Here is a 144,179-nt window from a genome sequence, read left to right on the forward strand (position 1 = left end):
ACCCTTGAAAATGAAATTGAATGTTCTATTTGTAATAACTTCGGTCATGAAGATTCTGAATGTAGGAGCAGGTTTCGGCAGACAAAGGAACAAGCCTCAAGCACCAGAACATGGAGAATAAAGGAACCACAACCAGAAAGATGTGGGATAGCTTTTTATGCAGAAGGACAGGAAAATCTATGGTACATCGACAGTGGATGTTCGAAGCATATGACAGGTGATAAAGAAAAACTTGAATCATATAGTGTTTTAGAAAAGGGAAAGAAATTTTCTTTTGGAAATGATACCCCTGCAGTCATAAAAGGAAGAGGCACTGCTCAGTTGAAAGAAAAGGTCAAAGCTGGAAATGTTTTGTATGTTGATGGCTTGAAGCATAATCTACTGAGTGTCAGTCAGATGTGCGATCAAGGAACCGAGGTAATATTTCGATCAAATGGATGTAGTGTTCGTGATCTTGATACAGGAAAAACAGTGATCAAAGGTAGAAGAACTCCAAATAATTTATACATATTTGAAGAAGGACAACAACAATGTTATTTGAGCAAGGATGATGAACACTGGTTATGGCACCGGAGGTTGGGGCATCTAAGCTTTTCACAAATAAGGAAAGCATGCAAATACCAGGCAGTTCGTGGTCTTCCAGATATCAAAATTCCAGACAACACAATATGCAAATCATGTCAGTTTGGTAAGAAAACCAGAACTAACTTCCCTGAGAAGGAAGGATCAGCTAGCAGCCCTCTTGAGATAGTCCATATAGATGTATGTGGTCCATTTAGGACAAGGTCACCTCGAGGAGAAGAATACTTTATATTATTCATTGACGACTTCTCCAAGATGGTTTGGTTAGGACTTATGAAGCACAAAGACGAAGCATTCGAAAAATTCAAATCCTTCAAAGCCTTGGCTGAAAATGAATCAGATCACAAAATTAAGTGCCTCAGGTCCGACAGAGGTGGGCAGTTTACCTCAAATGAATTTTTCGATTTCTGTGAAGAACATGGAATAAGAAGGGAATTCTCTACAGCTAGGACTCCTCAGCAAAATGGAGTGGTGGAAAGGATGAATAGAACGGTCCAACAAATGGCTCGTGCTATGCTTGATGAGTCTGGAACTTCCGCAACCTTCTCGGGTGACGTTGCATTTGCTGCGGTTGTTATTCTCAACAAAAAAAATGTCTTAGTGAACAACACTCAAACTCCTCATGAGCTCTGGTATGGTGAGACTCCTTCGGTAAAGCATTTCAAAATTTTTGGAAGCAAATGCTATATTAAGAATAATGATGAACAGCTTGGAAAACTTGAACCTAGAGCAGATGAAGGCATTCTCCTTGGTTATTCTCCCCACAACAAATCATATAAGTGTTACAATAAAAGACTTGGAAGAATTGTTGACAGCATTGATGTAGTGGTTGATGAAAAAGGATACATTCCTAGGCAAGTAAATTATGAAAATATCGAAGAGGATGAAGACTACTCTCCAAATCAGACTGATGATGAAGAAGAACCTCAAGAGGCACCAGAGGAATAGATAAGGATAGAAGCGAAGACTCCATCCAGGTACGTTCACAAGAATCATCCAGAATCTCAGATTTTGGGACAGAAAGAGGCAGGTGTACAAACAAGAAGAACAATTGCAGAAGCCTCAAGCTATTTGGCATTGCTCTCCTCCATTGAACCTCAAAATGTAAAAGAGGCATGCAAAGATGAATGTTGGGTCAAGGCAATGGATGAAGAACTTGAGCAGATCGAAAAGAAAAACACTTGGGAGTTGGTTCCTAGACCAAAAGATAAGAATGTCATAGGGACAAAATGGATCTTTAAAAACAAGTTGAATGAAAATGGGGAAGTGATTAGAAACAAGGCCAGACTTGTTTGTAAAGGGTATGCTCAACAAGAAGGTATAGGCTTTGAAGAAACTTTTTCTCCCGTTGATAGACTTGAGGCCATCCGAATGTTCCTTGCTCTCTCAAGCTTTCAGAAGTTCAAAGTATTTCAAATGGACGTAAAATCAGCCTTTCTGAATGGAGACTTAGAAGAAGAAGTGTACATTGAGCAACCAGATGGCTTCATCCTTGGGAATGATCCAAATCTTGTATGCAGACTAAAAAAAGGCTCTCTATGGTCTTAAACAGGCTCCAAGAGCTTGGTACTACCGTTTGGACAAATATCTTCATCAACAGGGTTTTTCAAAAGGATCAGCAGATAACAATCTTTATATAAAAATTGAAAATGACAAATTGCTAATACTTGTTATGTATGTAGATGATATTATCTTTGGCAGCAATGAAGAAGCTATGAGTCAAAGCTTTGCCTTGGTAATGCAGAAAGAATTCGAAATGTCTTTGCTTGGAGAACTGACATATTTTCTTGGATTGCAAATCCAACAAAATGAAGGCGGTATCTTTTTGTCTCAAACCAAGTATCTCAAGCAAATCTTGAAGAAATATGGCATGGAAGATGCAAAACCAGTATGTACCCCTATGGTTATAGGATGCAACCTCAGTGCAAATGATGAATCTGCAGCAGTGCATCAACCAACCTATAGATCCATGATTGGAAGTCTTCTTTATTTGACAGGTACTCGACCAGACATCATGCATGTAGTGGGAATAGTTGGAAGATTTCAGGCAAATCCTAAAGAAACCCATCTTCAGGCAGTAAAGAGAATTTTCAAGTATCTTCAAGGAACTCAAAACTATGGCTTATGGTATCCTAGAGATACAAATCTCACTCTACATGCTTATACAGATGCAGATTGGGCTGGAAGCATGGATGACAGAAAGAGCACAAGTGGTGGAGCATTCTTTATGGGTTCCAGATTAGTATCTTGGTTCAGCAAGAAACAGAGTTCGATTGCTTTATCTACAGCTGAAGCGGAATATGTGGCTGTTGCATCTTGTTGCACTCAACTTCTTTGGATGATGCAAACCTTGCAGGACTTTCAAATCACTTGTACACCACCTATCTCCATCTTATGTGATAATACAAGTGCAATCAACATTTCTAAGAACCCAGTCATGCATTCAAAAACCAAGCACATACCAATCAAGTATCACTTTCTCCGGGAACAAGTGTTGGAACAAAAGGTCAAGTTGGAGTATGTTCCTTCTAAGGAACAAGTTGCTGATATTCTCACCAAACCACTGCCCAGGGAGACATTTGAATACCTCAGACAGAAGCTGGGGGTAGTTGATGCATCATCTTGCTGTTAAATCTTGTCTATTTCAGAGAAAAATGGGTGTACGCGAGTTGCCTGAGGAGGATCCGCGTACATACGCAGGTTTGTGCAGATATAGTCGCGTATATGGACGCTTGATGGATATCAGTAGGGACAGGCTCTGGTTATGGTGGAGATAATCTGAATTGGGTCTGACAGAGACCTTCTGGCACAGGTTCAGGGGGAGCAGATAAACTTCTAATGATGCATTGTTGGCATTATCTTAGAAGCTTTTGGTTCTAGTTCACAGCTGTTGTTGGTTTCAGGTGGAACAAATGCAGAGAAAGAACAGAAGGAAATCATGGTTGCTGATCTGAATGGTGATTAACAGATGTTGCTGCTATCAGTTTTTGGTGTCTTTCATAAGTATTGCTCTAGATATTTCGTCTCTATGGTGTCAAGGTCATGTAACGGCCTATCTTGGTTTCCCCACTATGCCTGGGATGAAGATGTAATGTTTTTGGTTGTCATATGTACATTTTTGATGTATCCCCACTTGGTTGGGTGGATGATCCCCACTTGGTTGGGTGATGGATGTATGTATTGAGTCTTTTGGTGATAGGACGGTCTTTTATGATGTATAAGTCATTGTTCTTCTTGTAAAACATCTTTTTGCAGACCTTTCTTATAGTCAGGGGGAGCATGAACAACACACTTTAGCAGAGCAGAGACTTCAACATGTACTCAGAGGAAGCATGGACAAAGTGGTACACCTTGGCATATACAAAGGGGGAGCTCATTCAGAGATTTCAGCAGGTACTCAGGGGGAGTATGGGCAGCGGAAATTTTATCTAGGAAAGAGATTATCTTGGTCTGCCCTTTGCCCTTGATGACAAAGGGGGAGAGTGATTGGTTGTTGTTGCCATCAAGTCCAAAGGGGGAGATTGTTGGCATTATGATACATATGTTGTACTTGATGGCAACCCACTCATCTCAGATGATAAATTATAGTGCAGCAAAGTTCACACACTTTCATGAAGATAAAAGTTTCTTTCATGTAGAGAAAAGTTCACGAACTTTCATGAAGATAAAAGTTTCTTTCATGTAGAGAAAAGTTCACGCACTTTCATGAAGATAAAAGGTTCTTTCATGTAAATAAAAGTTCACGCACTTTCATGCAGAGAAAAGTTTCTTTCATGTAGAGAAAAGTTCACGCACTTTCATGCAGAGAAAAGTTTCTTTCATATAGAGAAAAGTTCACGCACTTTCATGCAGAGAAAAGTTCCTTTCATGAAGAGAAAAGTTCACGCACTTTCATGGTTGGCTCATGGTATTAGTCCAACAGTTTTTGATCCTATGGTTTTGGTCTGTGGTATTGCATCCAAAAGTGTTGACCCCAAGTATTGGGTTCATGGTATTGTGTTATTATGGTTTTGGACCGTGGTATTGTGAAAGGCCTAAGACTATAAAAGAGGAAGGAGATCATTTGGCAAGGCAATCAATCTGAATGAATTGAATATCTAATAAGTGCTAAATCTGAAATATTTGTGATTGGGGTTATGGTGCAGATCTGGATCTGAATGAAGGAGGAACCTTAGCGCATAAAGAAGGATAAGTTCTATTGATGGGTCATAATCTTTAAGCTTGAATAATAATATCTTTATATGATTTGGATCTGTTATATGAGGTGCATGCTTGATCTATAAATCTGACAATATGGGTTAATCAGTGTTTGAATATTTGAAAGAATGAATTATTCTTTGTAGATCTATACGCAGGTTCAGTGAAGTGAAAGAGCGTATACACGCTGGTTCAGTGAATGAAAACGACGTATACGCAGGTTGGTCCAAACACAGGAGCGTATGCACGCAGGTTTCAGGTTGTTGAAGTAGCGTATATCTTTTAAATTATGATCTAGCTGCCTTTGTTTATTGTTGCAGTATTCTGGGTTCAGAATTTGGTGTGTGGTTACTGTTACTGTGTTCTGGGTACAGCTGTCAGAGAAGTGTTTACTTGATTCAGTGCTAATTGGGGAAAAGGAGATTGTTTGATGCAGATATACTTGATGATTGATTGATGTTCATGGATCCAGTCTGAAAATTTATGAAATGTGGTCCCTGGAAGAAAGAGAAGGTTGTAGCCTTCAGTAGGCCAGCACCTACGTACTAGTATCTTGGCTAGTACAAGAGCTAAGGGGGTTGTAGCTCCCTTCCAGGAGAAGCTGGAAAACAAGAGAGGGTTGTAGCTCTCTGCAGGTTGTGGCCTGCGTACTGGTAAAGGACTGCACCGGCACATTGTAAAAGGAAGTTTATAATTAAAGAAAGATAGAGACGAATTGTAGCAGGTGGTTTTCACCCACATTGGGTTTCCACCTTATATCTTGTGTTCTTGTGTGTGACTGTCTTCTGTTCTGTTTTACTGGTCTGGTTACTGTCTATTTCACTCAGATACACAGATTAATAATCAACATCTGAAAGATAAAGTAAATCATAAGTTTGCATTGTATACGCGGGTTTCCTTCTACATAGTTGCGTATATACGCGAGTTTTACTAACTGAAGTAGCGTATATCCTCTTAATTTTAAAAAGGGAATATTTGGCTTGATAATACTGATTCACCCCCCCCCCCCCTCTCAGTATTATTTCCAACAAAGCGGTGCTACCTCTGGTATCCTGTACAACTTATTTCCCAAAGTAACAATAACAGCACGGGGCCTTAATTCATACACAACATGTCCCTTCCACAAGTATGGTTGTCCTAATAATACATCATAAACTTCAAGGGGAGCAATGTCACACAATACCTCATTCGTGAAGGGCTTGATGTTGTATGGAAGCCGACACTGTTGGCTCACGCAAAGATCCCGTCCTTGGTGAAGCCACCCGATGGTGTACGGTTGTGGATGTGATTTGATCGGTAAGCCCAGCTGCTTCACGACCTCTGTCGAAATGAGGTTCTTTTGGCTACCGTTGCCGATAATGAACTGTAGCGGGGAGCCCTTTACCCACATCTCGGAGTGGAAGAGATGCTCCTCCTCCTCTGGGTCTTCGGGTTCCTCCTTCTGGATCTTCATGGTGGCAACGGTGGCATTGGGCTCCGCATCGATAATATGCTTCCCTTTGTCACTCCCCTTGTCGGGTTCTGACTCAAAGTTGGAACATGCATCTGATTCTGAAACCTTTAGCTAGGCCACAAGTGACTGCTTGGCCCGACACTCACTTGTGTTGTGAGTGGAGCTCTTATGGAACTTATAGCACTTTCCCGTGTCCTTTTTCAGCTACACAGCGTTTTTCTTTGCTTGCAGCTTTGGCAGGTTGTCTTGGGCCGCCCCGCCTTGGTTTTGTCCTTTGTTCTGCAGTTTGGGGGAACTTTTCCCTTGCTTCAGATTCACAGATCCAAAGTTTCGCTTCTTTTATTTAAACTTTTGCTCGACCTTGACGGCATATCGGTATGCCTTGCCGAGCGAGGAGATGTTAAGGAATTCTATTTCTTCCTGGATGCACTTATGCAGGTAGCCGCGGTATTTGAGTACCAAATGCTGCTCTGAATCCTTGATGCCCAACTTTGTGCGAAGGGTATGGAAAATACTGGTAAACTCTGACATGTCATGGTCCCTTCCCTGTCGCAGCGTGGTCCACTTTATGCATTGATCCTCATAGCTTCTGACAGGGTAGTACTTCTCCTTAATGGCATCCCGGAATGAATTCCAAGTGGGTGTGGCTGAAAATAGTGAGCCTATACTTTCATCCTTATGCACGCAGTAGGTTTTCCACCAGTCCTTGACGTGGGGGGCTTCTTTGAGAAGAGCGGAAATAATCTTTTCCCGACTGGAAAAATCATGAAAATAAAAATAACCCTCTAGTAGATTTAACCATTTATCGACGGCATCTGCGTCTATCTGACCCTCGAATATGGGGATTTCAAAATTAACTTGTACCTTAAACGGTGTGGCATTTCCAGAGTAGTTGTTGGAAGCCGATGCATCGCCCTTGGGTAGCCGCTAAAGGATTTGGGCAAAGTTGTCCATCATCGTGTTCCTTTGTCGCTCGAGGGATTTTTCGAGCAAGATTTTGATAGGATCTCCTGCCCCCTCGTCTTTCTTTTCATCCACCATGGGAGGCCGTGAGGATTTGGGAAGCTAGTCTTGCAAAGGTTCGACCAATTCAAGCCCTAATTCCTTATATCCCGACCTCGTTGGGGACATGCAAAGAAAACATAGAAAAAAAGCAGACCGCTCTGATACCACTGATCCGGATTTAAACGGGAATGCAACAAATTACAGAGATAATCATAAACACAGAGATGCAGAGTAAATAATGCTTCATTTCATTAATGTAAAATACTGAAATATGCTTACAAACAGAAATGAAAATAAACTAGCTAGGGCGATGGTAGCTTATCTCTGAGAAGAGATGTGGCGGCTACATGCCTCTGAACTGCCTTACACTGAGGCTCAAGGGCCTTTTATTATTGAACAATAAGAGCAAACCCTAAACAATCAAAACCCTAACCCGAGGAGATGTAACTCCAAGAGTTTATGGGCCCCGCTGGGGTGAGTTAGACAGCCAACTTCCTAGGGTCGTGACTTGGTCATATTATCTCCATTTGCCGCGCATGATAACCCATTGGAAAGATCTCTCCGAGGACTACGAAAAAAAAGATGACTTTAAGCATAAAATCATTGGCGGTAGATTTCCAAAAAAACGTCATTTAGGGCCTCAAAACGACTCCGGAAGTTTAGGACCCAAAAAAACTGCTAAAAATAGTAAAGTGTGCTACAATTAAGGAAACTGAAAAATTGAAAGAAGCAATGGTGGGGGTCCAAGTGGAATTGGCTGGTGGCCACCAATATCCACTTGGATCAGGCACCTACTTAAAAATTGTAAAACAGGGTAATATAAAAGAGGTAATTTGCTTTAAAAGAAAGGGATAATTTAAAAGGGGCAATTTGCTATTAAAAAAAACTACAATCCTAAAAATCACTACCTCTTTGACAATATTTTTCTTTGTGGATAGGGGCAATTCGCTACCTCTTTGCAATTTTTTTCGTTGTGGATAGGGGCAATTTTAGAGCCTTAAAATTCGTTATTTCTTTGGTAATTTTTTCCTTTGTGGATAGGGGTAATTTTCAATGGATGACGATAAAAATGGTTAGTTTGTTGATTGTAATTTTGTTATTATTGAATATATTGAAATTTGATAACTAATGGTTTCAATGTTTGTAAAATGGCTTTAATATCATTCTAGTTTATATCAATTTTTTTAATACTTGTTTTGTAAATTTCTTGGTATATGGAAATTGCTTGAATTATATTTTTAATATCCTTAATCTCATTCTTTATATTGAACTTTAGTTTTGAAATTTTGTTAGTGATACTAATAAATCTTCTTTTCACATTTTTCATTTTTATGTAATATAAATAAATTCCATACATTAAGTTTATTATTTTGGACCATCTCAGAAGGGAGGTAGGAGTCAATGTTGGAAAAATCATGATTTTTCTTTTCTATTTCAAATTTTTAAAAATGCTTAAGATTTATACTCACGAATTTTGTTCGTATTGGATTTTAGAGCCTCATTTTTTTTTCTCATATCGAATCGAATTTGAATTCAAACTTGGAAACTATGATGCATGATACCGTAATAAAACAAGAATGTGCATAAACTATTATGTATTAGCTTAAAAGAGTGGTATTATAGATTTAGGTTGGATAATTAAGCTGATAGGATTTTATTATGAGGTTCTTCCTCACGACAGTGTAACAGATTTGTCGGCCTAGAAAGAATATGCCAATTCGATGGTGTGATTTCGCGAGTATTTTGCATGGTCTCTCTTGGACAACTGGGAGTGGGCAGTGGGGTACACTTCGAGATTTGGGCTCTACTTTGTTGATTACAACAACAATCTCACCACATATCGCAAGTCTTATGTCCATTGGTTCAAATGTTTTCTACATTGGACCCAGCTGCCACATCATTTCCTATGTTCCCTTATATCCGAGAATACCCATATCGGAGTTTTTGTTGTGTCACCTCTAAAAATTTCGATGTGATAGGTATTCGATGTTCCGATAATTATGATATTGCATATGATGCATTTGGTCTTTTGTTATGGTACCGAGGACAAACAAGGGTGATTCGCAGCGTTGCGCTTCAAGTCCTCCATTCTCTGTTACTTGAATCGCCTCCGCCCACCACCACAGCGCCTAAGCCTCCCAATTCCCATGTGCGGAAAATCAGCCCTCCGCCTTTGGACACCTTCAACCTGACGTTGTTCCATAGAGCTGAAGCAACAACAGGTGGGGCGATTATGGTTGTCATCTTCCAGCCTCGCGAAGCGAGTGTTTGCAATGTGAAAGCTTCAACCTTTGGGTGATTTCTATAGTGAATTCTCATTTTGGTTGTGGATCTTCTAATCCTAATGAAAAACAAATGATAAATAGCCCGATACCATTAACAATGACTTATTTAAAACTTAATAGCAACGACAAAACCAAAGTGTGATAAGCGGCGAACACGGATGGATATCAGAGGTTGGAGTATCGGATTTTTAACATGACACGCTCTGCAAAACTTGCGATATATGGAAAGTTTCGATGAGGAGCGGATGCGATATTATATTGAATCGTTATGATAAACCCATCGACGATCGAAAGATTAAGTCATATCGGTGATTTTAGATATATTTTATTTCAAAAGTTCTGATATGAGAGTGGATGCGATTTTATAATTAATCCAAAACTTAAATCAAATCGGGTTTGACATATCGGAGATTAAAACATATCGGAGGTCGGAGGTTATATCGCATATCAGAGATCGAAGGTTATATGATATCAGAACTTTTAAGAGGTGACACATAACAAAAACTCTGATATGGGATTCTCCGATATAAGGGAGCAGAGGAAATGATGTGGCAGGTGGGTCCAACAGATATCAGAAATTAGGTTTATCACAAGTTTCATAATGTGACTCATAACAAAAACTCTGATATGGGTATTTCTCCGATAGTGTTTTATAATACGCGATATGTGTTATTTGCATTAGTTTCCACTTTATATTCATCGAACTTTGGTTATAAAGGTTTTCAAAAGAAAACTTTGATAACCTAAAGTTCCACTATTTGTTTATTAAAGAGTCATTGCCACATGTTGTAACATGAGCTTAGTCTCGGGGGATATTTATTAATTAATGCTAATCATTTTAAATTTAAAACATATTTTATTAACAACAAAGTTAGTAAGATTAAGGCAAACTAAAAATAAAACAAGGCAAATCGGGTCCAACACATCAGAGATGAAAACATATCGAAGGTTGGAGGTTATATTGCATATCGGAGATCAGAGGTTATATGATATCAGAACTTTTAAGAGGTGACACATAACAAAAAACTCAGATATGGAATTCTCCGATATAAGGGAGAAGAGGAAATGATGTGCCAGGTAGGTCCAACAGATATCAGAAATTGGGTTTATCGCAAGTTTCATAATGTGACTCATAATAAAAACCCCGATATGGGTATTTATCCGATAGTATTTTATAATACACGATATGTGTTATTTGCATTAGTTTCCACTTTATATTCATCGAACTTCAGTTATAAAGGTTTTCAAAAGAAAACTCTAATAGCTTAAAGTTCCATTATTTGTTTATTAAAGAGTCATTGCCACATGTTGTAACATGAGCTTGGTCTCAGGGCTATTTATTAATTAATGCTAATCATTTAAAATTTAAAACAAAGTTTTATTAACAACAAACTTAGTAAGATTAAGGAAAACTGGAAATAAAACAAGGCAAACTAGGCTAAGATCCAAATGCAAATTCAAAAGGGTCCCCATAGTTATTAGGATAATAATAAAGTCAAAATGGGGGTGTTGTGTTTTTTACCACAACAGGCCCATAGCTCTTGGTGCTCAGCCCCAACTTTGCACCTTTGGTTCTTTGAGTCTTAGCGACCTTGTGCCAGCCCAATATCAGAGCCCCCTTATAGTTTAGATTATATTAGAGTAATAAGTATGCAATACATAGCTTAGAGTTATACTTTGTCTTTCATTTATCCCTGTATTGTACACTTGCTATGTGGAAGGGTAAATAGTCCCATAATACTAGTCAAAACCACCACTTTAACAGATATAGATATAAGTTACACGTCTTGGCTAGGTGGATTTCCCAAAATGTTTATTCGGACATTTTTCCCGATCAACAGGTTCAAAGGAACGCCGAAAGGAGGATTGAGGAATGTGGAAAATAATAGTTTGTATAATATTTTGTGTGAAGTTTTGGGGTTGTACAAATTTCTATAATTTTAATGATTTCAGTTAGCCCATCATAGGTTTAACATTTAGCTGCCATGCTAACGACATAATAATATTGATACCTTATATTTATGCTTAGGAATTAACAAATATGTGAACATTTTGTATTCAAGACAGACCTTGATACATAATTTGGCAATCGCAATCAAATTGCAAGTGTGTTGATCTGATGCAACCTATAATTTTTATTTCTTAAAATGCAGGCTTCCTACAACAATTGAAGAAATTCCCCTCAATTGGGTGACTATTAAACATGGAATTATCTTTGAGCTTTAAACTTCGCAAGCTCAAAATCGAACTCTTGATTGGCTTATCGGGAGATTGACATATCGTAGTATTGGTGAGGAACCATATTGGAGTATCATTATCAGGGTTTTTTAAATGTGTCTCAAAACGAAAACCTTGATATCCATTATCTTTGATATGCGGGAATGGAGACAATGACGTGGAATGTGGGTCCTTTAATCCGACTATTGATTATCATATGTTTTATGCCCTAGCCACTTTATAATATACATTTATTGAAAAGAGCCACATTAATATGATGGATCAGACTTTGGGTTTCATAGATTTCCAAAAGGATTCTTCTAATGTCAAAGTCTCAATGCCCAAAAGCTCAAATATATATTTAATCAATATGGCACATTGTTTAATGATTAAGGCTTAAAACCTATGCACACATCTTGGTCTCAGGGGGTACTTTATTCATTAATCTAATTAATGGACCGACTATGTGCATTTATTCTCACTTTATTCTCACTCGCACGAAGATCATATGTTTTATGCCCTAGCCACTTTATAATATACATTTATTGAAAAGAGCCACATTAATATGATGGATCAGACTTTGGGTTTCAGAGATTTCCAAAAGGATTCTTCTGATGTCAAAGTCTCAATGCCCAAAAGCTTTGATATATATTTAATCAATATGCCACATTGTTTAATGATTAAGGCTTAAATTCGATGCACACATCTTGGTCTCGGGGGCTATTTTATTCATTAATCTAATTAATGGACCGACTATGTGCATTTATTCTCACTTTATTCTCGCTCACACGAAGATCTTTATCATTATCTCTATCATTAGTAGCACCAAGCTCTATGTCATCTATCATTACTCTCATTTATTGCTCCCTCTGCTTAGTTGGTGGAGGGGCATGTGCTTTATTTAACCTCTTCACCTCGATCTATTATGCTGCTTTTCAAGTTGCAATTTTTATTGCTGCCCTGTTATTGTTGTTGTTGCACGTCTTACTGTTGCTGCCTTCGCACGCATACCTATCCCGGAATTCCATTAACAAGCAGGTGAGAATCGAGAACTTATTAACCATATCGCCTTGTAAAATCAGATGCCAAGTATCAATGTTTTCATGCTGCATATATAGATTTTTTTTGTATGTTTCTACTGTAAGAAGAATATATGCATTGTCGGGACGTGCAGAACAGTGGAGTGTGGAGTTTCTGGAACGTCATATATAGAGAGGCACTTTTCTATGATTAAACATCTCATGATTGATTTCCCCTTACCTTTCAATGTTAGCGGCAATCTAAATTGTGAATCATTCTTCTTTCATTTGCTTGCATATATGGTAATCCAATGAGCGAGAGATCGTTGTCTAATTGATTTATCCTTCCCTTTCATTGTTAGCAACATTTCACTCACTTTCACCTTTAAGGACACCTCCTTTCCTCCTCATCATGGACCCTACCTTGACAGCGAATTCCATCACTTTGTTGCTAGCTAGCTCTACAACGATCCAACCATCGCTCTAAGTAGTTGAATTCGACCTTCTTCCTTTGACAAAGACATCATCCCAACGCTACCGCATTTCCTTCTTCGACAGTACCTCTCAACATAGAACTTTGCTTCTATCTGCTTACAATGCCCATGTCGTCTCTCATAGCCTGTAGTTGGGGTCGATTATCATTCCCAAAGAAGCCACTTGCACACTTTTGCAAAATTATGCATATGTTCACACTCTTCACTGCATCCTTTATGTTTTTCATTTCCTTCCCTCTCTTCGCCACTGACATTCCAACTATTGTCGCATTGCTTTCCTCTTTTTTTCCTTCATTTCGGGACTATAAAAGTTCTTGAATGTCATGCAACTTTGATTGGGGACCCGACCCTTCTTCAAATTGTACAACCGTCCACATCCCAAGAAGGCTCTTCAACGTCACACGACCCCTGCTCCCATACTCTTGCTTCGACACAGGGTTGTGCTTCATCATCAACTCAATTTTCCTCTGTTGTGCCTGCTTCCATGCCATTCATGGTGCTAAGCCCCTACCATAAACATTGGTCAATCCAGGGTAGGGTGCTTACAAAAAAACCCTTCGCTCGTACAACAATGCTCAAGCCACAAGAAAGGTTTTATGCCATTCATGGCGCTAAGCCCCTACCATAAACATTGGTTGATCCAGGGTAGGGTGCTTATAAAAAAACCCTTCGCTCGTACAACAATGCTTGAGCCTCGAGAAAGGTTTTTGGATTTGACCTCATTGATTGTGCCAATGATGCAATCCATCTCTCTATCTTCGTTGAGTTAGCAGATTCCTTGCATGAACTTGTCCAAATTAGGTAGATTTACATGGTTTCAAATGGGACAGTAAAACCAACAAACACAAATTACAACCATATCAATAGAAAATGGTAAGTCTTCCTCTCTGCAAGTTCCACTGTTGAACCTTGTTTGGATGATCTTCCGATAATTCCTTTCCACCATTTCTGTTTCGAATCTATAAGTGAAATCAGATCTGCAAACCTCGGCTCAATTGTGGACATCATTGGCGTGGTGAGGTCCACTTCTCCAACCTCCACCATTTGTCGAAGAGATGGGTCTGAAACACCTAGAAAAACTCTCAGCTTGGAAGACATGTCTGGGTATAGTATCGACATCACCCTATGGGGCGAGCATTGCCACACTGTAGGCAAGGAACTCATTGAACTCGACTCTTCTGGTGCTTCAACTGTGCTTGCAATCAAAGGGGGCCGCATAGCTGAATTTAATGGAAGAACTGTAGGGACTATCTCCACCAACAACCTCCTGCTAGATCCCGACATTCTAGAGACTCACCAGCTTCAGTCATGGTTTCATGAAAAATGTTGCTTGGGTTCTTCACCATCATTAAGTAAAAATTTCTTCAGGTCTTCCAAGCGAGCCCACCCACAACGTACAATTGCCGACCTCATAGACTTGCATCCCCTCAGAAAAGCAGCATGGTTCTCTGTTCGTGGAACCATCACCTCTATTGACATGCAAGATTTCTACTTCCTTGCATGCCCTCTCTCATATGATGGCATCCAATGCATTAAAAAAGTTGTCAACCACTCAAATGGAATGTGGCACTACACAAAATGTGGTGGGGACTTCCCGGAATGTGACTATCGCTATGTGCTAAAATTTGAAATGCATGACCACACAAGCCTACTGAAAAATGTCACAGCTTTTGATGATGTTGCAACTGAACTCATGAGTGTCTAAGAAAAATACTTTTTCATACTCTCCACTGATCCTGGTGCTATCCACGAGCTTCGTTCAAGGGTTTCATGCTGTCATTTCCTCTTCACACTGTCTGTAAAAACATATAACTTCAATGGTGTCGACTGCTTGAAGCTTGTACTAATCAATTCAGAGGAAATCAATTATGGCTCTGCATGTTCCCTTGTCCTTGAGGATATCAAAAAAATGTCTATTGCTTCAGTTGTTCGCCGCCTTTGAAACTCCCTTTTCTTCCCCCATGTCAGACTGAAATGTAAACAACAACTTCTATATGCTTCCCCGTTCATTCTCATTCCCCCTCTCCCCCTCCCCACCCTCTTATTTTGTTCACCATGATTATACTTCTCTCCTCTATGTATATACACCTATGTTACATGTTGCAGCTTCCACCTTTAGATAATGCTGCATCTTTTACCTTTAAATATAATATATATGCTCTTTTGTTCTTCCTTCTAAACAAGGTAGTATATTTGCATCATTTTAAAGTATGTTTTGTGCAATTAAATACAAACATTGACTTATTAAAAAATATTGTTGTTTCTTTACCTTACATCTATTTGATCTTTAGTTATGTTGCACCTTGGATCTTTATACTTCTTGCCTTGGATGTACACACTCTTTCCCGATTTGCAGCAATAAAAAATAAAATAAAATATAATCGATATTTTCTTATCTCACATCTTGCATCTTTATACTTCTTGCCTTGTGCATGTCTTCATGTCACACAACTAATATGTGGATGTGCACACTCTTTTCCAAAAAAAAAAAAAAAAAATCAATACTATGTCGATGTACACACTCTTTCACAATTTGAAAAAAAACACACACACACACACAAATAAACACTCGCTCCTATTTCCTTCCCTTTTGAATTTAGATTTCTTCCCTCCCCTTCCATTAAACACTCTTCCTCCTACAAACACTCCTCCATGTACTCTTTATTTGCGCTCAATACTACTCTCTCTCATCTCCTTTATTCACTAATATTCGTATCCCCGTGTTTGTATCACGATGGACATCCCAGAGTCTTCTGGAAACCCCTTAAGAAATGTTCACAGGAGACTCCTCTATGCACAAAAATAAAGACACCTACAACAAAAAAACAACTTCTATATGCTTCTCCGTTCATTCTCATTTCTTCCCCTACCACCCTCTTCTTTTGTTCACTTCATCATTCTATTTCTCTCCTCTATGTATATACACCTATGTTACATGTTGCAGCTTCCACCTTTAGATAATACCACATCTTTTACCTTTAAATATAATATATATGCTCTTTTGTTCTTCCTTCTAAACAAGGTAGTATATTTGCATCCTTTTAAAGTGTGTTTTGTACAATTAAATACAAACACTGACTTGTTAGAAAAGGTTGTTGTTTCGTTACCTTAAATCTATTTGATCTTTAGTTATGTTGCACCTTGGATCTTTATACTTCTTGCCTTGGATGTACACACTCTTTCCCGATTTGCAATATATATATATATATATATATAGAGAGAGAGAGAGAGAGAGAGAGAGAGATATAGATATCTATATATATATATATATATATCGATCTTTACTTATCTCACATCTTGCATCTTTATACTTCTTGCCTTGTGCATATCTTCATGTCACACAACTAATATGTGGATGTGCACACTCTTTCTCACTTCCCAAAGAAAAAAAAAAACAAATACTATGTGGACGTACACACTCTTTTACAAATTGCAACAAAAAAAACAGAAATAAACATTTGCTCCTATTTTCTTCCCTTTTGAATTTAGATTTCTTCCCTCCCCTTCCATTAAAATTTTTTCCTCCTACAAACACTCCTCCATGTACTCTTTCTTTGCGCTCAATACTACTCTCTCTCATATCCTGTATTCACTAATATTTGTGTCCCCATGCTTGTATCAAAATGGACATGCCAGAGTCTTTTGGAAACCACTCAAGAAATGTTCGTAGGAGACTCCTCTATGCACAGAATAAAGACAACTTGCAACAAACAAAGACATCTCAAATATAAAGCTAGTTTAAACCCCTAAGCCTTTCAAGCTATACCCCTGTAGGATGTTTCTCTTCCCCAAGATCTCCAAACTTCGCTTGCAAACTCGTCTCCTTCAACATTCCCTACTCCCAATCTACCTTCCCTTCAAATTCCTCCATTCATTTCCACTTCTTCCCCATCTACATCGCACATCCCACCATCAACCCATGCTTATTCACCCTCCCATCCCCATAATTTATTCAACCATGCCCTTAACCATGCACACCATCGATTTCATGAAAGGATAGATGACCTCTCTCCCTTGCATGTATGCTCCATATGCATGGAATCATACCCAAATATGAAAACAAGATTCTTGCATGGTAACATCTGTTGCTCCCGATGTGCAACTACAAAGTCCACCCACCCCTTGCAAACACCATGGACCCTGGCAACCAACTGTTTTTCCTTGCTGCTCTAACACAAATAGAGGAAATGCTCATAGCGCGTGTCAACCCAATCTTACAAGTCACCCATGCATGAGGTGGGCAGTACAAGTACATTGGTCATACTATTTGTTTCCCCCAAGACATAAATGATATTTCCAACATCTTGCCACACTTGGTTTCCAAATTGGACATTGTAGTTGTTATTAGACATGGATCTGACCACAAAACATCTGATCTCATTGTAAGCAGGACACGCATTGTTGCAGTTTTGGAGTACAAACTAGTCCATGATCCCTACTACAAGGATGTCCATGTGGACCAAGCTATAATATCTGCCTTGCCGAATCACCCTACCGATATCTCCTCTCCTTCGTCACATCACCCCCTCCTCTCCTGAACCAAGACTTGCCTTCCCCGCTTTCAATGATGACATTCCTGCAGAGCCCACCCCAACAAACCTCCAACCATCCTCTTTGTATAAGCACTCCCAAATTCCCATACTGAACTTGAAGAAATATGCAACTACCTACACTTTACCCATCATAATTCCACTACTTCACTTTCCTATCCCTCCGTTTCCCTCTTCGCTATTAACGAATACACCACAGAAGGCCTCTTTATTATGGCCTTCCCCACACTCTTCCCCATAGGAGTTACCATGATTGGTCAACCACACCTTAGAAAATTTGAAATGCAATAATATGCTTTGCACCTCATGTGCTACTATAATAACCGTTTTGGCTAGCATCCAAGGTTTCAGTATTACTTGTACAATCCTATGTTGCGGCATCATAGTCAGGCAACGGTTGTTGTTTTTGTGAAAAGAAACCTTGAAGAGGGCTTGCCAATGACAATTGCATACCTTCATGCACACCTCCATGACATGCCTAATTCCATGCTTCCTAACCAAATTATGCGCTTCGGGTCGGGCCTTATGGGGACACGCTCATTCTAGAACAAATGTAGAGGTGAACTCACTAATATGATCACACAAATAGATAGCCCTGCTTTCTTCTTCACCCTCAATGCAACTGACAGCGAATGGCATGACCTGCTCATGGTCATGCCTGGCATCTCCCCCCTGGATTCATCACATTTGTCTCGATGGAGATTCCACAATATAATCAAGAATCCACATCTTACATCACATTACATTCATTATCGATTCACAGTCTTCCTCGAAGAGGTCTTGCAAAAAGGTTTCCATGCAAAGGACTTCTAGTGCAGGTTTTTGTCTAACCATCCTTCTCCTCTTTGTTTTTTTCCTAGATGTACACTCGCCTCACAAATTTTCCTTTCTCATATTTGTAGGTATGAGTGGCAACATAGGGGCTCCACACACATACATGGTTTCCTTTGGCTGGAAAACACACTTGATATGGACAACCTCGATTGGCATGGCCAAGCCACAATTGATAGAGCAAAGTCCTACTTCAATCAACGCATTTATGCTTGGAATCCTCGGCATGTTGAACAATGTGAACCTTATGTATACCGCTCTACAGAGCATGACCCATGCATCCTCCCATCATCATTGATATTTGCATCCTCTCGTATTCAGGACTGCGAGGACCTTGTTAATTGCGTTCAACGACATACAAAATGCCACCCCTCTTCACAAAAAAGGTCCTACCCTTGTTTTCCGCTATGGAGTTCCATGGGATTTGCATCCCACATCTTCTTTGATGTTTGATGACAATGTACGAAAGAAATATGTCCCCACTCATAATGACGACAGGTTAAATGTACACAACTCTGGCATGTTCTCCATGTGGAGAGCAAACATCTTCTGCCAACCAGTTTTGTCTCGCCATGTTGTTCTCCACTACATCTCAAAGTATGCAGCAAAGTTAGTGACAATATCAGAAAGCTATTGCAAAACGTTGTCATGTGTCTCGCAGGCTATCCACCCCGAAGCACCTATTGTTATTGTTGTCTGAGAAATCTTAACAGAAACAATTGCCGATAGGGACATCGGTGTACAAGAAACATGCCACATGCTATAAAAACATCCCATTTCACTTTGTAGCCGCTCATTTGTTTCCCTCAATGTTAGTCAAACTATTTTTAGACGTGTTTCTCATGGTCTAGGTGCCCCCTTCCCAACGCCACCCTTAATTGTAGCATACATGGATAGACCTCCTTCACTTGAAACACTAACTCTTCTCGAGGCTACATGCTCCTCGTCCTTCTCTACTTGTCGAAAACATAACCAATGGAAACAAATAAACGCTTCCAATATTTTTCATGTCCTCTCTTGATATGCCTCGATCCCTTCTCCTGTTGATGCATGCTACACTTCTTTCTATTGGAGCGAACTACTTCTATACTTCCCTTTCTGCACACTCCCATAAGACATTGCATCCACTGTTGAAGCAATCATTTCACATTGGGAATAAAAAAGAAATGTGTATGTTGCATGGCACGTTAATTGTGCCCCTAAAGACCCCCTTTCCCCTTGGTCTAATGGCACCTACATTAATGCTATGTCGAACCCCCCTGAATCCGTAGACATGGATGAATGACAATTCCTTTCTCAACTACACTTTGGAAACAACATGGAAATTGATGACCTTGACATGCTTGGCCATCGCGACTTTGAATCAAACAAGAACTGGGCTTATACTACTACCCCTTCCACTTTGCAAGAGACAACCATACATTTCATAGACTTCGGTCGCTCATCCGCCCAAATCCATTCTAGCCCCTCTCCAGTTCCTTGCTCCCTGCCTCACTATTTCCCACCAAACAAGTTGCTTTCAACATTTTCCTTGCCCATTTTAGGACCACTTCCTCCATTCCTCCACTTAGAATGCTCATCCAAAGTACTGTTGGCACGAAGAATTCTCACTTAATTGATTGCCTAAAAGATACATTCCTTGTTGAATCTACTCCCAATTCAAGCCCATTGCTCCTACTCGCTCCAACAGGTGTTGCAACATTTAACATAAAGGTGCTTACAATCCATTCTTCCCTTCGCATTCCTTTAGTTTCAATGCATCCTCTTGAGGGCCAACCACTTCTACATCTCCAAGAGAAACTTTGTCATGTCAAATACATTTTAATTGATGAAATGAGCTTTATTGGGCCTAAACTTCTTTCACACATAAACGATTGTTTAAGGGAGGTATTTCCTTCGTATCAAAATGTGCCTTTCGACAATTGGTTTATCATACTTGTTGGTGATCTTGGCCAACTACCTCCTATGAAGGACATCCCCATGTATGTCGACACATCACACGACAATGCCCTTTGGCGCAACTTTGACATGGTCGTCACACTATCTACCATCTTTCGTCAACAAGGGACTGACCCTGTTCAAGTTGCATTCCGCCAATTTCTCACGAATCTCAGGAATGAAACACCAACTATGGAGGACTGGAACCTTCTCATGTCAAGGAAAAATTCCTTTTTGTCAAGCGATGAGCAACAGGATTTCAACAATGCAATGCACCTATATCCAACCAACCTAGTTGTCACATTGCATAACAAACAAATGCTAAAAAAATTGAACATGCCAATTGCACAATGCTACGCAGAGAAAATGAACCACCATCCTATTGGTACACACGAAGAAGATGAACAATTGGATGCAAAAGTTCTTATTTGCAATGAACAACAAGTTTTCCTCACATGCAACTTGTGGGTTGAAGCAGGTCTTGTCAACGGAGCACTTGGAAAAGTAGTTTCCATTTTCTATGCACCTGGATCAAAACCCCCTGAATTGTCATCCTTTGTTGTAGTTGAATTCTTCCAATACAAAGCCCTGTCATGGGATACCTTCAACCCATCTTATGTTCCACTTCCCCCAATAGCGCGAGGGTCTCGCAGGCAAATTCCCCTTTGAATGGCATGGGGCTTGACAATACATAAATCGCAAGGCATGACATTACCAAAGACGAAAATGGACATTGGCAACATAGACTGACAAGGTTTAACATTCACTGCCATCTCTAGAGTTAGAACCTTGCCTGATCTTTGCATCTCTCCACCATTTACCTTTAGCTGCTACTCCTGCATGCAAGACAATGCTTACGTCAAATGTAGGCAACAAGAGGAATCCATGTTAGCATTAAATTCTTTACAACCAAGTACAGTCTGATCGTTGTTCTAGTCCCTTCTGATTCCCTTTCAGTAAGCATAATTTTGATTTGATTTCAATATACTTGCTTTCTTTTACAAATATTTGTTGCAAAACTCACTTGAAATTTCAATATTTTTCCTCTTTCTCAAATAATTAAAATCTTATTCCTCCACAATTGCTATCCGTGTAGTGGTTTTTCATTTCATCAATGTTTTACACTCTCCTTTACTTGTACTAATAATATTATGATTATGATTTCCACTTATGGCATTCAAATAATTCAACAACTCTTGTTTTTCCCCTTTTGCAGACTATCAAGATGGATAGTGAGTACCTGTCCCTACTATATGGATACTGTAAAGAGATACATGCCGAGAAACTTGCTCTTCTTGACATAAGGGCCAGACACCTTCCACGCCTGGTCTTCCTTCTCCATCGTCTACAACCAACTATTAACCTTCTCAATAAGCTGAAGGCCTTCCTGCAATGCATTGTACATATTCATCAAAGAGAATGTAAAAAACTTTGGATGGATTGGTAGTCCCACAATTATCATATTCGTATTTTTGTAGATACAGAATGGTGTTGTCGTTGCCATTGCTCACAATGTATATATGAATAGCAGTGGACGCAAAATATTGCACTTTTCTTTGTACCTGTTCTGTCACCAGCATTTATGCAATTTTATTTGCACCTCTCCCTCTATTTTAGTACATGTCAAAAAAATATATCTGGAACTCAAACAACCAATTTTATAAGCTTCTTAATATTATAAATGGATAATCCTTCATTCTGCTAATTTGAATATCAAGTCATAACTTCTTTCAATTTAATAAGGCCTACTATTATTGTTAAACCTTTAAATTGAAGGCTCATTATTAAAAGCAAAGGCATATATTCATCATGTCTTCACAGTTTCGCCTGTTATACTTGTCTCTCTCTAACTGGTTTTATATTCATTTCAATTAAATACTCTTTCCAAGTTTGTTATAGTACTGTTACATGTTCATTGCAAGTTCATTATACTATTGTTACAGGCTCCTTTGTTGTATTTGATTCGATTCTCAATCATTTCACTGTTATTTGATCGTTCCTATAAACTTCTGGAAAGTGACTATTATAAGGTTCTCAGGCTATTTGTTGTGGTTTTCCTTTGTGATTGGTTTCTAATATTTCACTGGGGGGTGGGGTTCGAATGGTCGAATGGGCTAGGAGGTTGGATAGTCGCAACACGAATTCCCAAGAATTCCATACACCACAAAATTCCAAGAACTTTCTAACAAGATACTTGCTAAATAACCCCAATACTGAAGCAAACACTTTAATTTCTTACCAACTTTGATATAATATATTTGTTATATTTTTCTTTTCAAATAGCATTCTAGTAAGACTTTGCATTTAATTGAGGGGGCGTGAATTTGACATATTTAAGACCCCATGTTACTTTGCATTCCATATGCCTTTACATTCAAGTTATGTTACAACAATCTAATTTAATTTCCAGAGAACAAAAATGAAATTAAATTGAATAATTATCTTTCCTGAAAACAACAGAGTAATTCTCTGAGGATTTCTTGAGTCCATTGGTTTTTTTTCTAGAATGGAACATCTGAATTTTAGGATTATTGCCTTCCACATTAGCCAATTCCCCCTATTCGCGTTCCTTTGCACCTCTGTGTGCAAATACACCGAAGGAATAAAAGATTTGGAAATACTATATGCACAAATACAGCCCCCTCATAAGGTCTGCATAAATTTTCATTTATGGTCAAATATGTTTAAAAAATCACCATTTACGATCTAATATGTTTAAAAAAAAACAACAAACAATCTTTAGAAGTTAAAATTTCAGTAGTCGATGTGACCAACATTTTAAAACTCTGATTCAATTCAAATACTCTCAAAATGCTTGACAAAAAAGACTGAAAATTGCTCTAAACAAGATTTCCAACGATATGTGGAAGTAAAAAAATGGACTCTTGGATCAAAATATATGGTCTGGTGAAGTTTCAAGGATTGAAGCCTTAGGAAGGAAAGAATATCGGAGATCGCATATAGCAGGTCCAGAATATCGAAGATCACATATCGGAGGTCCGAAGATATTGACGGTTGCAATATCGGAGCATTAGGCATATCGGCACGTCACAACATTAGAACTTCTTAAGGTGACAACCTTTAAAAAATTGTGATATGCATAATGTGTCGTGTTATGGTAAAAACACAATCCCATCGCCCTTCCCCTCCGCCACCCACTTTGCATTTATTTGAGGGGACGTGAATTTGACATATTTAAGATCCCATGTTACTTTGCATTCCATATGACTTTACATTTAAGTTATGTTACAACAATCTAATTTAATTTTGAGAGAACAAAAATGAAATGAAATTGAATAATTATCTTTCTTGAAAACAAGAGAGTAATTCTTTGAGGAGTTCTTGCGTCCATTGATTTTTTTCTAGAATGGAACAACGGAATTTTAGGATTATTGTCCTCCAAATTAGCCATTCCCTCTATCTGCATTCCTTTGCACCTCTGTGTGCAAATACACCAAAGGAATAAAAGATTTGGAAACATTATATGCACAAATATAGCCCCCTCATAAGGTCTGCATAAATTTTCATTTATGGTCAAATATGTTTAAAAAATCATCATTTACATTCTAATATGTTTAAAAATAATAATAAACAAACTTTAGAAGTTCAAATTTTAGTAGTCGATGCTGTTAGGATATTCCGGCACATACGAAATAGTTAAGTATAACTTGGTCTAGTGTGTAGTTAGGTAAAATGTGTTTCTTTATTATGTATTTTTTGTAACTTATAATCCGACGGTCACGATATGTTCTAGACATGAAGTGATATAACGGTTCATTCTCTCATCGATATTATCGACACTTGATTTGTGGATTAACACCCGATTGGTCCATGATTTCTATTTAAAGAGCATGGAGGCTCATTTGTAAGGTGACCGTTCATGAGAGAAGTTGATGTCATTTTTCTTTCTTTTACATTAATAAATTGCCTAAAGTGGCATTGGCTCAAGTCGTGAACTGTTTCCCTCTTTGAGAGTTTTAACCATGTCAAGGATACTGGTGTACTGATCTATGATCTATTTGTGAGCGGTGTCCTTTGGTGTTCTATCTAAGGAACTTACCCTGTAAATTCTTACATGGTATCAGAGTTATTTGAGGGCTGCATCCGTTGGTGATCCAAATCTGAAGCCGATACAATTGCATATGACTGTCGTTTCCTATATCTATTAGTTCTGACGACTTTCGGGTAGAGAGGACAGCTCTATTGTGTTAGGAGCATCTGTTTTAGAGAGGAATCCATTTCGTTTCATGCGAAAAGGTTTTCTATAGCCCTAGCTACGTCATTTTTAAGATTTGGAAGTATACAATGTTTATTTGTAGTTTTAGTTATTTATCTCTCTGTTTATTTCAATTTATTTATCTCTCTGTCTTTTATTACCAGATCCATACCTTTCATTTCTGCGTATGCTCTTTGTCCTGCGACTCTGTGTGATCTGGAAAATTAGAAACAAAAAGGAAGGATTTTTCTCATGCGTATGTTTTTTTTTTTTTTTGTCGCGCCTTAGTGTAATCTCGGAAAATTAGAAACATTGAGGAAAATATTTAGTTTCTGGCGAAATTTAACTTCATGCCATAAGGTTTGATTTTTTTTTTGCATGTCCGTTTTGGGTTGTCTGGTTTTTTGTTTTGTAGACAAAAAGGGATTTCTCAAGTAAGTACGCACTCCAAAGCTTTAAAAAAAAAAAACAAAACAAAAAAACAAAAAACATAAAAACTTCATCTTTTACAAAAATTACTAACCTTTTAAACTAATTTAATTGGTCAAAAGTTACTTTGTGAGAATAAAGGTTTTGGTTACAAGTCCCTCTTTTTGTTGAGTTACTTATTCAAAAAGCACATGTAACTTATGTTCTAAAGTTACTTTATGTAAAAGTGTTCTCACACATTATGAAAAGTGAGTCATTTATAATTGTAAAATCTCTTTATCTTTTATTTAAGTTACAATTTAGTGGGTAGGTCATAAAGTACCGTTGTAAAAGTGACTTTCACTTATTTATAAAAGTAGATCACGTAATTTTTTATTTTTATTTTTTAAACTAAGCTAAATAGATTAAGTTTGGAAGGGAGGGGTGGTGGTGCGAACAGGGAGGAATTTTTTTTAAAATATAACATTATCATTCACTTCCGCACATTCACGTACTTCGTCAACATTTTCAACAACTTTCTTCAAAAAGCCATAACTTCTTCATTCGAAAACCGTTTTCAGAGCCGTTTTTTTTTTTAATCGGCCTAATTTTTCGAGATCTTTCCATTGAAACACTTAGTTTCAACATCTACACCTTCAGTTTATGTTAAAATGGAAAATCCATGCCAAGTTATTCTTGACAACACCAACTACTTCCAATGGTTGTCCTACATTGAGGATTTACCTAGAAGTAAAAGTCTTTATAGAATAGCCTTAGGCCAAGAGGTTAAACCTAAAGATGAAGATAAACAAGCTAAATGGGAAAATAGGCAAGATTAAGTACGTGTGTTGATAAGGATGTCTATTTATCCAGACCTTGAATTCCATATCGTAGAACTTGATACCTCTAATGAAGCAATGAAACAACTCAATAAAGTTTTTGGAATTAAAAATGAAATTAGAGCCCATCAACTCGAAAATGAGTTTGTTACGTTGGACCCCAATAATTTTTCTTCCATTAAAGATTTTTTGTCCAAGTTCAAGACCCTTCAACTTCTCTTGGAAGGTGTTAAGGTTAAAAAAGAAGATGGTAGCCTTATCTATTCAATTCTTACTAAGTTGGGACCAACCTACTCTGTGTTTGTTTCCACCTTCCATTCTACAAGAGAAGCCTTTATTTCTCAAGGACAAGACTACAAGTCCCCCTCTTTTGATGCCTTTTGTGATTCTTTAATAGGAGAACAAGAAAAACTCTTACATCTTGGTCTTCTTAATATTGGAAACTCTTCTAAGAAAGTCTTAGCAGCCTAGCAACAACCAAATTCAAAGAATCCTAAGAAGCGGCATCCTAAAAAGAATGGTCCTAAACCAAACAAGGGTCCTAAGCAATTTAAAATCAATTCAACAAAATGATAAGGCAAATAAAAACAAAGGGAAGAAGACTGATAGACATTGCAACTTTTGTAATCGTGATGGCCATTTAGAATCCAAATGCTTTAAAAATATGGAAGCCTTGGAAGCAACAATCAAGAAGCATGACATCTATTTGGAGCACTCTTCAACTTCAACTTCATCTTTAGGAATAACACTTTCTACATTTGGTTGTCAAACATCTCGGTCTAGTTATGTACTAAATGCATTTTCTTCTTCTCATTCTCATGAGTGGCTCATTGATTTTGAAGCTTCTTATCACATAGCCAAAAACAAAGCCATGTTTTCTTCTTTAAATGATTGTAACACCAAAAATATATATGTTGGTGATAATAGATCTCTTAGTGTTGTAGGAACTAGAACTATTCATCTAAACAATGGTCAATTTAATGATGTATTGTGTTCCTACCTTATCCCGCAACCTTATATTTGTATACCAAATAAATCATTTAGGTGAAGGTAAAACCGTTGAATTTTCACTTCATGATGTTGTAATTAAGGACCTAGACAGATTTTAGCTACTGGCATTGTTATGATTCTACAGGGTTGTATAAGTTTAACAACTTTGGGTCATCAAATCTTCCCTCGGTATTTGTTGCTCATCATGATGAAGTGAACAAACTTTGGCATGAACGATTTGGTCACTTAAACTATCATTCCCTTCAAAATCTATGTAAGGAAAATATGGTGACAGGTCTTCCTATGGTATCTTGCAGAGATGGTGTTTGTTTCGGATGTGTACTTGAAAAACATCATCGGGGTAGTTTCGAAAAGCGTGCCTCTTGGCATGCCTCAACCCCTTTACAATTTGTGCACAGTGATTTATGTGGTCCACTTCCAGTTGTTTCATTATCTGGCTACAAGTATTTCTTAATTTTCATTGATGATTTCTCTAGACGCACTTGGGTATACTTCCTAAAACTCAAGAGTGAAGAACATGTTCTTGGCCTTTAAGGCCTTTGTTGAGAAACAATCTAGACATCAAATTCTTAAGCTAAGATCTGATAATGACGGAGAATATGTTAACAACAAATTCATCGACTTTTACACTGAGCATGAAATTCAATTGCAACATACTGTTTCATATACTCCACAACAAAATTTTGTCACTGAAAGGAAGAATCACACCTTAAAGGAAATGGCTAATTGTATGTTTCAATCTAAAGGGCTTAGTCTTAATTTTTGGGCAAAAGCAATTAATTGTGCAAATTACATATTAAATCGCACTCCTACTAAGGTTTTAAAGAATATCACTCCAGAAGAAGCATGGAGCTCAATTAAACTAGATGTAAGTCACTTTCGTGTTTTTGGAAGTGAAGCATGGGCCTATATTCCCGATGAGAAACATAAAGCCTTAGAACCTAAGAGTGAAAAATGTAGTTTTGTTGGATATTCTAAAGATATCAAAGGATATAGACTTCTTCCACCTAAATCCAAAAATGTTATCATTAGAAGAGATGTAAAGTTTGCTAAAAATATATCGGCCTACGAGCCTAGTTCGGTGGATGTGCCACCTCTTTCTATCCCTTCTACTTATGAAAATATTTCTTCTTCAGATGATGGCAGCGAGGATGACAATCCTCCCCCACCTTCTCGGGATCCTCCTTCAGATCCTCAACTTCCAAAATAGGTCCGTGCTACTCAGGATGCAGCAGGTGATCCTATAGATAAGCGACGTACACGTTCTCAGTTCGATAAAGCCTCTTCTTTACTGGCTCAAGCTTCATCGAATTATGATCCTAACACCTTTGCAGAAGCTTTAGGCCATCCAAATTGGGACGCAACTATGAATGAAGAATATCATTCATTATTTGCATATGATATGGGATCTTGTTCCTCTTCCAAAGGGACGAAAACTTGTTAGATGAAAATGGGTTTACATAACCAACTTTGGACCAAATGGAAAAGTTGATAAACATAAATCTTGTCTTGTTGCTAAGGGGTTTTCACAAGTTGAAGGCATCGACTATACTGAAACCCTCTCCCCTGTTGCTAAAATGAACTCTATCCGCCTTGTTCTTTCCCTTGCTGCCTCTTTCAAATGGGAAGTCCATCAGATGGATGTTAAATCTACCTTCTTGCATGGGGACTTGCATGAAGAACTATATGTGGAACAACCTCCTGGCTTTATAGAAACAGACTCCAGCCTTGTATGTCGGCTTAAGAAATCCCTTTATGGTCTTAATCAAACCCCTCGGGCTTGGTATGCCAAAATGGATAGTTTTCTTTTATATACTAGCTTTTCTAGGTGTCATTCTTACAATACTGTCTACACCAAGAAAGTGGGTAAGTCTCTTATCATTCTTGTTCTTTATGTTGATGATCTTATCCTTACTGGTAATGATCCCAACCTTATAAAACATGTGAAGTCCAGCCTTAAAAAGCAGTTTGAAATGACAGACTTAGGACACTTGCATTATTTTCTTGGTCTTCAAGTCTTGCAATCCAAGGAAGGTATTTCCCTTTCCTAGTCCAAGTATGCTTGTGATCTTCTACGCCACTTTGACATGGAAAACTGTAAGCCAGCCCCTTCTCCCTTTTAGTCTGGAGCCAAACTTTTAGTCACTTGTACTTCCCCTGAAGTTGATTCTACCTTATACTGTCATCTTGTAGGAAAAATTTTGTATCTGACCCATACTCGTCCTAACCTTTCCTTTGTTGTTGGCCTTATTGCTCGGTTTATGCAAAACCCACATGAAAGTCATTAGAAAGCAGCTAAAAGAATACTTCGTTAGGTTCGAGGTACAATTTAGTTTGGGATTCATTACAGTGTAGAAGCATTTCCTCTATTGGTTGGTTTTAGTGATTCTGATTGGGTTGGTGACCCTGGTGATCGGAAGTCTACTGCAGGTTATGTCTTCATTCTTGGTTCTGGACCTATTACATGGGTTTGCAAGAAGCAAAGTGCCATTTCTCTTTCTTCTGCAAAAGCAGAGTATCTTGGCGCCGTAGAAGCTAGTAAGGAAGACCTGTGGCTTCATCAGATCCTGCCAGAGTTTGGCTTTCAACAGCAGCATCCGACTACACTTTGGTGCGATAATCAAAGTGCCATTCAACTATGCAAAGATCTAGTCCAACGTCAGCGCAACAAACACATTGAACTACACATGCACTTCATCAGAAAGCTCATTCATGACCATATTCTTGAAGTGCAATATTGTTCAACTGATGATCAAGTTGCAGACATCTTTACAAAGGCTCTCAGAGAGGCGAAGTTTACTAAAATTCGATTTATGGTTGGAGTTTAGGAAGTTTTCACTAAGGGGGGATAGGCTCTAATGCCTCCTTCCTTTCCTATTGTGTCATATTTGTACATCCTCCAATCCTATCCCAAGTTGTTTTTAAGGGGGGATGTTAGGATATTCCGACACATATGAAATAGTTAAGTATAACTTGGTTTAGTGTATAGTTAGGGAAAGTGTGTTTCTTTAGTATGTACTTTTTGTAACTTACAATCTGACGGTCACGATATGTTCTAGACATGAAGTGATCCGACGGTTTATTCTCTCCTCGGTATTACCGACACTTGATCCGTGACTTAACACCCGATTGGTTCACGATCTCTATTTAAAGAGCATGGAGGGTCATTTGTAAGGTGACCGTTCATGAGAGAAGCTTATGTAAATTTTCTTTCTTTTACATTAATAAATTGTCTGAAGTGGTCGCGTTGGCTTAGGTCATGGACTGTTTCCCTCTTTGAGGGTTTTAACCACGTCAAGAATATTGATGTACTGATTTGTGATCTGTTTGTGATCGGTGTCCTTTGGTTTTCTATATGAGGAACTTACCCTGTAAATTCCTACAGATGTGACCAACAATTTAAAACTCTTATTCAATTCAAATACTCTCAAAATGATTGACAGAAAAGACTGAAAATTTGTTGTTTTTTTTTTGACAGAAACGGTTAGTTTGGTGTATTAATTCTCGGCAAAAATGCCTCATTTCAGGTTACAATAAATAGGCAGAACTCAGCTTTCTCTTCGGAAAGGAACCAGGAGATTTCCCCCCTAGTGAGTCTGTGAATTCTGTGGACTATCATACGATTTCTCTTCTCTATCTTTCCTGATTTACATAAGCAAACAAACTGCTCCAATAAAAGGCAGTAAAACATTTTAAGCTAATAGTAAAGGGATGGGATCCCAGCCTTCGTCTTCATTTCTTAGTAGGACTCCGTGTGGGAGGAGAGTCGCTTTGTTGGCTTCAACATCGACTTCTTTATTGTTGTCTCTCTTTACATGAAGGAATTCCAGGTTCTGAAAGGAGTTTATCAAAGTTCTAATTCTGTTCATCAATCTTGATAGCCTTAGATCAGTAGGAAGGGAGTTGTCTACAATGATCTTTATGATGGATTGGGAGTCCCCAAAAACAGTTGCATCTTTGATACCTAGGGAAGTGAGCTGTTTGAGACCCTGAAAGAGAGCCAGTGCTTCGGCTTGGATGCTTGTATTGAAGCCCACTCCCTAGGCAAATCTTAGTTCAGTTCTGCTCTCTGCACTTTTGATTACTCCACCTGCACCGGATATACCAGGATTACCTTTTGCTGCCCCGTCAAAAAAGAGAGTGTATCTTTCCTTCTTGCTGCAAAACTCAGAAAATTCTACAGCCTCAAGTCGAATTTGCCATTTTTTTAGGAGAGGAGGAAGTCTGGCAATATCAATGAATTTGAGGTTAAGGTAAGCGCCCCATACAGCTTCTTGGCCGCTTAAGTCTGCCCTGTCAAGCTGATCACCCAAACAGTCTCTTAGATGACATTTGACTTTTTCCCATATGATCTTGAGATCACCTTTTTTTGTCTCTGAAAATTCTCTAGTTTCTTTCCAACCATATATACCAGCAGATGAGTTTAGGGAGGACGAGTCAGGCTTCTTTGATGTGGACGTTCTGAGGGGAGCCACCTGGATACCTTAACTTCCAATTTGCAAACAAATCTGCACAGCAGTTTGGTAAGGCAAAGTCGACATTCCACGGTTTTAAGGCCTCGGTCCAAAGACCAGAAGAGAACTTGTAGCGGAGCATAAGGTGGGGGGCGTTTTCCTCATCAACCCCACATAACGAGCAGCGGGATGGCCCAATGTATCCTCTTATGCGAAGCCTGTTGTCTTTTAGTATTCTTTGATGACATAACAACCAACAGAATACATCTATTTTTGGAATTGAGGTCCGCGACCATATACCTTGTCAAGGCTTCAGATCAAGGGGGACATGAGGTCGAAGGGAGAGGAGATTATAACCTTGCGCAACAATGTAGCGACCAGATGTCGGACCCCATCCCCTGATGTCGGGCTTCCTGGAGTTCAATGGCGCTTTGCCTGCTAAGAGGGAGCGGAAGGAGACGAGATCGCTGGAGAGATTGTGAGGAACCTCGAGATTAATCCAGTTCTGCCATTTGCCATTCTCCCATTGAGAAATATCCCACAGCGTTTTAAGGCCCGCTCTGTCCATCCATTCTCTCAACATAAGCAGAGAGCGATCTTCAGAGAGGGGCTCACTACCCATGATGTGATCATCCCAAATGTTGATGCGCTTACCATTTCCAGGTATCCAGTGCACGTGAAGATCGATCAAGGGGGCCGCTTTGATGCAAAATTTATGAACCAACGTTCCGATTTTTGGTTTGGGTTTGTCAAGGCAGCGGGTTCTCTGTCCACCGAAATATTTTCTCCACATCGCGACCTGAGCCCAACCCGGCTTTGGAGCAATTATCCTCCACAGAAGCTTTGCGCCCAAAGCAATGTTTTGCTTGCTGAAGTTCTTGAAATTGAGGCCTCCTTCCATTCTGGGCAGGGAAACTATGTCCCAGTTTATAAGGGGAATTTTTTTCTCATTGGCTTTTCCGCCTTTCTAGAAGAAGTTCCTGATATAATCCTCCATTTTTCTCATAATACCTACAGGTGCCATCATGACTGTAGATTGGTAAATGGGAAGGCTATTCATGACAGCTTTGACTAGCACTGTCTTGCCAGCCAGATTGAGCCAATTAAAGCCCCAGGAGTGAATTTTAAGCTTAAATTTTTTCAATAACGACATCCAATCTTTGCTGAGGGCCCTTTTTTGGAAAACAGGGAGCCCCAAATATTTGAAAGAGGTCCAAGAAGTGGAGGCTGCGAAACCAAAGCAGTTGGAGATAACTTGGAGGAATCTGGCAGAAGAATTCCAACAGTAGATGTGACATTTGCCTTTGTTAATTCTGCTTCCTGAGCCTTCACAGTAAGCATCCAGCACTTCTTTGAAATGATTAGCCGTGGTCAAGGAGGCAGCACCCAGCAGAAGAGAGTCATCCGCAAATAGGGCATGGTTTATATTTTTTACACCTCTTGCAATGCTCAGTCCCATTATTTCTTGGTCATTCTGCTTTTTGATTAGAAGGAAACTTAGGACAGAAGCTTGGAGGACAAAGAGCAAGGGGGAGAGGGGGCACCCTTGTCTCAGCCCTCTAGTGGCTTTAAAAAAGTCAGTTGCCCTCCCATTTACCAAAGGGGCAATCCAGGGCTCACTAATACAAGCTTTGATCCAATTGATGAATTTAAGTCCAAAGCCAAATTTGTCGAGGACCTCGAACAAGAATTTGTGTCTTACCCTATCAAAGGCACTTTCAAGGTCTAGTTTAATAACCATTCCTTTCTCTTTCCGATTCAGGCTTGAATGAATTGCCTCTTGGACCAGAATAAAATTGTCAACAATCTGCCTTCCCTGGATGAAGCCTCCCTGATTCTCGGGGATGATGTCAGGAAGAATGGTTTTTAATCTGTTTGCAATCACTTTTGTTATCAACTTATAGCCTATATTGCAAAGGGAGATAGGGCGAAATCTGGTGAAAGAGTTGGCACCTTTTTCCTTAGGAATAAGGGCTAGGAAAGCCGAGTTGGTGCTTCCCCCAATTTTCTGACATGCTTGAGATTTCCTCACCATTCTGCATAAGTCTTTTTCCACTATCTGCCAACAGTTTTGCAAGAATTTGGCTGTGAAGCCATCCAGCCCCGGGGCCTTATCTGGCTCCATTGCAAAGAGAGCGGTTTTTATTTCATTGCTGGTGACTTCTGCTTCCAAAAACTGCTTCTTTCTGGTAGTGATCAGAGAAGGTACCTCGTCCACTGAATTTAATGCGAACCCCTATCCCTCTTCTTCATTATACAACTTTTTGAAATGGAGGTAGGCAACCTTTTTTATACTTTGCATGTCTTTGTGACTTATATTCTCTTCCTTAATTTCTGAGATGGAGTTGAAACTTTTTCGGGCTTGGGCTTGCTTATGGAAGAAGGAGGAGTTTCTATCTCCAGCCTTGAGCCAAAGCCTACGGGATTTAATCCTCCAGTACTCTTCCTCGGCCATACTTGCCTTGAGAAATTTTCCTTGCAGCTCGACTTCCTTATCTAGAGTTTCTTTTGTGATTTATTCATTTTCCGACTTCATATGATGAATCTCAAGGCATTCTTGGATCTTTTTCCTTTCCACTGCTGGATTAGGAAGGGATTTGACCCAAGATTTCAAAGCAACTTTCACTCTCCTGAGCTTTTCCTCCCATACAAAGAAGGCAGAGCCGTTGACTGGTTGCTTCCAAGTATCTTTTACTAATTGCATGAAGGTTTGTTCTTTAACCCAGAGGGGACTGACTTTAAACTGAAAATTTGTTGTTACTTACTACAAAATGTGTTTTTAACTGTACAAAAAGTAAATGAGCAGAGAAGTTTGCAGTCATTTTTCAAGCAGAAGGAATCAAAGTCTACATTAGACCCTCTCCATTGGAAATTGTTCTTAACAAGCTTTCCAACGATATGTGGAAGTCTAAAAATGGACTCTTCGATCAAAATATATGGTCTGGTGAAGTTTCAAGGATTGAAGCCTTAGGAAGGAAAGAATATCAGAGATCGCATATCACAGGTCCAGAATATCAAAGATCGCATATTGGAGGTCCAAAGATATCAGTGGTCACAATATTAGATCATGGCGCATTGCAACATCAAGACTTCTTAAGGTGACAACCTTTACAAAAATGTGATATGGATAATGTGCCGTGTTGTGGTAAAAACACCACCCATCCATTATTCACTTAATTATAATTATGGGGACCCTTTGATTGAATGGTTAGTCATATTACTATCTGATTTTGAGAATCTAGATTGCTTCAATGAGTTCAATCTGTTCCTATTTTCCTATCATAACTTTTTGATTTCATTTGGTTGTAAATGACGCCTAATTAAAGATTACATATTTTTCACTACCTTGGCCTATTAAAATGTATATTACCTTTTTGTTTTATAAGTTATAGTTCTTTGTATATATATGTATTTATTTATTTAATTCATTACATAGCCCCCGAGACCAAGACCAAGTCTTATATTACAAAGTGGCTTTTATATTATGAATTGTCTTATTGATAAAAACAGAGAAATACCTAATGAAAAGAATGCATATATCAAATTTAATATCAGAGCTTTGTTATCAGAACTTTGATATCAGAGGAATTCATTTGAAATCCTCAATATTCAAAGTCCAATCCACAAAGTGGTTTTTTCCAATAATCAAATAAATATATTAAGTGGCCATATAACTTCCGAAACTATATAATAAAGCGGCTGTCGGAGGACCCACATTCCATGTCATTGTTTTCATTCCCACGTATCAGAGGTAGTGCATATCAGATATATCCTTTTGAGACACATTTAAAAAGCTCCGACAACACTCCCTTCGATCTTCGATAATGATATGCCAATCCTACCGATATGCCTATACAATATATCCCTCCAATAGCAATATAACCTCCCGCTCCAATATCTGATAATCTCTCCATCACCGATATTCCAATGCGCCTCCCCCTCTGACTTCCACTATCTACCAATGTTCGATATCCAGACTCGATATACGTATGAATGATGGCCTAATCGGAACATCGCATCTGCCCCTTACATCAGAACTTTTTATATGGTAACAATCATAAAACCTCTAATTTCCGATATTCCTCTAGATTTAATCTGAATCAGGCTATTCTATTATATTACAAAAAGTCAAAAATTACATCAATATTACAACAGGGCCTTAGCCCTGTAACTCTTGCCGAGAGATTGACAGTTTGCCCAAGTTTAGACATATCCGAAATTGAACAGGTACAAAAATTGGATGCGATGATAGACTAACATTACGACACATGACATTGCTTATGGCCGACACATAGAACATATGGATAGCCAACACATCTATCTCGCAGGAGGACATCACTCGGCTCGCGATAAGTTTCTTCAACAAACAGTATAGCAAATCAAATGATATTACTTTCAGTGATATCCGATGGGGGATTGACCCTATGCCTGTGATGTTTGATCATGATATGAATGAGGAAATTTTCCGTCCTGTTGATGAGGATGAACTTCTTAGCGCCATGAAAACTTTCAAAAAGGACAAAGCCCTCGGCCCGGACGGCTGGACTATTGGCTTCCTCACTCACTTTTTTGACCTCTTTAAAAATGATTTGCTAAGCATGATCTATGCCTCCAGACAAACTGGTCAAATCCACAGCCATACTTCCTCCACTCTCATAGCCCTCATTCCGAAGAAAGATGAGCCTGAATCCTTCTCTGATTTCTGCCCTATCTCCCTTTGCAACATCTCCTTCAAGATCATCACAAAAATCATTGCTCTCAGAATAAAGGGAACTCTGGCCCGCCATCTCTCTCCAAACCAGCATGCTTTCCTCAAGGGTCGTAACATTCATGATGCTGTCGCCTCCACTCAGGAATGCCTCCATTCCATCGCTGTCAATAACACCAAAGCAGCCATCCTGAAAATTGACTTGCAGCGGGCTTTCGATGTTATCGATTGGGGATATCTTCAATGTCTCCTCGCCAAAATTGGTTTATCTCCTGCTGTCATCCGCTGGATTATGGGGTGCATTGAAAATGTTAACTATGCAATTCTGGTGAATGGACAGCCTTCCCCTTTCTTCAAGGCCGAGAGGGGCCTTCGGCAAGGATGCCCTCTGTCCCCCCTCCTCTTTATCCTTGCGATTGATGCCATGAGTCTCCATATCAATCGTGCTGTGGCTCTGAAAGAAATTATTCCGATAAGGATCTGCAAGAACATCAAGATGTCACACAATCTCTTCGTCGACGACGTGCTCATATTTGCTATGCTCTCCATGGCTACTTGGCTATGCATAAAATCCATCCTGGATCGTTTTCACAAAGCTTCGGGGCTGGCCATGAACAAAGCAAAAACAATTCTCTACCATAATGGAGTCGATGAACACCTCATCTGCCGGATCGCCCAAATTTTCGACATTCAATATAAGCCACTTTCAGATGGAATCAAGTATCTTGGGTTCAGGTTAAAAGGTCGCTCCTACAAGTCGACGGACTGGCGCTGGCTCGTAGATCGCTTTCTCAACAAGCTCGCTCTTTGGAGCTTCCGCACCCTCTCTTTAGGAGGCAGGGTTGTTCTCGTCAAATCGGTCCTATCTCAGCTCTCAGTCTTCTGGGGTCACCTATTCCTTCTCTCGACTTGCATTATCCAAGCAATCAACAGAATTATTTCCTGCTTCATATGGGGAGCAAAGGTTGAGCATTGCAAAATTCATCTCGCAAAGCTGGACCTTCTCACCTTGCCAAAAAATTCTGATGGATGGGGCATTCTGAACATCAAAATTTTTGGGGTTGCTCTTATCTGTAAATCCCTTTGGAGGGGTATTTATGGCACCAACCTGTGGAGCGACATCATTCGACAAAAATATCAAAGAGGCAGGGGAATTGAATTCTGGTTCATATTTGATTCTATCGGCATCAAACGAGGCTCCGCAATCTGGCTCAGTTTTCGAAGGGTCCATCAATATTTTCTCAACAATCTAAAATGGAAAATTTACTCAGGTAGAAAGATTTTCATTGGTCTGGACTCCTTCGCTGGATTCAGGGGAACATTACAGGTTCCTCCTCCTCTTCTATTCTTCCTCCGCAGATCTGGCTACTTTACATGGAACCGAATCATAAAGGAATGGAGCGGCTCTTCGCCCGTGCTTCGGGATGCTGATGATATTCGTCTTCCAATCGACCTCCTCCCTCTTTGGTCCGATCTGTCTTCCTCTCTCCAGCGGGGTGGCTTTCAGCGTTCCACCATTGATGACCACCTGATCTGGTCCCTTCCTTTCTTTGTTCCGCATGCAAAAGTAAAGGACATATACTCTGATCTCATTTCTGTTAACGCACCAGCAAATCGACGCTTTCCAGTCTTCTGGTGGAAGCTTGGATGCCCCCTTAAGATTATCTTATTCTCCTGGTTGGTGCTTTTCAACAAGAATTTAACTTGGGACTCCTTGAGGCGGCGGTCATGGCACGGCCCCAGCAGATGTGCTCTCTGCAATATGGATGAGGAGACAAACTTCCATCTCTTCTTCAAATGCTCTGTCACCCAACAAATCTGGTATGACCTTGCACAATTTTTCTCTTTTCAACATCTTAATTTCATCTCTGTGGATGCAGCGTTTGTCTGGTGGGGGCGCCAAAAAACTCTCCGGCCCATTCTGCCCATCACCATCTGGTCACTTTGGAGGTGGCGGAACCTGAAAATTTTTGAGGACTCTTCTCTATCCGCCAAATTTGTCCTATCATCTGTGTCTGCTCTTTATCTCCCGATCAGCTGAATGGTTTCTATGGGTTTTGTTTTTCTTCTGAAAATGCTGTTAATCAGGTTCATGTTTTCATGATGGTTATCTGCTCAACTTGGTTTTGAGATGCTGTCTATCGGTACTATAAGGAGTTTTTCAACAAACACATTCAGAACTATCTGAACATTTTGTTTTATATTTCCTCAATATAATATCAAGATTTTCTTTCTAGAAAAAATGGATAGCCAACACATAGATTTTGAGATCTAGACTGAAACCGAACACATACAGATAACGATGAGCGAAAACAGAGAAAAGCTTTCCCTTCCCGGCTACTGAGAGCGAACTGTTGGTTGAATTATTCATCGTCGGTGGTATACGGCTCGTCCTCCACCTTGCCCCTGAATTGCTTGGGGTCTTCTGAGTCGGAGAGCTGGATCCTTTGGGCCAGTTCGCTGGGGCCCGCAAGGGCAGTCTGAGAGTCTGGGGAAGAGCTTTCCTTGATAGGGCGTTGCAGATCAATAGTAGGCACCTGCATATCAATTGTGGGTACAATCCCTTGAATCGGAGGAGGGTTTCCCTGCGATGCTTCCACTTGACCTCTAGAATTACCACAATGCTCAACAGAAATCGATACGATGAATGTGGAATTTGCCAGAGTGCAGGGTATTCTATACCTGACAATGGGATGCGCTATGTGTCCGCATTCCATGATTTCTCCATACCCAGGTGCCCTGCCACGGCCTGCTGCTCGACCCTGGGAGCGGTGATGGTCAGAAGTTACCTCAACTGAGGAAGAGGGAGAAATTGCGGACCTCTGAGCAGAAGCTCGACCTCTTGAGCTTCCTCGATGGCTACTCATTCTCAGACGCTCGCGCTGCATTGCCAAGTTTACCAAAGAGCAGGAATGTCCTTGCGCAATCCCCCACAGAACCAGAGGATGTTCCAACGCTGCCACCGAGTGCCCATACTATGAAAGAATGCGGGAATGTGACAGAGGTTCCGGGCATTTGTAGCGCCATCTCACCAATTCGCAGGAGGACAATAAAGACTGAAAGGACTGGTATTAACTCTCGTTGAGGATCAACCGCAGGCACCCTTATGAGACCATCTGCCGGGTACTGCGTGGCTCGTTCGGGCTGACACATGCCCATGTGACGAGCCTCTGGGCTGCTACGCGTGTAAGACACCCGCATCCGGGAGATATTCCTCTAGATTTGATGAACATATAAACAACGATTTAATGTTGATATCACATCCGTTCCTCATTGGGACTTCTTTTTTATCACAAGTTTTATATTATTTCCGTTGTTAAAAGTTGCGATATCCATTTCTCTGATACCTACTAACATCTGCCACTTGTCACTTCTTATGGGCTGTTGTTGTATAAATTTAAAACACCATGATTTATATGGTTTTGGGGCATAAATATGTTGCTAAGACTCAAAGAACCAAAGACGCAAAGCTGGGGTCGAGCACCAAGAGCTATGGGCCATATCGAAAGTGCGGAATAACGCAATTCCCATGTTAATTCTCTGATTAGAAACTTCCGATGTGAGGGGCATATGCTTGTTTTCCAGGCTAAGCAGAAGCAGTCACGTGTAACGTAAAGGGAGACGGGAATAATATAACAAAAAAGTGGGTTCTCCATAATACTTCAACCACTTTATAATATATAAATGAACTACAACCACTTGATATGAGGTTCGAGGCTTTTGGATATCTGGGATTTCAAATGAATTCCTTTGATACCAAAGCTATGCTATATTAATATGTGTGCCACTTGGTTTTTTTTAATTAAGGCTTAAAGTCTATGAAAGATTCTTGGTCTCGGGGGTTCTGTATAAAGTAAAAATAAATTATTTACAAAATATTTACAATTTAAATTTAAATTTTTACAAATAAATAAATTTATGAAACAAAAGTAATGTACAATTTATACATTTTAACAGACCAAGACAATGAAAAATGTCCAATCTTCAATTAGGCACCATAGATCAAACATCCAAATGAGACCACAAAAAATTATGATAGGAAAATAGAAACAGATTAAACTCATTGAAGCAATCCAAATTCTCAAAATCAAATAATAATATGACCAACCATTCAATTAAAGGGTCTCCATAGTAAAATTTAAGTGAATAATGGGGGGTTGTGTTTTTGCCACAACACACTAGCAATGTAGTAAAGGACACAAGGTGGCCCCTTACAAAGTTGCGCAATATAACTAGTCCCGTTATACTAGTTGGAACCACCACTTAAACAAATATAGATCTAAGTTACAAATCTTAAATTCATGGATTTCCCCAAATGTAGATCATGACATTTTTCTCGATCAACACCGCCGAATAAAACAAATATGTCCTCCCAATATTTTCCAATGTTTTGTCTAGGAAAATTCAGTTTGATGTATCATTAACATTAGGATCTTCCATTTCGTGGTCCTATCGGTGTGTCTGTGCACCCTTTCGGTGCAAATGCTAGTTATTTGTATAAAAATACTTCGTTGGGCGAGGTGACAAAAAAAAAATCAAAAATCTAGTTTCAATTGTTATAACCATATTAATACCATGTTGTGATTTGAATTTTTAAGGGGTATGAACGGCTCAAACAAACAAAACATGAAGCCCATGACACTACTCGAAGTAAATTTCAACTAACAACGCTGGGACTACTGCAAATCAATTCCAAACACCAAAACTCCAGAGGCCGGAGTAGGTGATGGGACTTGCATTTATTTTGCTTGTATCCTCCTACACTATGGGCGTATGGGTGACACCTCCAGAGATTCGTTGCAAATCGATTTCAAACACCAAAACTCCAGAGTTGGCGACGGGACTTGCATTTATTTTGCTTGTATCCTCTTACACTATGGGCATATGGGTGACGCCTCCATAGATTTGAACAAGGGTGGGACTACTGCAAAGTCATAGTCTAACAAGACTGTTTTTTTGTCATGAAAATTCCGGCCATATTTTGATAAAATCCGGCAGAGATTTTTCTAAATCCAAGTTATAATTGTCAAACTTCAATATTTTAGGTGCTTTAAAGGTTTTTGATGGTGATGAATCCATTTCCACCATCAAAAACATGATTCAAACAATGCTATTGCAAGATTTTTTGAATTTTTTTTTTGCCTGGATTTTGGCCACTTTTGGCCATCCGAGCAATTCCTCGGGCCGTCTAAGCAATTCCAGCCACTTTTAGCCATCCAAGCAATTCCTGGGGTCGTCCAAGCAATTCTTCAGCCTCTATAAACCACTTCCTATTACAAATCAATTCCAAACACCAAAAAACCTTTGTTTTGGTTGTATCCTCGAGAAATTATGAATTGCTTGATCACTAAGGCGTCACGATCCACACTACTATACAAACGATAACAAAGCTCGCACCAAAAAGTGGTACTCTCCATATATTTTACCCAAATTGATCTAGGCAACTGTTGTGCAACTGTTGTGTCCGCATTTTTCCGTTTGTTTCTCGAGGCTTCAAACTATTACTGGGTTTCGATCCAAGGACCTGACAATCCAGGTTCGTTTCACGGCTCCATTTTACTAAAGGTTTTGCATTGATCAAACGGGAAGTTGGGCTCTGACATTGATGTCTTTAAGCTCGTATTTGTTTTCTGTGATGTTTTTTTAATACTTATATGATGATGCGCAGGTACCTGAAAGTCATGGCTGCTGCAACTGCCTCTGGGCTTCAGTTCGCTAGGGCCGCACTTTGCTCCTCTCAGTCTACTTCGGTCCCCATTACCGCTCGCTCAGGAGTCTGTAATCTGGCACCCATTATCTCATTTGCTTCCTCCCGAGGAACTCGTCTTCAATCCTCTTCTTTTCTGCACTCTACTATGCAGCTATCTAGTACCATTAAAACAGAGGCTGTTAAGCGCATCCCGGGACCTACTGAGATCCGGGCTGTTGCCAATGATAACGGAGCGCCCTCTGGGCTTTCCATTGATTTGAGAGGTTTGATTGTCATTCCCCGGTATAACTTAGTTTTAATGGATTGGTTATATGTACCCGAGTAACTTAGTTTTAATGGATTGGTTATTTGTACGCGAGGGTTTGTTTTTGTTTTGTTTAGTTATTGTGTAGAAGATATTGCTGTTAGTAAAAATGGTGTCGAAGATACTTCGTTTCACGTGGGTGAACATCAATCTAGAGCAATATTAGATAGCTCGAATATATTTACACTGCTCTTAATGCCGAGTAGTAGAAGATGCAGGACTCCGGATTCTAACCGTGATAGGCCTGTTTTTGCCATAGCCAGTCAACAACAAAGGATTAGAATGGAATCCCTGACCACAGTTGTTTCGGCACTTAATAAGATTTCATAGATCCGTTGCCATTTTTAATTTTATTTGTTGAGCTGGTAAAGTTTAACGATCGAATGGCGTGCTTATTAGACACCTACATTCTCCTCCTAGATTTTCAGGTGTTTACACCCGAAAAGGGGCTCGGGTGCAGTTTTAGGAGCAGAGAATCTGTCATCTCCTAACCTCCTCTCGCTCTGATTTTGTTCTTGTCAACACCAAGTGGGGGGCCCCTGATGTTTCCTGCAACCTACGGATGAGCAATGCAATTATATTCGTTTAAAATAAATGCACAAGGGTCAACCCAAATGAAGCCCTAATATGATGACCATAACAGGTCGGGCCAAGCGTTAATGATAGGTCGGGCTCTTATTTAAAGATGAGTTTCAGTTCCATTTGCTGCACAGAAAGGCACACGTACTGAAGTTTCAAACTTGTATACGTTGTTCAACACCTCTGAATACCCGCTGGTAATGTGCCCAAAACAACTTTGGTAAGGACGTCCCCATTTATTGTCATTCATCTTCATCAGAACAGTGCTTTAAGTGCATTAAACTCAGCTCAGTGTGGCATCTTCTCATCTGGTAACTGCTGCTGGTTTCATTTCCGTTTGGCTGTCCTCCTAACAGCCCTCAAAAGGCACCCTTTTCACTGTTGATAAGTGTTAAACACCATTTTCTGTGTGACCAATATGCCATCCCTCTTCCAGAGTTTTCAGTATGTCTTCCCTGTTGAAAAGATGTTCCAGTTCATGTATAAATTCATCATATCCAAGAAGTTTTGATAGATCAACTGCATTTACAACAACATTCCTCTGCTTATAAACTTTTGTACAATCACACCTAGAAGCTTGAACAGAATTTTCAAGCTTAGTATCCAAATATCTCTTATTCCATGCTTCTCAGAGTTAATACTATTGTACAACTTTTTCTGTGGCTGCTGCTGATGTCAGCAACATTGGACTTCCAACTCTGTTTGCTCCACAGAAAGGCACAGGTCTTGAAGTACTTTACGTGTACCTGCTGTTAAACACTGTTGAATATCTGCTGGTAATATGCCCAAAACAACCTTGCAAAGGGCGTCCCCATCTATTGTTATTCATCTTCATCATGGTAGTGCTTTAGGTGCATTAAACACAACTCAAGTGTGGCAACTTCTCATCTGGTTACTGTTTGTCATTTCATTTATCTTTTTTAGTCCTAACAGCCTCAAAAGCCACCTTTTTCATTGCCGATGAGTGCTGTTACACACCATGATTGCCGTGTGAACAATATGCCATGCCTTTTTAGGAATGCTAAGTAAGTCTTCTCTATTGAGAACATGCTCCAATTCATGTGCAGGTTGATCATATCAATGGAGTTTTGAATCTTGATAGATCAACTGTTTTTCCAAAAGCATTCTCTTGCTTATAAACTTTTGTACAACTATGTGCAGAAGCTTGCTTGAACAGAATTTCTCAGTTTGGCATATGAAGATATCTCTTCTTCCATGATTCTCAGGGTTAATAATGGTTGTACAACTGTTTCTCTGACTGGCTGGAGTACTTTAAGTGAGGCCCTCTGGTGTAAAGGTCTATCACCTGAGGACAAATGCAAAACACCACATCCTGAAACCCATCTATCTTCAATTTCTTTTGTGTGTAAGATGAATGATCTTGAAGCCGTTTGAGACCTTTGTAGAGCTGCACAACTTTGTCAAGCATTTTAGCATAAGGAAAAAGCTTCTTGATAATCTACAGTGCACACATTGCAGTTAGAAGGCATCAGCACGATGAGTTGCACTTTAATGGATTTTTTCTTTGTTATTTCTACAAAGTCAAAAATCTTGTCATCATTCAGCCTACACATCTCAATGCAATTTACCTTCAAAGGTTTGTAACCAAGATTAATAGTAGTTGCTATTGTTTCTAGAACATTCTGCCATCCTTTGCGTCTAGTCAAGAATTCAAACTTTGTGGGATCCAACTTATCCATGCTAATATTTGGTGACTTCAATCCAACTACTTTGAAATTTGGATGCTTCTTTACTAGGGAAAGATCACTTGTAGTCATTTCCAGAGATTCCAGTCCTTTTATTCTAGTCAAATAAATTCATATATCTTCAACATCTAGTCAAATAGTGAGTTCCCCAACAGTCAATCTGTTTTAGAAATGGCATGCGATGACTTCATTAAGTGAAAGAAATTAATATCCTCCTTCTAGTGTCCCCAGAATAGCATTGAAATCAATTCTGCATGCCTAACTGATACTCTTGGGAAGTTTGCTCATTTACATACTACCCTAGTCAGTGCACCACCTTCTTGTGCAGTATACTCCTTCCAAGTTGTAATATTCCTAATTAGCCATGGCTAATTGGAATATTCGATTTTGCTCAATTTTGCCTTGTATAGTTATTTATAAATAAAAAGGTGAAGAAAGGGGGGACATAACTCACTTTTGGATAAAGTTACTCCCTAATAGCACAACGTTGTAACTTAAAAGGGGAGCCAAGGGAGCCAAAGGACCACGTAGAGAAGGGGGTCCACGTAGACACTTGGAGGGACTGCGCAAATGGAGAAGGAGCACGTGGCAAGAGTGAGGCTACGTTGGAGGAGGTGGGCCTTAGGGTTTTGAGAGAGGCCAACGCTATAAAGGAGAGAGGAGCCTCCTCATTTGGGCATTGGATTATGTTGCATTTGAGCTAGTCACTTCAACTTAGAGCGCGCTGGTTGTTTAGCCTGTCTGCAGCACTGTTTAGTGCATCGAGTGTCTCCGTTTGGAGATCTCACCCTTAGCCCCAGGGGACTTTGAGTGCCTGCTCGGGCAAGGTAGTTTCATTAGTATTTTGCAGGAGGAGCGATCTCTGGAGTTGAGGAGGAACTGAGCTTTTTGATGACAACACAGTCTTGAGAGGGGAGGACGCAGTCTCTTTTGGTAGGAGCTCCGGATTGGGTTTATGTGGAGGATTTGAGCTTGGAGATTGAGCAAGGGATCAACCCTTGCATATTGGAGGATTTTGGCAGAGTCTCGGGTAGAGTTTTGGAGGATTCTCTTCAGGGGCAACGCAAAGCCTTAAGGGATAGTGTAGATCCTCAAGGGGGTGATTTTCCGGGGTCAGCTATTTTAGAAAAGCTTTCTGGGCTTTTCTGGGTTTATTGAGCAGAGTTTGATTCTAGAGTTTCAGCGTTTTCTGAGGAGGGGAACAGCCCCAAATCCTCATTTGATTTCAGCAGTAGCAACAACACAGTAGTTCTCCTGCAGCTTGGACGTAGTTCAGAGAGAGGCCATTTCCTTGCCATTTTGAGTGTATTCCTTCACTTGCCTTGTGCAAGTCAAGGTGCTATCTTTCTGATCACCTCTTGTACTCTTTCCATTACTCAGTATAATAAAATGGCTTAGCATCTCTCTGCATTTCTCGAGTATTTGCTTATTCCATGTATACATTATTGTATGTTGCGCTACTGTTATTTTTATCTCTTTGAGCTTCCTGGCTACTATACCACTTGTGTGTTTTTCTCCTATACTCTTAGACAGAGTCTGGAAAGGGCCAGGTAGCCTCTAGATCTCGTCCTCTTTTCAGAGGCGACATATCTAGTAAACGCCCTTCCAGTCCATCTCTGGTTGGAGTTTGCTTGTGTTTGAGGGATACCCTTGATAAGGGATATTACAGTGGTACGAGAGCATAGATCTGGCTCACCCTGTGGAGCTAGCAGTCTATGACACCGAGGGAGAAGCCCTACATCTGTTACAGAGGTAGGAAATACAAAGATATTGAGCGTAGGTTGCAGAACACCTACGGAGAGAGAGATTGTGTTCGGGTAGTGGACACAGAACAGGAGGAGCCTGCGGTGAACACAAAACAGGAGGAGCTTGTGGTGGACGCAGAGCCGGAGGATCCGATAGCAGATGATGATGGAAAGAGATTTGCGGACATGCTCCTCAAATCAGTACAGGATCTGTTGAGGCAGATCGAGGTGATGGGGCAGAGATTCACGACGATGGAGGCTAGACAGCATGAGAACCCACGGGTTTTCCAGGTTGGTGAGGGATCGGGTACATCCCACCGTTTGCCAAAGCAGGGTTCCACTTAGCGCGATACTACTCAGCAGATGGCCTCACATGCCCCTACACGCTCTACCATGCCCATTTTCCTAGGAGCAGACACGGGGGTCGGAGCCCAGCAGGAGGCAGAGCCCAGTCATATGTGCAAGAGTTCAGGGATGCTCTCTCATTCAGAGACTTCGTTCAGCTCCAACGGGATAGTAGACCCGGCGACCATCACAGAGGATACCGGCATTATCATGACGGAGACACCCACCGCATAGCTAGTAGATTCCACTTGCCTACATTTGATGGCTCATCAAACAGTTCGACAAAGTCTTGGGTGGAGAAGCTGGACATCTATTTCCAGCTTAACCAGATGTCGGAGACAGAGGCCATCAAGGTGGCGGCATTACATCTGGATGGTGAGGCCCAGGACTGGTGGTTCCATGGGATGGTTACACTCGGACACTCCACAGTGATGACATATGCCGAGTTCACTAGGAGATTGATAGAGAGGTTTGACCGGGTGGATCCGGAACAACACTTTGTTGAGCTGATGAGGCTTAAACAGACTGGTAACCCAGAGACCTACATTGCAGACTTCTTGAGGGTTTCAGTGATGGTGTGCCAGATCTATCCGCGGCACGGAGGATCTACATGTTTGTTGAGGGGTTAGCAGAGCCACTTTGGGGTCTAGTCAGATCCACTAGACCAGCCACACTCCAGGATGCTATTAGCAGGACCCGGGACTTACAGGATGCCTTACCCAGGACCTAGACACCTTACCCCCAGAGACAGGCTTTCCAGCCTAAGGGGAAGGATGTGATGCCTGAAGTATCTTCTTTCGTGGTGTTGGTGAAGAAGAAGGACGACACATTGAGAATGTGCATTGACTACAGGGCCCTGAACAAGAAGACCCTGAAGAACAGATACCCCATACCCGAGATCGATGAGTTGATGGATGAGTTGAGAGGAGCACGGTTCTTCTCAAAAATTGATTTGAGATCTGGGTACCATCAGATTCGCGTGAGGGAGCAGGACATTACCAAGACCGCCTTCAGGTGTCACTATGGGCACTTTGAGTTTTTGGTGATGCCCTTCGAGCTAACCAACTCCCCAGCTACATTCCAGTCCTGCATGAATCACATCTTCCACAGTCACTTAAGGAAGTTTGTGTTGGTGTTCTTTGATGATATTCTCATTTACAACAGGACTTGGGAGGAGCATCTCCAGCACATTGAGATAGTGTTGCGCATCTTGGAGGAGCAACAGTTCTATGCCAAGCTCTCCAAGTGTGAGTTTGAGTTGATGGAGATGTTGTACTTGGGACACATCATAGGGGTGGACGGAGTGAGAGTCCACGAGGAGACGATCAGGGCCATCAGAGATTGGCCGGAGCCGAGGAACGTGACAGAACTTCGGGGATTCATTGGCATTTGTACTTACTACCGGATGTTCGTCAAGGTTTTGTCACAGCTTGCTGCAACCCTGACAGATCTGACGAGGAAGGGGGCATTTAGTTGGTCGGATACGGCGCCCCGAGCCTTTGACAGGCTCAAGGAGGTTATGAGCAGCTGCCCAGTGCTTGTATTGCTGCCCAGGCTCAAGGAGAGGGGATCGATGCAGTGTTGATGCAGGGAGGTCACCCTATAGCCTTTGAGAGCCGGAAGCTCCTTCCGCATGAGAGGTTGTATTCTATATACGATAAGGAGATGCTGGCCATCATGCATGCATTGGCCAAATTCCGGTAGTATTTAGTAGGTAACAGGTTCAGGGTGAGGACTGATCACGACAGCCTCAGGTTTTTTTTGGAGCAGAAACAGCTACAAGAGAGGCAACAGAAGTGGATCAGTAAGATCCAAGTGTGTGGCTTTGACATTGAGTATGTCAAGGGTAAGAACAACGTGGTAGCAGATGCCCTTTCACGTAGACCAGCCACGTTGTCTCTTATGAGCTTGGACACAGACTGGAGGGCTCGACTCTTAGCAGAGTACTCCAAGGACAGATTTGCATGTGAGGTTCTGGATGGGCAGGTGGCGGATGACAGGTACAGGGTAGTCGATGAGATCATCTACTATAGGGACCAGATCTTCTTGATTGAGGGATCTCAGCTCAAGAAGAAGATACTTCAGGCATCACATGATTCACCATTGGCCGATCATCAGGGGTTTACCAAAACCTACAGGGCCATTAGAGAGAGGTTCTCATGGAAGGGCCTCAAGGAGGATGTACTCTAGCATATCGGGAAGTGCGATATTTGCCAGAGGAACAAGGGGGAGATGAGCCATCCAGCAGGATTATTGCAGCCTCTTCCCATTTCGGAGGGGAAATGGGAGAGTATTTCGATGGACTTCATCACAGGGTTGCCCATGGTGCAGGGCAAGGATTGTATCTTTGTCGTCGTTGATCGACTGACAAAGTAGGCACACTTTTTCGCCATATCCGCACACTACACAACAGCGCAGGTGGCCTAGCTGTTCTTCAGAGAAGTCTTCAGGCTACATGGTCTTCTTAAGACCGTCATTAGTGACAGGGACATCTGTTTCATGGGCGGGTTTTGGCAGGAGCTTTTCCGGTTGGTGGGAATGGAGTTGACACCGAGTACCAGTTATCACCCACAGATGGACGGGCAGACAGAGATAGTTAACAAGTGGCTGGAGGGCTACTTGCGTAACTATGTCAATGGGCAGCAGCGAGCATGACTGAAGTGGCTTCATCTGGGGGAGTATTGCTACAACACTACACATCACATGTCCATTGGTATGTCACCATTCTATGCTTTTTATGGATATCATTCTTTATCATTTGCTGACGTGATGTTTGGTGCTAGCAAGGCTCCGAGAGCCAAGATTTGGATCCAAGAGAGTCAGGATATCCTCCAAGCTCTCAAGGATAATATGGCTACAACACAGAACCAATAGAAGCTATATGTTGACAGGGGTCGGGTGGAGAGACAGTTTGAGGTAGGGGACTTGGTCTACCTACGATTGTAGCCATACCGACAGTGGTCACTGAAGCAGAAAGGAGCTGATAAGCTCAAGCCCCGCTTTTATGGGCCATACAGGGTGATACGCAGGATTGGATAGGGTGCGTATGAATTGGAGCTGCCCCAAGGCAGCAAGATTCATAACGTTTTTCATGTATCATGCCTGAAGAAGGCATTGGGGCAGCAGGTGACAGTGACAGATGAGGTACCACCCACGAATGATGAGGGGCATTTGGTGTTGCAGCCAGAGGCTATTATTGATACCAGGGAGAGGCAGCTGCGGAGCAAGACGGTCCGGGAATTCTTGGTGAGGTGGAAGAATTTACTGGATGAGGATGCCACTTGGGAGAGTGAGAAAATTTTGCAGCATCCATCACTTCAGTTGCTTGAGGACAAACAACATTTTGCCGGGGGAGACTGTAATATTCCTAATTAGCCATGGTTAATTGGAATATTCGATTTTGCTCAATTTTGCCTTCTATAGTTATTTATAAATAAAAAGGTGAGGAAAGGGGGGACATAACTCACTTTTTGAATAAAGTCACTCCCTAGTAGCACAACGTTGTAACTTAAAAGGGGAGCCAAGGGGGCCAAAGGACCACGTAGAGAAGGGGGCCCACGTAGACACTTGGAGGGACTGCGCAGATGGAGAAGGAGCATGTGGCAAGAGAGAGGCTACGTTGGAGGAGGTGGGCCTTAGGGTTTTGAGAGAGGCCAACGTTATAAAGGAGAGAGGAGCCTCCTCATTTGGGCATTGGATTATGTTGCATTTGAGCTAGTCACTTCGACTTAGAGCACGCTGGCTGTTTAGCTTGTCTGCAGCACTGTTTAGTGCATCGAGTGTCTCCGTTCGGAGATCTCACCCTTAGCCCCGGGGGACTTCGAGTGCCTGCTTGGGCAAGGTAGTTTCATCAATATTTTGCAGGAGGAGCGATCTCTGGAGTTGAGGAGGAACTAAGCATTTTGATGATTGCGTAGTCTTGAGAGGGGAGGACGTAGTCTCTTTTGGTAGGAGCTCCGGATTGGGTTTATGTGGAGGATTTGAGCTTGGAGATTGAGCAAGGGATCAACCCTTGCATATTGGAGGATTTTGGCAGAGTCTCGGGTAGAGTTTTGGAGGATTCTCTTCAGGGGCAGCGCAGAGCCTTGAGGGATAGCGTAGATCCTCAAGGGGGTGATTTTCGGGGGTCAGCTATTTTAGAATTTTTTTTTGGGCTTTTTTGGGTTTATTGAGCAGAGGTTGATTCTAGAGTTTCAACATTTTTTGAGGAGGGGAACAGCCCCAGATCCTCACTTGATTCCAGCAGTAGCAGCAACACAACACTTCTCCGGCAGCTTGGACGCAGTTCAGAGAGAGGCCATTTCATTTCCATTCTGAGTGTATTCCTTCACTTGCCTTGTGCAAGTCAAGGTGTTATCTTTTTGATCACCTCTTGTACTCTTTCCATTACTCAGTATAATAAAATGGATTAGCATTTCTCTCTGCATTTCTATTGTTATTTTTATTTCTTTGAGCTTCCCGGCTACTATACCACTTGTGTTTTTTCTCATATACTCTTAGACAGAGTCTAGAAAGGGCCAGGTAGCCTCCAGATCTCGTCTTCTTTTCAGAGGCGACATATCTGGTAAACGCCCTCCCAGTCCATCTCTGGTTGGAGTTTGCTTGTGTTTGAGGGATACCCCTGATAAGGGATATTACACAAGCGATGTCCATGGACCAATATGGATGTACCTTGCTTCTATTTATAATTGAATGCTCTGAAACAACAGGCTCATTAATGTGACCTTCCACCTTGTAATTATATTGATTTAAAATAAATGCACAAGGGTCCACCCAAATGAATGTTTACAGGTTGGCCCTAATATGATGACCATAACAAGTCCATACAACTATTAATGATGGGTCACCCCTTGCTTAAAGACGAGTTCTGGCTCCATTGGCTACACAGAAAAGATACACACCCTGAAGTATTTTACATGTATCTGTTGTTAAACGCCTCTAAATATATGCTGGTAATATGCCCAAAACAACTTTGCGAAGGGTGTCCCCATCTATTGTCATTCGTCTTCATTATAACAGTGCTTTAGGTGCATTAAACTCAACAAAAACACCTACATTTGCAGGTAGATCAACCTTTGATGGCCTTACAAAATTCAAACCATGTTGTTAAATTGACATATTTATTCGAAAGCATACAACAACAACTACGACAAACTCACACTAATACAAAATAGAACTGGAAATCAATTACTAGTATTCAGTAAGAAACTTATTCATAAACACACACCCCACCCTAAATAACAAAGTGAGATAGAGGATGAAACCTAATCGTATTTGTAGTGAACCAAACAAGATCTTTATCTATGTAACAACTTAGGCCTACCTCTGCTTGACATGACTAATGCAACACTGAATATGACTCCCATAGCACTGACTAAGGACATGACAGATTTAGCATAGCAATGGCCTTGAGACAATGTTTACAACTAAGTTGCACTGAAACGAATACATGATCTGATATGGATACAACAAATCTTCAAAAGATCCAGATACGATATGACATTCATTCAACTTTTAGAATCTAGATTCTAATATCTAAAAATACTCCTTTATCATCATGAATCAACATAAACAAATCATCATCATGAATTCAACATAAACATTGTCATCATCATTAGTGATTATTATAACATTCAACATATCATCCAGTTTCTTAGTTTCTGTTTCAAATTTCAGTCATCAACATGACAACATCATCACCAAAATTAATAATGCACATTACATAGTACAAAGTACAAAATGAACTATGACTAGTAGTCCACTATCATATGGCATATTATGGTATTCAATGTTCATTGTTCAAAAGTTTAAAACATCATCATAAATTACATTTACATATCATCAAATATGTTTTCATCCATGTAATTAAGATCCACATTTTCTCCAGGAGTGAGAGCATTGCTGTCATGTCCACTTGAAGTTCCAACTATTGGTGTCAAACAAAGTCATATGAGACATGACATTTAGCGTTATATCCAAGTCAAGCAACTTTGGTTCCACATCCCATGGTTTAGTGGGCCCAAATTTGTGTTTGTCATTGTTGTGTGACATAAGGAGAAGGTTCAAATGAACATATACTAGTTCCTTAGTCTTTTTGGAGTTCAATTTGTTATCTTCATCGAATGGATGAAGCCATATGTACTCCATTTCTTTTCTGCTGAAGAGGAACTAGCAACCCGTGACAAGATCTTGATGGCCAATTTTTGGATATGTGGAAGTTTCCCACCATAGTAGTTTCACCAATCAATTGGATTTAATTTAGTCTTGTCCCACATAGAATCAACATCAACACTCAAACCCTTTGATCCCACAAAATGAGAAAACTTTGAACGAATCTGAATCCCGATTTTAGGATCTACAAATATCTTTCTAAAAACTTTCTTAAATTCTAGTGAGACTTCTGGGTCTTTGTTAGGTGCAATTCTTTCTGGATCACTTAGCAAGTCTGCAAAATAATATTTTCGATTCATTGCATAGGCCAAAAGGTGCAATGGGGTGGTCATCTTATTCCACATTTTGGTCAAAATATATTTTACTTATCTGTAAAAGACTTCATCTGGGTCCTTCTCCTTGGCATCTATAATCACCCTTATCTTTTCTATCATGGAGTTAATGCCTACATACACCTCTCCCAAATTAGGCATATCTGTGTCAAACATGCAAAGCAAATCCACAAATGGCCTAGTAAATGCCAAGAGGTACTCCACCCTATTCCACCATTCATCATCAACAACCAAGATTTTCACTGCTTGTGCTCTTTCAGATTGGGATTCCCTTCATTGATTCTAAAGAGAACTGCATAACATTGATTGCAATGTTTCTTTCACCTGCATAAGCCTTGTTAAGACTATGATGTGAGAAACAAAACGAGTTTTGGCAACATACAAGTGCCAATGTTTCAATAAATTAAAAATCAAAATTGATTGGATTCCTATTATAATTCATGAATCATGACATTTGAGAATCCAATATACATATTTGAATTTAGAGCCATAGAAATTAGAATTTATGAAATAAACTTTAAAGTTTAGGTACCTTAAAGAGTTCCAACTTCGCAAATTCCCTGTGGATGCCTTGGGACATGTGGTTCTTTGTGATGAATGCTTGAATTTCTTTTGTCTTTTCATAAATCACTGAAATCCACTCAATTTGCTTCCCCATCTTGCTCAACATGAGGTTCTATGAATGTACAACACAAGGGGTCCAAAAGATGTGCTAATATTTGCCTTCAATAATTAGGTCTGCTACTCTACACATCGTTGCATTGTCAATTATTACTTGGACAACATTTTCTGGCCCCACTAATTCATTTGCTTCAATCAAGATGTCAACAATGAATTGGGAATGTTTCAGTTGCCTCTCACAATCCACTACCTTCAAAAACATTGCCCCTTTTGGGCCCTGAGCAATCACATTGATCAAAGGCCTATTCCTTTGATCTTTCTATCCATCAGAAATGATGGACATCCCTGAAATGTGCCATGAATTACAAATGAGGCTTAATTTAGCCTCCAAATCTAACTTCTCAGCACTCAACAATGTAGTGTAGACCTTCTCATATCCAGGGCTCTTGTACCCTTTTGGGCCTTCATTCACTGTTTTTTATCATCTTTGCCCAGTAAAGAGATCATACAAGGTTAAAGGGAAGGCCATTTGCATACATGCATCGACCGATCGCTGCATCTACTTTCTCTCGAGCATCATTATTAAAACCAATGTTGCATTAATCGTTATCGGGATAATATCGGCGCGAGGAAAAAATCGTAATTATCGGGAAATAATCGGGAAAAAATCGTTTGGTACAAGTTTTTTTTTTTTGCAATTTTTTTAATATCTAAACCATCTACAACATAAAATAAATACATTGACACATAAATATGATAAAAGAACTAATATATAAGATGTTTAATATCATTTCTAGTGCTAAAATCACACATAACATTGAATCATGTCCTGAATAGTAAGTCCTGACTCCTGAGTCCCAACGCAACCTCAAAATATCAACAAAAAATATAATAATGTATCTCATCATGTCATAATGTCATATACAATAAAATGAAGAAAATAACTAAAGTCTAATCCTATTGATTTCCTCTGTGCCTCTTGCGAGAAAATGCCACAGCTTTCCCTTTCCCTCTAGATGTAGATGTTGATGCTGGTGGAGTGGGCAGTGGAGTCTGCTATGCTCTAGAAGCTGAAGAACTAGAAGTAGGAGCTATAGGAGGTAGACCACGTCCTCTACTGGTGGCAGGGGTAGCCCGGGTAGGTGGTGTCACCTGGAAACATTACAATCTCCCAATCTTGAAATCCTGAAAAACTGATAAGTTTGCTGGATTTTGAATGAAATCTAAAATTCTACTTTCTCCATATGAAATCCAATGAGGCTGGAACCACTCTCAAACATCTTGATTCATTTCATGTTAATGTTAAAAATTTAAGTAAAAGGATGAAAATGAAGATTAAGGAGAATGTCACTTTTACTTTAAGAATTTAACATTACCATGAATAGCATATCAATACTAGGGCCTAGACTTGATCATTAAGCTGCCCCACTCAAAAATTATTTGTTTCTTTGAAAAAAATTGCATTTCCAACATTTAGCATCCCTTATAAAACCTCGTTGCCTTGACTGCCCGCGATAATTTTCCAAAAAATCGCGATAATTTCAAAAACTTGCGATAATTTCCAAAAAATAGGGCAAAAAAAATATTGGCGACAATTTCGAACAAAACTCGCGATATTTTCGTTCTGCTGAAAAACTCATGATAAAACGGTAAAATCGCTATAATATCACGATTTTCACAACACTGATTAAAACTTTTTTCAAGCGGTCCCAAATTAGACGCTTTGAACGAGGGCTGCCAATTCCATAAGAGAGAAGTGGAGGCGTTGATGAAGATGCTCCCAGCTTTGTTGGTTGTTTGAATTGAGAGGAAGGATTTCCCTCATTTGCTTTAGCATATGCCTTGTCTTGTTCTTTTTGATATTTTGCAAGTTTTTCCTTGCTTAAGCCTTTTCCTTCTATCTCGTTCTCTTTAGGTGGGCCAGTGCATATACGAATTCCATTGCCTCTTAACCCAAGTGAATGTGCTTTAGCTCGGGTGTATGATCCTTTAAACTCCTTTTGACACTCACTGCCAACCCATGCCAATGATCCCCCTCTTTGGATCTTCCCAACAATAGTGATATATTTCCAAAGTGGTGACTTTCTATCAACTTTAGGGGCGGATTCAATTTCATGTTCTTCATTACGAATGGATGAACTTGAAGTTGCTATGATGATGATGTAAATGGAAACTACAAAATTAAATTGACAATTACAAATTGCTCTAGTTAAAACATATGGTGAAATCTTGATTCAACCTTGTTGAAAATTGATAGCAATGGGATGAATTTCCTTGATTAGAATTTCATTTCTACCTTTCTAAAGTGACTTTCTAAAAAAATAGAAAGTCAGGTCTATCTTTACAAACATGACTTTCCAAAAATAGTAAATCACCTTCCATCAATGCGTAATCATATATACATGATGGAAATTCACTTAATTTGTCCTTAATTAAACTCAATTGTTTATTTTTTAAACATAATCATCAATATTATTAGTATTGCTATTATCTTCTTTATGATATTATTATATTATTATTAAAAAGAAATTCAAGTCTCTCAATCATGAGACTCAATCATATGTTACTTTCTCTCTCTTAATGGATTCATTCATCTCTCCCTTTAATGCTCTTATGCACCTCTGACACTCTCTTACACACTTTAATGACTCGTCATAAAAAGATTCCTCTTACACCTCTTTAATGCGTAAGTTACACTTCTCTCTTTTATGGCATAAGTTACACTCATATTTTAACATATGTAACTCCTTGCTCTTCTTATATATTTATGCCCTTTGTCCTCACTTGACACATTTACTTGTGCTTGTGAAAGAAGAATTCAAACTTGAGAAATAGAGAGTTGGAGAGTCTAGAGGAAGATTGAGAGAGAGAGAAAGAGTCCTGAAGAGAAAGAACAGATCTTGGAGAGCCAAAGTGATTTAGTGTTTGCATCAGTTACTGCTATCAAAGATATTCTTCAGATTTGGGTGAACTTCTTTATTCTCTCATTATACTTTGTATCTCTGCTGAACAATTGATTTCTAATAGAAGAAGAATCTGGTTGAGTTTTCCTCTTGTGGGTTTTGCTCTGGTCATTGACCTAACTTTTCTGTGTCTCATTGAGTTCTTGACTATCTTCCATTGTGCATATGGTTTATATCGTTTATGTTCTATCTACAATTACTTAACTTATTTTGCAGCATAAAAAAGTTCTGGATTTAAGTGATTGTAACAACATAGAACACCAAAATTTCAACATGGTATTAGAGCTTTGGTGAAGACAAGTTCCATTTCCTGCTCTCTTTCTGTTGGAATATCTCTTGATGTCAACTCCATTTCCAACTCTTTTTTTGCTGGAATATTTCTTGCTTTCCGCTCCATTTGCAACTCTTTTTCTGCTGAAATATAGCTTGTTGTCTGCTCCATTTGCAACTCTCTTTCTGCTGAAATATAGCTTGTTGTCCGCTCTATTTGCAACTCTCTTTCTTCTGGAATTTCTTTGGTTGTTAACTCTATTTGCAACTCTCTTTCTGTTGAAATATAGCTCGTTGTTCACTCCATTTGCAACTTTCTCTCCATTGAAATATAGCTTGCTGTCCACTCCATTTGCAACTCTCTTTCTGTTGAAATATAGCTTGTTGTTTGCTCCATTTACAACTCTCTTTTTGCTGAAATATCTCTTCTTGTTCCTTTTACTTGCTGTTCATTTTCAGGTGAAATTTTTCTTCCCTTTCGCTGTTGAAATATCTCATTTACAATTGAAATATCTCTTGCTGCCCCTTTCTATTTGTTGCTGAAATTTTGAGCAAATCAAGATGTCTTCCTCCTACTTTAAGAATGAAGAGAAGTTGGTTGATGCTTTAAAATTCTTCTCTTGGAATGTCAGATTGAATATTACTCTTGAGGAACATGATGTTTTAGAGTATGTTGAAGGAGAAGTTGCTGAACCAGCTGAAAAGTCCAATGCTGCTATCAAGCCCAGATACAAGAAAGGAGAAGTCAAGGCTACACATATTATCCTTGACTCGCTTGGAGACCGCTTCATTACTTATGTCTCCAATTTGAAGAAAGCCAAAGAAATGTATGATAAGCTGATTGGAATGTATCAAATGAACAACTTGAGTCAAATTATTGCTTTGAAGAATCAAGTCAAGGATGTTAAGATGATCAAAAGAGAAACCATTCAAGCATACTTCATGAGAATATCAAAAATCTAAAATCAATTGTCAACTTCTGGTGAAGTTGTTTCTGATAAAAAATTGATACTGATTTCACTTGGAGGTCTTCCTTCTTCTTGGGAAACTTTTATTACTAGCATCAGTAATAATGACAAGTTTCCTACATTTGATGAGCTCCTTGGAAAATGCAGCCAAAAAGGAGCCAAAATGATTTGTAGAGGGAGAATTCCCAAGCATGAGGAGTGAGCACCTACTGCCTTTTGTTGTACAAGGCAAAAAGAAGAAAGGAAGAAGAGGAATGCACTATTTGAGAAAATCTGCTCCCAACAACTCCTCTTAATGGACCAAAGACTTATCAAAAGTCCAATGCTATAGTTGTCACAAGCATGGGCACTATGCTAGTGACTGTTCAGAAAACAAAAGAGCATCAAAATCCAACTTCAACAATCGCTCCAACAAATCGGATTACAGAAAAACAGAAGCTCCTTCTGCTTGCAGAGGAAACTATCGTTTCTCAAGGAACGAAAGGTATGATAATAACGTAGATGAGATTCAATCAGAGTACTTTCTTGTTTCTGCTCTTTCTAGTTCATCTCCTGTAGATTCTTGTGATAGCTGGTTGGTTGATAGTGGTACTTCAAGACACTTTACTAGTTACAAAGAAGTACTCTCTAATCTGGTTGAGAGGGAGACAAATTTAAAGATCATTCTGGGAGATAACTCTACATATTCCATCTGGTTCCTTTTATTTCCATCTGGATCAAGGTAAAACTTTGACTCTTCAAGAAGTTTTATATGTACCTGGTTTAAAGAAGAATCTTGTGTCCATATCAACTTTAGAAGATAAAAGAATGAACGCTGTTTTCATAAATGGTAAAGTTCTCACTTGGCCATTGAGATCCAACATGAGAGATGCCCTCACTCTAGGATCTAGATGTGAAGGTCTATACAAAATCAACGGGAGACCTATTCATGCACTAATGCATGACATCAATCATCAAAGTGAACTTTGATGTCGAAGGTTCGCTCACTTGCACTACAAAGCATTACCTCATGTGAGAAAGATGGTTTTCGGAATGCCGAAAATAAGATCTGATCATGATGGCGTTTGCTAAGGATGCACAAGTGGAAAGCAAGTGAAGGGACTATTCCCTTCAAGCAAAAGTTGAACCAGTTAGATATTACAATCTTGTACATTCTGATTTATGTGGACCAGTGGCTATAACTTCCCTTGGTGGTTACTTGTATTATATTATCTTTGTGGATGGTTTTTATCGCAAAACATGGATTTATTTTTTGAAAAATAAAATTCAAGCTTTTAACATGTTCAAAGACTACAAAACTCTAGTAGAAAAACAAACTGGAAAGCAAATCAAAATTTTTAGATTTGACGATGGAGGAGAGTTCACTTCCAGTGATTTCATTGACTTCTGCAAAGACACTGGAATAAAAAAAGAGACCATTGTACCATATAACCCAAAACAAAATGGTGTGGCTGAAAGAGAATAGAACTATCATGGAAGTGGTCAACGCTATGTTGCATGATAAAAAGTTTTCAAAGTTTTTGTAGAAATTAATGTGTAGATTCAATACTGCTCATGAAATTTACTAAATCACAAGACTTGAAGCTACTCTATTGATCTGCGGAAGTTAGTTCACCATTTAGAACACAAATCATAGACATGCAAAAGGAAACATCACACATGCATAGAGATTTATCTAGGGGAAAACGACTACTCAAAACCCCTTACTCTCTATATTTGTTAATTTTAGGTATGTTCTATGCTTAGAGCAATTTATTTCAATTTTCATAGTTAGCTCAATATCTTTTCCAGATTAGCAATCACATCAGCATTAAAGTAAATTGCAGATAGAACATAAACATAAATTGTAGAAGACAAGCCAAGACAAGAGGACAAAAGATGTGGCGCTAGCCAGGGACAAACCCCAATGTGGGGAAACCCTTGATCAATTCTTTTTATATGTTCTTCAATAGTTCAACATAGAGAGAGATAGTACATTTACAACAGAAGTCAACACTTTTACTTATCTAGATAAAAGCATAGATCATATCTAAGAAGATGATACATGAGATTAGTTGAAGACATGATGCGTCAATTGATTCTCCAAGGTGACTCTTTCACCTATCATTGTGCTACATCTCATCATCATGTTGCACCCATCATCATAATGTTGGACATCATACTACTGCGACTACTACTGTCCCATGTGTCATTGTTGAACCATGTTGTCATACATCATGTTTCATGTGCTTGTAGCACCATGCTTGCAGCACCATGCTTGCCACTGCTATCCATGCTGTCCATGATTGCCATGCTGCTCCATGCTGTCCATGCTTGCTGCTGTCCCATGTGCCTTTGCTGCCATGTCACAGTTGCTGTCCCAATTTGCTGCCATGTCATAGTTGCTGTCCCACTTTGCCTTAGCATTCCTTTGCTGTCCCATTTACTAGCACACTGTACCTTGCTGCTGTCCAATAACCTTGCCATACCTTGCTGTTCACGACTGATCTGGTCAGGGCACTAGGCAGCCCTAACTCCACCGAACAGTCATCAAACAAGTCCCTTGAGGACTGCGACCTACCTTGGCAAGCTTCTACCATAGCTATGATGCTTCCTTAGGATGCATATCAACGCTTCACAGATCCGCTGTCACCTACAACAGTTGTTCCTACCATAACCCTCCACGCTACTCCTTATGCTTCCCCGCGCTGTCCCTTTGAGATGACTGCGGCCTAGTTAGGGGGGCCTTTCTAGGCCTCTCGGCCATCTAAATATACACCCCAAAACCATGCACAAAATAGTCATTAAACTTACCTGTTTGCAGCCTGATTTGCAAGGTGAGACTGCTCCAACGTGTCACATAACTGCCCTCAAGCCATCCTTCTTGCCTCCTGCAATGTGGCTAAGAGTTGCGGCTCTTCTTCTCTAAAATCCGCACCCAAAACAGTGAGAATATCTCTACAAACTTGGTTACCTTCTAGACTGCGTAGATACCAGCGTTAGGGCTTCTCACTTGACTGTGTTAGGGCTTCTCACTTGACTGCGTTAGGGCTTCTTGGTTAGGGCAGACTGTGGCTAGGGCACCCTCCTCGTAGATCTCTCCTCCACTAAAACCCAAAGCGAGTGGAGAGAAATCAAGAGAGAGGTGTGTGTAAAATGACTCTCAAGTCATCTCCTTTTATACTAAAACGTTGAGCACATGTGGGGTTTAGGCCGACCTTGACGAATTGTCCCATAACACAAATAAATTCATAACTCCATGAATACTTATCGGAATCAGATGATCTTTAGATCAATCCAATACCTCTCGATAAGAGGGATCTAAGAAAAATGTCAGCTGCCATAAATAAGATGACCCTCATGGAGTTTGGCCCTAGTTGCCAATTTTAACAATACTTTGTTAATCAAAGAATAGAGATGAAATACATATGCTTGCTCAAGCTTGAGCACACCTTGCAAGTGTATAGTCTATCCCTTTGCCTGACTGATTGACTCTGGCCAACACTTAGCCAATTTTCAAGCCCTCCAAGCTCCTATTTTCTTGCGCCGTTCCCTTGGGAAATTGGCCCCTATTATTTAGGAATTTCCTACTATTGAATTGTGCAATTCCCTTAGGTCCTTCCTCTGACTGCATGCACCACATGTACACATTGGAATATGCTACAACTGATAGTACACTGCCTTGGAATCTCCATCTCAATTGGGTAACTCGAATTTTCTACATGCAACAATTATTTTGGGTTGATTAATTAGTTAACTGGTTGATCACTGAGTGTGGTTGAAGTTCCACTTCCACAACTTGACCTCCACTAGTTCTTCTGACAGTTAGAACTAGTTAAACTGACAATAACTCAAATTAACTAAAATAGATTGCTACAAATTAGCAATCAAACATACTGAACTGAACTCAAGCTTCCCCAACTCGTTAATTGAGTGACAAGTGCCATGTCACCTCAATTAACTATCTCCAAGATTTCTGCTGAAATAGAAATTCGATTTTTCTCTAGTTTGACCAAGGCAAAGTCAAACTGATATTTTCTTGCTGCATTTTCAACACTCCCTCTCAGCAAGAAAGGGATTATCAACCACCCCTATCCTGCACCTGTGGAACTCGAACTTCCCTCTTGACAAGGCCTTTGTCAAAATATCAACATCTTGTTCCTTTGTTGGAATGTACTGCAACAACATAATCCGCCTCTACACACAATCCCGTAGATGGTGATACCGGATATCAAAATGCTTGGATCGATTGCGAAAAACAATATTTTCAGAGAGTTTGGTACAACTATGATTATCACAGTAAATCACAGTAGGATCCATCATCTGACCAAAAAAGCCAACAAGTATCTTTCTCATCCAGATCACCTCACATGCTGCTTGACTTGCAGCCATGTATTCTGCTTCTGTCGAGCTGAGTGCCATAGATCTTTGCTTCTTATTGTACCAAGAAATCGCTGCGGACCCAACACTGAAAATTCCACTTGATGTACTCTTCCGGTCTGATGGACTTCCCGCCCAATCTGCATTTGTGAAGCCACACAACTTCACTCCCTCTGTCCATCTGTACCAAAGTCCAAATTGGGTAGTGCCTCTGAGGTACCGTAGAACATGCTTAGTTGCCCTCCAAAACAGTTTGGTTGGCCTAACCATAGCTTGGCTCAGTTGGTTGACTGCAAAGCACATGTCTGGTTGTGTGTTCACAAGATACATGAGTGAACCCACCAACTGCCGGTAAACAGTCGCATCCACTTCCTCACTTGAAGTGGCATCCTCTTTCCTCCAGTTGGTCGCTAGAGGAGTCTCCATGGGTTTGCACCTGTCTATGCAGAACCTTTGAAGTATCTCGTTGGCATAATTGCCTTGAGAGACAAACAGTTCCCCATCACCTTGCCATACTTCCAATCCAAGGAAGTAGTGCATGAGACCCATACAATGCTTGCTTGAGTCTACACACATGAGACTCTTGATCAAAAGTCTCGAAGCCTTCTGGTTGCTCGATATACACCTCTTCCTCAATAACTCCATTGAGGAATGCTGTTTTCACATCCATCTGGTGGATCTTCCACCCCATCTGTGCAGCCAAAGCAAGGATTGATATGATGGATGAGTACCTTGCTATAGGAGCAAAGGTCTCCTCATAGTCAACCCCCCCTTGGCCGCAAATCTAGCCTTGTACTTTTCTATGCTTCCATTTGTTGCATGCTTCACCTTGAAGATCCATCTCGAACCCACAACTGATTTGTCTGCTGGTCTTGGGACCACTTCCCAAACACTGTTCTTTACAATGGATTCGTACTCCTCCACCATTGCATCAACCCATATTGGTTGCTCTACTGCTTCCTCAAAAGAAGATGGCTCAGTCTTTACTAGCTCAATCATTAGAGCCATGTAGCTGGTCTACCAATCTGGCGACCTTCTTTACCTGTGCTGATTTGAATGAGAATCCACATTCTCCCTCACATCGTGCGCAAGTCTCTCAGCTTCCCGGGTTCTCTTCTTGCCTTTTCAGAATGGTTCTGCTTGAGTGGCTATCTCCACTCTCTGCTCCTTAACTTGTCGCTGCTCCACAACATCTCGAGGCTCCTCCTTTGGAGCTAAAAGCTCCTCCTTTGGTGGGATTTGAAGCTCCCTCTCAAGAGAGCACCGCATGGCTTTGCCTTCATCAAATTTGACATCCCTTCGTACAATTGTCCTTCTGAGGGATGAAAAATACACACGGTAGTTGTGGGGAGTTTCTGTGTAACCCACAAATACCCCCAACTTTGCTGTTGGCTCTAGTTTTTTCCTCCATTCTTTGGAGATGTGGTAGTAGACAGAGGCTCCAAAAATCCTGAAGTGTGACACATCCGACTTCCTCCCCGAGAAAGCCTCCTCCGATGTAACCCTGCCAAGAATCCAATGAGGACTCTTGTTCTGCAAATAGACCGCTATGTTGCATGCTTCAACCCATAAGTGCAGAGGTAGACTTTGGTCATGCAACATCACCCTTGCTGCTCCCACAATGCTACGGTTCTTCCTCTCAGCAACTCCATTATGTTGTGGGTTGTGGGGTGCTGTCAACTCTCGTCGAATACCTTCTTTTACACATAATTTTTTAAATTCATTCGATACGTACTCACCTCCATTATCGCTCCTAAAAGCCTTCACCTTCTTGCCCATTTCTTTCTCCACCAGTGCCTTGAACTCAAAGAACTTGGAGAAAGTCTCATCCTTCTTCCGCATGAAGAAGATCCAACACTTCCACGAGAAGTCATCAATAAAGATGACAAAATATTTGTGCCTAGCAGTGGAGGCTGTTGAGAAAGGTCCACAGACATCAGAGTGGATCCTTTCAAGGACTGCATGTGCTTTGCTGTCCCGATCATGGAAAGTGGCTTTTGTGTACTTCCCCAAGGTACACCCTTTGCATGTATCCTGTTGCTCTAGTGCTCCTTTGGGGAGGCTTGTGGTTATCTGCTGCATGATATTCAAAGCGCCATGATGCAAATGGCCAAGTCTTCTATGCCAAAGTTCATCGACATCGCGACTTTGCACCTTCTCTGCCTTTGTGCTCAATGCAGCACAATCCTCCACATCTAGCTTGTAGAGGTTCTTCACACGAACGTCGATTTCCTTCACTTGTCCCGTGGCCATGTGTCTCAGGAATGTCTTCCCTTCGCTGAAGATCACATCATAACCACAGTCTTCCAAAACTGTAACGGAGACAAGATTCTTCTTTAGACTCGGAACAAACATCACATCCTTGAGTCTGAGAGGGGAGCCTGACTCCCTCTGAAAGGTGACTGTAACAATCCCGGCTGCGTTGTACCTTACATCATCTCCCATCTCGATGTGCATCTGGAGATCCTTCTCCTCCAAATCACTAAAAAAATCTCTATTCCCTATCATATGGAACGAGGCACCGCTGTCTAGGTACCACACACTTCCCATCACTGTGCTAGCCATGCATGCAATGAGAGTAAAATCAAGCTCGAACTGTGAAGCCAAAGCTTCACTTGCTGCTCCTCCTGAGGTCTTCTTGCTTGTCTTCTTGTGTGGACACTTCGTGGCATAGTGCCCGAATTCATGACAGTGAAAGCACTTGATTCTGGACAAGTCTTTCTTCTTGCCCCCTTGACTAGATTTTGCTTTGGATTGGGATTTCTTCCCTTTCCCTTTCTTTGCCTTTCCAGCCAAGGCACAATTCTCCTCATCCTCGCCCTTGGATGAAGTCCCATCTCTGGTATTCCGCCTTATTTCCTCCTGTACCAAATCAGACCATAGGCATTCCCAATTTGTTAGTTTCTCCCTCCCATTCACCAGATCTTGGTAGCTGTGCCAGCTCTTAAGAAGGCCTAGAAGGGCTAGGCTTACCAAATCATCCTTTACTGTAGTAACACTAACTTGACCAAGTTCATCACGACATCGTGTGAACTTGCTCAATTACTGTGGAATGGTCTCATTCCTCTGCATCTTGATATTTCGAAGCTTGTCCTTGAGTGCCAGCTTCTTGTGGTCACTACTATTCTGGAACATATATGTCAATGCTTGCCACATTGCATATGGAGTCTCTTTCCTGTGGAGATTTGAGACAATATGGTCTCGTACTCCCTTCAATATGATTCTCCTCACCTTGGCTACACACTTCTTCCATTCTGCCAGATCCTTAGCATTAGATGTAGCTGGTTTCAGAATATCATTATCAATGAATTCCTTCAATCCATTATCTTCCATTACTGCCTCCATGCGATCCTTCCATGCAACATAATTCGAGCTTCCCTTAAGGACATACTCGAGCCTTTGTCCATTGAAAGCCATCTTCTCAATCCCGAAGAAAACCTGCAACTCTGATCTACAAAATCGAACCTCTTGTGAGGACAACTTCGAAATCTCTGCTCTATAGTGATTCCAGCTCTGACACCATCTAGAAATTAATGTGTAGATTCAATACTGCTCATGAAATTTACTAAATCACAAGACTTGAAGCTACTCTATTGATCTGTGGAAGTTAATTCACCATCTAGAACACAAATCATAGACATGCAAAAGGAAACATCACACATGCACATAGATTTATCTAGGGGAAAACCACTACTCAAAAACTCTTACTATCTATATTGCATTACTCAGAGAATATATATGAAATATGTATGCTTGCTCAAGCTTGAGTACACCCTGCAAGTGTATAGTCTATCCCTCTGCCTGAATCACTGACTCTGGCCAACACTTGGCCAATTTTCAAGCCCTCCAAGCTCCTATTTCCTTGTACTATTCCCTTGGGAAATTGGCTCCTATTATTTAGGAATTTCCCACTATTGACTTGCACAATTCTCTTAGGTCCTTCCTCTGACTGCATACACCACCTGTACACATTGGAATATGCTACAATTGATAGTACACTGCCTTGGAATCTCCATCTCAACTGGGTAACTCGAATTCTCTGCATGCAACAATTATTTTGGCCTGATTGATCAATTAACTGGTTGATCAATGAGTGTGGTTGAAGTTCCACTTCCACAACTTGACCTCCACTAGTTCTTTTGACAGTTAGAACTAGTTAAACTGACAATTAACTCAAATTCACTGAAATAGATTGCTACAAATTAAAAATCAAACATACTGAATTGAACTCAAGCTTCCCCAACTCGAATTAACTGAGTGACAAGTGCCATGTCACCTTTGTTAAGTACCTCTGAGATTTCTGCTGAAATAGAAATTCGAATTTTCTTTAGTTTGACCAAGGCAAAGTCAAACTGAGATTTTCTTGCTACATTTTCAACGGTTTCTATGGGGAGAAGCTGCGAACACAATTGTCTATGTTCAAAATAGATCTCCTCACCATGCCCTAAACAACAAGACTTCTGAAGAAGTCTTCATTGGCGAGAAGCCCGAAGTTGGGCACCTGAGGATCTTTGGCTCTCCTTTCTACTTCCATGTACCAAATGAGAAAATGAACAAATTGGAAGCTTCAGGTAGGAAATGTACATTTTTTGGTTATTGTGAGAATTCTAAAGCTTACAAAATATATGTACCTGGTCAAAGAGATATAGAATTTAGCAGGGATGTAACATTTGATGAAGATGATGCTCTTGGAAAAGCAAGAGACATTCCTCTTCCTCCTAATAATGTTGATAGTCAAGATGATGTATTTGAAATACAAGAAGATCTTGAAGCTAATACTAATCTTGCTGATGAACCCACGGAGCCCATGGATCCTTTGGATCCTCCTCCATGTGATCCTCCTTCTAAAAGGACACCTTTATGGCTTCGTGACATTCTTCAAGATGTTGATAAACATGTTGCCCCTAGAGGAACTTTCAGAGAGAGCAAGAAACCTTGCCGGTTCAAAGGATATGTTGTAGCCATGAGCAACATTATTCAAGCTGATTCGTGCACTTTGAAGAAGTTGTAAAGGCCCAAGTGTGGAAAGATGCAATCGCTGAAGAATATGAATCCATCATTCATAATGATGTATGGAAAGTGTTCCAAGATCCCAAGGTAAATTTGTTGTATCTTCTAAATGGTTGTATAAAATTAAAGATGGTGTTGATAGCACTATTGAAAAACTAGATTTGTGGCTAGAGGTTTCTTTCAAAAAGAGGGAATAGACTATGATGAAAATTTTGCACGTGTTGCTCGTTACACCACCATTCGATCTATTGTAGCTCTAGCTACGAGCCAATGATGGTCTCTTCACCAAATGGATGTGAAGACTGCTTTTTTGCATGGCTTCCTCAAAGAAGAAGTATTTGTGGAGCGATCACAAGGCTTTGAAGTACATGATCCAAAAACTCATGTGTATACGCTGAAGAAAGCCCTCTAAGGTTTGAAGCAAGCTCCAAGAGCTTGGTATGCTCACATAGATAACTTCATGATGAAGCGTGGTTTTACTAGAAGCAATGCAGATCCAAATCTTTACTTTAAGATAGTCCAAGGTATGCCTTTGATTTTGGTATTGTATGTTGATGATTTAGCTCTGGTCGGCAGTAACCTCTTATTCTCTAGTGTAAGAAGGAGTTAACTTCTGAATTTTAAATGAAAGATCTTGATTTGATGCACTACTTTCTGGGCTTGGAGGTATGGCAAAGATTTGGTGAGATTTTCCTTTCGTAAAGAAAATATGTTGTCAAACTACTAGAAAGGCTTGGCACGACTGAGTGCAAGTCCATGAATACTCCAATGGAAATGAATTTCAAGAAGCTTTGTGGTAAAGATGTAGGACTTGATTTGGCTAATCCTTTTGAATATTGTCATCTGATTGGGGCACTGATGTTCTTAGTGAACACTAAATCAGATATATGCTTTACAGTCAATACTCTGAGTCAATACATGATTAAGCCTACTCATGCACGTTGGGTTTCTGCATAGCATGTGTTGAGGTACCTGCATGGGAGCATCAATCTTGGATTGAGATATATTGCCGAAGATGTAACGCTACATGGATACTCTGATGTTGATTGGGATGGTAACTCTACTGACAGAATGAGCACATCAGGGTGCTGCTTTAGCTTAGGATCTGCCATGATATCTTGGATGAGCAGAAAACAAAAGTCTGTTGCCCTTAGCACAATTGAAGCAGAATACATTGCTGCTAGCATGGCTAGCTGTGAGGCAATATGGATAAGGAAGCTCTTTGGAGCGCTGTTTGAGCAAGTATTGGATATTACAATAATTTACTGTGACAATAAGAGTGGGATTCGACTTTATGAAAATCTCGTGTTCCATGACAAGTCCAAACACATTGAGATCAAATATCACTATATCCGGGATATGGTGCAAAGAGGAGCAGTAAGACGTCATCATATAACAACCGTTGACTAGATCACCGACATTCTTACCAAGCCTTTGCCGAAAGGAAAGTTCTTGGTTTTCAGAGAGCAACTTGGACTAAAAGATGTGACCCTTCCTAGAGAGTGTGGTCATGGATAATAAGCCTTAGATGAGCGAGATCCTTGTCATGTGTTGACAAATGGATCCCCTCAAGTGTAGGAATTTACAGGGTAAGTTCCTCAGATAGAACACCAAAGGACACTGCTCACAAACATACATATCAGTACACCAGTATTCTTGACGTGGTTTAAACCGTCAAAAGAGGGAAACAGTCCATGGCTTGAGCCAACACCACTTTAGGCAATTTATTAATGTAAAAGAAAGAAAATTTACATAAGCTTCTCTCATGAACAGTGACCTTCCAAATGACCCTCCATGCTCTTTAAATAGAGATCATGGACCAATCAGGTGTTAAGCCACGGATCAAGTGTCTGTAATACCTAGGAGAGTGAATCGTCGTATCACTTCATATCTAGAACATATCGTGATCTTCGAATTATAAGTTACAAAAGTACATAGTAAAGAAACACACTTTACCTAACTCTACACTAGACCAAATTATACTTAACTATTTCCTATGTGTCGGAATATCCTAACGTCCCTCCTTAAGAACAACTTGCGATAGGATCGAAGGATGTACAAATATGACACAATAGGAGAAGGAAGGAGGCATTAGAGCCTCTATCCCCCCTTAGTGACAACTTCCTGAACTCCAACCATAAATCGAAGTTTAGTAAACTTCGCCTCTGTGAGAGCCTTTGTAAAGATGCCTATAACTTGATCATCAGTTGAACAATATTGCACTTCAAGAACATGGTCATGAATGAGCTTTCTGATGAAGTGCATGTGTAGTTCAATGTGTTCGCTGTGCTGATGTTGGACTGGATCTTTGCATAGTTGAATGGCACTTTGATTATCACACTAAAGTGTAGTCGGATGCTGCTGCTGAAAGCCAAACTCTGACATGATTTGATGAAGCCACAAGGCTTCTTTACTAGCTTCTATGGCGCCATGATACTCTGCTTCTGCTGAAGAAAGAGAAACGACACTTTGTTTCTTGCAAGCCCATGTAATAGGTCCAGAACCAAGAGTGAAGACATACCCTGCAGTAGACTTCCGATCATCAAGGTCACCAGCTCAATCAGAATCAGTGAAACCAACCAATAGAGGAGATGCTTCTGCATTGTAATGAATCCCAAACTTAACTGTACCTCGAACATAACGAAGTATTCTTTTAGCTGCTTTCCAATGACTTTCATGTGGGTTTTGCATAAACCGAGCAATAAGGCCAACAACAAATGAAAGGTCAGGACGGGTATGGGTCAGATACAAAAGTTTTCCTACAAGCTGATGCTATAAGGTAGCATCAACTTCAGGGGAAGTACAAGTGACTGTGTTATGAAACCAGCTCAAAAAAAGATAAAAAAGATAGATCAACGCCCTAGAATTCAGTCTCTTCGAGGGGGCAACCTCCTTTACATTACATAAACGAACAATTCTTGGATGATACAAATGAAAAGACCTCCTTTCTATATATAGGAGTCTAAGGGGTCATAACATAATCAGAGCCGACATAACAATAATAATGTAAGGGCACAATAATAACAATAGTGGGCTTCTATGGGGCACAATAGTAACAATATGGGCACTACATGGGTACATCAATATAATAAGTGGGTTGTACTAATAACAATAAGGGGTTACACTAGTAGTATATGGGCCTAACATGCCCCTCTCCTTCAAAAAGCGTTGTCCTCAACGCTTGAGTAGTTCTCGATGCTTTTGTATAAAATTTTTGTCCTCCCATGTGGAATCTTCAACGGGTAAGTTCTTCCACTTGATGAGATACTCTGAAATTGATCGATTTCGTAGCTGTCGGGTTCTTGTTTCTGTGACTGCTCCAGGTTCCAATATGATTTTTCCTTTCTCTTCAATTTCTGGCAATATTGTTTGAATTGAGATCTTTTGCAACTTTTGAATAAGTGGCCATACTTCTTCATCCTTCTTCCATTCATCCCTTGCTTCGTTTATCCAATCTGGTTGGATAATAGAAATAGTACAAAACAATGCTTCTACATCCTCATCCTTGAAGAGTCTTCCCATTAGGGAAAGTCTCCATCTCTTAAGTGCACGGAGTATTGCCAACATTTCCTTCTCATAAATAGCTTTGTGTAAAAACTTTCCCTTGATTGGACGACTTTCAAAAGCAATGGGTCTTTCATCTTGCATTAAAACAACACCAATTCCATTTCCTGAAACATCACATTCCACAATAAAGGTTTTTGTGAAGTCTGGTGTAGCTAAGACCGGTGCTTTGCACATTGCCTCTTTAAGATGCTGAAAGGCCTTTGTTGCTTCTGGAGTCCATGAAAATGCATCTTTCTTCAATAATGTTGTTAGAGGTGCTGCTATTCTCCCATAATTCTTAACAAACTTGCAATAATACCTTGTCAACCCAAGAAATCCTCGCAGATGCTTTATGAATGTGGGGATTTTCCATTCCTTAATGGCTTTAATTTTGCTAGGGTCTACCTTAACTCCTTCATGAGATACAATATGACCCAGATATTCCACCTCTTGTACTCCAAAGAAACATTTGGATCTTTTTGCATATAATTGTTTCTCCTCCAATAGTTGTAGCACCCTATCAACATGTTCAACATGATCCTTCCAAGACTCGCTGTAGATTAGTATATCATCAAAAAATACTAACACAAATTTTCTAAGGAATGGTTTGAAAATGGAATTCATCAAACCTTGAAATGTTGAAGGTGCATTGGTAAGGCCAAAAGGCATGACCAAAAATTCATAATGACCTTCATGAGTTCTAAATGTTGTTTTCAGAATGTCTTCAGTCTTCATTATGATTTGATGATATCTGAACGAAGATCCAACTTGGTGAAGTAAATTGATCCATGCAATTCATCCAGTAATTCATCAATGATAGGAATGGGAAACTTATCTTTAATAGTGAGCTTGTTGAGCTCCCTATAATCCGGACACATGCGCCATGATCCATTCTTCTTGTGCACCAATACTATTGGAGCAGAGAAAGAACTTTGACTCGGTTGAATTATACCAGCGTCTAGCATTTCTGCAACCATACGTTCAATTTCACTCTTTTGGGCATAGAGATATCTGTACGGCCTGATGTTTGGAGGAACACTTCCTGCAATCAGATGAATAGCATGATCATGATCATGAATAGGTGGGAGACCTTTGGGAGTCTCAAATACCTTGGAATGATTGTTCAAGCCTTTTTGGAGATATGGAGAAATAGATGATTCCAATGTGGAAACATCTAGCGAACATAATTGTGCAATTACACCTCTTTGTTCCTTTTTTAGAAGCTTTGTCATACTGTTAGAGCTGATTATCTTTTATGGTTTCCCTGCAATACCCCTTAATTCAACTTCCTTTCCTTCCATAGAAAATTTCATGAAAAGTTCTTGAAAATTAAAAGCTATTGTACCCAAGGATTGTAGCCATTGGACTCCTAGTACAAAATCAACACCTCCCATTGGAATGGAAAGCATTGGGCTAGTCAATACATATTCTCCCATGGATAGCTTGATATTATGGCACTTTCTAGAGCAATTTATTGTTCCTCCATTTGCAACTATCTCTTAACACTCTGGTGCTGGATATAAGAAGCAATTCAATTCTTTTGCTACCTTACAATGAATAAAATTGTGGGTACTTCCTGAATCAATCAACACTATTACCGTTTTCTTCTTGATTTGTCCTTCTATCTTGATGGTTTGAGGAGTGGTAATTTCCGCCAATGCATTACAAGATATGGTCGGACTCATTTCTTCTTTATCTAGGCTTTGTTCCTGGAGTATATCCTCTTCTTTTGACCTTTCTTGCTTCTTTTCTTCTTCCTCTTCACAATCTATGTAGAATAATTTCTTCTCAGCACACTTATGACCTTTAGTGTATTTGCTATCACAACTGTAACAAAACCCTTTTGCTCTTTTTTCTTCCAATTGTTGTGGTGTCAACCTTATGGTTGTGGAAGACTAGGGACAACAACACTTCCATCTTTATAGTTGTGAGTGGTATGCTTCCTGGTTGCCATAATTTTGCTTTCTATTTTTCTTGCTAAGCTGAATGCCTTCTCTAATGAATCAGGTTCCCAAAGGCGAACATCATGTTGGATATTATCTTTTAAAGTCCCTATGAACACATCAATCCTATGCTCCTCTGGAATATTTTTTACCCTTATGTTCAATTTTTGGAACTCCTCAATGTGTTCCATTATTGAACCCTTTTGTTTGAGACTTATCAATTGGCTAAAAAAAGTGTTGCATTTTGTATCCTCATAATGTGCTGTTAATTCTTCCGTAAAAATTGCCCAAGTGATAATTTGTTTACGAGAGCAAAGCCATTGATACCATACAAATTGATTTGGTTCCAAATATAAAGTTGCAATACATACCTTTTGTGTGTTTTGCACATTATTGAGATCGAAAAATTGCTCCATCTGTAATATCCATGTTGCGGGATCCTTGCCATCAAACTTCCTCATATCGATTTTTGGAATATGGTGGGTCTTTGATCCCACATTAGAGTCTATGGAATTATGATTAACATTTCTTTTGTTCCCATCATGAGTTTCCTTTACTACCCTTTCACCATTAGTGACTCTTTCTTGTAGCAACTTATTCATGTTTATTTTCAATTCTTCCATCTTATCATCCATGCCATCAATTTTAGCATCCATGCCATTCATCTTAGCTTCCATGCCATCCATCTTAGCTTCTACGCCTTTCTTTAAACAATCCATCTTAGCTTCTACACCTTTCTTTAAACCATCCATCTTAGCTTCTACATCTTTCCTTAAACCATCCATCTTAGATTTTGTTGCTTTTTGTGCAAGTGACACTTGTTGCACTTGGTCTCGTAATTTTGATATATCATGTTGCATTTCTTCCTCTTCTTCATGAGTCATGCTAGAGCTTTCAGGTTGCTTACTAGGTGTTTGCATTTTTTTTCCTCGGGGCATCAATTACCGATTCAAACTGATTTTTCAAACCAAGTTTATGCAAAAATTAAAAAAAAACTACACAGCTTTTTTCACTTTGTAGAAGCTTGATATTGAATCTGATGTATCTTTGCAATTTCGTATCATCCAGTTCTGAAATTGCGACCTGTAGTAGCCCTCTATGTCCTCTTTCCAATGCCACCAGTCTGATCCAAATTGGATTCTCCAAGGAAGATTTATGCACAATCTCCCAAGATGACCTGATTATAGACTAGTTCAGTAGAGCGAACTTGTATGACATGCCATGAGTCACTGTTTCGACCTTTGGCTCTGAAAAATATATACAAGAAACTACAGTCGGTCCTATTTCTGTACCTTCTTACGAAATTTCAATCCGATGCTCAAAGAGAAAGTTATGACGATTTTCCCCAGGTCGCCTGTTTGGAATGTAATTCAGGAGTCTGCAAAAAGACCAACTTCCTCAGGTCATATCCCTGCAAATATAACGCAAAAAGCTCTGAAATTCGGACGCGAGATTTAGCGTGATTTCTTCTCAAATGGTTTTTTTTTTAGCTTCTGAAACGTCACAGAAAAAAGTTATAGCGAAAATTCCACGATGACCTGTTTGGAGCAGCGAAACCCTAGAATCCAAAGCTCTGATACCAAATGTTATGAAACCAGCTCAAAAAAAGATAGAAAAGATAGATCAACGCCCTAGAATTCAGCCTCTTCGAGGGGGAAACCTCCTTTACATTACATAAATGAACAATTCTTGGATGATACAAATGAAAAGACCTCCTTTCTATATATAGGAGTCTAAGGGGTCATAACATAATCAGAGCCGACATAACAATAATAATGTAAGGGCACAATAATAACAATAGTGGGCTTCTATGGGGCACAATAGTAACAATATGGGCACTACATGGGTACATCAATATAATAAGTGGGTTGTACTAATAACAATAAGGGGTTACATTAGTAGTATAGGGGCCTAACAGACTGAAAGTTAGGCTCCAGATTGAAAGGGAGAAGGGGCTGGCTTATAGTCTTCCATGTGAAAGTGGCATAGAAGATCACATGCATACTTGGATTGGGAAAGGGAAATACCTTCTTTGGATTGCAAGACTTGAAGACCAAGAAAATAATGCAAGTGTCCTAAGTCCGTCATTTTAAACTTCTTTTTAACGCTGGACTTCACATGGTTTATAAGGTTGGGATCACTACTAGTAAGGATAAGATCATCAACATAAAGAACAAGAATGATAAGAGACTTACCCACTTCCTTGGTGTACAAAGTATTGTTAGAATGACAATTAGAGAAGGTAGTATCTAAAATAAAGCTATCCATTTTGGCATAACAAGCCCAAGGGGCTTGCTTGAGACCATAAAGGGATTTATTGAGCCGACATACAAGGTTGGAGTTTGTTTGTATAAATCCAGGAGGTTGTTCCATATAGATTTTTTCATGCAAGTCCCCATGCAAGAAGGTAGATTTAACATCCATCTGATGGACTTCCCATTTGAAATAGGCAGCAAGGGAAAGAACAAGGCAGATAGAGTTCATTTTGGCAATAGGGGAGAAGGTTTCAGTATAGTCAATGCCTTCAACTTGTGAAAAACCCTTAGCAACAGGAAGAACTTTATGTTTATCAACTTTTCCATCTGGTCCAAACTTGGTTCTGTAAACCCATTTGCATCTAACAAGTTTCCTTCCCTTTGGAAGAGGAACAAGATCCCATGTATCATTTGCCAATAATGAACGATATTCTTCATTCATAGCTGCGTCCCAATCTGGATGGCCCAAAGCTTCTGCAAAGGTGTCAGGATCATAATTCGCTGAAGCTTGAGCCAGTAAAGAAGAGGCTTTATCAAACTGAGAACGTGTACGTCACTGATCGGTAGGATCACTTGCAAGAGCACTTGCTGCATTTCGAGTAGCACGAGCCCATTTTGGAAGCTGAGGAGCTGAAGGAGGATCCCGAGAAGATGGGGGAGGATCGTCATCCTCGATGTCATCATCTGAAGAAGAAATATTTTCAGTAGTAGAAGGGATAGAGAGAGGTGGCACATCTGTCGAACTAGGCTTGTAGGCCAATATATTTTCAATGAACTTTACATCTCTTCTAATGATAACATTTTTGGATTTAGGTGGAAGAAGTCTATATCCTTTGACATCTTCAGAATATCCAACAAAAATACATTTTTCACTTTTAGGTTTTAAGGCTTTATGTTTCTCATCGGGAATATGGGCTCATGCTTCACTTCCAAAAACACAAAAGTGACTTACATCTAGTTTAATTGAGCTCCATGCTTCTTCTGGAGTGATATTTTTTAAAACCTTAGTAGGAGTGCGATTTACTATGTAATTTGCACAGTTAATTGCTTTTGCCCAAAGATTAAGACTAAGCCCTTTAGATTGAAGCATACAATTAGCCATTTCCTTTAAGGTGCGATTCTTCCATTTAACTACACCATTTTTCTGTGGAGTATATGGAACCGTATGTTGCAATTGAATTCCATGCTTAGTGCAAAAGTTGATGAATTTGTTGTTAACATATTATCCGCCAATATCAAATCTTAGCTTAAGAATTTGATGTCCATATTGTTCATCAACAAAGGCCTTAAAGACCAAGAACATATTAAAGACTTCACTCTTGAGTTTTAAGAAGTATACCCAAGTATGTTTGGAGAAATCACAATTGAAGTTAAGAAATACTTGTAGCCAAAGAATGAAACCACTGGAAGTGGACCACATAAATCACTGTGCACAAGTTGTAAAGGGGCTTAGGTGTGCCAAGTGGCACGTTTTTCGAAACTACTCCGATGATGTTTTCCGAGTACACATCCGGAATAAACACCATCTCTGCAAGATACCATAGGAAGACCTGTCACCTTATTTTCCTTACATAGATTTTGAAGGGAGCGATAGTTTAAGTGACCAAATCGCTCATGCCAAAGTTTGCTCACTTCATCATTATGAGCAACAAATACCAAGGGAAGAGTTGATGACCCAAAGTTGTTAAACTTATACAACCTTGTAGAATCATCACCAATGCCAGTAGCTAAAATCTGTCTAGGATCTCATAGGTCCTTAATTACAACATCACGAGGTGAAAATTCAACGGTTTTACCTTCACCTGAATGAGTTATTTGATATACAGATAGAAGGTTGTAGGATAAGGTAGGAACACATAATACATCATTAAATTGACCATTGTATAGATGAATAGTTCCAGTCCCTACAACACTAAGAGATCTATCAAACATGGCTTTGTTTTTGGCCATGTGATAAGAAGCTCCAGAATCAATGAGCCACTCATGAGAATGAGAAGAAGAAGATACATTTAGTGCATAACTAGACCGAGATGCTTGAAAACCACATGCAGAAAGTGCTATTCCTGAAGAAGAAGTTGAAGTTGAAGAGTGCTCCAAATGGATGTTACGCTTCTTCATTGCTGCTTCCAAAGCTTCCATCTTTTTAAAGCATTTGGATTCTAAGTGGCCATCACGATTACAAAAGTTGTAATGTCTATCAGTCTTCTTCCCTTTGTTTTTATTTGCCTTATCATTTTGTCGAATTGATTTTTCATTTTGAGATTGAAATTGCTTAGGAACCTTGTTTGCTTTAGGACCATTTTTTTAGGATGCTGCTTCTTAGGATTCTTTGCATTTGCTTGCTGCTGCGCTGCTAAGACTTTCTTAAAAGAGTTTCCAATATTAAGAAGACCAAGATGTAAGAGTTTTTCTTGTTCTCTTATTAAATAATCACAAAAGGCATCAAAAGAGGGGGACTTGTAGGCTTGTCCTTGAGAAATAAAGGCTTCTCTTGTAGAATGGAAGGTGGAAACAAACACAGAGTAGGCTGGTCCTAACTTAGTAAGAATGGAATAGATAAGGATACTATCTTCTTTTTTAACCTTAACACCTTCCAAGAGAAGTATAAGGGTCTTGAAATTGGACAAAAAATTTTCAATGGAAGAAAAATTATTGGAGTTCAACGTAAGAAACTCATTTTGATGGGCTCTAATTTCATTTTTAATTCCAAAAACTTTATTGAGTTATTTCATTGCTTCATAAGGGGTATCAAGTTCTGCGATATGGAATCTAAGGTCTAGAGAAATAGACATCCCTATCAATCCACGTGCTTGATTTTGACTATTTTCCCATTTGGCTTGCTTATCTTCATCTTTAGGTTTAGCCTCTAGGCCTGAGGTTATTCTATAAAGACCTTTACTTCTAAGTAAATCCTCAATGTAGGACAACCATTGGAATTAGTTGGTGCTGTCAAGAATAACTTGGCATGGACTTTCCATTTTAACAGAAACTGAAGCTGTAGATGCTGAAACTAAGTGTTCCAATGGAAAGATTTCGAAAAACTAGGTCGATTAAAAAAATGGCTATGAAAACGGCTTCCGGATGAAGAAGTATTGGCTTTTTGAAGAAAAGTTGTTGAAAACGCCGACGAAGTACGTGAATGTGTGGAAGTGAATGATAATATTATATTTTAAATCCCCCCTTTCCAAACTTAATCTAATTAGCCCACTTAAAAAAAAAGATATGTGACCCACTTATATAAATAAGTGAAAGTCACTTTTACAATGGTACTTTATGAGCTACCCATTAAATTGTAACTTAAATAAAACATAAAGATACTTTAGAATTATAAGTGACTCACTTTTTTAATGGGTGAGAACACTTTTACATAAAGTAACTTTAAAACATAAGTTACATGTGCTTTTTGAAAAAGTAAATCAACAAAAAGAAAATCTTGAACCCAAGACCTCTATTCCCATAAAGTAACTTTGGACCAAGTGAGTTAGTTTAAAAGGTTAGTAATTTTTGGAAAAGAGGAAGGGGTTTTATTTTTTATTTTTTAGTCATTGAAGCTTTGGAGTGCGTGCTTACTTGAGAAAGTCATTTTTCCCTACTGTTAGACTTTACAATCTCCTAGGCTGAAAAGGAAATCGAGAAGGGTAACCTCAAACCATTTCAGCTTAGTAGCTAGCCCTACTGAGCATGAGAGGGATCTCTCTAAGTCTCTTATCAATGATATGACTTTAAATCAAATGAATTTTAGGTTATATATGTGTATTTGTTTGTGAAAATTTGGTTTTTAGGATTTGCTGAACTTAGGGTTTGGAGCCACAAATAGGTCTAGGCTGTAGGAGTGCAGGAGCAAATATGAGAAGGAGCTAGGTATTAGAAGCCATGGTGTATTTTGAGTATTGTCAGTGTAGCGTAGAGGTTATAGTATGGAAGAAACTAATGAACATAAATAAACATGATTTCATTAGCTTAGGAAGACATACACATAACTATGAAAACCTGATAACCGCGCTTGAAAAACAAGAATTCTGTGTATTTTATTGTAAGGAATCCATAGAAAGAAGAAATATAATGTAGATAAAGATGTTTAGACCATTAGAAAACAAAAAGAATGAAGTACAAGCACCATGAACTCACTGGGCTAGAGTTCCTTGAACATAGTTGCAACCTGTCTCTGTATTAGCTGAAAAGATGATTACATGCAAGCTTCCTTCACAAAAAGTTCAACCTTTCTCTTTGAAAGAGAAATGATACATATAAACTCTCCTAGACCACTTGCCAACCTTTAGGAGTCGAATTCCTTGGTGGAGGAACTGACTCCAAGATTCTCTCAACCAACAGGTGAGAGTGAGAAGGTGAAACTCAAACACTTCATGGAGAGTTTGTTTAGGAGTTTGCTTCTTTTATGAGGCCTAATAAACATAAAAAACAACCTATGATGTACATTTATTCATGCCTACATCACCTAGCCTCGAAACTAGTGCCATTACATAGAAAATCTTGACTTTGACTAAGTCAAACTAGAAACTAGAAATTTACACAGTGTAATTTACAATTTGAAACACAAAAAAGTGCAGAAGTGCAACGTCGACTTTGAGCTGATTTTTAGGTGCCTTCCAGGGGTCAAAATGCAAAACTGAGAGAACGGTCAACTAGCCCTTCAAGTCTAGTTTCCAAAACAGTTTGAATTTCTAAATTTGGAGCATGGGTAGGCCTTCAAAAATCCATTCTCCCAAAGTAACTCCAGAATTGCAACACCTGTCAAAAAATGGTCTAGAATGCTAATTTTTTGCGTCTTTTTGGCCTTTTTCTCCAAAACTAAGCCACCTCTGCAAAATCTGAGCAAATGGGTTTTTAGAGGATGGCAAGAGCTTTCCAAAAATGTAGACCTTTCCTCAAATGGAGGTCTGAGGAAAAAGCGCAGCGCCTTGGAGCAACTGAATTTCTGAACTTGGACCAAAATTTCTCAAAAAACTCAAAATGATCAGAATTTGCTCAAAATTAGAGGGATGGTGTAAAAACATGTTTGTTATAGCTTCATTGATGCTTCAACAAGCATCTCTATGTACCCCATCCTTTGGGTCTTTTTTGGCCTCCTTGAGCTTGTTTTCAAGCTGCTTAACCTTGGCATTGGCGATCATGTTTTGAGCTTGGTAGTAGTTTGCCATATGTCTGAGCAATTGATTATCCTTGTTTTCCTTCTCAAGCAGTTTCTCTAAGTGTTGATTCACCCTGTTGAGCCAATACTCCTTGTCTTGGTTGACCTTAAGAGCGATCCTATCCTCTAGGTCTAGGTCTTCATTGAAGAGAATGTGTTCTTCTTCTTCTTGCAAAACCTTCTTTAGACCCCTTGTTCTTAGCCTTTTCCTCTTTCCCTTCCCTTTTGATCCTTCAGGCTCGCTTGATTCTATGATCTCCTTGCCTTTGCCAACCTGCTGCAATAACTTGGCTTGTTCCTTTTCCATGATCAACTCCTTTGCTTTGAGCTGACTATTCTCCTGTTCAAGGAATGATATGACATATTTTGCTCTTTCCAAATTGATTGTTAGCTCCTTGATTTGATAGTCCTTATCCCTGATTGTCTGTCGCATGTTTGAAGTCTAATCCTCTGCCTCTAAATCAATAAGCTCAAACTCATGCTCAACTGTGTCTTTATCCTTTGTTGTCGATCCCTGTTTTGTTGATGAAGAAGGCTTGGCCCCTTTCTCACCATGAGAAGCAAACACAAGTCCTTTTCATCTCTGGTATGTTTTGGTCACCTCAGGTCTAGGTGCCTTGGGAACCTCCTCTAATTTGTTTGATAACCCTACTTCCATAGGCTGTGCTGATGTGTCTTGGTGATGGCTTGGTGAAGCAATCTCATTTCATTTTTGAAACCCTAGATGATAGGAAAGGGGAAAAACAGTGAGGGATGAGTGAAAAATGAAATGATGGGTAGGTGGAGTTGATAAAATGGTAAAGGAGGTTTGAAAGAGGTGGATATGGATTATGGAAAACTTATGAAAATGAGTGGAAGAGAAATGAAGGAACAATGTGCTTGTAAAAGGGAAAAAACAGAGCTTTTAGGGAAAGTGCCCAAAACCCCTAGGAATGAACTAGGGTTTCAATATTAGTGAGGTAAATTTATGTTCTGAGGTTGATTGAGTGGTTTATATGGCATATAAAACATGTATAAAGGTGTAGGGTAAGATTTTACATGTTAAAAATCAAGAAAGGAAAATGGCCATCATCAACCCTATCATTTTTGCATGAGAAATTCACTGAAAAACCCTAATTGAAGAAAGCTTTGGCATGAATTGATTTTGCAAATTAAAAAGGTAAGTAAGGTGGTGTACTTACTTGTAGCTTAGCTTAGGATTGCAATAAAACAAGTGAGCAAGCTTAAAAATTGAGTTTGGGTGAGTTTCAGGCAATTTTAGCTACTCTGGCCCAAGCGTAGCGCAATGTTCCTGAGCGCAGCGTAGTTCTTCTGAGCGCATCACCGACCTCCTAAGTGCAATGCAGTGCTTCTAAGCGCAGCGCCAATTTCACCTAGAAAAACGACTTTTTTACTTTTTTGGATGGGATAGCTTGATAACAAAGAGTGAATAGGATGTGAATGAAGGCGTTTGGGGGCTTTTGAGATTATATAGGGAAAGTTTCTTCACTTTTTAAAAAAGAAATGGGACCCTCCTTTAGAAACTGATTTTCACTTTATGAAAACAGAGTTACCTTTACCATTGCAAACCTGAGATGTCCTTTACTTTCCCTAGCGTTGCAGCTTCTTTTTCTGGAACTTTTGGAACATAAGAGTATGAGGAGTGCGTGAAAAATCAAGATCAACTCCCAAAAATTCTGTCATGTTTTACTCACTGCTGGTTTCATTCATGAAAATGATGGACCTTGGAAACCCTAGTGACCTAATGGATAACCTGAGACCAAATGGAATGATGATGATGACTGACCCATTTTTATTGTGACACCTCCATAAAGTGTGATAGGTGACCAACATGAGTGAATTTCTACAAGAATGACTTCATCTTTAGACTGACCAAACAATGATCAAATTTTGCTGTGTAAACCTAGTAACAAAAAAAATTGATTTTGAAAGTCTGGAAAAACATAGTAAAAACATATTTGATCCAGGTGACAGGCTAACAAGACTGACACTAACACCCACAAAACAAAAAACCACACAACCCAAAACGGACATGTAAAAGAAACCAAATCTTACGGCTTGAAGTTAGATTTCGCTGGAAACTAAATATTTTCCTTAATGTTTTTGATTTTCCAAGATCACACTAAGGTGCGGCGGAAAAGAGCATATGCTTGAGAAAAATCCTTCCTTTTAGTTTCTGATTTGCTTAGATTGCACAGAGTCATGGGGCAAAGAGCATACGTAGAAATGATAGGTATGGATCCGGTAATAAAATATAGAGAGATAAATAAACCGAAATAAACAGAGAGATAAATAACTAAAACTGCAAATAAACATTGTATACCTCCAAATATTAAAAATGATGTAGCTAGGGCTACTAAACTTTTTTCACATGAAACAAAGGGGGTTCCTCACTGGAACAGATGCTCCTAACACAATAGAGCAGTCCTCTTGGCCCGAAAGCGATTAGAAGCAGTATATCTAGGAAACGATTGTCGGATGCAGTTGTACCGGCTTCAGATTTGGGTCACCAATGGATGCGGCCTTCAAATAGCTCTGATACCATGTAGTAATTTATAGGGTAAGTTCCTCAGATAGAACACCAAAGGACACCGCTCACAAACAGATCATAGATCAATACACCAGAATTATTGACGTGGTTAAATGTTAAATTATGGTATGTTCTATGCTTAGAGCAACTCACTTCTTTTCTTCTTATTAGCCATTAATTAGCAATCACATATACATTAAGTAAAGTGCAGATAGAACATTAAACGATCGACAGAAAACAAGCCAAGACAAGAGACACAAGATGTGGCGGCTAGCCAGGGACAAACCCCAATGTGGGGAAACCCTTTGATCAAATCTACTTTTATCTTCAATAGTTCAGCAGAGAGAAATAGTGCAAAATCAGAACTCTGTAATTTTATATCAGCGACAACAAACCTAGCGCAGCAAAGTCAAACTTAGTCAAACGAGATGAAATTGACCTCCAGTATGCTTGGTCAGTTACCTGGTCATTTAGTCCTCGAACAACCTGAAGAAGCAGCCCATAAACAACCCCAAAACACAGTCAAACTATTGTTGACTGAAGTCAACCTGTTGCCGTAAACTAGGGCAGTCAACGTTGGTCAAACTAGAGGTCAAATTGCCTCGGTTTGTCTGCCAAAATCTGCAGCTTGCCTAGGAGAGGCAGCCACACCAAAACCGCACTCTTGAATGGTCAACACTGGTCAAAGAGATGACCTGTAGCTTTTGCGTCCTTCTTTCTGCGTCTTCCTTGCCTTACTACGTCCTCCTCCTTCCCACGTGTGAGTTGCTCCTTGTGTAACCCAAAGCTAAGGAGAGAGAGAAAAGAATGAGTGAGATGAGATGAGTTGATAATGAATCAACCTCAACTGTACTTATATGGTTTGTTGGGCATGTGTGCCACACATTTCGCTGCTGGCCGACCTTGACAATTTGTCAAGTAAATACAAATAAATTCATATCTCCATAAATACTTGTCGGAATCAGATGATCTTTAGATCAATCTTACACCTCTCGACAAGAGGAATCTAGAAAAAATATCAGCTGCCATAAATAAGATGACCCACATGGAGTTTGGCCCTAGTTGCCAATTTTAACATTAAAACCCTCAAAGAGGGAAACAGTCCACAGCCTGAGCCAATGTGACCACTTCAGGCAATTTATTAATGTAAAAGAAAGAAAATTTACATAAGCTTCTCTCATGAACAGTCACCTTACAAATGACCCTCCATGCTCTTTAAATAGAGATCATGGACCAATCGGGTGTTAGGCCATAGATCAAATGTTGGTAATAACGAGGAGAGAAGCAACCGTCGGATCACTTCATGTCTAGAACATATCATGACTGTCGGATTGTAAGTTACAAAAGTACATAGTAAAGAAACACTCTTTAGCTAACTCTACACTAGACCAAGTTATACTTAACTATTTCCTATGTGTCGGAATATCCTAACATCAAGCAGTGATGAGCCTTGGATGTGCGAGATCCTTGTCATGTGTTGACAAGTGGATCCCCCCAAATGTGTATAGGGTGATGGATGTATCTCTCCTATGATGATTCTTCCTCATTAGATTGTGACATCATTGTTCCAAAGCAGAGATAACAGAGATCCTTGTATTATAAAGAAATGCCTTCGTAGCTGAGAGGGAGTGTTGAAAATTGATAGCTATGGGATGCATTTCCTTGAATAGAATTTCATTTACGACCTTTCTAAATTGACTTTTTGAAAAAATAGAAAGTCATGTCTATCTTTGCAACCATGACTTTCCAAAAATAGTAAGTCACCTTCCATAAATTCGTAATCATATATACACGATGGAAATTTACTTAACTTGTCCTTAATCAATCTCAATTGTTTAATTTTTAACTTAATCATCAATATTATTATTATTATTACTATTATTCTCTTTATGATATTATTATATTATTATTAAAAGGAAATTCAAGTCTCTCAATCACGAGACTCAATCATATGTTACTCTCTCTCTCTCTTAATGGAGTCATTCCTCTCTCTCTTAAATGCTCTTACGCACCTCTTACACTCTCTTACACACTTTAATGACTTGTCATAAAAAGATTCCTCTTACACCTCTTTAATGCATAAGTTACACCTCTCTCCTAAATGCTTAAGTTACACTCCTCTCCTCTATCCCATAAGTTACACTCCTATTTTGGCATATGTAACTCTTTCTCAAGGCATAGGAGTTACTCCCTCATGAATTCAACCTCTTTGCTCTTCCTATATATTTGTGCCTCTCATCCTCACTTGACACACTTACTTGTGCATGTGAAAGGAGAATTCGAACTTGAGAAAGAGAGAGTTGGAGAGTCTAGATGAAGGTTGAGAGAGAGAGAGAAAGAGAGTCTTGAAGAGCGAGCGCAGATCTTGGAGAGCCAAAGTAATTCAATGTTTGCGTCAACTATTGCTATCAAAGATCTTCTTCAAATCTGGGTGAACTTCTTCATTCTCTCATTGTACTTTGTATCTCTGCTGAACTTTTGATTTCTAGTAGAAGAAGAATCTGGTTGGGTTTTCCCCTTGTGGGTTTTGCCCTGGTCGTCGACTTAACTTCTCTGTGTCTTATTGAATTCTTGGTTGTCTTCGATTATGCATATGGTTTATGTTCTATCCACAATTACTTAACTTATTTTGCAGCATAAAGAAGTTATGGATTTAAGTGATTATAGCAAACATAAAATATCAAAATTTCAACAAACCTTGTTGAAATTGAAATTGAAATTGTATTAATCTCAACGACGATCAAAATATTTGACATTTGCACAAATATATAGTTTTGCAAGTATGTTGCTTTAACCTAGGGATTGCTAGATGCATGACTCAAGAAAACAATATAACCAAAGCTAAACATAAGCATCAACAATGTAAAAGGAGAAGAGTAAAGATATAGAAAATTTAATTAATGTTTATTGGGATCGCAAAAGAAGATCAAGTTTTGATATTGTTGAAGAATCTAGGGCATGCATAATAAAATTGATTCTTCTTAGGATGATAACAATTTGTGAAGAATTTATACAATTAACCTTAACTTGATCTTCCATTCTTTATTAGTGTGTGTATGTTAGCTTATCAAACTGTTATCAAATCAAAAAGAGACAAGAACACAAATATTTTGGCTTCCTGCTAGGGCCAAAACCTCTCCTTCTTAGAGAGGAAATCCCATGCAAAATTCTTCTTATGGAGATTCAATTGACGAATGTCAAGACCATGACCCGTGATACATTCTGCCACTCTAAGACCAAGACATTAGTCCTCCTCCTCAAACACTGCAGAGATCATCATGATCACTGCTACCATACTTAGTTTACTGCTGCACCTTCATTTGCTGCTCCTTCACTTTGGATCTTCATTTAGGTCACCATTACTGTAGTACTGAGATCTTTACATTAGATCCATTGAGATCACTTACCAAGACAACTGAGATATGAGAGTTACATCGAGATCAAACTCATGATCCTATAACTATCATAAGACTGTGCATTACATAGATCATTCTTTGATATCTATACATATAGTGATCATATCCTGTGACTATCATTATTATGGATCTGACTGGGAGAATGCCGAAATGGTGTATGACCTGATCTTCTATAATGATGTCGAGAATGTAACCCTACTCCATAGCTGATCATCATGCCGAGGCTACTGCAGGGATACCATCTTGATTTACTTCATCAATGTTAAATCAAGACTGTGGTTGTGCTTAGAGAGAATGCCGAGGTCACTAAAGGCAGAGCCACATCCTTTTCGAGGTTGCTTCTGAGATTGAATACCCTTTACTGTGATACCGAGATTATCATGACTATGCTGAAACTCTGTGTATCCCAGAACTCTTACTGCGTCCTCATCCGAGGTGTTCTCTGCTCCATTTGCGTATACCCTAGCTTGGCTATGCCTAGATGACTAGCGTTGACTGCCCTAGTTTGGGGCCGCAGGTTGACTTCAATCAACAATAGTTTGATTGTGTTTTGGGGTTGTTTATGGGTTGCTTCTTCAGGTTGTTCAAGGACTAAATGACTAGGAAATTGACCAAGCATATTGGAGGTCAATTTCATCTCGTTTGACTAAGTTTGACTTTGTTGATCTAGGTTCGCTGTTGCTGATACAAAATTACAGAATTCTGATTTTGTACTATTTCTCTTTGCTAAACTATTGAAGATAAAAGTAGATTTGATCAAAGGGTTTCCCCGCATTGGGGTTTGTCCCTAGCTAGCCGCCACATCTTGTGTCTCTTATCTTGGCTTGTTTTCTGTCGATCGTTTAATGTTCTATCTGCACTTTACTTAATGTATATGTGATTGCTAATTAATGGCTAATAAGAAGAAAAGAAGTAAACTGCTCAAGCATAGAACATACCATAATTTAACATTTAACCACGTCAAGAATTTTGGTGTACTGATCTGTGAATTGTTTCTGAGCGGTGTCCTTTGGTGTTCTATCTAAGGAACTTACTCTGTAAATTACTACATGGTATTAAATCTATTTGAAGACCGCATCTATTGGTGATCCAAATCCGAAGCCAGTACAATTGCATTCGATAGTCATTTCCTAGATCTACTGCTTTTGACCGCTTTCGGGCCGAGAGGACTACTCTATTGTGTTAGGAGCATTTGTTCCAGTGAGGAACCCCTTTCGTTTCATGTGAAAAAGTTTAGTAGCCCTAGCTACGTCATTTTTAAGATTTGGGGGTATATAGTCTTTATTTGCAGTTTTAGTTATTTATCTCTCTGTTTATTTTGGTTTATTTATCTCTCAATTTTTTATTATCGGATCCATACCTTTCATTTTTGTGTATGCTCTTTGCCCCTGACTCTATGCGATCTGGGCAAATTAGAAACAGAAAGGAAGGATTTTTCTTACGCATATGCTCTTTTCCGCCGCGCTTTAGTGTGATCTTGGAAAATCAAAAACATTGAGGAAAATATTTAATTTCTGGCAAAATCTAACTTTAAGCCGTAAGGTTTGGTTTTTTTTTGCATGTCCGTTTTGGGTTGTGTGGTTTTTTGTTTTGTAGGTGTTAGTGTCAGTCTTGTTAGCCTGTCACCTAGATCAAATATGCTTTTACTATGTTTTTCCAGACTTTCAAAATCAAATTTGTTTGTTACTAGGTTTACACAACAAAATTTGATCATTGTTTGGTCAGTGTAAAGATGAGTTACTCTCTCTCTTTGTTAATGGATTCATTCCTCTCTCTCTTTCTGCGTCTTCCTTGCCCTACTGCGTCCTCCTCCTTCCCACGTGTGAGTTGCTCTTTGTGTAACCCAAAGCTAAGGAGAGAGAGAGAAGAATGAGTGAGATGAGATGAGTTGATAATGAATCAACCTCAGTTGTACTTATATGATTCATTGGGCATGTGTGCCACACGTTTAGCTGCTGGCCAACCTTGACAATTTGTCAAGTAAATACAAATAAATTCATATCTCCATAAATACTTGTCGGAATTGGATGTTCTTTAGATCAATCCTACACCTCTCGACAAGAGGAATCTAAGAAAAATATCAGCTGCCATAAATAAGATGACCCACATGGAGTTTGGCCCTAGTTTCCAATTTTAACTTTAAAACCTTTCAAAGAGGGAAACAGTCCACGGCCTGAGCCAACGTGACCACATCAGGCAATTTATTAACGTAAAAGAAAGAAAATTTACATAAGCTTCTCTCATGAACGATCACCTTACAAATGACCCTCCGTGCTCTTTAAATAGAGATCATGGACCAGTCGGGTGTTAAGCCACAAATCAAAGTGTCGGTAATAACGAGGAGAGAAGGAACCGTTGGATCACTTCATGTCTAGAACATATTGTGACTGTCGGATTGTAAGTTACAAAAGTACATAGTAAAGAAACACTTTTTAGCTAACTCTACACTAGACCAAGTTATACTTAACTATTTCCTATGTGTCGGAATATCCTAACATCAAGCAGTGATGAGCCTTGGATGTGCGAGATCCTTGTCATGTGTTGACAAGTGGATCCCCCAAAATGTGTATAGGGTGATGGATGTATCTCCCTTATGATGATTCTTCCTCATTAGATTGTGACATCATTGTTCCAAAGTAGAGATAACAGAGATCCTTGTATTATAAAGAAATTCCTTCCTAGCTGAGAGGGAATGTTGAAAATTGATAGCGATGGGATGAATTTCCTTCAATAGAATTTCATCTACGACCTTTCTAAAGTGACTTTATGAAAAAAAGAAAGTCATGTCTATCTTTGCAACCATGACTTTCCAAAAATAGTAAGTCACCTTCCATAAATTCGTAATCATATATACACGATGGAAATTTACTTAACTTGTCCTTAATTAATCTCAATTGTTTAATTTTTAACTTAATCATCAATATTATTATTATTACTATTATCCTCTTTATGATATTATTATATTATTATTAAAAAGAAATTCAAGTCTCTCAATCATGAGACTTAATCATATGTTACTCTCTCTCTCTCTTAATGGATTCGTTCCTCTCTCTCTTTAATGCTCTTACGCACTTCTTACACTCTCTTACACACTTTAATGACTCGTCATAAAAATATTCCTCTTACACCTCTTTAATGCATAAGTTACACCTCTCTCATAGATGCTTAAGTTATACTCCTCTCCTTTATCCCATAAGTTACACTCCTATTTTGGCATATGTAACTCTTCTTCAAGGCATATGAGTTACTCCCTCATGAATTCAACCTCTTTGCTCTTCCTATATATTCGTGCCTCTCATCCTCACTTGACACACTTACTTGTGCATGTGAAAGGAGAATTTGAACTTGAGAAAGAGAGTTGGAGAGTCTAGAGGAAGATTGAGAGAGAGAGAAAGAGAGTCTTGAAGAGCAAGAGCAGATCTTGGAGAGCCAAAGTAATTCAGTGTTTGCGTCAACTATTGCTATCAAATTTGGGTGAACTTCTTCATTCTCTCGTTGTACTTTGTATGTCTGCTGAACAATTGATTTCTAGTAGAAGAAGAATCTGGTTGGGTTTTCCCCTTGTGGGTTTTGCCCGGGTCATCGACTTAACTTCTCTATGTCTTATTGAATTCTTGGTTGTCTTCAATTGTGCATATGGTTTATGTTCTATCCACAATTACTTAAGTTATTTTGCAACATAAAGAAGTTATGGATTTAAGTGATTATAGCAACATAAAATATCAAAATTTTAACAAACCTTGTTGAAATTGAAATTGAAATTGTGTTAATCTCGACGACGATCAAAATATTTGACATTTGCACAAATATACAGTTTTGCAAGTATGTTGCTTTAACCTAGGGATTGCTAGATGCATGACTCAAGAAAGCAATATAACCAAAGCTAAAAGTAAGCATCAACAATGTAAAAGGAGAAGAGTAAAGATATAGAAAATCTAATTAATGTTTATTGGGATCGCAAAAGAAGATCAAGTTTTGATATTGTTGAAGAATCTAGGGCATGCATAATTAAATTGATTCTTCTTAGCATGATAACAATTTGTGAAGAATTTATACAATTAATCTTAACTTGATCTTCCATTCTTTATTAGTGTGTGTATGTTAGCTTCATCAAATTGTTATCAAATCAAAAAGAGACGAGAACATAAATATTTTGGCTTCTTGCCAGGGCCAAAACCTCTCCTTCTTGGAGAGGAAATCCCATGCAAAATTCTTCTTATGGAGATTCAATTGACGAATGCCAAGACAACGACCCTTGATACATTCTGCTACTCTAAGACCAAGACATTAGTGCTCCTCAAACACTGTAGAGATCATCATTATTACTGTTGCCATACTTAGTTCACTGCTGCACCTTCATTTGCTGCTCCTTCACTTTGGATCTTCATTTAGGTCACCATTACTGTAGTATTGAGATCTTCACATTAGATCCATTGAGATCACTTTACCAAGACAACTGAGATATGAGAGTTACATCGAGATCAAACTCATGATCCTATAACTATCATAAGAATGTGCATTACATAGATCATTCTTTGATATCTATACATATAGTGATCATATCCCGTGACTATCATTATTATGGATCTGACTGGTAGAATGCCGAAATAGTGTATGACCTGAGCTTCTATAATGATGTCGAGAATGTAACCCTACTCCATCGCTGATCATCATGCCGAGGCTACTGCAGGGATACCATCTTGATTTACTTCATCAATGATAAATCAAGATTGTGGTTGTGCCTGGAGAGAATGTCGAGGTCACTAGAGGCAGATCCACATCCTTATTCAAGGCTGCTTCTGAGATTGAATACCCTTTACTGTGATACCGAGATTATCATGACTATGTTGAAACTTTGTCTATCCTAGAACTCTTACTGCGTCCTCATCCGAGGTGTTCTCTGCTCCATTTGCGGATACCCTAGCTTGACTGTGCCTTCAACTTCACAGGTATGTCGAGGAGGGAATTATCTTGGGTTCTACTGCTCCTTATACCCATACGTGGTAGCAGCCAAACCCTAAGACGAATGCCCTAATTTGATGTGGACCTGCTCCTCTCTTCTCATGCAAAATTTCAGAGACAACCCGAGTTCTGTTCCTCCTTGACTGCGGCTCCTTCACCCATCCGAAACTTCAGAGGAAATGCGAGTTTTGTGACTGTTATTTGCGGATACCCTAGATGGGTATTTATAGTGGTTTATGCCTCTATATTGAGCCAACATGAGCCCATGAACTGTCATGACTATTTCTTGAGCCGACATGACTTCCATTAATTCTATTTATTTCTTTTAATTCATTTTTGTAGCTGACATGAGGATTTCTTTGTTGTATTGCTTGCAGGCTTTGGTGAGCTTGCTCTTGGAGGATTTTTCTTGGTCTTGGAGGGCTGTTACACAACTTTGAGGACTTGTATGCATTTACATAGGCTCAAGTAGTGCTTTCATTACATGACATGACTCTTTGACAAATAAATGAAATCCTAAAGACATCAAGAAGAAGTCATTATGAAGACCGAACCTAGTTACACTTTCTTCAACATATATGTACTTTGTAGAACCTAGCGATGATGGATCTAAAGGACTTAGCCATGATCAACTTGCAACTTGCGAGTAATTTAGAACTTGTGGATACACTTAATATAGTCATATGCATTGTTAAGTAAGGTCACTGGTGAAAGAGGATAGACCTTCAAAGTTAAAAGTTGGTACTGCATCAACAAAGTTAAAATTCGAACCTGTATTTAAGCTCTTAAAAGGTAACGGCAACTCCTCCAACAACGGGTCATGGCGGCACAGGTGCTCGGTCTATATGGCGACGGTGGGTCATGGCAGCTCACTTCTCAAGTGCTCAGTCTATGGCGATGACAGGTCACAATAGCTCCTCCAATAGCGAGTCACAAAAATTCACTGCTCAAGTGCTCGGTCTATGGGGACGACGAGTCACATTGGTTCCTCCAACAACATTGGTTGAATGAAAAATAACCAAGGTGGGAATCGGGATAGGTTAAGTCATTGTGCGTTAAAGGTTAAGGCGAATAGGTTAAAACTTAAACATTGAACATGAAAATAATTGCGTTCCCGACACTTTTTGACATTTTAAGGGTGGATCCGTTTTTGAAATTCTGGAAATGGATCACGATTTTTGTGGATCTGTTTCGGGAAATTCAGAATTTAGGAAACGAATCCAAAAAATTTAAAAACCTTGGAAACGTATCTACAACATTTCAGACAAGGATCGTACCCACTTTCGTTTCAAAAATGGGAAACTGCATTTCAGACAAATTCTCCAAGCATTTCCGCTAATTTAGGTTTACAAGTGATCTCTTGTTCACATATGTATTTCATATGATAATGTGTAAAATCAAGATTTTCTCTTACACCCAAACCGTCTTTAAGGTATGAAATAATTGTAGGAAGAATAGAGGTTGAAGATGTTACTGAGAAATCACACAGGGTGCTATTTTTTTGGGGCATGGAAGATTGCTACAAGTTGCTTCTGTTTGCTATGAATGTCTTCTCCCTGAATTAGTGTAGTTTGAAATTCTTTTAGTGACTCTGCTTGTTGAATGGAAGTGTTGAAACCAATGTTGCGAAAATCAACATCGGGATAAAATCGACAAGGGTCCAGAAAACCAAATAATCGGGAAAATTTGGAAAATGTCGGTAAAAAATCGGCAAACATCGACAAAATTAAGATACCATCAAAATATCTTTAAAAATTGGCAAACATCGACTAGGCTAAAAAATCATGATTTCAAGATAAAATCGGGATGTTATCGAGATGTTCGCAACACTGGTTGAAACCTTGGATTTTCTCTAAATTGTTCACAATGTTGGCATTCAAAATGGTGTCTTTGCTTTCTTCAAAATCCTCATCACATGTCATTTCCTATTACATGACTAAGGAGATCTGATTGGAATCACAATGCGAAGCAAATGCAGCTTTGCAGCTTCTAGGGTTTGGCCCTAACTGGTTGCCCTTGTCTCTCTGCCCAGATTGGCCCTTGTTGATGTCGACACTCTTTTCTTGTAGGATCGTCTCCTCCGTTCATTTTTGACTTCGGGCTTGGGATCTCCCTTTTTGACATCGCATTTGCTCCGACACCCATGGTGACATGTTGTCTGAAAGCTCCCTCTGCTATGGGTAAAGGTTCTCTCTCTTTTAAAGATGTGGTTAGCTCTGGATCTAGTTCTCTTCCTTCTGTTCAGGTGGTCCATGAAGCTTCTGCGACCACAGTCCCATTGGGTATAGAAGCCATTAGTGATGCTTTGTGTTTTTCGAAAAGAGGTTTAGTTTCCAGATTTAGTGGTCTCTGGCCTTGTCTAGTTGACCTTCATAGTGGATCTCAAAGAATTGGAAACCCCTTCCCTCTAATGAACTTAATATTTATCCTTTGGCCTATGGTTTTTTTGTGGTGATTTTTGATAAATCAAAAGACATGAATGCTATTTGCAATAATGGTCCCTAGTTTTGGGGAACCACAGGGCTTTATATGCATCCATGGTTCCCCTCCTTTGATCCTCTTACAACTTCAATTTCTTCTACACCTGTTTGGGTCAAACTTCCAAATTTTTCCCTACATCTATGGGTTCTCTCTTCGGTTAAGGCAACTGGGGATGCAATTAGAGTCTTCCATTGCCGAAGCCTAGGAGCAGAAGATTATCTCAACCCCACATATGCTCGTATTTGTGTGGAGATGAATTTCAGTAAGGGTTTTCTAGCAGAGCTGAATTTGACTAGCACATATTATTGTGGGTTCAAAAGCTTGACTACGAGAATATTTTCTTTTGGTGCCGAGCATGCTATTAGACAGGGCACATAGTTAAACATCGTCGCAAAGCCATGAAAACTGCCAATAAGTAGACAACCCGAGAAAATCGCTGGAGGCACAAATAGTAGGATGGCGCCTAGAGAGAACACTATACAGTTTCCAAGGAAGAAGAACCCTAGGATAACATAGAGGATAAGCAAGACGCAAAAGACGTGCAAGAAGAAGCAGAAGTCATAAACAATCCACTGAACCCAACTTCAAAAGAAAAACCTGCTCAATAGAGCCCTAAGAACAATGCTTCCCCTCGTGTTTCTTCAGACAATAAGACTGAACAAGTTACTTCTTGGGCTGATCAGGTAGACGAGGAAGGGCCATTAAGGAGTCAAAAGACGTTGTTGGTAGAGTTCATCTTTAGACCAGTGACTGGCCAGAGTCATCAAATAACTTGGGAAGGTTCCAAGTTGGAAAAAGGGCGAAAAATATCTTGCCAAGGAGAAAGAGAAGCTAGTGAAAGTTAAAGTGACAATTAGATAAGAATGGGATGCAAATGTATTTGGATCTTAAGGGTATTTTGGAAAATATTTAGTTGGAATGGAACAAGTTTTTTGTATTGTGGAGTTTTTGAATAATTATTTGGATTGAATCTGCATGTTCAATCTCAAATCCTCAAGGAATTAAAAGGAATTGAGCTATTAGAGGAATTCATGTAACTTATTCTTGGGTACCTGCCACGACGAGGCACAGATTTAATATACAATATACTCATTTCTTTTAAAAAAAATCCGCATCACATGATGATCTTTGTGACATGGGAACAACTTTGTCAGGGTGCTACTATATTGGTATTGCTACCATCAAACAATCTTTTTGTGCTAATTCTTACGAGTATGCTCATTATGATCACCTTCCTTTAAACCCGTGACAACATAAGAATTCATGGTGGCAATTGCAGGGTCTTCATCACAAGCGTCGTCCAGGTAAGCGTTATCTTCCTCTTTAGCATATGCAATGGTAAGCTTTTCTATGTCTCTAGCAAGGATTTACATTGTTTATAAGACTTTGGTTTGTACTTTTCTCAAGCTAGACACAAATTCTAGTTGAAGAGCAAGAGAGTTGAATCTTGATATAGATTGTTATGGTCACAACCTCTACTGGCCTGACTGATGGATGAACTCCCAGATATGCCTTGATGAATCTGACATGAACATCCCAAAGAAATTCATGTCTTTCTCTGAATGTGAGTAAACTTACACAACCTGGATCTATTTTGCCATATCTACCATTCCATTTGAGAATCCATGATCAATGTGAAATTGCAACTGCATGTAAGCTAACCCGACCTTCCAACTGTGGAGTATCTAGTTGATATCTGCTTTGCCTTTAGCACAACTGCTTGCTGTTACCAGTGACCACTGATACAAGTAGCAGGGATTTAGACTGTAAAGGAAAAGGGCTTTTTTCCTTAGTGGAGTTGTCAAATGGGATGAAAGATCTTCAAAAAAATATCTCATTGGAATTGTTGTAGTTGATTCAGTGATTCCAAGGACTTGGCATAGTACCCCACAACTACATTGAGCACCGTTTACATCTCCAAAGTGGCCTCAGGTGCAAGGTTGGGGGCAAAATGACCTCAAGTATGTGAACTATACTATTTAGAAAAAGTAGTTCAATGGAGGGATCAAAAGCAACCTAGTGCTTACCAAGGGTAGTGGAGTCAAACTTATGTAAGAGCTTATGTTCTATGATGACTGAGAATGATTGTGAGGCTTTGCAAAGGATGAATTTTACAAAACAAGACAAAAGCATGACTTGAACCCTATTAGCTATGTCAATGAACAACCTTATCCTTGTCATTACAATGCAATTGAGGAGCAAATTTCTACTCTGTAGTTCATTGGGCCTTGCCATACTTGCTCAGCTCTGCAACAGTTTTAACAAATCAGGGATGAATGTCATCAAGTTCTGCTAAACGGACCCAAGCAACTAGTAACAAGAGAGGTGCAAACACATGCGACAAGATTCAATCACACTGGAAACTAGGAAAAACACATGAGGACCAACTGCTCAAACTTTTATTCAATATTCAGACCTGGTGGAATTACAACAATATAAGTCAATCTCAGGGGATCCAACCCTGTTATAATGTTTTAGCCATCATTAAGGAGATCTCTCGTCCTCCTTGGGGTCTGAATTGTGTGCTCTGCTATATTCATGGATATCTGGATGTGCATGCTGCCCCAAAAGAGGAGTTATGCAGAAGTGTAACTCTCTTGACTAGTACAACTTCATTTTGCTAAGAATGGACTTATAACTGTTAATAATTGAGCACATGAGTAGGTTCGAGGATAAGTTGAAGGGTGACCTCATATCTGCTATCAACTGAAAGCATAACAGGAAATCAATGCCAAACATGATGAGATCTAGATCAGATCTTTTGTTCATCAACTGGTTGCGCCTTAGTCGAAGGTTGGGTTATATTGCACGAAGACGAGATCATTTAATCATTTTTTTTCCAAACGATTTCTCTTCTTCATGAGTATCCGCTAAAAAACAGACCAATTGCACTCACAACCAGAAGCACTGCAAGTTTGGCTAAGGACTCTAACTGCAAACTTTTGCAATTGAGGACATTGGTTGCCAAATGACTCCCACCATTGTTCTGCAAAGACAAACATTAGTTAGTTTATTTCATTACTTCATTGTACAAAAATTTAGATTCTAAGTTTGGATAAAAAGCAAGTATTGATAGTTTGAACTGTAAACAATTGAACTTTAAAAGAAAAAAGAATTAGAATTGCTTACCTAGTTGATCCACGTCTCTTGCCATCTTTGCCAAGTTTTTGCCAAAGTTACATGTGGCCTCACTGAAAAGACTTAAGTTGTTTATGTGTTTTCAACTAGTGGGAATGGTTAGGGACCATGCACTCCAAGCAATTGTACAACCCATCTTTGACCTCCCTAGTATGTTCTTCTCCTAGCTGAGCTTTATAATGATACTTTGGGTTCAAGAAATACCCAACTGCATGTATTAGATGATGGAGTTGATTGTTCCATCTGTTATCAATGATCTCCCAAATAGACTCATATTTAGCTACTTTATCCTTTTAGGCTGACCATATCTGCTCCTTTGCCTGATCCATAGCCTCATAGATGTAGCCCATGGCCAGTTTTTCCCCATCCACCATCCGTAACACCTTAACAAGGGGCTTGCCAATTTTCACAACCTCTGCAGAATTTTTCCAAAAAGAATTGTCAAAAACTTTTTTTTTGGTGTCTTTGCCATCTTGTCTACAAGCCCACCGAGATCAATTCCATTCATTAGAAGAAAACATCTCTGCAAGTTTTGTTTGTCGAGAGTTTGCAATGTAAGGAAGTGAGTTGCGAATCTTGTAACTGCAGGCCTAACAAGCTCCTTTCCCCCAGTGTTTTTCATCTTTAGGCTCAATACCCACGAGTGGTTGTAGATGTATTTTGTGATGCACTTGGCATGCTCTACAATGTTCTTCACCCACTCCACTTTGCGTATGTCCAAAAGCATGAGGTCTATGCAATGTGAAGCACATGGAGTCCAAAATATGGTCTTATTTCTGGACTCTAGTGTCATTCCAGCAAGAACATAGTTTGAGGCATATCTGTGATGACCTGCACAACATTCTCCTCCCCCATTGCCTTAATCATCTCATCCAAAAGCTCAAATATAAGGTTTGAATCCTTCACCCTATCAGATGCCTCAACTAATTTAAAAAACATGGTTCCTTGAGGGCAAGGAATAAGGAAATTAATGATAGTGTGGTTCTTTTTATCGGTCCATCCATTTGACATGATGGAACAACCTATTTTGGCCCATGACTCTCTATACTCGGTCAAATATTCGTTTATGCAAAAATTCTCTTTTTGCAAAAGAGTTCCACTCAAGTCATGCACTCTAGGGCATTTGAAACCCTTTCTTGCAAATATAACATAGTCCCACATAGCTTGGTAATAAGGTGAGAAGGCATCAATAAAGGGGTTATCTGCATCATACCACCATCTAGGAATGTATTGAAAATCAACTTCTTTGCATTTCTTTTTCCAATGATTACACAAAGTTGGTTGAGTTAGACTTGGTTGGGAGGAAGTGGCATTGGCAAAGGTAGTGACAGGGGAAGTTGAGAAATAACTCTTGATGTTCATCCTCTTTTTTCCTTTAGATTATTGGCCTTGATTATAATACCCAAGAGCAGGAGGAACGTAGTTGAAGGGGTCATGGACATTGGTGGCAGGGATAGAAGAGGGGTCTTGAATCTCAAAATGTTCATACCCACCAGCTCTCATGGCTTCTAAAATTACATTCTTTCTTGCGATTTCTTCTTGGATAACCTTATCCCTAGCCTTATTCTCCTCAAACATCTCAAACTTCGGAAGGTATTCTGCCCTAATATTGCCTATCACTTCCTTCGATGCTTTACATGTCTTTACATGGCCTCTTATGCCAACCGAGTGTTGTTTCAACCTATAAATACCCCCTTCTACAACATATTTTTGGCAATATTTGATCATTTTGCCATCAATCATATCACAATGAGCCCATGCAATGTCTTTGGATTTTGGGGGCATGGTGGCTAATGAAATATTTGAAATTTGCAAAGGAAATAAATCTGCAAATTAAAAAAAATGCACCAAAGTAAAATGGAAAATCTAAGATAAATTTTAAAATTTGGAAAAAATGGGGCAGATTTAGCCTACAAACCAATGTTGCAACTATCGACATTGGAATAAAATCGGCAAGGGTCTAGAAAACTAAAATATTGTAAAAATCGGGAAAATATCGGAAAAATTGGCAAACATTGACAATATTAAGATACCACCAAAATATCGGTAAAAATCGGCTAAGCCAAAAAATCACGATTTTGGAATTTTATTGCAATAAAATCGGGATGTTTGCAACACTGCTACAAACATGTTGAAATTTAAGACCTGTAAACTAACAATTCAAATTTAAAAGAACACGAAAAAAATTAAATATATGGACAACAATGGAGTATGGATTTTTTCAAGTGAAAATCCTTACTTGGAAATGCAAACTAGCTGCCTTGGCCTTCTCTTGAAGATGTTGACTCCACTAGACAACTCCAATGTAGCTCCAAGATGACAAACAAAGCTCAAACTCTCTGCTGTTCCACTATTCCAGCAAAACTCAACACTCTCCAAGCTCACAAAAACTCCAAATGAGATGTGTGAGGCAAATGAGAGGGGAGCTAAGTTGCATGAAACACCGAAATGTCTAGAAGTTTCTGAAACAGGGACGACTTGAAATGTGACCTCGAAAAATGGAAACGCGGTCGAAACGTCATATGTATATGTATTAAGTAACACATTATTTTCCAAGAAAAGAAAGAATGAGACATATAAATGATATTTTAGAAACAAATCCAAATTTATATTAACTCCAACAGATGATCACTGAAGCGAACAAAGTTCCTTCCATAAATTAATTACTTCAAAAGACTTGGAATATCAAGATATCCACGAGGATACAAATAATATATATTAAATATAAATAAGAATAAGAATGAATGATTTACAAATGAGAACGAGAGGCTTGCTTATATATCAGGCAAGTGTCTCTTCATGAAGAGTCATGTCTCATTTAGACATGCCTCTTCAGCGTAATTACTAGTTAACTAATAATTATTTATGCTTATTATCATTTACATTATTTTACATTATTTATATATATTTTATTTGTTACATTGCCTCCTTCCTCAAAAAGCTTTGTCCTCAAAGCTTGTCGATGAAAAAAGGCTTGATCTCTTTTTCGGCTTCGAACGTCTTTCTCTCTTGGAATAGTCATCCTCGTCAATACAAGTTGATATGATCTTCTTAGTGACAAACAAAATTGTCGCACTGAGAAGGGATCAGACCATCCTAAATTAATCTTCTGTATAGCATTCTGATCACTGGAATTTTGTAACGACTTGTTAGCATAAGACTGGATTGAGATTACATCACTATTATCCGGAACATCAGTTTGTTGTTTCGGTTCTGATTGGTTCAAATATGTAGCATGGTTGATTCGTCTGTTCTCATGATTCGGATGCCGATATGGAACTTTTTTGGTTTGATTTCTCCTTACTGGGCATGTGCCAATTTTTATATTTTCTTCTGGCAAAGATGTTGTTGAGATGGTTATGGAACATTCACTTGGGATGTTCATTGTCTGAATTGCAACATCTACGTGTGTCGTTTCTTCAACTGACTTGTCTTCTTGAGTTGTCATATTCACTGGATCGGTATTTGTTGTTTTGTCATCAACTTGAATTCCTACATTTGATACTTCTTTCTTGATAAATTGTTGTACCTTGTTTTCTAATGACTTCTTATCCTTCTTAAGTTTCTTAATTTGCGTCAATAATTTTTCACTATGGTTTTTAAGTCGAGAAACTTCTTCATTTTTGTCAATAGTGATTTTGTCAATTTCATTTTGCATATTTTGTAATATTTTTTTACCTTCTTGAGAAATTACTTTTGAAATATGTTACTGAATTAGGTTTCAGTGTAACATCTTGGAGTGTTATTTTCTTCTTCTTGTAAGAAAATGTTAAAAACTTTTTCTTAGTATTTAGAATAAAGGACCCTAGAGTTTTCATCCATGGTGATCCCAAAACAATGTCACTATCGTTAAAACTTAAGGTTTTCACAGTGAATTGTGAGGTAAAAATATAATCTCCAATATTTAAGTGTAGATTGCTTATATCGTATTCTTTGCCAAAAATATTTGTCTCAACTATATTTGATTCAGGAATCACCAATTGATTAGCACATTTAGGACTAACATAATTACTTCTTTCAGTAGGACTGATAGAGATTATGATGTCTCTTCCTGCGAGTGATCCTTTGATCTTAAATAGTGTGTAAACATATGTACTATGGGTTTCAAGAAACCTTTCATTACTAGTCTCCATTTTTTCCTTGATGTTTTTATGTCAACAATATGTTAACTGGAGCTATTTTTATTGTAAAATAACACTTATTTCTTTTATATATATTTTTCAAATATTCTCCTTTAATGTGGATTGTTAAAACTTGAATACCCTTTTATTAAAAAAATACTCCTTTATATTGTTGCCCTCTATATATGTATGTATTTCTTTATATTAAGACCCCTTTTCAAAATAACTTTATTATCTTATAATAATAATAGTTTCACTTCTTTTTTTTTTTAATAATAAATTGGTCCTCTTTTTTATATACTTAATTACTCCCTTGATAAATTTTTAATGTCACCCACTTAATAAATATAAAGGTCACGTCTTTTCATATGACATGGTCTCGATGTTAAAATACCATGGGCTATTACCATGGGTTGTTTTTAAAACCTCTGTTAAAATGTTCTCCACGTAAAAAGTAAAACGTATTCCTTTTGTCTGCTTGTTTTTTTTTCCTTAACTTTTTAAAATACCATGGGCAATTACCATGGGTTGTTTTTAAAACCACGGGCTTCTCCACGTAAAAGTTTTAAATATACTTGGTATGAGATTTTGTATCCGTTTTGGTTTTTCTTTTACTGTTTTTTTCTTCTTTTTTTTTTTTTTTAATTTATTTACTTATATTTTTTTCTGGTTAATTTTTTATTTATTTATTTAAATTTTTTTGTTTGTTTGTTTGTTTATGGCCAAAGGCCTAGGAAAACAGAGAAAAGGAGAAACTCCCAAATTCTGAGCAAAATGATTCAATTGTACGGCAACAAGGTTGACGAATTTCGATAGCCAAGGACCTGGAGCTCTGTGCACCGGTTAAGCAACCTAGAGGACCGAACTGCTCTGATACCAAATGAAGCGAACAAAGTTCCTTCCATAAATTAATTACTCCAAAAGACTTGGAATATCAAGATATCCATGAGGATACAAATAATATATATTAAATATGAATAAGAATAAGAATCACTGATTTTCAAATGAGAACGAGTGGCTTGCTTATATATCAGGCAAGTGTCTCTTCATGAAGAGTCATGTCTCATTTAGACATGCCTCTTCAGCCTAATTACATTATTATTTTACATTATTTATACATATTTTATTTGTTACAATTACATGATGCAAATATCCAAATTAGGCTTTATAGATGAGGCTTTACATCTAAGGCTCCAAAATTAGCCTTTGTATGTGAGGCTATATGTGCTAAAACTGAAATAAAACATGAGCTAAAGACAATTATGTCTACATTAACATATCATTAATAATAAAACTCAACCTCATCAACAAAGATAGAACAAGATGCTTGTTCAATAGAAGAAGCGACTCTACTGGTACTTCCAGTTGTACTTGCACCACCACTGGCACAAATATAAAGAGCAGAAAGAGAGCTCTAAATCTGGACATTTGGGTGTTAGAAGGGCCCATGCCTTTCTTCACCCCTTGAGCTGGCCAAAAAAGGTAAAAAAAAAAAATTCGCCTTTCTACTGCCCGAAACGCAGCTTGTAGCAGCTGAAACAGGGCTGAAACGCTGTTGGCCGTACCATATGGCGTTTTGAAATCGCAAGACGCCGTACGGTATGGCCAACTGTGTTTTGGCTCCGTTTCGGCATTTTGGGCTGTCCCCGGTACCAGTACCCCACATTTTTAGGCATTTCCTGCAAGTTGCAACATAGGAGGGGAGACATGCTTTTAAAATCTTGGAGGGGCTGCCAACCACTAGTTTCGCTCAAAACCACTCGAGCATGCCCAAAACCGCTGTGCATGGGGTCCGCAGCCGTGCTGGTAATGAACTGGGTGGTTTATGGAAAAACCGGCCAGTTCCATCATAAACCGGCCTGTTTATGACCGGTTTGATGCAAACCCTAGGCCTGCAAGGAGATGAACTGGGTTTATTGGCTGGTTTGGTCACAGAGGCTATTGAACTGGGTGGTTTGGCTGGTTTTGAATACTATGATTTACACATGGTAGATCGAAAAGGGAATCCCAATAAACCTGCCTCTCATATGGATAAAAACAGTTTATTAATGAGAATGTCTACCCCGATTCTTTATACTGGAGCTTAGTGCAGACACCTGAAGCAATAACAGAAGGGTTCAGTAAAGAAACTGACTGGCTCTATCCTGTAAATAAACCCTATAATTACCAATAGCATCTAAAGACCTAAAATCCCACTCCTTTGACAACGTCCCTCTCTCCAGAATAACCTTGCAACTTTCACCCATAGTTGCTTGCAGTAGAAGAACATCAGGCCTGTGTATCTCCACCAGCCTGACAATAGAAAGTTCTTTTGAGAGACTTATGAGACCTCGGATATTAATACACAGCACAATCATTTTAGATACCCTGTGGGGCATTTTTCTGTTCTAATGACCCATCAAGGGATTTCTTCTTCCTTTGCTGAGTCTCTTTTAGGGCTTTATCTTGTGCATGCCCCAGAAACACCTTTACCTCCTTTGCTTGAAATTCTAGGTGGTCTTAAACAATACCTACCCAAATGGGAGGATTCATCCTGTAGACCTATTTCAAGAGTCGCCTGGTACAACCCCTTATTGACTTTTGAACAAACTTTCTGGGATGGTAATGAAACAAAATTTTCTTTCCAAGCTCCTTGCCTCATGTTTTTAGCCCTCTTAGAATCATGCTTTTGTCTCCCTGGAGATACTGGAAATTTAATAAGGAAGGATTCAACTTGAACTTTGCTTGTGATGCTGCATAGAAGGGAATCTGATATAAATAGTATTGTTCGTGGATTCTTGGCATTTATGCCTACAGTTATGTACATAGCTCCATGGGATGTTCCAAGGCTCACAGAGAAAGGACGTCAATGCCTCTGTTATTTTTCATATATTAACAGATCTAAGCCTAAACATGGGGCCTTCTCAAAGTTCATGATGAAATGCAGGCTGTACCGCCAGATATTTTCTTATTGAAAAAAATTACAGTGTGAGAGTAGGTGTGGGTTTGTTAAAATTTTCTCCTTATGTTCAAAATCAATGCTGTTAAAATTTTCTCTCTATATTCAAAATCAATGATTCAAAGTTTGGAATTTTTCTATATAAATTGATAATCAAGTTTCTTTCTTTTTCTGCCAGGAAAAAGAGCATTTATTGCTGGAATAGCAGATGACAATGGATATGGTTGGGCCATAGCAAAGTCCCTTGCCACTGCTGGTGCAGAAATTCTTGTTGGCACTTGGGTTCCGGTTCGTGAGAATAAGTTTGGGACTGTATTTCTTTTCAGTTTTTTAGTTATTAAAAAATGAAAGATTGTCTTTAAAACTAATTATATATATTATATTTATGATAGAAACCTTGCTGCTATGAACATGGGTTTTCTCAGTTGCCATACTTACGTTTAAATCTGTCTTTTCTTTTGTTATTTGAAAAACTGCTAAAATTCGTATGATCTACCTTCTTGGTTGCCAGGCCCTGAACATATTTGAAATCAGCTTGAAACGAGGCAAGTTTGATGAATCACGTGTGTAAGGACTCTTAAACATATTTATTAGTTTGCAAGGCATTTTTGATTGATGTATGTTAAAGCAAAAGTCTCAGTTTGTTTATAAATTGAATCAGTGATTGATTTGGAATAACTAGAGGTACAATTTTCAAAGTGCAGGCTGCCAAATGGTTCTATGATGGAGATCTCTAAGATTTATCCCTTGGATGCTATTTATGATACTCTCGAGGATGTTCCTGAAGACGTAAATATCATAATCATATCAGAACCATAATTAGATTTTTTTCTTCTTCCTGATTTGTGGATTTGCTGAGCTTGGTACAGAGTAATATATTAAGCAGACAATTCTCAATCTAGGTATCTTCTTGTCAGATTTGGATATTAGGAGAAATTGATGTTTGTCAAGGACCTGGGCCAGTGGGGTTCAGGGCCGGAGGGGCGGGCGGGGGGGGGGGTGGAGGATGGGGGTTTGCGGTGCATACAAAGGATGAAGGCCATCTTATGCTCCTAGTATTTTTTAAACATATGTCCAAATCTAGTTTCTCTGATCTAGAATTTGTGACTCTAATTAAGTTATTCTGTTCCACTACAGGTAAAAACAAACAAAAGGTATGCGGGAACCTCAAATTGGACCGTTCAGGTAATTACTGTTGTTTAAATACCTTATGCTATAGTTATTTCCATATGCATTTGGTCATAAATTAGGATAGACATTGCGTTTTGCCTTTATTTTTATGATATTGGAAAATAGTCTATGCACACCATTTTGCATGACATAGGGATTAAGCCATTATATAGGAGGGCTAATTTTCCAATCTAAACAATTCATAGGAAGTTGCAGAGTCTGTAAAACAAGACTTTGGAAGCATTGATATACTTGTGCACTCACTTGCAAATGGTTCGGAGGTACATTGACTTTCTATAAATATGAAAATCATGATGATGTTTTTGTTTCATCATTTCTTGTATGTGATTGTCTTGCTTGTCTTTTGTTGTGTTGTTAATGAAGGTGGGCTTCTGACAGGTCAGTAAACCTCTTCTGGAGACATCAAGAAAGGGCTACCTTGCAGCTGTTTCAGCTTCGAGTTATTCCTTTGTGTCATTGCTAAAACACTTTCTGCCTATAATGAATCCCGGTGAGTTTCATAACTTCATCTTGATTGGAAAACTCAAAACCTTCTAGTTTGTTTAAGAAGTCTTCATCATGCATATGAAATTGTTGATACCACTACATAAAAGGTAAATTGGATGTTTTAGATGCAGAGGCATCTTGAATTCACAAACTTGTTTGCCATGAAAAAGAATGGTGCTTGAAAAGAGAGGTATGCTGAACTGGATTTGCCTTGCTTTGTGATGCAGGTGGGTCAACTATATCTCTCACATATATTGCATCAGAAAGGATCATTCCAGGGTAAGTTGTAATTGAATTCATTACTTGCCCACTGATTACAGGGTAAATTGCTTCTTTAACATTCTTATAACTCCCCTGAATGTACAAACACATATATGAATGCTCGCAGATACGGTGGCGGAATGAGTTCTGCAAAAGCTGCTCTGGAAAGTGACACTAGGGTAATATCATTATTTTCTTTTCTCTATTTTCTCTTAAAGGTAGCTCTTTCGTAGTTACCAACTAAATTCAATATTATAATTATATAGGAATTAGCACTGGAGTTCTGTAGCAATTTTACAAAACATAAAATGGGTACAAATCTGATCCATGTGGAGGGTTTCAACTGATAAATTTTCTAAATCTTTAGGTGCTTGCTTTTGAAGCTGGAAGACGCTACAACATAAGAGTGAATACAATTTCAGCAGGTAGTTTCAGGAATAACACAATGGACACCTTTGAAATTCTCAATCATGATTGTGAGTTCAGTGTCACTGTGCATATATTTAAATGGGTCTTTATCTCTTACCTACTTTATACTCTTTTATATGTTTTGCAGGCCCCTTGAGAAGCAGAGCTGCAAAGGCCATTGGATTTATAGATACCATAATTGAATACTCAATGGCAAATGCTCCCTTGCAAAAGGATTTGCTAGCCGGTAATGCAATTCTATCATTTTTTAATTCTTCTTTTATGGGATCTTGTTGAAGGCATACTGCGTGATCATGCAGGGAGATTAGATCTTTATCTCATATTGAGAAAACAGGCTTAGCTTATCTCATGTATATTATGTTGCAACTTGTTTTACAGATGAAATTGGGAACGCTGCAGCATTTTTAGCTTCACCATTAGCCTCTGCAATAACTGGCACAGTCGCATATGTTGACAATGGGTTGCATGCTATGGGAGTTGGAGTGGATAGTCCAGCCTTTTCTGAACTTGCAATGCCACAAGCAGACAAAAGCAAGACTCCAGCATGATACAATACCATATTTCTTTCGTATATAGCTAACGGTCACGAAATCTGTCTATCACAGGTTGCCACGTCTAACAAGTAATCTGTTCCTTTCAAGTGGAATGTGGGTAGTTTCTATTTACGAAAGAAATTTTTTATTTGATCCTTTAGTCCAGCGAGGCAGTTTGTTTGTTAGCATAAACCCTAAACCTTGAGCATTGAGGAATGAATGTCCTTTTCTCGCACAGAAAGGCCATTTAGAAAGGAATGGATTGATGGAGGACTTGTATACAGGTATAATCCCTTAGTTCAGATTAAATTGAAGGTATCTTCGCATATGTTCTGTCTAGTTATGGCAATTTAGAATAATGCTGCATCAGGTGCAGGGGTTTCATCTCCACTTAATGTGAAGAGACCGTTAAAGAGATACGGAGCAAACAAAAGAAAAGTTGCGGTAGCCTGTAGATATTGGCATCTGACAAGAACCTTTTGTTTGTGTCGGTTATTTTTTGGAAAATATTATCAAGAAGTTTTAATTGCTAAAAATAGGTTAATCAATCATTTGGATACTTGTTGCTGGAATTAATAAATAAAATAAATGTTATTAAAAACAGAATATAAAATATGCTACATATTTTGTATAAAATTTCCTTTTGTTGTCTTACAGGGATTTAGTCACACGGAGTTCTTATACACTTAATCTAGATGTTGCTACAGATTGTATAGAGGATTGGAGCCTTTGCAAAGGGTTTGCAGGCTTTTTTCCATGCCTATCAATTAATTCCAGGATGAGGCATTTGGGCGTCAAGTGTTTCTTATGGTTCCTCAAGGGTAAAATCAACACTCTGCAATTACAACATGGTTGAGATGATTTTTGCCTCGAGAAAACAAAAGCATACGTTGACAGACATGCATCGTAAGACACCAGCTTAAATGATATTGGTTCTTTATTTGATTAGTAATTTATTCTTAGCACTCTCTACTTGTTTGCAACTCAACCTCGTCATACTTGATAAAATCAAAACTATCTGGGATTCGGATTTGGAGAGTCACATAGATATAACAGGTGTGAGACCCACTCTGTCAACTCTTTCTTATTGTTAAACCAAATTTTGTGACAGTTATATCAGATTATGAATCATCCGAAATCGGTGATCCTAGAATTTGATGCTGAAGCAGGGCTTTTTTTCAATCAGTCATTATAAAAGACGAAAAAATATCCCAAATGGCCCATCCTAAATCTTGATCTTGATGCGGTAGCAGGGTATTTTTTAAATCACAACGTCGTTATAAAAAAAGAAAAAACCAAAGTTATCATTTTATCGAACAATTTTTTCTTTACAAAAAGCAATTAGTTCCTTGTTTCTATTTTCCTTTTCTACCATAATTGGTAAGAAATATTTAAACATTCAGTGACCATCAATATAAAATAATTTTTTTTATTACCCATATATTCTTAAGGCTTTTATCATCCACAACACAACCTTGCCTTGTTATACTTAATGGACTGCAAAACTTGTACGTACGATATCGACTCACATAATTCTAAGTCAACCTTGTCAGACTTGTGGATTGCAAAACTTGTATATATGATTTAGAATTGCATATAACTAACGGGGGGGGGGGCCTGGAACCGGTCAAAACTTGTACCTAGGGAAGTGGTACACTATTGTCCTTTTTCCATTACATCTGATCAGACGGGTGCCCTTCTATTCACATAAATTTTACGAGTCCGAATTTTCCCTTCCTTATTTACTGCAATGAAAGATGAAAAGCCGGAACATATCTTTTTAAACTATTTTTATTATTATTTTCCTTTTTCATCATAAAAGTGACAATAGATGTCATATAAAATATTTATGACGCCGTAAGGCGTTTCCCTCTGAAGTAAACTTCCCTAAAATTTACCTGTCATTCGTCTGTGCCGTTAGATGATGTGTTAGACGATTATAGTATTGTCAATCGTTGGATTAAAACCGTTCACTGGACGCTGAAGCGACTTTGTCTCTCTGTGTATCATTGGAAACGCATTCTGCTCTTCCGACTTCAACTTCTACTTGTTCCGTAGAACATCCCCGAATCGAATACCCTGAGTTGTAGAAATCGTAATAGACCGTAGCATTACATTTCCAGAGCCGCCCTCCTGTGGAATCGAATGCATCTTGAAAAGGGTCCGGTTCTTGGAATCGAATGCACTTGTACACATCTAGGGTCCGGTTCTCTTTACCCGTAATGTAGCAGGAGGCGTTTCCATGTTCTGATAACTGTATCTGAAGATTATTAAAGGGACGATTGAAAAAATTGCAGTTCTATCCCCTGACAATAAGGAACCCAAGAGCAGAGTACCTCCTCAGTATTGTGTAACTCCGGCCATGAATTTCGATAACTGGAGTTGCGTTCTGCATACAGTTGATTTGAAAGGCAGGGTGACCGCATCCACGCTTTCCTGCGCCAAAAGGATACGTTATATTCATGATCCCACAATTCCTAGCATTTAAGCAATACTCATATTGCGCGTCGAAGCATAACGAGCAGCGAATTAGAGAGGCCCAGCAGGCAGCCAGGATAAGGAAGAAGAGGGGTTGACGAGGGGAAAGAAGATAGCGAGGAGCATATACTTCCATGGCGAGAGACAGAGATAGGGTTTGATCTTGACGAGTAAAAAATGAAAGGTAACAGAGTGGGGCGCAGAGGTGTCGTTGTTGGGAATTTCAGAAATAAAAATGACGATGAAGAGGCTGGGTCAAGTATTAATCACGTGGACAGATAAGTTTAGGGTTCTTGGAATTCTCAAATTTTAATCTTATAATTGTCAACCATATCAATTTTCGTGGAAGGACGGGCAACGTGACTCTCCACACAATGGATGACCCACTCATCCACGCGCCTCATTTTTTTCTATAAATCAAATGATTTAGGACTAAAGCGTCCTTCCAGAAATCATGTCTACCATGAAAGTAGTTGTGATTTAGGACTAAAACGTCCTTCCAGAAATGATGTCTACCATGAAAGTAGTTGGGGTGGCAGGAAGCATAAGAAAAAGTGCCACTGAGTAAATATGAAATAAAATATAACCCTAATTTGGGGTTTTGCAATTAAAGTAACTGATGTTTTTTTAATGTAAAAAGTAATTGAAAGTTAAGGGAGATTTTTTTTGTTTGTGGGACAAGGGACTCACTTTTATTGGTGCTAAGTTTAAGAAGGCATACATACTCTACTTTTTCTAGTTTTGATTTTCTAATCTCTCAAGAGGAAACACATGCTTTTAACCATAAGCTCACTTAAACTGTATAATATAATATCATATATATCATGAGAGTAAATTATTATTAATATTTGGTTTAATGGTGATTTAGTGGCAACAATTGATTGAAACTACTTTGATTGGACACTTCACTCATTTATATTGAACTTAACAATTATATTGAACTGAACAACACCTGGAAAGTACTTTGAATATCTCATCAAGCATTCTATGTTTATTTTTCATCAAATACTTTAAATAAAAACTTCCAAAAACTTTTTCATAAGTAAAAATAAAATATTCATAATCATTGAAGTTATTCATAATTATTGAGATTTGAATTATTGAAATTTGATAAATAGTAAATATTGATTATTGAACTGAGACTTCTGTGATCCATATCAATTTTTTTGTGAAGAATCTTCGGCGAATTAGCACATTAAATAGACAGGAATCCATGACTCAACCGCTAAAATATAACAGCTAGAAATGACATGAAAGTAAATATCGATATTAATATGTGTATTATTATAATAGAAATAGGTTATATATATATCTATATATATATATATATATATATATATATATATATATATATATATATAACAATTATTATTTATAATTTTATAAAATTAATCACTTTATACAAATCAATAGGAAAAAAAAAATTATATTTAAAAATTTTCAAAATCTATTTTTAATTTTTAAAATATTAAATTTAATATATGAAGCAAAGGTCGAGATCGATGTACGCATCGGATATTGCAGCTCCAACCAAACTTATTACAGCAATCGAAAACCAATGGATTTTCCCAAGACGAATTCCTGGATCTCCCCACCTACGTCTCCTTGCTTCGCTACAATGGCCGCATAGCCCTCATCGACTCTGCCACTGGGGAAACCACCACATTTCGCCAACTATGGTAGAGCGTAAAGTCACTTGCCGCTGGTTAACTGGCCTTGGCATCAAAAAATCCAACATTGTACTCATCCTCCCGCCGAATTCAATCTATTTCTTCATTATCTATGTGGTTGTCTTGTCCATTGTCATCTATTTGGTATGTTTTTTTTCTGTGAGAGGTGGAGACTATCAGGCAACAGATTCTGAGACCTTCTTTACTCAGGACTTGGAGCTGTTTACTCGGTTCCAGCAAAAACCCTTCTTTAAGCACTACTAGTGACAAACAGAGATTTAGTAGAGCGAGTGGCATGGCTAATTTCATTAAGACAGGCAGTGACAGAGGATGCAGCAGGGCTAATGGCAGAGGCAGGGGCGAGAGTTTCAGTTGACCTAGTGGGCAATTTCAGAATCAATAGAAGTGATAAGGTTTCGTAACCCTCCATCATGATGCTATTAAATTTCAAGTAAGCGGTATCTCCCATTTTGGTTGCTAGGATTTGAGTATCACTAACTCTGAATAACCCTATCTGTTTACATAGAGGGAGAAATAAGAGCAATGGGGTTGTTGGATAAGCAGTGTAATGGTACTCTCACAGGTCCTCGCCCTGAGAATGGCCTTGGTAAACTCAACAGGGAAGGGAAGGTCTGTTTCATCACATATCTTCATTCATCCCTTCATTTGCATTCTACTCAGTTCCTTACTTTACTTTGGGAATTTGAAGGCCAAGGCTGGAAGTAGCTATTGTTTGTTTTTACTGTATTTTCAGGGATTACTGTGGATGGAGGTAATGCAGATGTAGTTGTTGATCAATACCGTCATTACAAGGTATTATTATCTGCAAATCTAAGAACAGTAAATGTCACTAGGACAACCTATATGCAGTGGCTACTTGTAAGCCATCCTCAAGCTTTATGTGCATGTCCAACCCCATTATTGTTGTTTTCATACTAGTGTATCAATAGTTAAACTCCTAGATGATTTGGGTATCAACCTGATGCAAAATTTCATGTGGGTTTTGAAGGAGGATATTGATCTAAAGTCTGTGATGGGAGTAGATGTCTATAGATTTTCAATCTCATGGCCCAGGCTTATTCCTGATATATTTCTGTTTGAGCTCTGACCACATGTTTAATCCTGAGAATTTAGTAAACACTCCCTTGAAGGCAAGATGCCCTGATATTCATTGTAATCTTTACTTCTTTTGGTTAACTGTGTCATATATGGTTTCTTTTCTGAACATGTCGAAATTACTTGGTCTTTTGTTTTGTTAATGGCACACCTACATTATTCGCTTTACTCTAATATAGTCTAAGCTATCATATCAAGGATTTTTCTTTTCAACGATGCTATGCTATCTCATCTATCTTAGTGGTACCAATAATTGCGAGTTCTAATTACCGATTTCCCAAATACCTTGAAAATACCTTTGGTAGGATCAATATTTACTGGTAATCGACCTTCGGTTTTGAATTTCACCGAGCGATTATTCACTGAAATGTAGTTGAAAGTGAAACAACAAACTTCAGTCTAAAACTTGCCAAAAAGTCTCTTGCTATTCGACCAGATCGCGCCTTTGAGTTTCCAAACATTTGGCAAGTAATGCCAGTCCAAGTAAAACTATTGTGATAATTAGATTTTTGCAGTCATCTCTATTCCAAGTCCAACTACATTAGTAATTAGATAGCCTGAGTTTTCAAACATTTGGCAAGTAATGCCAGTCCAAGTCAAACTACAGTGATAATTAGATTTTAGCAGTCATCTCTATTCCAAGTCCAACTACATTAGTAATTAGATAGCCCAGAAATGTGGGCTTCATATACTGTAAAATTAGGGCTAATGGGTCTTTCTGTCTGCCCATATAATATAATTGTAGAATTGAATTCCTTGGTATTAGTTTAAACTAACACAAAAAATAAAAAGCATAAGGCCCCAACCTTGCCGAATGACTAGATTGGCTGCATTATTAAGTTTTGTTTTTGAACTGATATTGTGCCTGTTGCGCCTGCCCAAAGGCAAGACGAAGGCATATAAACTAATATACAAACCGTGAAAAGAGTAGATGCAACAAATATCTATAGAAATATGTTATCAGAACACATTCATAGAATGATAATGAATGTTTAGGTAGCGAATTTGTGAGCAACTTTGTCTAAATGTAATGCCCTAACATTGAATTTTTTAAAAAATCTAAATTACTTATGTATTAATATTGTAAAAAAAGTTACAAACAGTATTAGGTGTGGTCTGCCATAATAAAAAACCAGGTCATACCTTGCTGCCAGCTAGCATAGGAGTAGGACCATTCTGAGTGAGCATAGGACCACATGTTTAATCCTGAGAATTTAGTAAACACTCCCTTGAAGGCAAGATGCCCTGATCTTCATTGTAATCTTTACTTCTTTTGGTTAACTGTGTCATATATGGTTTCTTTTCTGAACATGTAGAAATTACTTGGTCTTTTGTTTTATTAATGGCACACCTACATTATTCGCTTTACTCTAATATAGTCTGTGAGCTATCATATCAAGGATTTTTCTTATCAACGATGCTATGCTATCTCATTTATCTTAGTGGTACCAATAATTGCGAGTTCTAATTACCGATTTCCCAAATACCTTGAAAATACCTTGGGTGGGATCAATATTTATTGGTAATCGACCTTCGGTTCTGAATTTCAACGAGCGATTATTCACTAAAATGTAGTTGAAAGTGAAACAACAAACTTCAGTCTAAAACTTTCCAAAAAGTCTCTTGCTATTCGACCAGATTGCTCCTTTGAGTTTCCAAACATTTGGCAAGTAATTCCAGTCCAAGTCAAACTACTGTGATAATTAGATTTTGGTAGTCATCTCTATTCCAAGTCCAACTACATTAGTAATTAGATAGCCTAAGTTTCCAAACATTTGGCAAGTAATGCCAGTCCAAGTCAAACTACAGTGATAATTAGATTTTAGCAGTCATCTCTATTCCAAGTCCACCTACATTAGTAATTAGATAGCCCAGAAATGTGGGCTTCATATATTGCAAAATCAGGGCTAATGGGTCTTTCTGTCTGCCCATATAATATAATTGTAGAATTGAATTCCTTGGTATTAGTTTAAACCAACACAGAAAACTAAAAAGCATAAGGCCCCAACCTTGCCGAATGACTGGATTGGCTGCATTATTAAGCTATGTTTTTGAACTGATATTGTGCCTGTTGCGCCTGCCCAAAGGTAAGACGAAGGCATATAAACTAATATACAAACTGTGAAAAGAGTAGATGCAACCCATATCTATAGAAATATGTTATCAGAACACATTCATATAATGATAATGAATGTTTAGGTAGCGAATTTGTGAGCAACTTTGTCTAAGAAAAGTATGCTTCAGACAATAGTATATATTTAAGACATCATATTGGATAGAAGAATATATTTAAGAGTTCATATTGCTTGTAGAGTGAAGAAGTTATTGGTGTTGGGCTAAGAGTTTTCTTCCATCTCTAATACATAGAATTTGGTTTTTCCTCTTCCACTCTTTCTCCCTTTGTATCTTCATCTATACTTCTATTGTAGTTGCCATTGCATAAATTCTCCTAGAATTGTTATGCTTGTGGTTTCATTTTCTGCGTGCATAATAATATAAGGTCTTGTTTAACATTTTTGCAATATATTCTTCCTCTTTCTTCTTTGTATCTATATCCAAGCACTATGCCATATCTTCAACCTAGGCCAACACTATTTCAATTCCATGCCATCGATGAACAATTTCATTTTCCATTTTTCCATGAGGATACAACTATATTGTAGTGACCCTTGAGCCATCTTGAAATCGATGAACAATTCGATTTTCCATTTTACCACAAGGATACAACTATATTGTAGTGACCCCTGAGCCATCTTGAAATTTCCAGAGTAGACTTTTAAGGTTTTAGTTTTTATGGTTATTAATCGATACTACAAAAGGATTATTGTGTTTGATAAGTTTATTAAGCTGTCTCGTAATGGCACCTCTTGTAGCTCAATTTTTTTTACCAATTGGTTGGCACATTAAAAATTCAGTCGAATTAGTTTATTGTGTGAAGGTGGTTTGTTTCCAAAGTGGATTGTTAGTGGTTGAGTTCTGTCTGTAAACTGATTGCTCCAATTAACCTATTGTCATTCCATGTTTGCTATTTCAATTTAGTTCAGATTGGGATTTTTTCCGTTTATATAAACTATGAATTGTTTTTGAAGCATGTTAAATAAATCAACAATAAAAATTTGGACTCTACCATATATATCCCTTTTCAGATTATCCATGCCTTCCATTAAGCGATGAAGTTTATATTTATGTCTGCAGCTCCTCTTGTAGGCTACAAAAATATGTTTACAATAAGATCTCAAATGAAATACTTGAAGGGCCTTATTGTCTTGTTTACATTCATACCTCTGTTCAAAGGAGTGAAAACTGCCCTGGTGTGTCTACTTTGTGGTTGATCTAGGAATAACTTCCTCTGGCTTTTAAGGAAAGGCTTTAGGTGGTGTATTTCCTACATTCAGGGCTTCAGTCAAGACTGTTTTTTGCAACCCTTGGCTTTTTCTTCTTGAGTTCAGGGTGAGTATTAAGTTGAGTTTTCATTTTGATTCAAATAATTCATTAGATCTATTGTTGCAGATGTGCTCATACAGTTTTTGATGTGTTATGCTGTTTATACTGGAAACTGAAGTATGTAAATCGTCTAGAATTTATCTGGGATTACATTAGGAAGGGATAGATTGAGATTCCTGATTTTGTGTATGACCATGATGATCAACTGGAAGACAGAACTTTGATGGAATATGGTGTTGAAACAAATCCCTTTCAAGTTTATGACATGGCTGCCATTGGATCATTTGATTCTTGATAGTCCTTGAGATGGGCCTCTTAGGCACTGTGCAAAATTTATCCATCAATTATGGCCATTTGTTGTATAGCATTTTATTTTCATGCTTTTCCTTCTGTATGCAAATGTGAGTGATCCCTTTCCAAGTGACTTCCCTTGACAGGAGACTGTGTTCTTGAGAGAAGGCACTTTCTTGCTTTTCTATTGCAGTTTAGTTATCCAAAATTCTTGTGCTATAAAATTATGCCCTTCCGCATTGGGTGTACATATATGTAAATAGTCAAACCTGAAAACATGGCAGCATGCAGTTATTATGCTTTAGTAGTTCATCTTGCCGAAGGTGTTGATGGAAAAAAGGGTGTGTAGTGCAGAAGCATGGTGAAGATTATTGTCATTGGAAAGAAAATCTACCTTTTGTGTTAAAACTTGGCTTTCAAAAGTTTCAAAAGCATGCCTAGCACACAATGTCTCCATGGTTTTTGCCTCAAAGCTAGCCAATTTCCACTACTTGACTGAAGAACTACCCTTATAGTCAAATTTGTATTTTGACTGTTGAATTAACTTTTGATGTACCTTCTATGTATAGAATAATATATCCTGTCATGAAGAAAAACTTCATAACTCTTCCTATTTGCTAAAATTTCAAAAATGTGCGGTGTTTATAATATGTCTGGTCTTCTTCTGCATCTTGGATATCACTGCAGAAGCTCTTACATGGTTTGTTTGTGTTTGTGTGATAAAAAAAAAAAAACATGATTAACCAACTGTTCTGGACAGACATATTTATAATGGCTTGAAAATGAATTACTTGTTTTGCAACGCTTTCCCTTCTCTGAAAAAATCTTCTTGAATGATAATGATAAGTTTACTTGGACAATGTTTAGTCATCTGAATAAAAATCCTTTTTGAATGATAGATAAATTACTTGGACTATGTGGATTTTGGTCCCATCAAATCATGAAGTTTGCTCTTATGTTCATGGATATTTTCTCAACGATCATCAACTTTACAACATTGGATCAGTAAATTTTGCCCAGTTCAGATTCTAAAGCATGAATAATTGGGCTTGAGAGGCAAACAAACCTCTGAGCTCACCAAATTTAGCTGAAACGATATTGCCAGTTTGTTCTTATTGTATCACACTTGGGCTATATCATTATGCCTGTATGGTCGATCTTCTCGTCTTGCAGGGCAACTAGATGATGCACATGCCGTTATTAAAAATATTCCCTTGAAAATTGATTTTCGGGTGTGGGGAGCCTTGCTTAGTGCATGGAGGATTCAGAGATGGTAGCAAGGAGGATTGTATAGTAAAATTTATATGTTCCATCACTAGAATATGGCTAAGCTTAAATGGTGGGGTGTGGGGAGCCTTGCTAAGTACTTGCAGGATTTAGAGATGGTAGCAGGGAGGATTGTACAGGGAAATTTATATGTTCCATCACCAGAATATGGCTGAGCTTAAATGGTGCAATTTTCAAATGAAAAGAATTAAAGAGGCAGTAGCAGTTGCATGAGTTGTAAAACAATTTTATCAAAGACTATGGTCCAATACACTGTGAACAATGATCATGTGTAGCATTTTGGAGTCACTTCAAAATAAGGCAAATCATCAAAATTCTAATAAATGTTAATATTATTGGATGTTTTAGTAAAGTCTCAATGATGTGTAATTCAATCAAACATGACACAGCCATTTCCCAAACAGAAATGTCTTTATTCCTAAAATAACCTACAATCTACAATTCATGAAAACTTCCCTTGCCTCATTATTCTAAGCTAGAAAACCCAATTCCACATACAGAGTTGAGAAGGAAAAATAACCTAATCATGCATCAATCTCATCTCCATACAAGCTTTTCAATGAAGTAGAAGTACAACGACTAAATTCACCTTTTGATTTGGTGTCATAAGTTAACTAGGGGAACCTCCCCTCATTGGCTATTATATTAAACTTGTCAATTACATATCTTTCGTTCTCTTACATGATGTGGCCTCGGCATTGAATTCAAGCTTCAAGCTTCCTGCAAATCTTTTCTCCGCATTGTAAATCCATTTTGATAATTCTTTGGATCCCATATACCATAACGAACTAGTCCCCTGTCCCACTTGTGACTTGTAAGACATTCAAAATAATCTTTTAGCCTACTATTAAAAGGTCTCTTGCCAAAGTTCAAAATCAGATGAGGACTGAAGGTTGGAAAAATTCATAGCGGCATCAATTTTGTTCATTATGCTTTGGGGTTTGCTTTGGTAAACTTGAAATGTGGCTTAGAGTTCACAATCAGAGGACTGAAGGTTTGAAAAATTCATAGCCGCATCAATTTTGTTCATTATGCTTTAGGGTTTGCGTTAAAATCTCCATAGTATTCATGGGATGTATAGCTATAACAATCATCAAATTAGAATGTTTACAAGAGATCAGGAGACCCATATCTACAATTATATTCCAAGGAGGTAGTAGTAGATTCTAAATAAATTAGCAATGCAACAACATAAATGTTCGGAACAAATTAACAAATTTAGAAAGATCCACCTTCTTCAATAATGCACACACTACATGGATAATGGATTTCTGCATTTTATGCCTTACGGCGTTTCCTTTGCAACATCTGGTGCAAATGCTAGTTTATTTCACAAATGGAGAGAAATCTACTTCGCAGGGAAAAGAGATAGAGATAGGAAGAAATCTTGGAGGACAAAAAAGAGATACTACTTCGCAGGGAAAAGAGATAGAGATAGAGATAGAGATAGGAAGAAATCTTGGAGGACAAAAAAGAGATAGGAAGAAATCTTGGAGAGCAACTTGGAGGACAAAAGAGTTAGTTACACTTCACAGTAATTAAAAATTGACATTAACGCATTTTTAACGGCTTTTATTATTTGAGTATAATTGGTTTTTCTATATACATGTAACTCGAATCTTTTTTTTTTTAATAATCCATTTTTTCTAATGTTTGAATGTGTTCTTATTTAATACATTAAGTTTGGGGCATTTCTTTTGTAAAATTAATTTAATATTTATTTTGGATGGTTTTACCAGGCACACTGTTCTTATAAGGGAGTTATAAAATATTTGGATTTTATTATAGAATCAATATTTTGTGAATAATTTAGAAAATAATTTAAATGATATAATGGAGTAATCTTTAATATTTTGTTAACCATTTATAAAATAATTTAAATAATATAATAAAATAATCATGATATATTTGATTAGTCAATGCGAAATGTATATAAGATCTACATTTTTTTAATAACTATGAGCAAAGGGTCATACTTTTTAAAATAAGTTTGATTATGTCATTCTTAATAAGTTTGATTATAACTACAAAATGGTGGACCATCTTTCTAGCAGTAGAAGTTACATTAAGCTCAAGAAGAATCCTATGAAGTCTATTTCGAAAGAGGTTGCCTCCACTATTAACGCTGATTCCTTTCTTCTTCCTCTTTCCCGGAAGCTCATCGAAAGCAATCCCCTTACCCCTAGGATCTATGGCCTTCCAAAGATTCATAAACCTGGGGCTCCCTTAAGGCCTATTGTTAACACAATAGGCGGACCTACCTATCTTCTTGCAAAATTCCTTGCCCAAAAACTCAAACCTCTTGTTGGTCGCACTGATTCTTTCGATAAAGGCTCTGCCTCCTTTGTTCAAGAGTGGAGAGATATCAAATTAGAGCTTGGTGATTTGTTGGTTAGTTTTGACGTCGTAGCCCTATACACCAAAATCCCCATCCGAGAGGCCATTGATATCATAAATTGCATCACTGACGAAAAAACTACCAAGCTTGTCGGCCTCTGCCCCACCTCAACTTTCTTCAGTTTGCAGGGTGAGTTCTATGAGCAAACTTGTAGTGTAGCGATGGGCTCCCCTCTTTTCCCCATTGTAGCAAACTTGTTTATGGAAGATTTTGAGACCAAGGTTTTAGCCTCCGCTCAATTTCGCCCTAAAAAATGGAAGAGATTTGTCGATGACACCTGTGTCATCTGGCCTTGTGGTCGTGAGAAACTTGATCCATTTCTTAACCACCTTAATTCTCAATATGAATCCATCAAGTTCACGATGGAAATTGAGGAGAATGACCGCCTTCCCTTTCTCGACATTCTCCTTTCTAGAAGGGATGATGGTTCTGTCTGTCACCAAGTTTTTCAGAAGAAGACCCACACGGAACAGTGTCTCCATGTTAGTTCTCATCCCTTCCCAGCGTAGAAATTTGGGGTTCTCAGCGCTCTTGCTACCCGCGCTCTTAGAATCTCTGATGATTTCCACCTTGATTAGGTGAAATCTCATCTTCTTGAAGCTTTTCGAAGTAATGGGTATAGCAGGCCCGAGAGCCTCAAGGCCTTTGACCGAGTCAACAAGATGCCTAGAGTAAAGCTCGTCTGTGCTAATCCTATCGCTAAGGTTCATCTCTCTTATATCCAGGGGACCACGGATAAGATTGCCCATATTCTTAAAAAGATGAATATCTCTTTTTCTTTCAAACCTCTCCAAACCATTAAAAATTACCTTAGATCCGTTAAAGACCCTATTGACCCTAAAGACACGAAAGGGGTCTACCTTATTCCCTGCTCCTGTGGTACCCCCTACATTGGAGAGATAGGTAGGTCTATTAAGCAAAGAATCAGTGAACATGTGGCTGACATTAGACACAATCACTCTCGCAGATTAGCCCTTGCCGAGCATTTTGTGAAATCGAATCACCATGTCTGCATTAAAGATTCCAAAGTCATGACTAGGGTTGGTCATTTCCACCACAGGAAACTCAGAGAAGCGATTGAAATTGAAAGGCATGCCAATAACCTCAATAGGGATGATGGCTAGGAATTAAGTAAAAGATGGATTCCAACTTTCTCCTCTTCACCCTTTGCTCCCTCTCCTTTCCCCTTTCCGTTCTTGCTGGTTCTCCCTTCTCGCCTTCTGGTTTTTCCCCCCTAGATCATTCCTTAATTTTATTTAATTTCTTTGTTTGTTGTTGAAGTATATCTATGATCTAATATTATCTTTTGCCTTCCTCCTTTTTAATGTGATTAGTTTTCCTCCTTCCTATTATAGTATTTACTTTATATATATTAAAATAATAGATTAAAATTATTATATCTTATTAATCAATTTATTGTATTATAAGTGAATTTAAATATCAAGATAAGGATTTTGAACATTATTAATCTCTATAATATCAATAATATTGGAAATACCATCAATTCATCTTTAACCATCCTCCATTTTTATGAGATTAGTTTTCATTCTTCCATTTTTTTTTTGATTCTAAATTAAAATTATTATCATAGAAATTAATATATCGAATTATATTAAAATAATGTATTTAATATTAATCTCTATAATAATATTATACCATTGGTACATTATTGTTTTTATTTAATATTACAGTCCCTCTATAAGATTATAATAATAATTAATAATATTAAATTATTAATAAATTAAATACTATTCCATCAATAAAAGATAGGGTCAAACCCTAACACACTACACTTTTTAAACTAACTATTTATAGATGACATTACTTTTAAACATTTAACTTATGATTTCTAAATAATATTAATTCATAACAACTAGTTTCCATTACTATTAGTCAAACCCTAACAAACTATATTATTAATTATCTCTAGACAATGTTACTACAATTGTTAATATGAATTAGCTCTAAAAATTAATATTTAATTCCAATATTCCATTTATAATACCAAAATCTAATATTTATTTATTACACAACAATGATTTTGTAACTAAATTTAATTTTATCATTTTAAAATATTGAAACTAAATATTTATTTACTACATAACTTGTTAACCAACGACTATTTTCCAACAGCAAACTCTGGGCAGTGATGCAACCTTGCCATTTATTCTCTCATATCTATTGATTTCTCACCTTGTCCCAAGGATGAACCACATTAACTGGTTCGAAATGTTGATCAAATCCTACCGATGTGATTAATCCGAAACACTGATCTCAATAATATATTTATTTTATTATTTTTGCTTTTACATCATTGAGATTGCTTATCTAACTTTTTAGGGAAAACTTATTTAACTTTTTATGGAAAATGAAAGGATTTGGCCATATAAATCTAGATAGGTTTATTGTATCCCCAAGCCTTTTATGAATTTTTTTAGATTGTGGCTATTCAATTCCTTTGATATTAAAATTTTGAGTTTTTGGAATTTTGTTAAGAACAAGTGAAGTACATGATCCTTTTGAGTCTTTGGAATGTTGTTGGGGACAAGGGTAACACGTTTTCTTTATTAACAAACTAATAAATAATTATATTGGGCGATGCAAATTTGATGGACCCTCTTCATGTTTTTTATTATTATGTTTATACATGATCCTTTTGAGTCTCTAGAATGTTGTTGGGGGGACAAATGATGACATGTTTTCTTTGTTGGTAAACTAATAAACAACTATATTGGGCGATGAAATCTTCATCGACCTCTTCATTTTAGAGAGCTTGTTGATGTATTTGATTGGTACATCAATGTTGTAAATGTTTTGTTGTGTTGATGTCCTTACTAAAACCTTTTGACATAAGAAGAAAAATGAGAGGAGATAAAGGGAAGCCTTGTCTTAATCCTTTGAGTGGGTTAAAAAAGTTTGAAGCCAAACCATTTATTAAGATATAAAGAATACAACCCATAATCCATCTCTCCACTAGAAATCAAAATCCAACAAGTACAAGCACAAATCTAAAATAAAGTTAACAACTCCTAGCTTATGTTTTTGATAAATCTAATTTCAAAATTGCAATTAGACAATTTTATCTTAATAGTGTGGACGCCTTCTTGTGTCGTTCCAATTGCTTGATCAATTTGTCTTTTTGCCAATAATCCAAACTATTCCTAGGATAACATTAGAGAATTCCTTTTTCACCTTTATACCAAAAACTTATAAGATGATATTTGTATCTGTAATTACATAAAGAATTATTATAAATTTCATTAAAAACACTTAGGCATGTCTTTTCTTTTGTGACCAAAGCTAGAAAAATAACACTTAGAGGATTTGAAATTGTTTTTGAATTTTGATCTTCCTCAGTAACCCTAAGAAGATGCTTTGATGGATCATAACCCTAAGAAGATGCTTTGATGGATCATAAAAGTATATAGATTAAGGATATTAAACTCCCATGAAATTATCTATCGAGTTTTTGTAATTTTGTTGGGGATAAGTACAACCACATGCTTATTGACAAACTAGGAAGTGACTATTGGATGCTGAAGATTTCATTGGCCCTCTTTATTTTGGAGGACTTCTCAATGTATTTGAATGACACTTCTATGTTATTAATATTTTATTGTTGATGCAAGAGCAACATCCACAAGTTCAATTCACCTTTGACTTCCTTAGGTCAAGACCCCATTTACTAAGGGAGTTGATTCCTTAATTTATTTATCAAGGGAAGTTGAGTTCCCTAAGTTATTTAAATTTGTAATATTTTCCTAGCTATAGCTAGAAGGAATTTAATTGTTAGGAAGTTAGTTGAGTGTCATTTGGTTTCTATATTAAAAGGACAATGTAGTCAAAATGGGATTTTCTAAGATAATATAGGAAACAAATTTGGGTTGTTAGATTTGAACGAGGAATCTATTAAAAAGTTCTCATATGTAATAAAAAATGATTAGATTGGAGAAATAAAGAGATTTATGCAAAGGGAACTACACATGTGATATGAAATCCTAATCGAAATTGATGTTGGTTTATTAACTTTTTAAAAGTGTTTGCATGTAATTAAAATCACCATTAAAAAGAGCTCAATTTAAAAGACATAGGCAACTTGAAAGGAAATTGCAGCAAATAAACATTAACAACAAACCACACAAGAGACAATGACACTAGCATGTTGATAACGAAGTTCGACTATCTTCAAGCCTACGTCTTCGGGCCCGGTCTTTAGTGGGGAGGCCTCTTTATTAAAAATTCTCAAAATGCTTATACATCAAAATCTAAGTTCCAATTCGTTAAAATAATACCACTAATGCGTTCAAAAGGCCTCAAAACCCTTGTTTAGGCTCTTCTCACCCTAAAAAGGTCTACAAATGGCGACAATAAACCAAAAACACTCTTCGCTGCAACTCAAAAGGAAATGGCACTGTAAATTATTCAACAAATGAACTTGTTTCTCAATGGTTGAGCGCCCAGGTTATAAGGCCCCATGTCGAGGGCTCAATCCATAATGAGAGCAATTTGTTTTGATTCGGCGAGAGGTTATATTACATATATGGCAAACATTAAATTTCTAACAAGGATATGGTGGCGGGGTCAACGGACCGGCCACTCCACCATACCACATACAATGTATTACATTAATATTTATGGCGTGTTTCCTTTCCAATGCGCTATTAAAATTGGCTCTGATAACCAATAATGTGGATATGGTGGAGCCGCCATCCCGCCATATCCATTCCCCCCAAATATGGCACCCATATAATTTAAATACAATATCTCTGCTACACTTAATAAGAAACACTGATGGTGTCGTGGCAAGACACGAGATTGTTTACGAATAGGTCATTGGTTCAAATCCCGTTCAAGTTGCGTTGGATTCAGTATGATGAAATTTATGCAAATGAATCTGATTTGAAAAAACATTTGACAACTTTGATTTTTGAGCATTTTCTGAAACTTTGAGCATCTTTTGGATCTCGCGGATCACTCCTTGATCATTTCGGATCATTCCTCCCCACTAAGACCTTTTGGACCACCAAAAGGTTGTCTACACTGTTTGAAGATGAAGACAATGTCTCTCCACTTGCTTGATGTCTTTGGGTCAACTTGTTCTGAATTTGTACATGTTACTCATTAACACAATCATTAGTACACCATAAAAATTGCAAAGCACAATGTTCCATTTTCCATGCACACATTATTGCACAGGTAAAACACACTTCCCACTATTGCAAAAAACTTCTAAGAAATTAAATGATAAAATCAACATAACATTGCAGATACATTTTCAAGCAGATATTTTAGGCATTGCTTGATGGAATACAATAATAAGGCAATGCCATACTCTCGGACATGCTCAGGTTGCAATCCATGAAGGGCATCAAATTTATGCATTCACAAGAGCAGGGGATAAGGAAGCACAAGCTTTTGCCCTAAGATTAGGGGCTATATGGGCAGGAGATTCTATGTCCTTGCCACCACATGAACTCGATGCAGCTATTTTGTTTGCACCAGTAGGACTTCTTGTACCAGCTGCTTTAAAGGCTGTTAGGAAAGGAGGCATTGTTGTAGCTGGTGGAATTCATATGTCTCAGATTCCTGCATTCCCATACTCTATTTTATGGGGTGAAAGGCAGGTTGTTTCAGTTGCAAATTTGACCAGACAGGATGCACTTGAGTTTCTTGAGCTTGCACCCAAGGCTTGTGTCAAGACTGAAACTGTTGTTTTCCCTTTGGACAAAGCAAATGAAGCACTTGCATCTCTTAGAGAGGGTCGATTGGAGGGTGCCGCTGTGCTAGTTCCATGATTTGGTTTCAACTTTTGGTTGTGGCCTTGTGAAGCAGAAGTTTGCTTAGGCAATAAAGTGGTTTATCCTAATGATTTAGTATGAAGGGTTTGTTGAGCTGGCTGTTTTACAGTCTAGGAGTTGTTCAAAGTATCATTTCAATCTCTGGGCCTGCAGTTAATGTGGATGCCATCTATCACTTAAGTTTAGATTGTAATTCTATCAGCCTCCATTTGTCAGATGTCTAGAATTCTGGAATGTACCATATGTAACAGTTTTTGGAACATTGAAATTTGGATGCTTAAAAGGCGGTTAAAGTTCTAAGGTTTCATCAAACCCCTGGTTGTAGGAGATCAATGTGAATTTTTACCTTGCGTTTCTGTTGAATTATCAGTTAGGAGGTAACTTCTGTGTATGTTAAGTATTGTTCCATATTATTGTTGACCTGTAGCAGTGCATTTAACTCCATGGTGTATTTGCTAAAGGTATTACGAACATATCCAAAACTTGTGAATCGACTTTCGGAACATCTCCACACATTTGAACTATTAAGTGATCTAGATATTATTTTCTCACAGTTGACATCAACAATGTAGGTCAGCTATGTTTGATCGTCGAACTTTCCCTTTGAAGGTTGGCTTTCCTATTCAAAAGGAATAAGCACTTGATAGTAATTTTATTTAAAAATTCCAAAGAAACCTTTGAAGTTATCCTCATGATCAAAGTACCAGGATACTCACGGGATTGGTGGTATATGCCTTTCCGAAATTCCAGCACACTGCATTGTCTTTGGTTTAAAGTAGACCAGTTATTTGATGAACTTGTATTGCATTAATTTTACAAGTATTTAAAATCTAAGATTGGGATCAAAATTATTCGAAAGCTTTTTGTTTATCCACTAATACTGGGAGTTATTTAAAATAAAATGATACATGATTGTTGATAATAATGGCTTTATGGAAAATTAGGGTTTATATGTGAAATTGTGCAAAGTAAGACAAATAGAACAAAACAACAAAAAAAGATAAGAGCAAAAAATGGAATTGCCCAAAAACTGAGTGTACTAATAAAAGACTAATAGGACAAAAGTAAGCTCTATTTAATGCCGTTCACTCCATAAGTTTGCTTCTACAAAAGTTTGGTTTTCCTAAACCGTTGTCATCATATTCACAGTAGATGTCTTAAATTGAAATCCAATTCAATATTACCAACAAATTCATCTTTTTAATGTTAAATTTCCATGAAACTCTGCAACTACTTAGATAAATAACTGAAAACTGAAACTAGCTTACTTTCACCAAGATACAAGGTTTCTTGACAATTCATATACAGCGGAATAAAAATACAGAGATAAAAACACATCACACAAATTGACACTTCTGTCAAGAAACCCAACAGGAAAAACATGGTCGCTTGATGTGGCTATTTAATTGACTCTCCTTGGAACAATTGAATCTATTACAAAGCAATCTGTCCCTCTGAGAACATACTTCTTCCCCTGCTGATCTAGCTTGAACTTGCCCTGCCAACCTTTGATCCCAACTCCTAAATCCTAGCGCACTCGTGATCTCCTAATACTTAAGACACAAGCTCTCCGGGCTTTCCACAAACAAGGCTCTCTCTCACAACTTGTGAGCTTTGCCTTGTCACAAACCTTTGTGCACAAAACAATTGTGAATACATGTGCCTTTGTCCTTCTTTTATTAATTTGATTCACGCTAAAATTAGCAAGTCACAAATTAAAACTCATGGTTAACAAGATAGCTGAGTTGAACTGGTTCTCTCTCCAATCATAACTTGGAGTTACAACTCGTGTTTCCATCAATCAAGGATTGAACCTCCACTCATCTTATTCTAAACTTATAACTACCATCTATCTTGTGGTTAATTGAAGAAGACTTCCTCTTAACCGAAGCTCCAACTCTACGCGTGCTAACTTGATGATTATTCCAGTAAATTGGAAATAACTTGTCGTAATTGAAGTCTAACTCACGAGGACAACTCGAGGTCTTCACTGGCTAGGGCACAAGCCAGAAGACCTTGTTCGCTACATTTTCAACACTCCTTAGTGAGGAAGGTAATTTCGGAAGAATCTTGTCCACCTGGATTTGTTTTCAACACTACCACGTTTTTCGCTGTTGTAGCAGCTTCCTCTGAACTAGAATACTTCCATGCTTTCCACTGTCGAATCTGATTTGAAGACTTGTATCTTCTAACCATGCTCCTAGGATCCTAATCTTGAGTATCCATCAATGTTAACTCATACCAACTGGTCTGGACATAAATTCTAGACTCACTTTAAACTGTGATATGATCTTAGCCCTAGGAACGACACACTGCTATCCAAGGAGCTTCTATGCTCTGCTCTTCAGAAACTCACAAATTGATCTCTGTTCTTCACAAATTGATCTTTGTTCTTCACAACCCGATCGTTGTTCTTCACAACTCGATCTTTGTTCTTCACAAACTGATCTCTGTGTGCTGGTCTTCATGCAAATCTCTGCCTTGATACCATATTAAATTTCCATGAAACTTTGCAACTACTTAAACGAATAACTGAAAATTGAAATTAGCTTACTTTCACCAAGATACAAAGTTACTTAACAATTCATATGCTGCAGAATAAAAACATAGAGATAAAAACACATCACACAAATGAACAAACTTTTCTCAGGGAACCCAATAGGGAAACCCTGCTTACTTGATGTGGTTATTTTATTTACTCTCCTTGGAGCAATTGAATCTATTAAAAAGCAATTTGTCCCTCTGCGAACATACTTGTTCTCCTGTTGATCTAGCTTGGACTTGCCCTGCCAACCCTTGATCCCTACTCCTAAATCCTAACACACTTGTGATCTCCTATTACTTAGGACACAAGCCCTTTGTGCGCTCTATAAACAAGGCTTTCTCACAACCTATGAGCTTTGTTTTGTCACAAAATTTTGTGCACAAAACAATTGTGAATACACGTGCCTTCATCCTACTTTTATTAATTCTATCCATGCCAAAATTGGCAGGTCACAAATTTATAACTTGTGGTTAACAAGTTAACTGAGTAAAACTGGTTCTTCTCTCTCCAATTATAGCTTGGAGTTACAACCTATGTTTCCTTTAATCAAGGACTGAAGCTCCACTTGTCCTATTCTAAACTTAGCACTATAATCTATCCTGTAGTTAATTGAAGAAGACTTACTCTTAACTGAAGCTCCAACTTTCGCATGCTAACTTAATGATTATTTTGGTAAACTGGAAATAACTCATCCTAACTGAAGTCTAACTCATGAAAACAACCTGAGGCCTTCATTGGCTAAGGCACAAGCCATAAAACCTTGCTCGATACATTTTCAACACTTACTATTTTTAATTGCATCTGTTTCTAGAAGCCATACTTCCGGATGACACAAGACAACACCATTCGGAAAACAATATTAAAAATGAATTAATCATAATCATATAACTTTAAAAGTTAGAATTATTCATTGAAGTCTGCAAAAATGTTCATTATTGTTATTTTTCATGTTGAAGAATACTTTTTGAAGGATGATAATTTTAAATTATGTAAAATATGAACTCCTTTGTTTCCCAACTAGAGCGTATTTCCAACAATCTCATGCCCTCTACCAATGGGTATTGAAAATGATCACAATATTTAGAAAATAATAATGAAAAAAGTAAAAGCAAAAACAAAATGAAAAAATTCCCTACCAAAAACTTAAAATTAGATTTATAATTATTGTTAATGTCCGCAATAAATGTATGCAAAAACTAAAGCTTTTACATTAGATTTATAATTATTGTTAATGTTTGCCATAAATGTATGCAAAAACTAAAGCTTTTACAAACATAGTACATGATTTTAAAAGTGAAAATGTCATTGAATTTATTTTATTTTATTTAGGATTACAATAAAATTTATAATAGTTTAGTGATTAAAGTATCTTATCTTGTTAACTCTAATGGGATTATTACCAGAAGGGTATGTTCACAATCAAAGAGCCATATCAACTCGCTGCAGGTTACACCAATCTTTTCTATGAGTGGATATGGAAATAGGTTTGGGCTCAGAACCTATGGCCCAAAGTTGCTCATTTTCTTTGGTTGTAAGTACATAATAGAGCCATTTCATGGAATACAATCATCCACATAGGATTTGAAGGACCTTCCCTCTGTTGTTTGTGTAGATTAGATGCAAAGGACATGGAGTACTTGCTCAATACATTCGTTTTTTTCGAAACTTTATGGTATCAACTTTGCAACTTATTTGGATAGCCTAACAAGAATAGGAATGGTATCATAGAAACTATTGAAGGTTTGAGATCCTTTATGACAAAGGATCCTATTTCAAATCGAGCTTGTGCCTTCATTCTAGGCTTTTTGCTATGGAACATATGGAGGGAGAGAAACAATTGCATCTTCAATAATCGATCATTAGAAGGGTGTTGATTTTTGTAGCTCAGATAGGTACTACTACATAGGGTTTGTGTCTAGAACAATCATATGTCGCCCACATTCTCCTTCGAACACTTGCTCTAGGTTGAGCAAGTTATTGATGTAACTTAGATTAAGTCTAACTTAGCAAAATCACATATTTATATGTTGGATTATTGAGTTAATAGAAATTTAGAAAAAGTAAATTAATTTACTTTAGTAAGTTTTAATCTTAGCCATTGATCCCAAGTGAGGTGAGATTTAATCTCGACTGTTAATGGCTTTGAGATTAGGGTTAAGATTATGGTTTTGACTCAACATAAAGTTATAAAAGCAAGGCTAGGGAGAGGGAGAAAAACACACAAAGATAACACAAGATTGAGAGGGGCATCTAAGTGAGCGTGTGTTGGGTTTGAGGGAGTGTAGAGAGGTTTGAGATCCAGATTTGCAAGAGAGATCGAACACCAATATAGGGTAGTTTTTTTGGATCAGATTCAGGTATTTTCTTAGGTGGGCCATTATCCCATGACGAGAACTGACATAAGTTTGGATTTGTTAATGAAAAACTTGTGCATAAATCTATGTGTATTATTTTGATTGAGATTGTTATTTAAATTTGCTTCCATTGAATATTTTGTGAGGAACCTAGCTATGTGTTTATTTAATAAGTCTTCTGCTAGGAATTAAACACTGGGTGTTGGGTTCCGAAAGCTAACAAAGGGGAGGCAATCTGGGCAAAAACATTAAGTGTCTGTGAAACAATACTACTCCATCCATGGTCATTGTCAGACTAAGAAGCTAAAGGTTTGGATGCCACAATTTTGTGTAATTTCCAATTGTTTTCATCTCCTTATGTTGATCCTTTGCCTCCAAGAAGCCCATCTTCTAGTCCTCTGGCCTCTTGGAGTCCTCCTCCCCTTGGATTCCTTAAACTTAATTTTAATGAGGTACTTGAAGGGAATCCAAGATTTGTTGGTCTTGGAGGAATCTTATGTGACCACTATGGGCAACTAATGTTTCTATTCACAGATAATATGGGACATTCAAGTAACAACGCGACCAAATTTGTAGTGCTAGAGACTGGCCTTGTTATTGCATCATCAAAAGGTTTCTCCAGGTTGATTGTGGAGGGTGATTCTCAATTGGTCATTTCAAGAGTAAAGAAATTGATCAATGGTTTCTCCAGGAAAAAATTGCAACAACTGGAGATTGGACAAAAATATCACGCATATTAACCATTGTATCTATATGTTTCCAATCCTTATTCCCTCTCACCTCAGAGGGACAAGCAATAAGGTAGCATACCTTCTAGCCTACTTGGGATGCAATGACATTCACCTTCATCTTTTAACAAACTGGAATCATCACTTATGGGAGGACTGGAGATTGAGACTTATCGATATGATAAAAAAGATTGAGAAACCCAGTTGGAGGTGAAAGAACATGAAGAACTAGCTATCATTGAGGAGCAACTTTGCAACAAACTAAATTCCACACCTCTAGTGAATTTAACCATTCTAAGCACTATTGATATTTCCACATCCTCCTGATGGTCCCAATTAACTTATAGTTTTTCTATTTCATTTGGAATTTATTAGCACTGTGGCATAATGTATTGCATAATGAAGTCTTACTATATTTTTTTTGTATGTATCTGGTTAGTATATGGACCTTTGGGATCAAAGACATTAACTTCTGCCATTATTTTGGTTTCAAATATGCAGAGTACGGCAAAAGAATTTTGATATTATGTGATTTGGTATTAGTTTAATAGAGGAAAATTTGTTTAAAAAAAGAAAGTAGATTACTTGGTTAATTATAATCAAATATAGCAAAGTATGATAAAACATAGTTACTCATAATTAACTTTAACTTCACTAATATTTAATCTGTTAACCTTTAAATATTTTAAGCATTATTCAAGTAACCCTTTAAATAATTAATTTTAAACAACTTTATTATTTATTACAAATTTTTTCATATTATTTTTAAAACTTATGATTTTTTGTTTTTGTTTGTTTTTATCTGTTAGATAACTCATGGGATTTGAACCTAAAACCTCTAAAAACCAAACTCCTCACTCTCAAGCCAATCACCTATTAAGCTGCCCCTTAGACTTTAAAAAACTTATATTTCACTTGAATCTTTATTGGAAAATTCAATACTTGTATTTGAATCACATACCAAAGTTGAGAATAAGTAATACTTTTCATTAATTTGAAAATAGTTAATTTTACATTTTAGTTTTGATATATGCAAATATATTTAGCATTGTCAAATCAGTGTCAAACCAGAGCTGGTTTGTAGATTCAATTAACTAAAAACCAGAGAAATAAAAAGTAAATATCCAATGTTTACAATTTTAAATAATATGTTTATTGGAAATGTAAATACATATACTTTGATTACATATGACTGTGATATTGGAAAAGAGATAAGTTCACATATTACTGTTACTATATATCAAAGAGATTTGAAATTGTTAAATCAATTAGGTTATAGGTTATTACATTTTTTATTCACATAAAAATATAAAATAATTTAAATTATAAGAAATTAAATATTAAATATTTTACAATTTTAAATGGTATAATATAATACACATGATTTATTTTATATATATATATATATATATATATATATCAATTTTACATAAATCTAGTTATCTATTTGAATAAGTCATCATCATTAGCACACAATTATCATTATTATAAAATGACATTCTATTGTTTTCATAATTTTTTAGTTATTACAATTTGTTTTATCATAAAAATCTATGTAATCATTTTTGTGTTTTTAATTATTAATCTATTATGTTTAAGTTTTTATTTTTTTTTTATTTTTAATGAATATGTTGGGGAATTTATAACCAAGCAAAATATTACTTGCTTAACATAGGGTTGAACTCTCAATTTTCCACTATAACCCTTAATTTTTTCAGACAAAGTTCACGATCACATGTCAGAGGCTATTTAGGGATTCAAATTAAGGTGTGTGATGTTAACAAGACAATTTATAAGCACTTGGTCTAACCTCGGTGAGCATATTATGTGTATAATTATTACTATTATAAAATTATATTTAAATTTTAATTTTTTAATAAAGATTTAATTGTTTGTTAAATGTAGTATATACAATCATTGATTTTTTTTTGAAAGTAAGAGAAACACTATATGCTTGTATATGAAAAAGAGGTTACAAACTTGTGGAGAAGTTACTAAGGTCCATACCTTCAAGATATTTCATTGCAAGCCTTAGAACCCTACCTATTTCCATAATCTTGAAAACATATCTTGAGATAATCTTCAAGTAGCCCTTATAGACATACAAATCAAATTAAAGATACTAGTATATGAGCATCAAGAGATAAATCAACATATATAGTCATCAATAAGCTTGAAATAATCTTGAAATAAACATTCCAATGAGCATTCAAACGACCCTTATAAACATACAAACCAAATAGTTATATAGTTACTAGTATATGCGCATTAGGGTATAAAGTAGCATATAGAGTCATTGATAAGCATGTTACATAGATTGACCTAATGTAACATGAATTAAAATGGTAAAACATAAAGGTCAAAGCTAGACATATGAAGACTAACATTATAATACAAAGAATAAAAAAACTCGAGAGGGATTCATGATATCCTAGCTATGCCTCCTCATCTACTAAGGAAATGGGATTTTACAGCGTGCTTTCAATTATAAACTTCAATGTCTCCTCTATCATTGAGTCATCATTAGCATGTCAACTATCTAATCATCCATGTCCTAATTATGAGTAGACCTCAAATTTCATACTAGAGGGTGTCATTTGTTATCCAACAATTGAAGGATGTGTTGTAAGAGTGGGCTATCTTGTGTTGTAGAATCAAATCTAGTGATTGGCGATTTGACCTTGGAGGATCTCCACAACATGCACCCTTGCTTGTCCAATCAAGTTTTCCCTGATGGGGTCATCACTCATAATTCTCACCACCACAAGTTTCCTACCATGTGAGCATAATATATATGGAACAACACATTCCACTAGGGATTGACCGAACTATTGAAAATAACATGTGTGCTGTAACACCCCTACTCAACCCTTGGATTGTAAATAACATGTACATGTGAAACTTAGGCTAGTGAGCCTAAGATTTCTTTTGAGGGTTGTTATGCCTATGTGTATGTGTGTTTCTATTTTGAGGGGTTGTTGCGCCTGTGTACATTTGTGTTTTGGGGTTTGGTATGCCCAAGTGTGCATGATTCTAATTATATATGTCTTGTGGCCAGAAATAATGAAATTGTAAATATGACAACACATGCATGTAATAAACACATTATGATTGTAGACTGGAAGACAAAATGAGTATGGGGGGCTAAGGCTCCATGGATGAATACAATGGGCTCATATGATCAAATATTAGATATATAAAGTGCACATGTTTATAACCAAAGTCTAGGAAGTGACATTGGGGTGTGCTAAGTGTCAGGTAAGAGACATGCATATAAAAGGAAAGATGTTGGCACTATGAGGGAGTTAGCTAGTTAGTCACAAAGTTAATATGTGAGAATGAACACCAAGGATGGCAACAAGAACTCTTGGAGCCTCAGTGTTGAGAACATACCTGTTTGACCGAGTTCGATGCTCTGGAGGTGGTGGCATAGCCCGAGCGATTGTAGGTGAAAAAAAGGGTGTTCACCACTTGGGTGCGGGTTGATGGGGATGTGACCCAGGAGGTTGGAGGCTACTAGGGTTGATATGAGGCCTTGGAGGGTACTTGGAGACCCAAGATGGAAACAAGAACTCTTGGAGCCTCAATACTGAGAAAATCCTTGTTCGATCAAGTCAGATGCCCTAAAGGTGGTGGCACAACCTGAGGGACTGCAACTGCAGAGAAGGGTGTGCACCACTTAAGTGAAAGTTGATGGGGGATGTGAGCCCGGGGGTTGGAGGATGTTAGGGTTGATATGAGGGCCTAGAGGGTACATGGAGATATAGGATGGAAATAAGAATTCCTAGAGCCCCAGTGCTAAAAACATCCATGTCAGGACGAGTTGCACACCATGGAGGTGGTGGCATAACTCGAGGGATCGCAAGTGCAGAGAAGGGTGTGCACCACTTGGGTGCCAGTTGATGGAGGATGTGAGCTTGGAGGTTGGAGGCTGTTAGGTTTGGTACCTTGGCTGTCTGAGGGCCTAAAGGGTACTTGGATAATGCTTAGGGAAGTGGAACTCATGGAGTCACATGACTCTGGACATCCCTGGCCAACTGAGATAGGGGTTGATGGGGGATGTGAGCTTGCTGGTTGGAGGTTACCAGGTTTGGTACCTTGGTTGGTGGATGGTACATGACATGTACCAGGATTTAGGCGAACTGTTTCCCCATGGATTCAAAGCCATGGCTTCGGGTGACCCATTGTTGAGATTGTTAGTCCTTACAATTTCCTAGGCTGGAAAGGAAATTGAGAAGGGTAACCTCAAACCACTTCAACTCAGTAGCTAGCCCTACTGAGCATGAGAGGGATCTATCTAAGTCTCTTATCAGTGATATGACTTTAAAGCAAATGAGTTTTAGGCTAGATATATATATTTGTTTGTTTGTTTGTGAAAATTTGGGTTTTAGGGTTTCCTGAACTTAGGGTTTGGAGCCACAAATAGGTCTAGGTTGTAGGAGTGCAGGAGAAAATATGAGAAGGAGTTAGATATTAGAAGCCGTGGTGTATTTAGAATATTGTCAGTGTAGTATAGAAGAGAAAGTGTAGAAGAAACTAATGAGCATAAGTAAACATGATTTCATTAGCTTAGGAAGACATAAACGTAACTATGAAAACCAAATAAACAGAGCTTGAGAAACAAGAATTTTGTATATTTCACTCCGTGGTGTATTTAGAATATTGTCAGTGTAGTATAGAAGAGAAAGTGTAGAAGAAACTAATGAGCATAAGTAAACATGATTTCATTAGCTTAGGAAGACATAAACATAACTATGAAAACCAAATAAATAGAGCTTGAGAAACAAGAATTCTGTATATTTCACTGTAAGGCATCCATAAAAAGAAGAGATATCATGTAGATAAAGATGTTTTAACCTTTAGAAAACAGATAGAATGAAGAACAAACACCATGAACTCATTGGGCTAGAGTTCCTTGAAAATAGTTGCAACTATCTCTGTATTAGCTGAAAAGATGATTACATGCAAGCCTTCTCCACAATAAGTCCAACCCTTCTCTCTGAAAGAGAAATGATACATATAGACTCTCTTAGACCACTTGCCCACCTTCAGGAGTCGAATTCCTTGGTGGATCAACTGACTCCAAGATTCTCTCAACCAACAAGTGAGAGTGAGAAGGTGAAACTCAAACACTTCTTGGAGAGTTTGTTTAGGAGTTTGCTTCTTTTATGAGGCCTAATAAACATAAAAAACAACCTATGATGTACATTTTGTAGTATACCTAGTGGGGATAGTATGGGGTACAGAGGGAGGTAACCAAGGGAATAATGTAATAATGGGATGGGCCATAGTAATAAATAAAGTGGTTAACCCGTATCATGTAAGGGACCACAAGTAGTTAGCAATAATGTAATAAGCCCATTGTATTAGATAGATGGTATTGAGGGAACCATGGTAATGACCCATGGTATTGTATGTATGAGGCCTATATAGAGGCTAGAGACTCCCCATTAAGAGATTTCAAGGAATATTGTATGAACAGGCATATGGCTTGTGGAGTGTTCTCCTTCCTTAAGGAGTGAATGTATGGTGTTGCCTTACCTTAAGGGTTTGATCAATAAAGAAGCATTTCTATCTATATTCAGATCTTGTTATTTCTTGGGTATATTTGTATTCTCATATAATTTCATATCGGATCTATAACACATTTATTCATGCCTACATCACCTAGACTCAAAACTAGTGCCATTACATACAGAGGTTTGACTTTGACTAAGTCAAACTGGAAACTAGAGATTTTACACAGTGAAATTTACAAATTAAAACACAGAAAAGTGCAAAAGCATAGCGCCGACGTTGAGCTGATTTTGAGGTGCCTTCCAGAGGTCAAAATGAAAATATGAGAGAATGATCAAATAGCCCTTCAAGTCTAGTTTCCAGAACAGTTTGAATTTTTGAATTTGGACCATGGGAAGGCCTTCAAAAATCCATTTTCCCAAGATCGCTCTAGGTGCGCAGCGCCTGTCAAAAAAGGGTCCAGAATGCTAGTTTTTTGCCACTTTTTTGCACTTTTCTCCAACACTGTGCCACCTCTATAAAATCTGAGCAAATGGGTTTTTAGAGGATGGCAAGAGATTTCCAAAAATGTAGACCTTTCCTGAAATAGATGCATGAGGAAAAAGCACAGCGCCAAGGCACTGCGCTTCTGGAGCTGCTGATTTTCTGAATTTAGCTCCAAAATTCACAAAAAACTAAAAGTGCTCAGAATTGGCTAGAAGCTGTAAAATTGTGTATGTTAAACCTTCATAGATGCTTCAGGAAGCATCTCCAAGTTTCCCTCATCCTTTTGGTCCTTTTCGACTTCTTTGAGCTTGTTTTCAAGCTGCTTTACCTTGACATTGACGATCATGTTTTGAGCCTGGTAGTGGTGTGCCATATGTCTAAGAAACTGATTATCTCTATTTGCCTTCTCAAGGAGCTTCTCCAAGTGTTCATTCACCCTGTTGAGCCAATACTCCTTGTCTTGATTGACCTCAAGAGCAATTTTGTCCTCTAGGTCTATGTCTTCATTCAACAGGATGTGTTCTTCCTCTTCTTGCAATGCCTTCTTCAAGCCCTTTGTTCTTGGCCTTTTCCTCTTACCTTTCCCTTTTTCTCCTTCAGGCTCACTTGACTCTATGATTTCTTTGCCCTTGCCAACCTACTGTAATAACTTGGTTTGCTCTTTTTCCATGATCAATTGCTTTGCTTTGAGCTGACTATTCTCTTGTTCAAGGAATGAAATGATGTATCTAGCTCTCGCCATGTTGACTGTAAGCTCCTTGATCTGATAGTATTTATCTCTAATTTTCCGCTGCATGCTTGAAGTCTAATCCCTTGCCTCTAAATCAAACTCATGCTCAACTGTGTCTTTACCCCGCGCTGCCAGTCCTTGTTTTGCTGATGTAGAAGGCTTGGCCCCTCTCACCATGAGAAGCAAACACAAGTCCTTTTCATCTCTGGTATGTTTTGGTCACCTCAGGTCTAGGTGCCTTGGGAATCTCCTCTGATTTGTTTGATAACCCTACTTCCATAGGTTGTGATGATGTATCTTGGTGATGGCTTGGTGAAGCAATCTCATTTCATTTTTGAAAGCCTAGATGATAGGAAAAGGGAAAAAAAACAGTGAGGGATGAGTGAAAAATGAAATGATGTGTAGGTGGAGTGGAAAAAAGGGAAACAGAGGTTTGAAAGAGGTGGAAATGAACTATGGAGAGCTGATGAAAATGAGTGGAAAAGCAATGGAGGAATGATTTGCTTGTGAGAACGCAAAATAGAGTTTGTAGTGAAAGTGCCCAAAAACCCCTAGGAATGAACTAGGGTTTCACTTTTGGAGAGGTAAAATTCTGTTTTGAGGTTGATTGAGTGGTTAAAATAGTTTATCAAACATGTATATAGGTGTAGGGAAACATTTTACATGTTTAGAAACCAAGAAATAAAAATGGTCATCATCAACCTATCATTCTCCATGAAAATTTCACTACAAACCCTAATTGGAAAAATCATTGGGATGAGATGATTTTGAAGAGAAAAGAAGGAAGAATAATGGTGTACTTACTTGTTTCTTGGCTTAATAAGCAATGAAATCAAGTTTTGCAGGCTTACAGATCAAATTTGGGAGAAATTTGGGCGTTTTCTGGACACTCTGTCCTGTGCGCAGTGCAGTTAGGCTGTGCGCAACGCAGTGTCTCTGTGCACAACTCCATTTTCAAAACCACTTTTGGAGGCCTCAAACTGCTCCAAATTGAGAATTTGATAGCTCATTTGAAATATATTTAAGTCAGCGATAAGATGGACTCCTTAAGCATGTAATTTGGAGACTCCATCAGGGAGAAAAATCGATTTTCCCAAGGTCACTCCAAAAACTCAGGGTTTCTTTGACAAAAGCGCAACACCAACTTGGAGAGAACTTTTGGATGACTCCCACTAATCCAAATAACAATATGAATGTACCTTTGGAAATATTAGGATGTCTGCTACACAATAACATCTGATCCACACCCCTAAAAAACTATCTTGAAGTCAAGCTGTCAAGAAGTGCAGCAACTCTTCCGTAGCAAGTGTAGTTTGGTAATTTGTTTCAAATAACAATACCTATGCATAAAATGAAGGAGGTTTTTGTTCCTTGGAATATAATGGACAAAAACCTCTTTCACTTTTGTAAAATTCTTCTCCATTTGGTCAAAAACATATTTTGAAGCAAACATGTCCCTATGAGAAATGGTGAGGCGAGGTAGTGTACTGCAACATTGTCTTATTTGAAATAAAACATTACCTTTACCTTTATTTTGCTTTCCCTAAGCTGCTAACTCCCTTTACCCATTGAATCACATGATGGACATGTTTTTGGCAACATATGGTATCATGACGACACATGGAGTGAAACCCTAGACCATGACCTAAAATGAGGAATATAACCATTTCATGACCCAAGACACTTAAATGAAGATATGATACCTCGAAGAAGACAATGACTATGATGAGTGATGAAGACCATGAGTAAGTGAAGGGAGCAGCAGTGACCTAGTCAAAACAACCAATGACCAAATTTTTATTTGAAGATTCACTGAAATGACAAAAATTTTACTTGACACCCTAACAACACCTTGTAAGAGCATATTTGATCACTGGTGACAGGCTAACAAGACTGACACTAACATTGGCTCCAACTGGGGTGGCAGCTCCTTAGAGGTGTCAAGAACACCATAGACCAAGTAGCCTTATCCATTGGGCAATGGAGTCAACATGCAAAGACTAAACTCAAACTGAAAACTGACTGATTAACTGACTGACTTGACTATAAAAAACATATTGATTGAGATTACTTATGGCAGCAAATCATCGGGATCTTAGGGCCTTCACCTCGGGCTTAAAATCCGGATGATAACTGCCCACCTGTTGAAGATGTATATACAATCATATGTAATGATCCCTCCAGTGTAACCAATCCAACAAATGATTACTTATTTGAATTTTGCTTGCATTTTCCTTATGCAGGAAGACAAAACAAAAGCTAGGCAACTCCAAATTCCATATGGATTCAACACATGTATTGACAAACTTGAAAAATTCTTCCTCTACTGATGACTGCAATAAACTCACTAGAGGATCATGGAAAGCATGCAACATATGCTTTTCTGGATGATTTAAAACAGGAAAACAAACCTCATTCCAAACTGTTGATTTGTCTATGTGTTGAAACTAATCACCTTCATCAATGAATGCTGCAACATTGACCTTCATTACTGGCTGTAACGAATTTTCCACAGGATCCTGAAAATCATGAAAAATTGGCTCTTGCTGATTTGGAGGAATCAAGAAACATCCTTCTATTGCAACTAGTCGCTCTTCATGATGAATTTTGGGAAGAGTGTGCTCTTGGTCTTCAAAAAATTCTGAACATATAGATGGACAAGTTTCATCTTGAAACAAAAATTCAAGAAATGAAATATTTGAAGAGAAATCTGTTATGAAACCAGCTCACAAAAAGATAGAAAGGATAGATTAACGCCTTAGAATTCAGCCTCTTCGAGGGGGCAACCTCCTTTACATTACATAAATGAACAATTCTTGGATGATTCAAATGACAAAACCTCCTTTCTATCTATAGGAGTCTAAGGAGTCACAATATAACCAAGACGACCTAACAATAATAATATAAAGGCACATAAATAACAATAGAGGGATTCTATGGGGCATAGTAATAACAATATGGGGACAATAAGGGTACAACAATATTAATAAGGGATACAACTACAATAGTAATGGGGTAATCACTAGTATTATAGGGACCTAACATGCCCCTCTCCTTCAAAAAGTGTTGTCCTCAACGCTTGAGTAGTTCTGGATGCTTCTGTATAAAATTCTCATCCTCCCATGTGGAATCTTCAGCGGATAAGTTCTTCCACTTGATGAGATACTCCGAAATTGATCGATTTCGTAGCTGTCGAGTTCTTGTTTCTGTGACTGCTTCCGGTTCCAATATATTTTTCCTTCCTCGTCAAGTTCTGGCAATATTGTTTGAACTGGGAGCTTGTCGCCTATAACCTTCTTTAAACATGAAACATGGAAAACTGGGTGCACTCGAGAAGCTACAGGAAGCTCCAATTTGTATGCCATAGTACCAATCTTTTGCAACACCTTGTACAGACCATAATACTTTGGTGATAATTTATTATCCTTCTTAGCTTGCTTGAGGGACATTTGTTTATATGGTTGTAGCCGTAGGAATACCCAATCACCTACATCAAAACTTATTTCGCTGCGATGTTGATTTGCCTGTTGTTTCATTCTATTCTGTGCCAACACGAGGTTATCCTTTAAGAGTTGGAGGACTTGTTGTTGATGCTCGATGTGATGTTCCACTGCTTGAAACTTAGAATTTTCTCTTAAATATGATGTGATGGATGGTGGCTGATATCCATAAAGTGCCATAAATGGGGTCATTTTTGTTGATGTATGGAAGGAAGTGTTATACCACCATTCAGCCAGAGGCAACCATTTGACCCATTGTGTCTGTTTATCAGATACAAAGCAACGAAGATATCCTTCCAAACATTTGTCTACTATCTCAGTTTTCCCATCAGATTGAGGATGATAAGATGAGCTATGAGCTAACTGAGTACCAAGACAAGAAAATAATTTTGTCCAAAAATTTCTAGTGAAAATGGGGTCTCAGTCACTTACAATAATCTTTGGGTTTCCATGTATCATTTGAATTGTTTCCATAAATGCAGTAGAAACTGTACTTGCTTTAAATGGATGTGATAATGCACAAACGTGTGCATACTTGGTAAGTCTATCAATTACCACCATGATGACACTCCTTCCCTCAGACTTGGGTAAACCTGTGATAAAATCCATTGAAACCTCCTCCCAAAGTTGGCTTGGAATGGATAAAGGTTGTAATAGACCCGGGGTCTTAATTGTTTCAACTTTGTTTTGTTGGAAAACCAAACATTTCGCCACAAACTTTTGAATATCCGATTTAAGGCTATCCCAAAAAAATTCAATCTTAACCCTGCGGTAAGTTTTTAAAAATCCTGAGTGCCCTTCTAAGGGAGAAGTGTGCAATTCCATAAGAATCTTTTTTTTGAGTTGGGAATTCTTACAGAGGTATAAGCGATCTTTGTACCATAACGAATCATTTTGCCAGCTAAATGTATCAGATGTACTGAAATCTTGTTGTAACTTTCGAATAAGTGCCCACACTTCTTCATCATTATTCCTTTCTATCCTTGCTTCGTTTATCCAATCTGGTTGGATAATAGAAATGGTGCACAACAATGCTTCCACATCCTCATCCTTTCTTGATAGTGCATCTGCCACTACATTTTGCTTCCCTTTTTTGTAGATGATTTCAAAGTCATAACCCAACATCTTTGTGACCCAATTTTGTTGCTCTTCAGAGGATAATCTTTGTTCTAAAAAGTATTTAAGGCTATCATGATCTGTTTTTACCTTGAAGTGTCTTCCCATTAGGTAGGGTCGCCATTTCTTAAGTGCATGTAGTGTTGCCAAAATTTCCTTCTCATAAATAGCTTTGTGTAAAAACTTTCCCTTGATTGGACGACTTTCAAAAGTAATGGGTATTTCATCTTGCATTAAAACAACACCAATTCCATTTCCTGAAGCATCACATTCCACAATAAACAACACCAATTCCATTTCCTGAAGCATCACATTCCACAATAAAGGTTTTTGTGAAGTTCGATGTAGCTAAGACCGGTGCTTGGCACATTGCCTCTTTAAGATGTTCGAAGGCCTTTGTTGCTTCTGGAGTCCATGAAAATGCATCTTTCTTCAATAATGTTGTTAGAGGTGCTGTTATCCCATAATTCTTAACAAACTTGCGATAATACTCTGTCAACCCAAGAAATCCTCGCAGATGCTTTATGGATGTGGGGTTTTTCCATTCTTTAATGGCTTTAATTTTTCTAGGGTCTACCTTAAATCCTTCATGAGATACAATATGACCCAGATATTCCACCTCTTGTACTCCAAAGAAACATTTGGATATTTTTGCATATAATTGTTTCTCCTACAATAGTTGTAGCACCCTGTCAGCATGTTCAACATGATCCTTCCAAGACTTGCTGTAGATTAGTATATCATCAAAAAATACTAACACAAATTTTCTAAGGAAGGGTTTGAAAATGTAATTCATCAAACCTTGAAATGTAAAAGGTGCATTGGTAAGGCCAAAAGGCATGACCAAAAATTCATAATGACCCTCATGAGTTATAAATGTTGTTTTCGGAATGTCTTCAGTCTTCATTCTGATTTGATGATATCCTGAACGAAGATCCAACTTGGTGAAGTAAATTGATCCATACAATTCATCCAGTAGTTCATCAATGACAGGAATGGGAAACTTATCTTTAATAGTGAGCTTGTTGAGCTCCCTATAATCTGGACACATGCGCCATGATCCATCCTTCTTATACACCAATACTAACGGAGCAGAGAAAGAACTTTGACTAGGTTGAATTATACCAGCCTCTAGCATTTCTGCAACCATATGTTGAATTTCACTCTTTTGGGCATAGAGATATCTGTACGACCTGATGTTTGGAGGAACACTTCCTGGAATCAGATGAATAGCATGATCATGATCACGAATAGGTGGGAGACCTTTGGGAGTCTCAAATACCTTGGAATGATTGCCCAAGACTTTTTGGAGATATGGAGAAATAGATGATTTCGATGTGGAAACATCTAGCGAACATAATTGTGCAATTACACCTCTTTGTTCCTTTTTTAGAAGCTTTGTCATACCGTTAGAGCTGATTATCTTTCCCAGTTTCCCTGCAATGCCCCTTAATTCAAATTCCTTTCCTTCTGTAGAAAATTTCATGAAAAGTTCTTGAAAATTAAAAGCTATTGTACCCAAGGGTTGTAGCCATTGAACTCCTAGTACAACATCAGCGACTCCCATTGGAATGGAAAGCATTGGGCTACTCAATACATATTCTCCCATGGATAGCTTGATATTATGGCACTTTCTAGAGAAATTTATCATTCCTCCACTTGCAACCATTACTTGACACTCTGGTGCTGGATATAGGAAGCAATTCAATTCTTTTGCTATCTTACAATGAATAAAATTGTGGGTACTTCCTGAATCAATCAACACTATTACCTTTTTCTTCTTGATATGTCCTTCTATCTTGATAGTTTGAGGAGTGATAATTCCAGCCAATGCATTACAATATATGGTTGGATTCATTACTTCTTTATCTAGGGTTTGTTCCTGGGGTATATCCTCTTCTTTTGACATTTCTTGTTCCTTTTCTTCCTCCTCTTCACAATCTATGTAGAATAATTTCTTCTCAGCACACTTATGACCTTTAGTGTATTTGCTATCACAACTGTAACAAAGCCCTTTTGCTCTTTTTTCTTCCAATTGTTGTGGTGTCAACC

At 38.2% G+C, this 144,179-nt stretch overlaps 2 protein-coding genes and 2 pseudogenes across 3 annotated transcripts; all 4 read left to right on the forward strand.

The window, feature by feature from the left end:
- The first annotated feature begins 14,348 nt into the window (after positions 1 to 14,348).
- On the forward strand, positions 14,349 to 14,957 carry LOC149180485 (replication protein A 70 kDa DNA-binding subunit E pseudogene; annotated as a pseudogene).
- Positions 14,958 to 20,466: 5,509 nt separating this feature from the next.
- On the forward strand, positions 20,467 to 21,240 carry LOC149180486 (uncharacterized). The gene has a single exon (XM_089413888.1). It carries the CDS (start codon positions 20,467 to 20,469, stop codon positions 21,238 to 21,240), a length of 774 nt encoding a protein of 257 aa, XP_089270014.1.
- Positions 21,241 to 41,588: 20,348 nt separating this feature from the next.
- On the forward strand, positions 41,589 to 107,205 carry LOC149180487 (enoyl-[acyl-carrier-protein] reductase [NADH] 1, chloroplastic-like). The gene is made up of 13 exons (XM_089416138.1): positions 41,589 to 41,743; positions 41,876 to 42,180; positions 103,948 to 104,057; positions 104,281 to 104,336; positions 104,474 to 104,558; positions 104,907 to 104,954; positions 105,146 to 105,220; positions 105,339 to 105,450; positions 105,674 to 105,725; positions 105,835 to 105,886; positions 106,075 to 106,132; positions 106,264 to 106,362; positions 106,515 to 107,205. Exons 2-13 carry the CDS (start codon positions 41,889 to 41,891, stop codon positions 106,682 to 106,684), a joined length of 1,209 nt encoding a protein of 402 aa, XP_089272264.1. The 5' UTR covers positions 41,589 to 41,743; positions 41,876 to 41,888; the 3' UTR covers positions 106,685 to 107,205.
- Positions 107,206 to 124,537: 17,332 nt separating this feature from the next.
- LOC149180488 (uncharacterized) lies at positions 124,538 to 125,542 on the forward strand (annotated as a pseudogene). Its single transcript, XR_016257463.1, has 2 exons — positions 124,538 to 124,549; positions 124,702 to 125,542. The product of XR_016257463.1 is annotated as an uncharacterized LOC149180488 (transcript).
- Positions 125,543 to 144,179: the final 18,637 nt, after the last annotated feature.

The sequence above is a fragment of the Pinus tabuliformis genome, chromosome 3_2 (assembly GCF_031772625.1).
Source record: "Pinus tabuliformis cultivar Carrire ecotype Pingquan chromosome 3_2, CPIR1, whole genome shotgun sequence".
Lineage (NCBI taxonomy): Eukaryota > Viridiplantae > Streptophyta > Pinopsida > Pinales > Pinaceae > Pinus > Pinus tabuliformis.

Excerpts from the sequence above, each read along its gene's own strand:
- LOC149180487 (XM_089416138.1), top strand. The coding sequence starts at position 41,889 with ATGGCTGCTGCAACTGCCTCTGGGCTTCAGTTCGCTAGGGCCGCACTT. Across the intron at positions 104,058-104,280 it reads TTGTTGGCACTTGGGTTCCG|GCCCTGAACATATTTGAAAT; the intron begins GTTCGTGAGAAT and ends CTTGGTTGCCAG. Across the intron at positions 106,133-106,263 it reads AGTGAATACAATTTCAGCAG|GCCCCTTGAGAAGCAGAGCT; the intron begins GTAGTTTCAGGA and ends TATGTTTTGCAG.
- LOC149180486 (XM_089413888.1), top strand. The coding sequence starts at position 20,467 with ATGAGCTTTATTGGGCCTAAACTTCTTTCACACATAAACGATTGTTTA.